The sequence below is a fragment of the Ambystoma mexicanum genome, chromosome 5q (genome assembly GCF_040938575.1).
Source record: "Ambystoma mexicanum isolate Mex_15411 chromosome 5q, UKY_AmexF1_1, whole genome shotgun sequence".
In the NCBI taxonomy this organism is placed as follows: Eukaryota; Metazoa; Chordata; class Amphibia; order Caudata; family Ambystomatidae; genus Ambystoma; species Ambystoma mexicanum.
The window spans coordinates 1,186,887,614-1,187,031,792 of record NC_090933.1 but is presented as its reverse complement, the minus strand read 5'-3'; the positions used below and the strand labels follow the sequence as shown (position 1 = coordinate 1,187,031,792).

Below are 144,179 nucleotides of genomic sequence, written 5' to 3'. Positions count from 1 at the left end.
GTCACTTACTTCCAGGAGTCGCACCAGTATAGTTCTGTGTATTTTCTGCACTCAAAGCAAGAAAAAAACACTCCTTATCTCTGTAAACAAGGTTACCCTGAAACTCAGAAGCAGTTCTTCTCCATCACTGTGCACAATACCACAACAACATCCAAGAAATTTAGTGCACCCCAATCCTTCAGACAGTTTGCATTGCAGCCCTTAGCTCTATCCCCCCCTAGCTGCTCCCTTCCTGTGGATGTTGCTCCTTTCTTGCCCATACATCATGTGACTGCCAGCTGCTGTACCACAGAAATTGGTCTCTCCTGGTGGGAAGAGTATCCACTTGAGAAAAGGGGATCTGCTAACCCCATTCAGGTCCACTATTAACTCAACCTGGCTACCAATAACTCTTGCTGAGCTGAGTTGATCGCTGTTATCCACAAAATCAAACCCGGTAAGCTTCAGGATAGTTGCACTTAGAAAGAGCCACTTTATCAGGTCCAGGCTGAGCACAGAGGATCACTCCATGTCAGTCGTGCATCTTTGAGTAAGATGAAGTTGAAGTTATTCTTTGAAGAGCTCGAGGAAGAACAGTTCGAGGGGGAGCAATCTGAGTTCCTAGAGATCAATATAAAGAGTACAATCAATCCCCCACTACAGAACCATGTTCTGTCTACTTTCGAGAAGGCTGTTCTTCAGGATCTGAAAAAGCTACAGTTTAAAAGCAAAGGATTCGGGAACTTCTCAGTACGTGAATGCCAGACATTAAAAAATCTTTTGGATAACAACTCAATTATTTTTAAACCGGCAGATAAAGGTGGAGTCTTGGTCCTATTGGACAAACAGGACTATCTTGAAGAAATTGAACGACAATTGTCCGATAAGGATACGTACCAGGAAATACTATTCAACCCAACAACACAAGTGATGGCTTTGATACAAGAGACGCTGGATGAGGCTGAAATGAGGGAAGTTATATCAGACAAAACAAGGAGATTTCTGGAAAACAAATACCCAATAACACTGATATTATATATACTCCCTAAAATTCACAAAAGATTATTGAAACCTCCAGGACGTCCAATAATTGCGGCAACTGGAAGCCTTCTTGAACCCCTGGCAAAATATTTGGACAAGATTTTACAGCCCCTGATACAAAATACGCCCACATATCTGAGGGACACAATGTCATTCTTGAAAAAACTCCAAGATGTGCAATTTGTGGATGGACGTGACATTCTGTTTACAATGGACGTGACATCGCTCTATATGAACATTGTTCATGAATCAGGACTCGAGGCAGTTGAGTGGCTGCTGCTGAGGTCAGAAGAGTGTCAAGGTGATCGTGTGCTTGTACTGACCTTGCTCAAGTTGGTCCTAATGAATAACTTTTTCAAGTTCGGTGATAGATTCTTCCGGCAGATTTCTGGAACTAGCATGGCAGCAGCCATGGCCCTTGCTATGCAAACATCTTTGTGTATTTCCTTGAACATGTAATTACATCACTGAGATGGTCCAGACACTTGTCTCTCTACACCCAGTATATAGACGATGTATTCGGCATTTGGAGTAGACCAGAAGAGGAATTACGGGAGTTCTTCTGTATGATGGATCAGATGCACCCGAGAATCCAATTTACAACTTTGACCAGCCGGTCGTGCATTCACTTCCTGGACGTTGAGGTCTATGTGAAAGAACAGAAACTGGAGACCCGGATCTTCACTAAGATTACTGACAGGAATAGTTTGCTCATTGCAACCAGTTTTCACCCACAAAGAAAGTTGGATAGCGTCACGCTCAGCCAGTTCCTGCGGTATAGGCGGAACATATCGGAACCTTCCGAATACACACGGCAGTCTGAGATGCTACATATAAATTCAGAGAACGTGGTTATGATAACACCTTGATTGAAAAAGTCAAAGAAAGAGTCAGCATGGTTCAAATGTATACCTTACTTACTCCAAAACCACCCAAGCCAAGTGAGACATTGGTCTATGTGACAACGTACTCTACCCAGAGCAGAAGAATCAAAAAGATAATTCAAAACCGTTGGTCAATGCTCCAAATGGACCCTAAGCTGCAGTTATTATTTTACAAGCACCAACATTTGCCTACAGGAACAACAAGGAGTTACGTAACAGTCTCATTAAAGCTGAGATATTGACCCCAAGAAAAGGTTCTGAAACATTTAGGGGTACAACTCCTTGTTTAAATTGCCAGCATTGTGCTGACGTGATTAAGGGCAACAACATCAGGCATCCCCATTCGGGAAAAGTAATTTGGCTCAAACACTCTTGTACTTGTGATGCAATGAATGTCATCTACGGCCTGAAATGCCCTTGTGGCTTGTATTACGTGGGGATGACCACAAGGAAGGCCAAAATACGTTGGACTGAGCACAAATCAAATATACGAACTAACAGTCAGAAATCGCCAGTAGCAGTTCACTTTACAGAAGCCCGGCATACAGTAGCACAACTAAAATGTGTCATACTGGAGCAAGTAAAAGTAGGGCCAAGGGGTGGTTACATAGTAAGGAAACTCAAACAGAGGGAAATCCTATGGATTGAGTTGCTTGATTGTCTTAGCCCTAGAGGTATGAACTCAGAATTTGATTTGATGTGCTATGCATAAACACCCTAGCAGTGATTAAAATATGGTACAATTAAGCTAGTCAAAGCAGTGTCCCGGGGTTGCTGACACAGGAAGAAAACTCCAACAGAACGAGACCCAATGCATTGGGTTACTTCATTATCTTAGCACCCAGGGATGTGCTTTGGTTTGGACTTGACGTCCTATGCGGTTACATCGTTTGAGCAAGGTCATGTGTGCCCTGGGTTTGAAGCTTTGTTTGGATTAAATGTAAGTGGTTTAAAGTATGGAGAATATACCATATGAGTGAAAACGTGGGTTGCTTAATCCTTAAGAATGTGAGCTGATTGGTATCCTGTTAGAGGGAGTTCCAATCACGGCAGAACAATTAGGAGTCTTACAACATTGCCTCTGCAAGTAATCACCCTAACTACTGCTTTCTAATTATGTGTCAGTATTAGTTTTATTGCCCTTGGGTATCTGTGTAATCGCGTGTTACTTTTCCAGAAGTATGAAGAACTTTTATCTGCGCAACTTGACTGCTGTCGTGTAAAAGTCATACAACAGTAGTTTACGTGATGCTTCTGTAAGCATATTGTTAACATGCACACGGGTTCTTACGATTTTGACGATATCCATGAGGGATCTGGGTCTAAAACATCCAGATCCCTTAGGAATCCCTGTTCAAATACTTGGGCTAGGTTGTGATTAACCATCAGCCCGAGTCACACTTATTGGGTGTCCACGGGGGCCCCTGCAGACTCTGATCTGCAATTCTCCCGTGTCCACCGACATTAAGCACGTATGGTAATCATGTGTGACTTTATGCAGGAATCACCCACCGTTTATACCTGTGAGTTAATACCTGTGCTCATATCATATGCCCAGACATAGTTGCACCTTGTCCTTGTAAAGGAATTGCACGTCCTGATGAATGTAATAAAACTGAGTTGCCCATACTAATATGGTGCTACAAAGGCATTTGCGCGCATGCGCGAAATTGCCTTGGAAACCATAATAAACATTGGAAAGCTAGCCCCGCGCGTTGGCGTCGGATAGCTGCTCTCCGTTTTTGAAATATGAGGTGAGTGATTCTTTCGTCCTGGTTCACACGCGTAAACTAGGATTTGAACAGGCACCTTAATTTGCAAGTCAGGGACACGGCACAAACCCATTTTGTACCGAGGTTGATGTTTTTTAGAACACACAAAGAAGTGCCGGCTATGCTGCACCCGATAAGTCTTGAGCGCTACTTTAGGATTTATAATTTCTACGAGTACTGCGCCTAATCAATCATGACCCATAGACATATAGATATGTGTATGGCGACACGTATTCTGTGCCCATATCTAAAATTGTGCAATTTAACCTTCAAAATGCACGTGTTCCAATTGGTACTTTACATGTATAGGTACCGTGTGCGCTAATCACACAGTGCACGGCTGTACACCGAAGATGCCTTGCGATTGCATGTCTCTCCTCCCTTCAGGAGCTGAACCTCCTGTAATCCTTATGACTGAATGTCTCTCCTCCCTTTAGGACACCCCGGTTTTCCCTGCCTGACCCGTATCTGCACCATGGACACAGCGTAATACTGAAGTCCAGTGAATTCGTTGATACCCCTTATATATGGACCACAAGGTTGGTGTTTTCTCCACCAGTTAAGTGTTTACGTCGAAATTGTTAGTCCAAGCCCTTAGTGATGATTTTTTCTGTCACCTTTTAGGTTTCCACATTGTGGCAAATTGAAATTAATTTTGACCCGAAAGCAACCATAGCCCTGAAGATGGATTACATATTAATCCGAAACGTGTTGGCAACAGAATAGACCTGTTGGTGTCTTTTGGGACTGTTTAAATGGAACTAGAAGTTTAGATGTACTAGTGTGGATGTTGTAAACGCTAGTCACTGGATGGCTTCTTATTTATCATTTTCAATGTGTCAGATTTAAGATTTATTTTTAAGTACACAAGTCTGTTGATACTCTTTCTAATGAACATGCTTTTATGTTTTATACACACGTTTCTGCATTAAAAACCCTTGTGATAGATTTGGTTACTGGTTTTTTTAAGTGCTTTTTGTAAACAATATATACTTAAGTGCCTGGCAAGCACCAGTGTATCATAGAAATATACCCACTCTCTACCTGAGAGTCACAATTGTTCCTAATTGGATTAATCTTATATTAATGAGCGTAACATAGTCTGTTCCCATGTGTACATCCCACTTAGGGGATGTTTCAGTGGTCAGACTGTCAAGAGGTTAATTTGGCACTCTGTCCCACTGGGAGTGCATATGGGACTACCGTGTGGCAACGCACGGTTTTGTTTCTCTCGCCTTTTAGCTAGCCCGAGTGGCCCCGTGGCATTTGTCCCTTTGCACCTGAAGTAGTTTCTAATTAGACTTAACTATTGAAATTTAGTTTTTTATCTTTAATAGGAAATCTTGAATGAGTCAGTGCCTCCCTGTACCCACAGTTCTCATGCATTTTTGCTCCGCCAGGTGCCTTTAGTGGCCTGCTGTGCAAACAGCTTCTTCTTAAGTGACAGGCAATGTTAAATGTTCACTCCCTGACATTAGGCAGCCCATTAAAGTCATTGTGGTTGGACAAAAAAAGGGAGGAAACTGTTGGTAGCTTCCCATTTTAGGTGGATGGCCAATCGGGGCAAACCCTATTGTGTAGGACCATTGAGTGATTCTCAATCTAGACTACAAAAGTGGAACCGTTTTCTGCAACCCCCTTTGAGGTGGGGAGCATGCATTGACTGATCCAACCATCAACATTCTATGTTGTCCACTCACATGTCTGCATTCTTGAATAGTCTTTAAACACTGTAATTGGACATTCCCACGCACACCATTCCAGGCAGCATAGCATAACTATTGGACCAGTAAAATTCCACCTTCTTTTGGTCTTATTTGAGTTCATCATAGTAGTATCTAGTGAAGACTGGATCAGGGCATCCAGTGTACAGTATCCTTTACCAGATTACAGACATGCAAGCAGGAACATAGGATCTCACGACTGCGGATGACGTGTCTCACTTGAGATGCTCTCTTCATAAAATGGGAACTTACCCAGAATTCCTTTCATGAGTTTCCTTAATGCATTTGTCTCCGAAAGTATAAAAGCATTTTGGTTGTAATTGTGTTATTTCCTAAACAGCAATAAACAGAGTAAACGCCTTCCTTAAAGTCTATACAAGGACATACGCTAATGGAAACAAAGACAGCGTCCTTGGTAGAAATCTCACACGTTACACGAAATAGCATTAGCATCAATATTCACATATTGTAGGAGCGAAGCCGTGTAACTTATCAAAGTGTGGAAAGCTCTTTCTTTTTTACGGCCTTTCTCACCTGCTGCAAAAAGATGATAACCGTTCTTTAGTATGATGCGTTAAAGTGCCAAGGGCGAGGTATCTCATCCTCGGGATTACCTCCCTGTTGCCAAGGGCGAGATAACTCGGGGTTAATGAAACAGAAAACGTTAGAAAGCATTGAATGGCGAAATACCAAAATCACCAAGAAAGGCCTTGGTACTGGGGGGGGGGAACCCATGACAGTTAATAATCGTTTTTGGACTTCGTTATGATATATGCAACCTCACAAGTAAGTACAGGAATCAACGTGGTAGTACTGTACAAGTGTATACAAGAAGTATTTATTGATATATTCTTGACACAGTCAATCAGGTGGCCATTAATGAGGGTGGAATCCAAAAGTGACTTTCCTCATTCATTAGGCCACTTGCATTTGCCTCCCATAGGCGTTTCACATCTTGACTTTGCCCCATGCACCCCCAACCCTTTACCAACAACCTTCATCCAATGTCCTCCTCAAAATCACCCACTGGCCCCACTTTCCTTTTATTACTGTTATAGCTGCACTTCATCCCCTTACGTTTTTCCATTGCAGCCATCTTTGAAGTTTTTAAGGCACATTGGGCACACACAATGTGCACACAGCCCATTTCCCTTAAAATAAAACAGAACAGCTAAAGACAGCCTTGGGGTGCTAACAACGATAATCACCATTGTGTGGGGCGGACAGAGCTGGTAACGTCCATAAGAAATTGTAAGGCCCTACTGGACTCAGGCCTACCTGACCCGGCCTCGAGGGCTGGCTGTAAGGCATCCTTCCATTATAAGTTGCAATGTTTAGAGCTATACAAGCTGTTAAAGGTAAGTAGAATGCAGGAAAGGGTAAGATACTCTATCACGCATCAACACACACATATACACACACACACACACACACATACACACACACACACGCACACTGCACATGCTGTCTGCAGGCAGGATACTACACACCTCATTTCCCATAATAACAAAATGAGAAAACAATGCGTAGCTACCCACAGACAGAATTTCTACTACAAAGCATAACAACCTGCTGAACCGATTAATGAAATACAAATATCCCACAATATAACTTCCTTTACCACAAAGCAACTCTCACGTCAACTTCATAAAACATGAAAGCATTCCAACATCCACCCCCTAACTAGACTACAAGTATTCAACTCAAATATCCACCAATCACCCATTCAGAACCATGAACAGAGCCACCCTCCACACATTAAGCATCACAATATATATAAACCATGCTTAATGGTGAGGCAATTTTCATAACAGTCTGAGGCAAGTACATACTCATCAGATGAGAGCCAAATAAGTATTAGTAATGAGCTGAACACCTCCTATTACTGAATGAACATTTCAATAAATAAAACACCCATAAATCACAGTCAAGCTTGTATTTGCAGCATCATTTTAGGTCGCATACGTGCAACGTGAACTTCAGATCTGCGTACACTCCTCCTTTCATAGCTGTTATCAGGGCGAGTACATGCCTATTCTGCAGTGTGGCCAGCCTAACTGCCCTAAGTTCTTCCCTGATAACATTCAACCCCTATTCTGTACCGTTTGCCAGCTGCAGTATCTTCCAGTTAGTGATCTGATTCCATTTGGCATTGACCGCTGTCTGGATACCTTGTGCAAGAAATGCTGAATAGATAATATTCCATAGGTATTTCTGCTAATTTATCAGAGGATTCTTAGTAAATAAAAAAATATCATTGCAACGGCCTCCTTGCAAGTTTAGGGACCACCTAGTCCGCTTATGGTACAAATCTCAAATAACAGGATGTTCAGCAAATGACACAAGATCAGAATGTGGTACCATCCGGGCTGGTGAGTGCAGGGTGACAAGGAACAAACTCCGCCCATTGTGGTGGAATTTGGGTATATGCCAGGGTGCCATATGCCAAGTAATGGTCCATTACTGCTGCTATTCCTACTCCTAGTCTCAGAAGCCCCATTGTCCTTATGCACCTTTTGTTTATGCCCACTTTAATGTTACCCTTGGATCTGAAACACAACGAAGATTGTGTAAGTGCCTGTACTTTAAGGGGTTGCCTATTTTCATCTATCCACATTAGTGTTTCTAAATTCTTAACCCAAGCAATAAAGCAATAGTTGCTATGTATGGCCAATTCTTCTGAAAATCCCACCAATCGCTCTGCCCTACATCCTATGAGCCCTTCCACCCACTTGTCCTCATCGAAGACAGCACCATCTATATGTAATTGTGGTCTCGTCCTACACCAATGCAACACATGTCCTGTTTCATTGCTCTGAGGGCATTATTTTGGGTAACTTGGAGCTTATTGATGTTTTTGGCAGAAGTGCCTAGGAAGAGGGCATTGCAGTAATCAGGCTTGGAGTCTACTGTCTCTCTAGCAATTGACAGGTGGTTTTTGATTGAGAGGAATGGCTTAACAGCATTGATGATCTTAGTGGAGAGGGCAGCGGACGAGGCTATGGCACTGACCTTACATGTCATGGAGAGGGAGGCGTCGAGATACACTCCAAGAGTTTTTACTGCTGAGGATGCAGTAATATTGATAATATCGATGTTGAAGGTGCTATATTGGGGGGAGAGCTTGTTGAGAGTTGCTTTGGTGCCTACCACAAGAATCTCGCGTTTGTCTCCATTGACACAGAGGCCATTGGCAGCCATCCAAGTTTGGATGGTTGTGTAGATTTTGGTTAGGGCTGCAGCGTCTTGTTCGTAGATGCCGGTTAGAGGTAGTAGTACTTGTGTGTCATCGGCATAGTTAGTGTAAGCTATGTTAGGCCGATCCAGGTCGTTGAAGAGGGGGAGGGTGAAGATGTTATACAGGGTAGGTGCAGTACATGAGCCCTGTTCGACTCCACAATGTATTGTGATGAGAGAAGCACAAGCGGAGTTCGAGAAAACTCTCATGAGTCTGCCTTTGAGAAAGGACTCGATCCATGCTTGAGGGGAGAAAAGGGCTGCGCTTATTAGTTGCTTGCCCAGAATATCATGGTTGACGAGATCAAAGGCAGCCGACAAGTCTAGCAGAAGGAAAAGTGCCGGTTTGCCTTTGTCCATAATGTCACTTAGTTGTATTTAGAGATCAAGTAGGGCAGATTCTGTTTCATGGCCTGGGCAGAAACCGGATTGTCATTTGCCTAGGATCTTGTTTTTGTCCAAGAATTGCTGGATTTGCATGTAAGACACTTTGTCCAGGATTTTGAGCAGGTGATGGGCCTGTAATTGTTGGCAATTTCATTGCAAACAGTGCATTGTCTGAGGGCTGTACTGGGTGTTATTGGCACTGAAGCCCGAGTAAAAGGCCAGTATGCAGCAAGGATTTTTGATGTGCAGTCTATAAAGCTATTATCTCCCATGTTGCTTTTGATACTATGCTTAAACAATAATCCCTGATGAGTGGGGGCATTACCAGGTTAGGTAAAGCCCCATGGTCGAGTTACAGGCGCGAGCGAATCGAGGGCCTAAAAGTGAGCTCTGGGGCATTACCAGACCCAGTAATGTTCCCTGCCCGGACGGGAGCAGCACGGGTTTGGTACCCAGTCCCATACAGCACTTAGAGGCTGAAATCTTGCATGACGCACAATATAAGAAACCGATTTAATTCAAATAAAAATTCAAATTAAATAAAAAAATTCAACTGAGTGGTCACATGGAATTGGCTGTGAATATGCCAGTGCACCAGTATCCTGAGAAGGCAGCATTCTGAATAATCTCTGGAAATACAAACCATTCATGGCCTGCCCTGGTTGGTAACGGCCACAGATTGCCCCATGACAACAATCTTCGAGCCTTCCAAGTTCTATAATTAAGCTGTATTGTCCTCCTAGCCCGAGGGTCAAATGGGAGTTATGGGCACTTAAAACTGAGTTAAAGGCTTGACCGCAGTGAGGGAGTTTAGTGGGGTTTATGGGCCCATAACTCCCGGTATGGCAGAGGGAGTGGTCTACAAGAACCTTTAGTGCACTCCTCGTTAAAATAAAAGTAGTATCTCCACCTGCTGGTCAAAAACCTGAAAATGTTCAATTAGAACTTAAAGAAAAAAATAATAAAGATACATTGGAGATATGACTTTTTTTCACCTCTCACTGCTGTATGTTGTGTTGTGCCAAAATGTGCAGGGGTCGCATGCTAATAAGCATGTACATGCTGAGGGAGGAGCAGGGGGTGGGGCTTCCTCCACAACCGGGACCATGTATGCCGGGTGTGGCCTTGCAAAGTAATGTAACGGCGGTCCAGGGGCATGGAGGAAAAAAGTTTGGGTCATGTCTGCCAGTTGCAGCCCGGCGAAGATTGCGGCAGTTGGGGAGTGGGGCCAATACCTGCAAGTTGGGGCGAGTGGAGGGTTGGGTGCAGGCATTTTACGTTCTTGTGCCCCTTCTGTGAGGTGTGGCCTGGGGATAGGGGGACGAGGAGGAGAGTGGTGAGGGTGGTGGGGTTTCAGGGCTGCTGTCACAGCCGCAGTCCCATTAAGGTAGGAAGCACTGCACCGAGAGCTCTGCCTGTGGCTCCATGTGCCCTCAGTGCAGCGCCCACACGAATAGAGTGAGCGTTGCGCTGAAAGGGCTGCCCGCGGCTCCCAGTGCAATTGCAATGACGTTTGTCTAATCTGCGAATTATACCAGTTTGTAAAAAACACTGATTAACCAATCAGCATCATTCCCAAGGGCCCAGGGGGGCACTAATTCAACTTTATGACTCAGAATGATAGTTTTCTTCCAATCTCTATATAGGGAAGAAGACATGGAGCTCTCATAGGGTAGCAAACATTTCAAAGGCACTTGTATCTCAAAACTCCTCTATGGCACTTGTACACCATCATGCTGACCAAATCAGATGAACCACTTATACCTCAGTTCTAACTAAGCAATGTCTAATAATCATCCACTTTGCATTGTGTGCTTTGTGTGTATCCCACATATTTCTGCCGCATACCCTTTGAACATGTGCAGCATTTCTGCCCGCTGCCAATCTCATTTCACTTACACTCTTACCAAAGCAAGGTCACCCTCCAACATAGGTCATGGATATCAGCATTGCAGAACTTAAATATACACCACTGTGGCACCAGGCGCATCATCCTTCATATGGCGTGTACTGGGATGCTGCTGTGCATCACACATTCTTATCATCAGTCTTTACTGAAAGGAGAACAACTAAATCAAAGAGCGTCTGAGAAGTAAGTCGCTGTTTAATGACAAAGCTGGCCTTCGAGGTGCCCTGGACCGAATGGGAGTCCTTTCTCTTCAGGTGCAAACAGTTTAAACACAGGGAATTTCATAGTTCAACTTTCTGTGGTGGCACTGCTGAAAATCACTTTTTTATATTCTTACATCTCAGTGGGCTAAAGAGGAATTGTAAAAAAAAAAGACATGAGTGCACTAGATTAAATATCAAAGTAGACATCTATTTAAAAACAGCAAAAAAAGGACTCTTTGGGCTGTGCTTCAGATCAAACTGAGCAGCGTGGAATCAATATTTGAGAAATAACGAAGCTGGGCAGAGTGCCCAAAATCTTTAATGAAAAGAAGGTTTAAGCCGGTCTTAGCATGTGATCGATGACTCCCAAGTGATCGATCCTGCATACAATACTAAAGAGTAGATTTGTTAAGGTTTGGTTTTCCATGAAGTCATTATAAATTACTTTAGCTAGAGGGTACGTACTTTTTAAAACACTTATCGCTCATGCATAACCAGTGGTCTAGTTGCTACTGAAAATTTGGTTGACGGTTTTAGCACTCACTCAACCATGATGTCTAGCGTATGGGTTCAACAATACGACTTTTGCCACAGAGTATCCGACTATTTTACTACATCCAAAGGCACCAGTCAATCCAAGACCTGGCTGTTCACCATTTTACCTGCCACCAATGGACCTGGCGTCTTCTTACAAAGCTGGATGTCTACAGTCTACCGAATTTGGGTTGTTTTACCGTAACAGAACGAAAAGACATAGTGGTTTTGGCCAAATATATGGTTTAGTCATTATGGTTAAACAACCCTAATTAAATGCATTACCCACTCCCACTCAGGCTCCCCCTTACTTACCATACGGCGGCACACTTCGCTGTGTGCCACCGACTCACTGTGTCCCTGCGACTCCTGTTCCCATTTACTTCTGTGATCGGGAACCGGCGTTGCAGGGTCCTTTTCTTTTTTTTCCTTTTTTTACCTTATGCGAATGGCTACGGAGAACAGCCCCCGCAATCCCTGCTGACATTATAGTGAACAAGGGTGCGGGGGACACCCCTGCTGCCCTTTTTCACTATAATGCCACTGAATGGGGGATTTGGTTGAGATTTTCGGACATGCAAACGTTTTGTACGGCTGAAATTCCACCAAATCTTCCATTCAGTAATTTATTTTTGGTCATTTTGGGTAAACCCCAGCCTAACTACCAAAACCAAGTTTGTACCGTTCACCAACCATCCGGGCATCTCCTTACAAGCTCAATGTCTGCTGCCTAATAACAGTCAAGTTTGCACAGTTCACCAACAGGCCTGCTGTGTTCTTACAAACCTGGATGTATACTGCCTACCTCCAGTTTACTAAAGAAAACCAAATTTCAACTGTTCTCAGAGGACCTGCCGTGTTCTTACAAGCCTTGATGCCCACCATCTACTTACAGCTTACTTGCCAACACTGAGTGTACTTTTCACTAATGGAACTGGTGTCTTCTTACAAATGTGGATGTCTACTTCCAACTTACCAAAACAGAGCTTGTATCATTTGGCAACCACAATCAATGCCAACAAATTGAAACTTTGCTCTCAAATGGAAGGAGGAAACCCCAAGTTTGTGTCTTGGTTAAGAGGACAGCCATCCCTGGAGGACCCGCAAGCAAGTCAGCAGTGTGGCGGAGAGAAGCAAGGTGGAGTGGGACGGGAGGCGAGAAGGCGAAGCATCTCTCGAGGGTGAGAAGTGGAAAGACTCTTCTCCTTACTGGAAAGCAACTGACTTATCAGATGCAGGAATGGTACCGCGTTGTCCACACCAGTAGAACAGCCCAGATGGAACCCGTAGCTGCGTAGCAGCCATAGCTGGAACGAAGTCGATGCAAGGCAAGCCCGGACGAAAGGCAAGTCCTAGGACCGACCGGAGCCCACAACAACACCCCCTGAAGGAAGGAGCCAACATGGGCCATCCGGTGAGGACAGAAGAGAGACTAGTGATCCAGATAAGAAGGGTGGAGCTACCCTGGGAAGAAGAGCTGAAAAAGTAGCCCAGGAAAAAGAAAGTGGGAAAGTATTATGTGAAGCAATACAGGTTTACCCACAATAAGGAAAGTTCATCAGTCATCTTCTTAGTTGCAATACCTGGCAGGTTAGTGAACCAGGTCCGTCACACTACTAGCAGAGAATCCTACAGGTCCTGGACCCCCACCCACAAGATTGGAAGCCAAGTCTATATTGGGGAGATGTGTACAAATCATAGACAGAGGCCAGGTGAAGGAAGCCATTCCCCCTGGAATTCTGAACTGGGCCAGCATTGTAAAGTGACCATGGGAAGGGAGAAATTCCCCCTGGTGTTGTGATCTGTGAAAGTAAAAGCCAAGAGAGTGTGAGTACGAAGCCAAGGAAGGCCAAGGGAAGGGAGTCATTCCCCTGGCATTGTGAAAACACTGAGAGCAAGATACCTGGAGAAGGGAGACATTTTACAGGAACCCAATAGTTAAGAAACGACAGTGGGAAATAAGGAATGTTGATGTTTGAACTGGAACTTTACCTTTTTAGTTTGAACTGAGAACTGCACTGCATTTTAGCATTACATCCTGCAATTTTGTGTTGTGCCTTGGAAAGGGATTGAAACCTGGAAAAGGGAGTCCTTCGCTGAGGTAAATATCCCACCTAACAATTGGAGCTGTGATCCATTGTCCAGAAGAAGGGAGCCATTCTTCTGAACCTCTTTATTTTAGTTATACGTGTAAGGTTTTAACGCAGGACGGTGGGCTTTTGATTTGCATGGACACCCTGACCACATCCTTAGTATTTTAGGTGAGGTAGGGAAACTCCTCTTAGAGTAGGGAGAGATAGATTTTCTCTTTATTTCTGGCAGATTAAGGTTTATGGCAACAATAATGCCACCTGTGTGTCTGTCACATCCCACTGCACCCTTACAGTGCTATAAAATGCAAACTCCAATCAAGCTTTGCATTTGAATCCACCCTTATATGCAGATGCACGCTTTTAGTTCAGGCAATTAGGTGTCGCGTGCAACACCTATAAACTGAAACTATTGCATTAGAGTACAGATAGGGAGGAGTGGCATATGAGGAGGGACACACAGCCTGTATGTCTTGTTTGTTATGTGCCTATCCAGTGACTTACCATGGCCATACTAATTGTTTTAGATATGTATTAATTGAGAATCCGGATCTCATGGAATTGTATGAATAGAAAGTGGAATGTAGATGGCACCAGCTGAACGTGTGAAGAATGTTTGGGTTGGACACAAGAGAGATGAGAGGCGGGAGAGCTGAGAAGAGGAGGCAGCTGGGGCTGCTTTGATTAGAATTTGAATAAAGAAACTAGTCTAGAAAAACAACCTGCATCTGCTGTGTTACTTTAAGAAACAGAGACATTATACTAATCCCTATGGCCATTCCCACATAGTTATTGTCCCTCCCCGCCCAAAACACCTCATGTGAACTCTTTGAACTCACTTTAATCAAGCCTTACCACTCAAAGTGCCTGCCAGTGTTTTTTCAAAGCAGTCTTCTGAGAGTTAATGACTTACTTGGAGTTATGAACCTCCTATTGGTGTGTTACACATTTCTTACCATGTCTGCCTTCAGCCACTCGATTTATAAGCACTCTGTGTGTCCTTCACTGAAGTCCTGTTAAAAACAAGCATTGGCTTAGCCAACGATTTTTGCTTGTGTATGAGTATTAGGAATTTGACAAGCACTGCTATTAGATGCCCAGGTACTCGCACCATTTTGCACCTGCTACCACAAATTGCCAGTTAATGCCACTAAGGCAGTGCCTGGGAATGCCTTTCCCATGCCTACACAAAAGACCAAACTGTTGGAATTGCCAATGATTGTTAAATGTTGCATCTCTCTAAATTGCAAGCATAAACTTCTGTACCAGTGATATCATTGATGATGTCATAAGTGATGTCATATGCAATGTCATCTGTATGCTTAGGGGCTGTGCAGTGGGGTCCTCATAGTTGTTCCATGTCATTTCATCGCCTGTAATTTCATCACCTGTCATTTTAACGTGCACATTCCATCTAAAATGCTCATCGTTTTATTTTTTTTATTTTTTGTGCGTGTTCCCCCCAAATCCCCTCCCACACTTATGTTTGCTATTGCCTACCCGCCCAAACCCTGATCTGCCCTTTCCCACCCCCCCTAAAAAATTTGATGAGCACATTCAATGGAATGAGCACTTTAAAATGCATGAGGTTGAACATGCAGGCGATGAAAGGACGTTGTTCCCTCATAGTTAAGGTGGCATAGCGTCCCCTAGAGGCTGCTCAAAGGGGGCCTTGTAGTCAAGGTGGCGTACCTTCCCACATCTGACAAATTTCAGGGGTTTTGTTGCATTAAAGCAGCACCTTAACATCACGTCAACTAAGGTTTCTTTCACTGAATATACATACATTCACAAACAAATCTTTAATTAAGGTGCAGTTAAGTAAAGAAGATTTAACGCAACAAAACTCTTGAAATTCAGCGAATGTGGGAGTGATGTCCAGCTTAACTGGGCCTGCTCCCATTGATGCTTCCCACAATGCAATGTTCCGCATAATGCCATTTTGTATCTCATTGTGAATCCCGTTGGCAGTGTCCACTGTACCTGTCCCTCAAATATGTTTTCTTTTGGATCCACTAGGATTAACTTGGCCACGTTTCATGTTAGCGATGCCAGCCCTTTACTCTCCCATCTTTTACAATGGTCCCATCAGTGTTGCTGCCGCACCTTCTGCGTACGAGGTCCACTTGTCAATTACTCGTGGCACAATGGAAAAACCACTCCACCCAGACCAAATGTAATTCATTCACTTGTTTTCTCTCTGGCTCTTTCGGCACATCAGAGACAAAACAATTGTAAAATTGCAAAAGATAGGTGAGTAAAGGGCTGTCATCGCTAACTTGAAATGTGGCCAAGTTAAGAGGATTATGCAATGTAACTACGGAAAATACTGAACAATCACATAAGAAGAGCCTGTGGATAGTCTGTGGGCGACCCTGACAAAATAACTATCCCCAAAGTCATTATTAAAATGGCTGGGGACAACAGAACATGAGGGATTAGCGTCCTGATGAAGACCCTGAAATGTATTAGCAGGGGTGAAACGTGCATGTCAAAGTAGGATGGATAAGTGTATGATTTTAGATTTAATTGTTGAGGCTTGTGAGAAAGATGTAAATACATTTTAATTGTTTTTGGATTGTTCATAAGTGAACTGATTTTTCTGGGCTTTTAGATGGACTTTGTTGAAGCACATCTGCCACCCTTCGCCCTGCACATCCTATCTATCCCTGTGTCTTGTATTGAGATCAATGAAAGTAAAGATTTGTTTTGTAATGTCTTTCATGTTATTAGATATGTGGAATAAAGTAATGGTATGTCATGAATACACTAGAAATTAATGTTCGACACGTAATCATATGATACTTGTGTATGACTGTACTGTTCCATGTCACGTTGTTATTATTGTTAAGTGTAATAAGATAAAGGATATACGTGATATGACCGTGGCAGAATTGTTAGTGGCAGAAATGACCGTGCCGCAAATACAATTTTGCTGCAGGCAATCCGGCAAAACCTTCACCCTCACCCACTCCCCCCAATACAACTCCCCCCCACACTTACCTTTTGCTTCTTCACTTCCTTCCGACCCTGCAGGGTTGGTTCAGTCCCTATTACGTGAGTCGGATCTGATGCTGCAGGGCCACTTTTCTCTTTTTTTAAAAAAAAAATTTCCCTCCCCCATCTCCCATCCTCAGGAAGCGGGGCCCCCCTGCAAGCCCCCAAGGCAATCACTACCAAACATGGGGAGTGGGGGACACCACTGCAACCCCTGCTCCCCATGTTCGGTATTGATTATCCAATTTGTTCAAATTCAATCGAACGAATGGTACTGGCCGAATTAGGACAAAACTACCATACGATCTATTAACTTTGAACAAATTGGGCAATACCAAAATAAAATATGTTGCAAAAAAGAGGTCAAGAAACGTATTCTAACCTATATAATCAAACATGTTATATATAATGTAATTATTGATCTCATCAGTGATGTTATGCATGATGTAATTAGTGATGCCACCAGTGATGTCCCCAGTGATGTCATCTGCAATGTCATAATTGTGGTCATATGCTGCACAACAGGTGACGCATTGTTATGGTGGACTTGCTTGAAATGTGAGTGGTGATTTTAAGGGGTTTAGTTGTGTTAAATACAATCACCTTAACTCACTGTTAACTAATGTTGTTTCACTGACTATAAAAATACATAAATATATATATAATAGTGTACAGGAGGGCAGAGTGTCCTCTGACGAGCCCATAGGTCAGAGCTCACCCTCGGGTACCTTTAAGACAAGATAGCTGCACCTTGAAGGGGATGGGGTGCAGGATTCTCTTACACAAGTCAATAAGACAACTCAATAGTTTGGCAAAGGGAAGTCCGTTTAATGACAAGTTAAAGAAATGCGGAAACAAATGGTAATCAACAGTGTCACGATCGCCTGTCTCGCTTCAACTCCCAACTTCTCCCTTCAAACAGCAACTTTCATAGGCAAATTTCGTCATCATTGGACGTGTAAAACTCAAAGTTTGTCATGCAATTCTATTGGTTGGAAAAGGTAACTTAAGTATAGGTGCTATATCTGTATATAGTACCAGAGCGTGAGGATTGGATTACTCTTATCGGGTGGGCATCTACACCCATCCCTCTACATCACTTGTGATAGACGTCACTACAACTACGACGTATTATTGGTTCTACAAGCTATAGGACCCTAGAATACTTGGCCCATTGTGATTGGGTGGGTTACACCCCAAGAAAATAAATCTCCACTTTAATTAGCAGCATCCTTATCATCAATCAGTACTTTTAGGGCTATGTGTCAATTAGTTGGCTGAGGATGGCCTCTGGTCGGTTCATCGGCCACTTCTGCTTCCTCCTTTGTATTCATTTTCCTTGGTTCTTCTGTATATTGTTCATCGTCCTCAGGGTGTGAACGTGTGCATTTTTGGAGTCCATATCTTTATCACTCCTTTCAAACTTCCTGCTGTTTTTACGTGTTTGTCTTTGTTCCAGGTCATTAGCTGGCATTGCCCATTTGGGCTGCAGTAGATACATTTCCCTTCATACCTTCTTCGTTTTCTGGGGTATGCAAACTTTGTTCCTTCTGGCGCAAATTCGCTGGCCTTCACAAAGTTTCTTATTTCTTCATCAGTCAGGTCTCTGGGCTTCCATCCTGGTTCGACATTGACCATGATTTTCATCCCAATGGCTTTCTTCTCAGTTTTCTGCCACTGTGTGATGCTTATCTTGATGACACAAAATCCTAGTAGTATCATCAATAGTAGGGCTCCCAGAAACTTGAATATGTCTGCTCTCCATTGTGGGACCCATGAGAATAGTGCTCCAAACCAGCTGTCATCATCCACTTTGTCAGTTTCGTCAATCATCTGGTTCTTTAGGTTTGTCAGCATACTTATGGCTTCTGTTAAGGTTCCATTTTCTTCTTCGTGCGAAGGTATAAAATGTGCAACATGATTCTCCGATTTTTGCACAAACACCTTTTTACACAAACATCCATCCCTGTGATCATGTCAAGTACATATCTGTTCTGCAAGGTCATCAATCGAACTGCTCTCAGTTCTTCTTTGATCGCGTTGAATCCCTTTATGGTGGTGTTGATGGTCTGCAATACCTCCTATCTGGTTATCTGCAACCGTTTAGCATTCACTCCAACTTGGATGTGTGGCAAGAGTAGTGATGTGAATACTGTTGCGGTGAGGCTAAGCAGCCTGTATTCGCATGGGATTGCATGAAATGCTTCTTCTGATTTGGCAGAAAAGTAATTCTCCCTCTTCTTTCAGTATACCAGTTCTGCCAACCTCCTCTTCCTTAGGTGAGCATCTGTTTTCGGGAAACTGTCCATACTTAGATCACTTTTCTGGATCACTAATGCAGGAACGTGGACGTTCACTAGTGTGCATATGCCTCCCCAGTTTCTCGGCAATCTTATGTTAATTATGCTTTGGATCCACACGCCCAGTAATGGTCCATAATAACTGCGGTCCCCCGAGTCATACCGGGAGCTTCAAAGATTTGTCCGCAATTTTGATTCGCTCCCATCTTTTTTGTGCCATTGCTTCTGAAGCACAATTTCGGGTTTTCCAGTGGTACTATTTGCAAGGGTCCTCCTCTGTCTTCAACCCATGTCAGCAGCTTTACCAATTTCGGCCATTGAGGTTTGCATAATCTCTTTGAGCTCTCTATTGCTTCCTTGCAGGCTCCACGGAACATCCGCTCGGCAGATTGCAACTCCTTCTTCCCATCCGTTTGGAGAAACCACTGTTCCCCATATCTGCATTTGGCCTCTATTCTTCCAAATTTGAGCCTCTGCTGCAGTCTTTCCTTGGACGTTCATCCTTGGGTTTATGTCCCATCTTGTTCCTGATCCTTTCACTTCAGGCTTTTCGTACCTGATCATGTGATTCTTAGTGTGCGCTCTGTTTCTTGTCTTGATATCCTGGATGTAACTGTCTTCATCAGGGTAATCCTTTTCAGTTGCCCATATCAATGAGGCATCTCTCCCCATAAACTGTCCTCTGGTGTTGCACATTGCTACGTGTGACATACAGTGTGCTGTAGGGACATCGATTTCTACAGCCATAAAGATCTTGGATTTTCCCATGATGTATGGTAGAAGTGCACAGACGAAGCATTCTCCTTCACCTCTTCGTCTTCCCACTTCCTTCCTGTGTTGGTACCAAATGCTGTTTCCCAGGTGTGCTGTGCTATCCAGGTAATCGTTTAGTTCATTGTTGTCTTCATGTGGGCTTCTCTTTATTCTTAGTGTCTTTTTGTAGTTAGCTATAACTATATCTCTGAATGCGTCTGTGCTACTTTTTCTTGCTGGAGGTTTCCCAGGCATGCTTGTCAGTGGAGCAGGCTTCATTATCTGTATCGCTGTGGCAGGAGGAAATTTTGCGATTCTTTTCTCCTCCTCTAGTATTCGCTCGTAGAGCTCCTTTAGCCACCCCCTGTGTATCATCTGTCCAACGTACGGCTTTGTCTCGGGTTTGGTGCTTGTTTCTTGTGTTGAAACTGGTGTGCTTATCACAACAGTCTCTGTGGTTCTATTGTTCAGTTCCTCATGCAGTTTCTTCACTCTAGCTATAAATGGGAATAAATGGTCTATCAGAATTTGTGTCTTTGTAGTGAATTCTCTTGTAGCTGTCTCTGTCTTCTTGAGGGCTTTTGTTATGTCTTCCTTAGTTGTTCTTTCACTTAATTCTGCTTGGTTTCTTCCACTACCTTCTGGGACTGGTTGTTCGGTAGGTAGTCTTATGCTTCTTGTTGCTATCGTTGGAGGTTCTGTAACCATTGATGCCTGCCATTGTTTGTGTGCATTCAGTGTATGTGCGCGTGTAGTGGTCAGTGCTACATTTTCATTAATTCCGCGCTGACCCTGTCTCCAGCTTTTCCCTTCATTTGTTACCTCAAGTGTGTATGAATCACTGCTAATTACATTCAACTTTAGTTCATTTACTTTACCATCAGGTTTTCTTGGGACTGGAATAACCATATAGGGCCTAGGTGCTTTCGTGGGTCTCATGCGTACCTTATCCGGTGGGTGCACTGAAATTGGGACGCTTCGTGCACCAATGAAAAATTCAGTTCTGATTGTTAACGACAGAAAAAAAATTATAATTACTACACATATACACATTATTGATCGGTACAACAGCTGGCAGCATTTTCTTCCCGGGAAGCTGGGGCGCCCCTCTGTTTGCGGGAGGACCAAGTTAAGGTTCTGGGCCCCCATTTCGATCATGAGTCAATTGACAGTGTCTTAATTCTTTTTCACTTACTCCATTCTTGTTCCATAAAGTGTCAAGTGCTTCTTGAGTGCCCCCCTTTGCTGTTGACGATTGTCTCTGGTTATGTGAAATAGTTCTTTTACTGGACTATGGAAAATGATTAGACTAACACCTTTGGTAAATCACATTCATTATGCATATTCAAAATAGGCAAATTCCCATTTCACTCCCCGAATCTGTTTCAGTCCTGAGGACATGCTGGTACCTGTTCAAATGCAGAAAAATGGTATCACTCAAAATCAAACAAAATAGAAGAAATAAAAAATAAAAAGGAATAAAAATAAAAATAAAAATAAAACCAAAACGGTGAAGTTCTCGTCTCTGGTCTTCTCGATCTGTCCTACGGCGGAAAGATGAAGAACTGTGTCTCTGTCTCCTCGATCTGTCCCTCGGCAGGAGGTCTCACTGGAAATTCCTTAGGTACTCTCTTTGAATGTTGAACAACTCCACTTGGAGCATTATTCCATGGAGGAGTGTTCCCATATGTGCAGTGTTAGCTGGATCTCTGAGGAAGGTGATGACGTCAACCTCTGCAGGCCTTCCCACCATTACTGGATAGTCTGTGACTAGCCGGAACAGGACATTGTGTGCCAGCCCGCTGTCCTCAGGTGACAGGGACATTTGTCCTGCTTTGCTGGGTCGTAGATCATAGGCCTTTCTTTTGACGTGAACAGTCTCTGTACTTCCCTGCTGCATGGATTGCGACCACGTAGTTTAGCTTGATCCACAGTTGGTTCAAATGTTCAGTTTTTCTTGGATCTCTGATGTACGTGAGCGTGTCCATGATTCCCCGATGAGTCCTGGGCATTCCTCTATGATGCAAAAGAAAAGAGTTTCCATGAGTTCATCTAATATCACTTGTGGTGGAAGCATTTGTGTCCTTTTCACTGTATTCGGGCAACTCGGTGAAAGCTTCCACGATGACAGTCAGCAGTTGTCAGATTACTTTCTTGTTAGCAGGTAGTTGAATAAAGTCTGTGACACCGGTTACTCTCCCTACAAGTGACGGATATGATATTACTACTAACTGGAAGTAGGAGAGTACATCCCATGTGAGATTTGTGCTGCGAGATACCATGAGATCTGCAAAACAAAGTCTTGGTGCTGGTTGCTTTAGGTTACTGTGTTAAGCTTTTGATGAAAAGTCCTTGTATACAATCTATCAGAGTCTTGTTTCTTCAACAATACCCAGGTGTGGCTTGATCCGAAAGTCTGTATTGTCAGTGCGTTGTGGCTTTGATGTGTGATTCTTTTCTTCACCCGGCAACTAGGATGCACAGAGTGTCCATTATGTCCTTATTCCCTTTTTTGTTTAGAGGAAATGTCTAGTTTAAGGCCACAATTTTCAAACGGAGTTCCTTTTATCTCAGCTTTGCTGCTCATGTGTCCTTCTTCCTCGTCATTGATCTCGTCTGCACGTGCTGGGGTTCTTCCCCATTGTCTGTGATTTCTTCGCTGTGGGGTGCACTTAGAGGGATCTCCCCGATATAGGGTTTAATGTCATTGAGGAAGATCCACACTCTCCTGTCTTGTAGTTTGACGGCTGAGGGAGTGCAGTCCTCTACGATGAAGGGGCCGTTGAATCTTGGCTCGTCCCACCTTTTTCTTGTGTGGTTTCTTACCAACACGGCATCACCAGGGAAGATGATTGGAGCACATAGACCTTGAACTGCATCTGTTTCAGTGCCTCCTGCTGTGTCTTGTGCTGTGTTGCACCCTTTTCGTCGTCTCTGGAGTTGGTCTGTAATGACATTAAGGCTTGATATCATGCAGTTCAGGTATTCATTTAGTTCGATTCCCAAGACCTCTCTGGTAGGCTGGGCATCACATCTAGTTCTATCTCGAGGGGTAAGGGGCGTCCTCATTCTCCTTCCCGTGACTATCTCGTGCGGCGTAAGATGATGGTCGGAGACTAGTTGGTTCCAAAGTGCATACAATGCCAGTGGTAGACAGTGCATCCATCCCATCTTTAGAGTAAGCTTCAACTTGGCTATCCTCTCTTTTAACAAGCCGTTGAGCCTCTCACAAACATTGTTACCTTCCGGATGATACGCTGATGAGAACTTGTGCTTTAAACCAAGCAACAAGCTGATCTGTTCAAAGAGTGCGTTAACAAGGTGAGCCCCATTATCTGACCCCATCACCTCGCACAACCCCCATCTAGGGAACACTTCCCTCACCAGGAATTTGGCAGCACAGGTTGAATCTGGGTGTGTACAGGGACCGTCTTCTATCCGTCTAGAGAATGGACACACCACTACAATTAAGTACCTGTATCCGTTACATATTAGAATCATGTCGACATAATAGACATGCAAGTGCTGAAAGGGCCCAAAAGGTCTCGGGATGGTTCTACATTATTTCGCCGTGGTATTTTTCATAGCAGGTTTTTTCATCGCCGTTTTTTTTTAGTTTTTTTGGGGGGTTACCCCCCAAACACCCCTTTTTTTGTTTTTTTATTCCCTTACACCCACATATTTCATATTTTAACCGCCCCCCAAAAAAAAAAAAGTTTTTTTTCGAAATAAAAACGGCGATGAAAAACCACGCAATGAAAAATACCGCGGTGAAATGCGTGTATACCCTCGGGATGACCCCGCTCACTACTTTTAATGTATGCCCTGCAGTGAATTGCTGGCAGATTATGTTTTTCACCATTAAAAGAATGCAACATGCTCCGCTAAATTCGGTATAAACCAGTCTTCTGCGAGCGATGCTGCTAGATTTTCTTTGGTCTTGTGGAACGGGTAATGCAGTTGTCCAATGCTATTTTTAGTAGGGCTACAGGCATTACTGGTTTACCAGTGCTGTCTTACCACCACAGCCCATCTGAGGGGTTTAAGGAACACCCTTGACGCTTCCACAGGATCTTTTCATCCTGTGGTGCCTCCCCTTGAAGCTCCATCAGTTGAGTCTGCCCCATATTACTGTAGGCCTCTGGTGTGGCTCGAGCTACCATAGTTCGTTCATGGGTGCGTGCCACTTCTACTTCCATGATTGACTCGCTCTTGGATGCCATACGCTTGGCTTCCGTGTCTGCTTCATGGTTTCCACGTGACACGAAATCCATCCCCTTAGTGTGGGCGGCACACTTCACGACTGCTATGCCCACTGGGAGCTGTAGTGCCTTTATCAGCCTGTCCAATAAGGCTGCATGTTGCACTGGCGTGCCGTCCGCTCTGAGGTAGCCCCTCCTTTTCCAGCAGGCTAAACCTGCGTGCACGGTGGACGTTACATAGGCGGAGTCACTGTATACTGTTACTTCCTGGTATGCGTGACTCTCAATGGCGAGGATCAGTGCCAGCAGTTCTGCAGTCTGTACTGAATAATGAGATGGTATTCGTGCACTGATGAGCACTCGAAATTCTCCATTTGAATGTGATTCACCACGGCCAGGCCTGTGAATCTTTGTCTGTCTTCTTGGTCGATTCTTGACGAACCGTCAATGAAAACGATCTCACCTCCCGCCAGGGCATTTTCCTTCACCCTGGGGATTTCATCATAGAATTCTTCGTAATTCGCACAGTCATGTATCGGCTCGCCTTCAGTGACTGGCTCAGCTTTGAACGTAGCTGGGTTTACAGTTTTACATCGAACTATTTTGATCGATGGATTAGATATAATCACTTCATAGGCAGAAGCCCTCTGAGATGTCAATGTACCTTTTGGCTTCTCCAGGATGGAGAATAATGAGTGCTCGACGTATAACGTCATGGAACAGCCCATTACAATGGTTGTCGTCTTCTCATTGGCGAACGCCGCGGCAGCTAAAACATGTTCGCATGGGAAGTGGCCTCTCATGACTGGATCCAGTCTCCCACTGTAATATGCCAGTGACTTGTACCCCAATGAGGTTTTTTGAGTGAGTACTGCTGTCATAACGCTGCCATCAGTGTGAGAGAACAGGTAGAATTCCTCTGCATAATTAGAAATCCCGAGAACTGGGGCCGTACAAATTGCCCTCTTGAGTTTGTCAAACCCCTTCTCCATTGCCTCAGTCATTCAATCTTTTCCTTTGACATCTGAGCCTTCTTTAGGGCCTGGAGCAAAGGCCTGGTATATGAGCTGTTCTCAAAGACACATGCTCTAACGTAATTGCACAGGCCTAAGAAGCTCTGCATTTGCTTTATCGTAAGTGGCTTATCCATGTTCATGATAGCTTCAGCCCTTTCTGGGATGACCTTGTTCCCTTCATGTGAGATTAGATGGCCTATGTTCAGCACCTCTTGTTGACAGTATTGTAACTTTTCTTTGTCAACCTTATATCCTTTCTCTGCCAGTATGGTCAGTAGCTGGATTGAATAGCACCTGCATTGCTCTTCAGTACTGCAAAACAACACTGTCGAATGCAATATTGCTTAGGTCCATTTGCAGGACTCTGTTGAAAATAGACGGGGACTCACAATACCCCTGTGGCAATCTTGTGCTCTTCAGACGCATTTGTCTGAATGTAAATGACATCAGATCTTGCGAGTCACGGTGTAACGGGATTGAGAAAAAAGCATTTTTCAAATCAATCACCGTGAAATATTTCGCCTCGATCGGTATGTTAGACAAGATCGTAGATGGATTAGGGACTATACGGAACTCAGCCTCAACAATATCGTTTAATGCTCTTGAAACTTGGATTAAACGCCACAACCCTCCCTTTGATTTCTTGACGGGGTAAATCACTGTATTACAGGGGGATTCTGATATCACTAGGATGCCCTGATCCATCATGGCGGAAATTGTCTTCACAATCCCTTCATCCGCTTCTATGGACATTGGATATTGTTGCGCTCTTGGTAAAGTTGCTCCTGGTTTCAATTTGATTTTCACTTCTCCCACCCACTTCAGGAAGCCTACGTCATAGGGTCCTGTAGTCCATACTGAGACAGGCACCTCTGCCATGTCGTCATCAAAGTATGCTGGACGGACCAGCGCCAACATCATTCTCTGTGGCACTTCTCGTTTGATCATTTTGACCCAGAATATGAAACTTACTTCCACCCTCGTCTCTTCTAAGTCAGGGTGTTCTTCGAACAGATCGTCATCAGTGACGTCAGTCACTCGGTACCCTTCTTCAATGGTGACTATCGCGCACCATTGTCTGCCTTCATCATCGTATCCTTCGACCAATGCTACTTTCCCTCGCACTGCTGCACAATGTATCGTTAAGGGAAATACTCTTCCCTCTTCTTCACGCATAGTTATTCTTGGCCTGAATAGGAACTCATCAGGGGTACTCATAGTTCTATCTGCGAGGCCTGGCAATCCCGCCATAAGCACACGCACACCATATGCGAAGGCTTCTGGCTCTAATGGTACAGCTCTCATGGCTATGCGTCCGGAGTAGGCTCTGATCATTTCGCACACGCTCGAATAATGCATACCTGGAGTGGAGCATACTATGCCCTCCTCTGTGAACGAGATAGTCATATTCAACTTCGTCATTAAGTCTCGACCCAAAATGTTTATTGGGGTCTGCCGTGAATATAGTAAAGGTACATTCATCTCACAACCTCCTACAGAGACTGGGAGATTGTCCGTTAAGGGAACTCTGCTGTGAGCTCCTGTATAACTCTGAGTATCTATGGCCTGGCCAGACAAAACTTGCCTTCTCATATGCACGAGCGTGTTGCTCCTGTGTCAACTAAGAAGGAATATTCTTTCCCCCCATGACAACATTTACCCTCGGTTCCCTGTTAGGGTCTGGTGTCACTGATAGGATAGAACACATCAGGGTTCCCAGCGAGCTGTCCTATTTCATGTATAAGTTCAGTCCACTGTATACTTGTGGATTTCCTCCATTTCCAGGGTTGACTCCCCCTCCAGGGTTTGTTCCCTGGGACATTTGCGGTGGTGCCTGTTGGGATTGCCCTTGTGGAGTGTTCCCCATGTTCGAGGGTTGAACCCCTTACTGTGCACCTTGCTGCAAGCCCGGCGCTTGCTGCTGCACTGTGTGATTCTGTGCACCGCCCTGTTGTGGGATAGCAGTCGGATTCACCATGCCTGCTCCCATTCCTTGTCCATTTTGCTACGTGCCTTGGCTTCTGCACGAGCGCATCACATGTCCTGCCATTCCATTTGGCATATCTGGACTGCCCGTCTGCACATTTTGAAAGCCTCCTTGATTATTCTGGAAACCCTCTGATTACTTTGAAACCCTCCCTGATTACTCTGCCATCCTCTTCTTCTGAATCCCCTTCCCCTCGGGTAAAATCCTACGTTTCCCTGGTTATTCTGAGAAGGGTTAGTCTCCTACTGTAAGTTCGATAAAGCTGGGCTCGTCAGCAGAGCTCCTTCAAGAGCATACTTTGAGAGTTTTTTTTGCACCAGCTTCGCTTCCTCACCCTTGCGAGTTGCCTCCTTTTTTTCGATTCTTTTCTTGCAATAATCTACAGTAATGTGCAATTGTCAACTGTATTTCGGCCCATGGTTTAGCCTCTACTCCTACCAATTTCTTGAGCTGTTTCTGCACCGGTTCAGGCAACCCTTGGCACAATATATGGTAGAATACACGGATGGATTTCAACCAAGATTCAGGCGTTTTCGAGCACCCACACGTCTTGAAAATTCTGGATATAAAGCAACGGATCTTCTGACTCCTTCATCTTTCAAGTCATTATAGCTGCCATATCGGAAGTGTCTGGGTACAACACTCGTAGCGCTTTCCACACTGCGGCTCTACAGTTATTAAATGGCGCTCCGTCATGGGTCGTGTTTATTATGGTTACACCAGGTTACCCTGCCCGTTTCCACACATCGTCTGCTCTCTCACCGAGTATGGCGATCAGGAGGCCCTTAATGTCCCCTATAGCTAACGTGACACCCCCTGTCCATTTCCCGGCTCCCGATGTCAGCATTGGAAGCTTGTTTTTTAGGTTCTCTCTGTGCATGTGTGGCCATGGAATATATTGTGGTCTTGCGCTCCTCTTTTCTAGCAGCGGGAATTGAAATGTGCAGTCTTCCTTCTTTTTCCCCATAGCTCTTCTGTCTATTACCGAAGCAGCTTTCCCGCATTGCCGTCTACCTGGCAATGTCCTCAGTCTGTATACATAGGCAGGGGCTGACACCCCCCTCTGACCATGGGGTGTTCTTTCATGTTGGCCTGGCTGCGCGGCTGACTCTGATGCTCTAGATGCAGACTCACTGGCGTCTGACCATCGTACCCCTTTGTCCCTTGGGAGCCACGTTCCGCACCGTCTCCCATCTTCGTTTGTCTCGTCCTCTGGCTCCTCGCCGGAGTCGGACACTGATGGTTCCCAGTTAATGCAACTTTTTGCATCATCGTCGTTCTTATTAATTTCTAGCCTATCCAGGGACAGTCCCCTGCTCCCACTACTTCGGGTGACATCCTCAGTGTCATACAGTTGAGTGCTTTTCAAGCACTCGTCTTCCCTTCCCCCCTGGGACATTTGTTCTAGCCCCATTTCATCATATATTTTATCAATCGTTTCTCCGATGCTTCTGGTGTCGAAGTCATCTTCAATGTTCTTCCCTCTCGTGCCTGGTACTGAATCGTACACAAGGAAGAATTCTTCGATGTCTTCCCATTCTACAGCAGGACTGGGTTTTTTAACTTCCCGCTCCAAATATTCGAGATCTCGTGCCCTCTGTCTACGTTTGCGTTCTATATCATCATCGACTTCCTTCCGCCTCCTCACGTCTTCTCTAATCCTTTCTTCTTCCCTTTTCCTTTCATTCCTACTTTCATTTACCCTTCTAACTTCCTCATCCTTTCGACTCTTTATCCTTTTTTCACATACTCTTTGCTCTTCTTCCAAACTTTGCTGATTCTGTCTGTACTGCTCATAGGCTGCCTTATGTTTGTGAACAAGCCGTTTCTCTTGCTCTTCGCGATATAGCTGTTCTCGCCTCAGCCTATCTTTCCTTTTTATCTTTTCATCCCTTATTTCCTTCTCCTTTTCTCTCTCCCTTCTTTGCGTCTCATCAGACTTCTTTCTCAGTCTCACATCATCACCTCCTTTACCATCGAGTTTCATCAATATCTGTCCTCCCATCCATTCGTCTTTCGCAAATGCTGTCTCATCAGCTCTATCTTCACTTCCTTTCTACTTCTTTCCTTCTCTCTCTTTATCGAGAGGTGCACCAATCTGTGCCTGGTCCTTCCTTTCCTCATCGTGTCTCTCCTTGTCTCTCGGGACTGCGGAGGTAAGATTAATCTCCTGCTCCTTCTCCTTGATTTTGTCACTAATGTACGTAGGTGACTCATACATAGGGTTCCTATATCCCATGGATGCCTTGAGCTTCCTTAGTGGGTAGTGTCCTCTGACTTGCTTCCCTTGATTTCTGGCTCAGGTGAGGCTGGTGGCGCGGTCAGCGTCTCACCCCCCTCCGTGCATACGTTTAATATCCAGTCTGCAGGTGGTTTTTCCTCCTTCATCTGTTTGAACATTTTCCACAGTTCTAGAACAGCGAGGCGTTTCTCTAGTTTTTTGCCTGTATATGTGGCATGCAGATAAGTCGTCATATGCTGTAAGACGGCTTTAGATAAGGACCCGTTCTGTGACCATGGCATAAACATCTTGTGGGCGGTGCCCTTAACCCATTCTGTGCTGTATTTTCTAAGCTTGGGTGCATGTTTAGGCAACTGCTTACAGTGGGCGAGTGGTGTAATCTCCTCCATTCTTAAATTCCGTTACCAACAATATTTTCATGCACGTTCAATACTTCCAACAATATGAGCGAGCACCACATACGCAAGCTCCAATCCAACCTTTTCCTGTCAAAATTCTATATCATCAGTTTACTCAAGAACATCAATCATTGGCGATTCCCTCTTAGTTGACAGACTAGACGGACACCAGCTGGACAGACATCTCCCTGCCTTCTAATCAATACCCTGACATGGAGTTTTAACAAACCCCTGTGTGACCTCTTTAATCCTCACAGTAGCCTAATCGTCCCCTATTATGTGGGCTCTGAGTACACGTTTCTTCTGACCGCTATATTAAAATGCAGGAACAAGGTGAATCCTCTTATTTTTTATCTCAGGTGTCCTTCCTAGTATCCTCTGTTTTTCCTCTCGGGTGTCCCTCCCGGTAACCTGCTGTTTTCTCTCGGGTGTCCTCCCTGTAACCTCTATTTTCTCTCGGGTGTCACCCCGGTAACCACTGTTCTCTCTTGGGTTTCCCCCTGATAACCTCTGTTTTCTCTCGGATGTCCCCCGGTAACCACTGTTTTCTCTATTACGCTCGAGTCATTATCCCCTTATACATATACAGTCTTCTCTACTTCTGACTACTTTATTTTCCGCCACCCTCCATTTCCTTTTCCCCTACTTGTTCTAATGCCTACATGACATTTGCCAAAATGTTGAATTTATTGTTTCACTCACCGCTCAAATCTTGCCTCTCTGAATCCTCGGGATCACTGCCCCTCTTTTACGCCTCCTTCAGCCTTTTCACCTGATCGGCTGCCCGTAGGAATGAGAAGGGTTATGATTTGAAAGGCCGGTTCCTTCAGACCTTCTGCAGTTTTGTATGGACTTACACTATCATTGTCCACCGAAAGCTTCTCAGCCTACTCGGCCGAATGGCGAAGGACTTGTGATATTGCTGAAGACCTAGAGTTACTTTGTGTCAACGGTCAATAAGTGTCTTAGTAATAATTAATCAATAGTTGATGGTCAAAACCATCCTCTGCTACCAAGTGTACAGGAGGGCAGAGCATCCTCTGACGGGCCCATAGGTCAGAGCTCACCCTCGGGTACCTTTAAGACAAGATAGCTGCACCTTGAGGGCGATGGGGTGCAGGATTCTCTTACTCCGACACAATTCAATAAGGACAACTCAATAGTTTGGCAAAAGGGAAGTCTGTTTAATGACAAGTACAAAAAACGGGGAAACAAATGATAATCAACAGTGTCGCAATCGCCTGTCTCGCTTCAACTCCCAACTTCTCCATTCAAACAGCAACTTTTATAGGTGCATTTCATCATCATTTGATGTGTAAAACTCAAAGTTTGTCATGCAAATATATTGGTTGGAAAAGGTAACTTAAGTATAGGTGCTATATCTGTATATAGTAACAGAGCGTGAGGATTGGATAACTCTTATCAGGTGGGCGTCTACGCCCATCCCTCTACATCACTCGTCACTACAACTACAACGTCTTATTGGTTCTACAAGCTATAGGACCCTAGAATACTTGGTCCATTGTGATTGGGTGGGTTACACCCCTGGGAAATAAATCTCCACTTTAATTAGCAGCATGCAGAATGGACACCCAGGTGCCTAGTGCCCTAAGATTCACTCTGCCTCCTTTCCATCAATCAGTACTTTTAGGGCTATGTGTCAATTAGTTGGCTGAGTATGGCCTCTGGTCGGTTCATCGGCCACTTCTGCTTCCTCCTTTGTATTCATTTTCCTTGGTTCTTCTGTATCTTGTTCATTGTCCTCAGGGTGTGAACGTGTGCATTTTTGGAGTCCATATCTTTATCACTCCTTTCAAACTTTCTGCTTTTTTTACGTGTTTGTCTTTGTTCCAGGTCATTAGCTGGCATTGCCCATTTGGGCTGCAGTAGATACATTTCCCTTCATACCTTCTTCGTTTTCTGGGGTATGCAAACTTTGTTCCTTCTGGCGCAAATTCGCTGGCCTTCACAAAGTTTCTTATTTCTTCATCAGTCAGGTCTCTGGGCTTCCATCCTGGTTCAACATTGACCATGATTTTCATCCCAATGGCTTTCTTCTCAGTTTTCTGCCACTGTGTGATGATTATCTTGATGACACAAAATCCTAGTAGTATCATCAATAGTAGGGCTCCCAGAAACTTGAATATGTCTGCTCTCCATTGTGGGACCCATGAGAATAGTGCTCCAAACCAGCTGTCATCATCCACTTTGTCGGAGAAAATTAAACGATAGGCACTTGTTAAAATATTGTACTTGTGATATGTGCAGAAGAAAGGTAACAAATGCGGAAAACACCAAATATTCAAACGACGTGAAAGTCAAATAGACTCAGGGTCATTCACGTGTAACACTATGTAACTTCTGTTCAACGATTGACATAGGTCGGTAGAATACTCTAGAAAACATAATGACAGACATAGGAAAAATAATTAAAAGGCATGTGCTTATTCAGTACTATTTCCGACCCCACCGATGATGTGTTACAAAAGGGGCAGAAACATCAGAGACAAATTAGTAAGGGCAGAGAAAATACCCAAGGACAAGCAATTTTTTCTAACTACTAAAAAATTAGGTACTTTCCCCTGTTTGGGATGCACACACTGCAACATCGTTGAATTTTCTCCTAAATACAGTTTTCTTTAGACTTACATGCTCTCTTATTTTTCGTCTGTGTTCTCTTTGACTACAGTGACTTAACTTACCCGTGGAGGGTCTACATATTGTCTGATTCACTACCTATGATCAAAATCTGTACACGGTGTTCCTGAATACATTTCTCACCGGTAATTCATTTTTACTCTAGATTTACCTCTCTATATTGTGTCTCATATGGTCTTCTACCAAACTTTATTCTTCTTAAACTCCTTGAGTGACTACCTTTCCCGCACTGGTCTAGAATCGTCGTGCTGAACCTTCCCGGCTCCCCTCACTCTGAATTGAAACAGGAATGAATGTGCCCTAGGGGTACAGGGTTGATTACATCTACTCTAACAATAATGTTTGTTCTGCCAAACAGATGACATTGAAATGTATAGCATGAGTAACATGAACTGTCTTAAGGTAAAAAAACCTGAACAAATGTTTTTCCTTCTTTTTCCCTTTTGTATTAAGAATTCAATTTTGACCATATGAAGAAGAGGAAAGTATCCTCGAAACGCATCGCCACATGAATTGGATTCCACTGTCTCCTTAAATTTGTTGTGACCTACTCTTGCACTGTTTTGCTTCTTGAATTTGTAAATGTCTCTTCTTTTGAAATAATATGTATTTGATACCCAAGACATAAGTCTTACTATAAAAACACACAACTGTATTTCCTGGTTTATATGTTCTTTGTATTAATGTAATGTAAAGTAACATAACTTATTGAGCGCAAGCCAAAGCCAAAAAGGCATCTGGGTGCTAGACATCGAATAGTAAAAAACAGCAAAGAACCAGCAAAGAACCCCCCAAGCCCCTGATCGCAGAACAAACATGTCTTAAGTGATTCGAGATCTCTCACTAGAAAGCCAGAAGGGAGTTCCATAGTAGTTTTTAACCCTTTCACACCAGGCATTTCTCTTCCTCCTAGCCGCCCATTAGGTTCCCCAAGGACCCCTGCCCGCCAACCATCCTCAAAAACATCCTAGCCTCAACCTGTGCAAGCAGTATTGCACGCTCAATCCTCAACCACTCCTAAACATCGGAACCTGCCCGGAAGCCTTAAAAACCTCCTCCAACAAACCCCTCCTCAAAAAACCTACACTCGACCCACTCCTCCCCAGAACTACCAGCCCATCTCCAACACCCGCTTCATGGCCAAACTCATGGACTGCACAGCATACAGGTAGCTCAGCCATTTCACTGAAGTCAGCAACCTCCTGGACCCTGCTCAATCTGGCTTCACACCACTCTGAAGAAGGGAGTCCTCCCGAGTGTCCACCTGGGAAGACCTAAAACGAACAGTGGATGCAGAAGGTTGCTCTGTACTCATCCTCCTTGACCTCTCTGCTGTAGAGGAGCAGACATACATATACGCAGGAGATCCAACACCCCTAGCTCCCCTGTATTGGAGCCATGAAACCGTTCCCTGTCTAACACCAGCTATTGTACCAATACTGCAGCGAGTATATGGAAAACGGTATCCATTTATACAACCATATTGAATGTACTCTCGAGTTGATGACAGCCTACAGGAGGAATAAGAAAGAGTGCACAACATCCTGAAATACTGAATGAACATGGTGTATGGATCCTAGAGGAGAAAATATGAAGTAAAGAATCAAGTGAACCTTAAAGTGTAACAGAAGAAGATTACGCGATAAAAGTGCTGCAGAAATTTGAAGCATGAAGAATTTACAGACGCTGAAATGCAAGATAGATCAACTCATCGTATAGGCTAGCTATAAGTAGTAAATAGAATGCAGGCAAAGCCATCATTGTACAGAAACTGGACATTGGTGTCACGAAAATAATAAGCCAAAGAATCATGAAGGGAAAATGGAAGGCTGTGTCGCAGTAGAATAGCAAGTTATTGGAGCTGCGTTTGGATGCTGTCTGGCCTGAAGTCAAGAACTGAGAAGTCAAGCTCATCTATCTACGCTCAAGAGGAATGTGTGTGCGGAGGATGAATCCTCTCACGTTAAGGTGCAAGAAAGAACACAAAGGATGGCAAGTCTTAATTCATTTATAACAATTAAAAGCTTGCAGAATGAACAGAATTGTGGTCTCTTGTCACGTGAGTCGTGGATGGAAATAGGGCTTGAACTTGGAGTTCCAGATACGATAGTGGATGCCCTCACTCTTGTTGCATTCCCAGGACAAGAATATTCTACAAGGCCAAGTACAAAGAGAATTTCATGGCAGAAGGCATGGGTGTTAAGAGACGCTGGGCTAATTGGGTAGTAGGAATAAAGAAGTATATAATAGATTTTTTGTGGAAATCCAAGAGAGGATGAGCGTTCATCTGTTCATATTCATTGAAAACTCCCTGTTTTAGATAATTGTTCATAATAAAGCAACTTGCCATCTTCTTGAGTTTGTCCAGTTATTTGGACGCAGAATTATTCTAGTGTAGTCCTATCCAGTAACAGATGCACATTCAAGGGGCCATAAACTCACTTCCTTCTTTGATACCATCGACCACACCACCCTCATAAACAGCCTACATTCAACAGGAATCAAAGGCACTGCACTCTCTTGGATCTCCTATTTCATCTCTAATTGCCCACAGATCATGTTCCTCCACCCTGTCACCTCTACCTCATGAACAGTATCAAAAGGGGTCCGACAAGGAGCATCCCTATCTTCCCATCTATTTAACATCTATCTGAACCCACTTCCTGCACTCATCGGCTCCCACAACCTCACCTGCTACAACTATGAAGACGACACCAGATCATCCTAAAAATCCCCAAAGCGCCAGGCTCCAAACATCCAAATCTGTCATCACACCTCTCGGAAATTGACTACTTGATGATGACCAACAACCTCATCCTCAATCCTGGGAAAATTGAAATCCTAGTCTGGAAAACAGCCCCCCTTCCCCAATCTATTCCCTGGTCTCAAGCCGTAGGCCCCGCACCGGAAATCTCCACTTTGGTGAAAAAGTTGAATGCACACTGGACACAGATTTATCGCTCTCCCAACACATCAACTCTGTATCCAGAACCTGGTTCTTCCATCTAAGCATCCTCAGGCGTAAATTGCAATACCTCACTTATCCTCTATGTTTCTCTGCCATCAGCTCCATCATCCTCTCCCGATTAGACCATGCAAACTGCCTTTACCTAGGTGCAACATCGTATCAGCTAATGAAACTGCAAAGAAACCCAAATACTGCAGCCCGCCTGCTCATTAACCTTCCTCCCAGAGAACACATCAGCCATACACAAAGAGTCCTCCATTGGCTCCCTATTGGTTGACGCACTACCTTTAGAGCCATGTGCATCATTCACTGGGCCATCCACAACACCGGCCCAGAATTCCTCCAAGACAAAGTCACTTGCGACCACCCCTCAAGAACACTCAGCACTAAACATCTGCAACTCTATAACCCTGTACATCTGAAACATTGACAATCACTTGACATTCAGAAAGGCCTTTAAAGACAGGCTCTTCCCTTCCTCCTCTTGAAACCCTCTCACACGCCATCCTGTCGTTATGCACACAGAACAACTGACCCAAACACAACAACGCACCTATCCACCCATACCCCCATGGATGCCAGCAATGTTCACAGCAGCACACTGTGACAAATTCTCATCCTCCCCCAGCCCCTCACTGACAGACTATCGTACAACACCCCCGTCTCTCCGGGCCCCTCTCCCACTGCTCAGACTTTCGATCTAGGGAGACCACAACTGGCGAGACCAGTCAATCGCACTGAACCAAGAAAAACGACATCAAAACAAACTCCATCCAAGCTTATGGTATGAATACCTTGCACCACATCTATGGACACAGACCGCAGGCATGGCCACCCATCGATGAACCCTAGAATGCAGCTAAGGCTATGCTATTCCGGTCTAGCATCTAAAATAGCCAGCCACACTGAAACCCCTGACGTACCTCAACTTCTCTGCCATTGGTATAGAGCGACAACCTACAAAACATTTCGGTCTAGCTGGGCACACATTGAATCTCGGCACTAGCACTGTATCCTAAACCAACAACAGCGCCCACCCACGTGCCTGACCTCCGGGCTGCTTACTATAGCCTAGCCAGCCTACCTAGTTCCTCACTTGGCAAAATGCAAACACGCATCGGTCACTGAGGGCGTTCCAACTACAAAGCGCATTGAGGCCATACACATGAGGAAACGGCACTATATAAATGACGAATACAATACAATATTGGATTTCCTCTATTAACGGTATTGACCGTAATTTGCATTGTACTATTTGTCCGTTTATTATTCAATCAGGCACACTTTGCCCAGGGGTCTTTTCAGGTTTTTCCAGCCACAAAAAATGATTTTCAGGCTGAAAAAAAGATTTGTGGAAGGACCAGTCGTTCGCCCCCTCCCCCCAACAGCCAACTTTGAATATTTGGTAAATATCTCATTACACCACCAAACAGCATTTTTAATAATACAAGTAATATTATATGCCAGGTTCAGCGTGGACTTGTGCAGTAAACACATGCCAGGAATAGCTCTATATGGCCGTGTCGAGCGGTACTTCCTGCACATCGTCAGTTTCTCTAGACTCAGCGTGGGCGTGGCCTCGCCTACACTGGTGGGGAACCTCCCTCGCGCGTGTGCTAGCCTCACCTGAACATCACTCCGTTTAATACAGGCTGTTTTTCAAACGTTATGAAATATACTTGACAAGTTTATGAGATAAAATGGTTAGGGTAATGCCACTCTGCAATAGTTAAAAATGCTATCAAGCAAAATATAAACAATCCCATTAATTAAGACACGCCTACTACGAGTTGTGTTGATCTGACATTGTTAAGCTGCCAGTGACAGTTTTAAGGAATGTATCAGTGCGTTTTTCGGGAACACAGCATTCAGAGATTCCAACTATAAAAGAAACCCTGCAATAATTCCGTGCATCTTTTCTTGAACAACATCAAGAACACGTAGCCATGCAACACGCAGCAGGTCACGCCAGGGACTTTCACTTCTATTTGACACTGCATTTATATCATGAAAAAATAACGTCCACATACAATCAATTGTACTGTTTGCAAGCTTGTAATTCTGCAATTTAGCAGCCATTGCAACCAGAACATTCATGTAACTATGTAACCATTGCAATTCGCTCTGTTAGTTGCATGTCAAGAAAAGCGCCTAGATGCCCTCGGGATTGGAGCGCTATACAAATAACTAAATAAATTACAGAGCCAGCCACCTCATACGGAGGCCCAAGTTCCTAAAGTAGAATACAATAAGGTACTGGTCCTGTGCTGGTATACATTAATGATCTTTTAGCTGCAGAGTGTGGTGAAACAAAATTGCATGGCTGATCTGTATTCTGATATGGAAATGCTGGGGTACACTTAAGTGGCATCTACAGGAATCAAATTTAGAGGGTCACAGAAGGCGCCACAGGCAAAAGTAGGGGGCTGCCTATAAAAGGGCTATTAGTATGTTTTCCCAAATTGACGCTGGCCCCACAGATAGCATCCTTCCCCTCCCCAACAGGTCCCAGGCCCTATGCCTGATATCCTGCCTCCCCTCCACCAGAGCCATGACCCATACCTGGCATACTGCCTCGCCATCACCAGAACCCAAGCACCATAACTGGCATCCTGCCTCGTTACCGCCAGAGCCCAGGCCCCTTACCTGTCAACCTTCTACTCCCACCATGCAGGCCCCAGGCCCCTGACATCCTGCCTCCCCAGAGCCCAGGCCTTATACCTGCCATTCTGTGTGCCCACTACCAGAGACCAGGCCCCATAACTGGTATCCTGCCTCCCCACCACCAGAGCCCAAGATCCATATCTGGTCTATTCCCCCCCATTACCCAGGGCCCAGGCCCCATACATGTCATTGGGCCTCCCCATCGTGATAGCCCAGGCTTCATACCTAGCATCTTGCCTCCTCAACAGCCAGAGGCCAGAACGCAAGCCCCATACCTGGCCTCCTTCATCCCCATCACCAGAGCCCAATTCCCATACCTGGCATCCTTCCCCCGACAGCTAGAACCCAACGACCACACCACACATCCTACCTCCCCACCATCAGAGCCCAATCCCCATACTTGGCATCCAGCTTCCTCAACAGCAAGAGGCCAGAACGCAAGCTGCAGACCTGGCATCCTGCCTCCCCAGGCCCGTACATGGCATCCTGTCTAGCAACCAGCATAGCCCAGGCCCCATATCTGCCATTCTGCTGTCCCACCACGAGAACTCAAGCCCCATACCTGGAATACTGCCTCCTCAACAGCCCCAAACCTGTCATCCATTCCCCCACAACACCAGAGCCTAAGTCCCATAATAACGTTTTCCGCTGATATAAGCAAACACATGACTAACTGATTATTCCAAAGTGAAAAAGGCTGCTCCCAGTTCTTATCAGGTGGTCTGTTGAGCAATGTATGGAAACAGTAACTACCTGAAAATAATTCTACACCGCTAACAAGCAACCCATCTTAAAATACAACTCACTGAATCATTAAAGATTACACAATAGAACACATACCATCCGAATGAAAATTCCCTAAATAGCACATTAACCTACCACAGATAGACCAATACAGCTCCCCACACTCCTTAAACACTGCAAGGACAGACACAATAATCAAAGAAACAATTGAAGTTACCAACCTGGAGTGCACTTAACCACTGCTCCAGACAACTCACAAAATATATAAAACTTGCACCCCACAGAGAATCCTACCTTTTCAGATCATGCACATATCAACATTGCAACATTGCAACATTGCAACAAAGCAGCCTCCCCCTGCTTCTGCTTTGTTCTCCTACCCCCACCTCTTGAAGATCATGATAACCCAAAAAAACGTGAAAACGGGGGACTGTGCACCATACAAAACTCAACAACACAGCATAACAGGGCACAGCAAAACGTTTCATTCATTCTCCTGTGGGGCCATACTGTGGACAGCCCATGCCATTTTGGTGACTGGCCGCAATAGAGGAGGAAATAATGGTTGGCTCTGCTGAGGTTAGTAGATTACATTTTTTGTCCAGGATCACACACTTTGGTTAAACAGTAAAACTGAGATTTTAACCCAATCTAAAGTTTAGGCATTTGAAACATAACTTTCAAGCTCAACTTGCTACAACTATGTACATTTTGGACTTCAAAGCCTACAATAATACTGCCTGATAGAGCAGACTGCTCAAGTTTCCCATGGCCATGCGTGAGAAGACAACCCAGTCCTGTGTATGATTGTAATTATGAGACGTGCTGTAAGTGACTTCAATCCAGCATTCCAACTAAGTCAATGCCTAGTATGGGATGCCCAATGGAAACCCTTATTTATATATTTTTATGTCAAAAGTTCTTTAAATCTGGATGATGAACCCTTATATAACGCCCCTCTCTTTGGATCTCCCCAACCTCACTGAGCCAAGAAGTAGGTTTGTTTTGCAAATTCAAAGATCTATTGGAAGAATCGAACAATATATATTTCACACTTTTATGAATAGAATAATATCTGAATAGCACACTTATGAACGGTGATCAGCAATGGGTAATATTACAATATCAACAATCTCTTTAATCAGTTAGGAGTAGGAATAGGAGAATAATGTAGCAGAGAATACTTTATATGAACTCAAGGAAATGCAATAATAGGGAAAAATGCAACACAGAAATAAACTTGATATGATTTCCACAAAAGACAATATAATCACTTTTTCCCCTGTGACTACTCACTCCCCCCACTATTATGCAATATAAAGAGGTGGAAGTGAGGGCACACAGGTTTCAGGAATATTAATCAACAATGCAGTTCAATCCCAGTTGCCCCAGCAAGCTTAGAGAGAACAGGTATGATTTTAAAACAGGTCAATCACTTTTAAATGTGGTTAGCAATGAATGGGAAAAATGCTAAAAATGACTTTAATTCACTAAAGGAGATTCAGGATTAGTGAGAGTTACATTGGATTGGTTCAGGTCAACACAAGCAATGATTCATGAACTTCAGCAGTTTCAAACAACAACTTTTCCGCGTGTGTGAAATGCGATTATGGAAAAACTATCATATATATTGGAATGTCGTTTTAGGTTTGTTAGGTTCGTAAGAAAGCGTAGGATCTTAGCTTTAAAATGACAGTTAAATTTCAGTTCTAGGGCATGCGGTTCAAAAGTTACAGAGGATTTTGAGAAGGTAGATTTTTCGGAAACAGAATCAAGATTTCGAAATGAAAGATGCGCTTTAAAGATTTACCAGCGAGGATAGGCTTATACTAAGGAGCTATGAAGAAGCAACATACTCAACAGGCAGCCACCTGAACAGCGGCGCCTCCGCTATGATCTCTGTCTGTCAAAACACTTGTCCCTCTTCAGAACAATAGCAGCGCAAAGATGATTATTGCTACAATTATCAAGAATTATATGGAGGAGAGAAGAATTTAGGATAGACAAAAGAGATTCAATAATGCAGTTATGGATAGGTTAGACTGGTTGGATTAGGTTACTTTAAATTAAGAGATGACTATGGACAGTTCTAGACTAGATACTCACTCCTATGGCTTTGGAATGGGTGGGCCCCGTCAAAGATCTGGTCAAGGGTTTGGCTGCACTCGCCACCAGACAGGTCTCAGGCACTGGGTTCTGCTCTCAGCACGGCACTAGGATCTGCGCTGCCTCTTGGACTGGATCTGACTGATTCTGGATACAGCTCTGCTCTCTGGGTCTGGATTCGGGTTCTAGCACAGGGTTCTTAGCTAGAAGCAAAACAGCTCAGCCAGGCTGTTGAATGATTTGGTTAGGCCCCATGGAAGTTTGGGGGTTAGAATCAGGTTGCAAAAGATTCTGAAGGCCTGCTGAGAAGGGTTCAGCTTTTGGGTTAGGCCTCTCTGCTTCAAGGTTCTAGAGTTTGATTCTAGAGCTTGGTTCTGGAGTCTGGTTCTGGATCTATGTCTGGATCTTCCTGCAGGGTGCTTCGCCAAGAAATCATTTGACAAGTGGAAAGTGTGTGTGTGTTGCCCGTCCTCAGCAGTCCCTATGTATGTATTTCCAAAGTGGGTGGGGATGCTGATTCTCTATGCCCAACCCTCTATGGATCTGATAGAACAGAGGATTCCCTGTCCCCTGACTGGAGAAAGGAGCAGCGTGTCATCCTGTGTCATTTTTATGGTTTAGGGGAAAACCCCTCCCATTTTGCCTCTGTACAGTATATCTTATTTTTCATAAACAAATCTTTACAATATGCACAACTTGTTAATACTACATAAATTACATGACAGATTGCCTAAGGTACATTTCTGTTCAACTCTCATCTTCCTAAGAGCTTTGGTTCAGAAATGACAACTTTTTTGCGCTTTTGGTGAGTTTCTCAATATTAATTCTGCACCAATTTTTAGACATGCATGCACACCCCACCTGGGCATATTTTTGTAATTGTTCATGTTCCTAGCATAAACACAGTGGCTACAATATGAATAAATTCTGGGGTTTAGTCTCAGAACATCACATGGATTCCAGCTTAGTCTTAAACTGTGAGCGAATTGTTCATTTTAACAATCTCAAATGTTCACATATTTGTCAGTTCGGTACAATATTTTAGAAGTATTTTCCTTAAACATATATTTAATTCAATGTTAATGGCGAGCATGATACCGCCGATCCTATAGCCACAAAGTAAACACCAATGATGCCGCGGGCCCCGAGCGGCCCATACCCCACTCCAAGGAGTATGACATCGACCCACCCTTGGAGATGAACCCAATATGGTTTAGCCCCAGCCTTGTTGGCAGGGAGTTCAGTTCTGGCCCGGTTGGCCTCGGATGGGACCATTCTGAAAAATGTGGTCCCCCACTCGATAAAAACTTTATCCTCCCGTTGGAGGGAATATAAAACACAGCCACAGGAATCCCATATCGAGCTTAAGTCACTAGATGGCGGCTGAGAACCACCGTCCACCGGCTCAGTCCAGCTCCCCCTCCCAGGAGAGTCCCAGGAGTCTCCACCACTGCACCAGAAACTGAAGTTCCTGACTCTGAATGTCAAGGGCCTCAACGCCTCACAAAAGAGGAAAGCGATCCTGTGGCGCTTACAGAATGACGAGGCCTCCGTGGCCTTCCTCCAAGAGACCCATCTGACCCCTACCAATTTCACGTGCTTTTGCGACCGACAATTTCCGCTGCAATTCCTAGCATCAAACGGAACAAAGAAGGGTGGCACAGCGATCCTGTTTGCCAGGGGCCTCAGGCCACAAATTCTAGACTCTTTGCGCTGCCCAGAAGGCCGCTACGTAGCAATCAAATGGCGAATTTTCGGCCAACTTTATACTCTGATGTCGGTGTACGCTCCTAATGAGGGGCAAGAGGAATTCTACTCAACCCTGGAACGCCCCCTCCCACCATTTGCCGAAGGCCAAACCATCATCGGGGGAGATTTTAACAGAGTCCCCGACCCACTGACTGACAGGTCACATCCGCCGGCTCGCAGAGACTTTGGCCTGGCGACAGCGCTACTTAAGCTACTAAGGACATTAGATGTAGTGGACACCTGGAGAGTCCTTCATCCTGAGGAACAGGACAACTCGTTCTACTCATACGTACATAGAACGTACTCACGCATCAACCTCCTTCTGGCTACCCGCAGGTCTTAGCATTCACAGATGATGTCCTCATAGGGCCAAGAATCCTCTCTGATCATAGCCCAATAACCCTAACGCTCAGAGCCCACGATCCTGACACAGCCCCGCGACGCAGATGGTCCCTTTATGACCCAATCTTAGGGGACATGTCAACAAGAGACGTGGTAGCCAAAGCAATAAAGGAGTTCTTTGAAAGAAATAAGAACGAGATACCTCTCCGGTGAACACGTGGGACGCTATGAAGGCAGTGGTGAGAGGGGTGTTTATTTCCCGAGGAGCAGCCTATCATAAACAAAAGCAGCAGCTTTGCCGCGACCTGGAAGACAGAGTGCAGGAGGCGGAGACAGTATGCAAAGCTAAAAACTGGTCCCCGAGAACATACCGAGTCTTGCAGGCAGCCCGGAAGAGGTTAGAAGCCCACTATGCAGAGAATACGGCCCAGCTCCTAGCTAAAACAAAACAGAGCTACTACGCCAGGGGGAATAAAGCCAACAAATTCCTAGTGGAAAAACTGGCAAGAGTCAAGAAAAGAAACACGATCATGGGCCTGCGGGAACACCAGAACATCGTGCAGTTCGCTGACCGTGATAAATTGCGAGTAGCAGAGGCCCACCTCACAGATACAATGTCAGCATCCCCAAGATCTAAGGAGGAACAGCAGGCCTACTTGCGGGAAGCAGCCATACCTCACGTCACTTCTGCAAGGAGGGAAGAGCTGGAACCCCCGATTACCAGCGAGGAAGTAGACGAGGCAATTAAAAGTTTGAAATCAAGGGCTCCGGGACCAGATGGGTTCTCACACCGGTTCTTTAAACTCTTTCGACCTCAGCTATTGGCCCCTATGACGATGCTCTTTAACTCTTTCACGTCCTCCGGTTGCACCACTCCTTCAATTCAAGAATCAATCACAGTGCTAGCTCTCAAACAAGGAAAAGACCCCAGAGACATTACAGCGTATAGACCTATTTCCCTGCTAAATCTAGATGCAAACATCTACTCAAAGGTCCTGGCGAACCGCCTGGCGAAGATTCTTCCAGACGTCATCGACCCGGACCAGACGGGCTTTGTAAGGAATAGAGCAACCACGGATAACACCCGTAGGGTCCTCAACCTGATCGAAATAGCGAAGCGAGACTCGCGAAAGCTGATCCTCTGATCCTGCTGGCCTTGGATGCAACCAAGGTCTTTGATAAAGTGGACTGGTCGTTCCTCCGTCTTACCTTGGAATCCTTTCATCTGGGACCCCTCTTCACGAAGCTCATTCTAGCGAAATACCAAGCCCCGAATACTCTACTTCGAGTGAATGGTCTATTATCCAGCTCGATCCCTCTAACATGCGGCACTAGGCAGGGGTGTCCTCTCTTTCCTCTTCTATTCGCCCTGGTAATGGAGCCCCTGGTCCAACAGATTCGCCTCAACTCCAGGATCAAAGGCCTCCAAGTAGGCCCCTCCCAACATAAAATTGCGCTATATGCGGACGATGTGATGCTGACCATAACAGACACCTCCCAGTCACTGAGAGCCGCCCTGGCAGAAATCCACAGATTTGGAGGGGTCTCAGGATTCGCCATCAACTATGCAAAATCAGCAGCTTTGGGAATAGGCATGGAAAGGGGAGAGAGGGAGTCCTTAAGTGCCCACTGCTCGATTCCATTAAGCGAGAAGTCTATCCCCTACCTTGGGGTCCAGATCCCTGCCTGCCCTGAAGATACCTACCGGATGAACTTCCCGACTCTGTTCAAGACCCTGGAAAAGGATCTGGATCGCTGGCTCTCACAGGAAATTTCGTTAATAGGCTGCATTGCGGCCTGTAAGATGAACCTCTTACCATGTTTCCTTTACGCCTGCTCCGCTCTCCCCACTATAATCCCCTGCCCCCCACTTCAGCGGCTGCAGAGAAAGATTTTTAGCGTCATTTGGAGGGGGAAGAGGTCACGTATCCCACAGAGAACCATGCTATGCTCTCCAATCCAGGGAGGCCTCGGGGTCCCCGACCTTCATAGATATCAGATAGTGGCGCAAATAGCCCATAGCAGAGCCTGGACCATCGCGTCAGGGCGCCCCAAATGGATGGACACAGAACAGTCCGGATTACCTCTTCCCCTCCGCTTCCTGTTGCACCTGCCAGCCTCATTGCGACGGACATGGCCATCCCTCCTTTCGTCGACTAAACAGACTCTAAAGGCATGGGACTGGGCACGCAAAGCCAGGGGCATCCCGAGAGACCTGAGCCCAGACGCCCCAGTGTTTCACAACCCAGCCTTCTCACCTGGGGCCACTCCCGCGAACTTCAAAAACTGGATCGCCGGGCGCCTCGATTCCTTAAGCCAGCTATTCGAAGGTCCTCAGCCACTGATGTTCGCCCAATTCAAAAGCACCTTCGACCTGACTGAGGCCGATAGATTCTCGTATATCCAACTCAGACATTGGTGTTCGCATGCCCAGACCCGCATGGCAGCCACGCGAGAACTAGACACCCTCGAGTTAACGGCCACGGATCCACCGAGCCGAGGGCGGATTACCACGCTATACAAATTATTACAGACGGACTTGCTCGCTGCTAAAGCGACTTATATGACACAGTGGGAAACGGAGCTGGAACACCCGATTCAAGACCAATCATGGACTGATATTTGGGCGCGGACGCACTCGTCGTCTTTCTGCGTGACGAATCGGGAATGCGCGCACAAACTCCTGCTGAGATGGTATTACCCACCCCTTCGACTACATCATTGCAATCAATCCCTGAGCCCGCTATGCTGGCGCCGTTGCAGCATGGTGGGCTCCTACCTACATATGTGGTGGACATGCCCAGTGGTGACGAACTTCTGGTCCCAGTGCATAGCTACCATTGCAGTCATTACTCAGACCACGTTACCACTGGTGCTGGAACCAATCCTACTGGGGATCCCGATCCCGGGCATTTATCCGAGATCCGGCAAGCAGGCGACTCTCATAACACAATTGCTTTTAGCTGCAAAAATCACAGTGGCCCGAACTTGGAAGTCCCCGGAGGGCCCCCTGCTGATCTTATGGTGGCTGAAGCTTTGGGACATCTTCATAGCGGAAAAAATCATGGCAGCAAATAGAGGCAACCTTCACAGCTTCACAAACATTTGGTCGCCGGTGATAGACTATGACCAGCGCTTCCCAGCCCTAATATACAAACCGCGCTCAGTGATAAATGCCCAACGAGCTGGGGAAGGGGACCTCACGCAATCAGCGGAGGAGCAAGATCTAGAAGGCAACTGAAGGGGGGGAAGAAGGGACGGACATTTAGGAGATGATAAATATGACTTGAAATGTGATATATGTCAAAGGATTGTAATGTAATGTTTTCCTGTGTTCTGCTAAAAAATAAACAAGTTAAAAAAAAACAAAAAAAAAAAAAATCCACATTTCAGTCTGGTCCGCCTCGAGAGCTGGGCTGACTCAGGGTGCCTCTCCTAGTTCCTTTTAACAACAGCCTGTCAATCTCTTAGCCAAGGGCAGGGGGAAGTTTCCTTTGTTCAGGGAGAAGTGTGGAATTTGTTTGAAGCACAGTGCGGGAAACTTTAACTCCTAAACCCATTGTCTAAAAATTGTCTTATCTCATAATATAACTCACATTTTTCACAAATACATCAAATCATTTCTTACTTCGAGCCTTTTCAGAATATAGTTTTGAATTGTCTCCACCTCTTAGGTTTCTGATAGCAAGTCTTTCTTTGGCATAGTTTGGGTTTAATGTAAAACGTTACACAAAATGGTTTTAAATTGCCGGCTTCTGATAGAGGTGACTAATGGTATTACACCCATTTTTGACAGATTTCTTCCAGCAAGCAATCCTCAAAAGTGGACTTTGTTCAGATAACATATACTTCTGTGGACCTTGTATTTATGTAGATTATTGAAGGAGAATGATGTTGACCACCCAGCAAGGAAGTTGGATCTTTTTGGGTGGTTTGTGAGCCATGATTTCTGCAGATTTGACACCAAATAAACAGATTTTTGAAACAACTCTGTTTCTTTTGCAATGATTTTGCTCTGTGGGCAGCCAAAGGATGGGGTTTGGCAGTGGTCTCCTGTGTTACCACTGACATAGGCAAAAACGGATGGCAGCCTACTTTTCAGCTTTTCACTGTGCACTTTCTGGTGATTTCTAGCGAGCAGCATGCTTTCCGGCAGCCATCATGATGTTTCTGCTGCCAGCAATGGACAGTAATGTGGCAGGGCTTGGATTAGTGAGTTAAGACATCCCACAGTGCAGTTTTCCTAAATTTTAAATGGGATAGAAAAAATACAAATCCCAGAATCCAGAGGGAGGGAATGACAGGACTGGATGGGCTTCTCATGCCTGGCCACTGGAAACTTGAGAGTACTGTTAGTTTACTTGCAAAATACACATATCTCAAATTAAAGTAACCTTACAATATGTAAATCCTTAGTGAAACATGTTAAACCAAAATAATATTGTTGTAGTTTTATTTTACAGATCCTGAGAGGAAAAATAGAAGTTGCAGAATGCAAAATAATGCAAGCCAGAAAAAAACTTTCCTTTTACACAACAGTATTTTTCTCACTTTAAGAATCACTAAAAATGTTTTCTAGTAAATTCCCTACAATAAAGATGACCTTTGTCGCGAACCTCTAGCTTGTTGTGCAACTTGTTAAAACCATTTAACTATCCATATGAAGCAATCTGATTTTTCGATGTTAAGGTAGTAGACTTAATTACTAACTTTGAAAAAGTAAGGTTTCTTGTGTAACTTTAAATATCTTGTAAGTATGCACACACTACTAGGTAAGCCCACTGTTAGAAGTCTCTCAGATGGAATACAGAACCCATCAGTTAAGACATAAGACAAAGGAGTATTTTCAGGCTATTAAGGCCACGATAAAGGGCATGGCTGCGTGCAGGCCAGCCAAGGAACTCTGTTCAGCTGAAATGTAATGGGCGTTGCTGCAAAGTCAACAAGCACACTTTAAGCAGACTTGGCAACACTCCCATGGCCGGTCATCACTTGTCTCAGGAGAGAGGGGGCACACAGGGTGCACAACATTTTTCAGGGTTGACCAGTGCCCCTGGTCCTGCCCTAGCAACGCCACTGCTGAGGCGATATGCCCTGAGGTGGTGGGCCGAACCTGTAGGTAACGTCCCGCTGCCCAAGATAAGGGCCTGAGTGCAGCAAGGGTCCCTTAACAAGGGTGGCAGTGCCATGACCGAAAGGGTCGGCATGTCAACGAGGGGCATATTGCCACTAGCATCCATGCAGTTCCCTCCTCATGTGCTAGTGGAGTCTTTTTATTTTTTTTTAATAAATGTACTGTTCTTGCACTGCTTGGTGCTGCAGCAGTGCTGCTGACAGGAAGTGCGTTTTCCATTTTGATGAATGTGATGTCATCGACATGGAAATGGGTGCTGCGACGGAGCCGCACTGCACAAGAAAGATACGTTTATTATTATTATTTTTTACAAAATAAAGTCACTATTAGTGTCGGAAAGTACACGGGTGCTATGTGGTGAAGAGGGAGCAGGGAATGAAAGTGTGTGGGCGCTGCTCACAAAGGCTACACGGAACGTGGGCTTTTACTATAGAATACAGACTGCATTCCGAGCATCCTGATTGGACAGCGCCCGCTCCCGGGGTTCTAATGAATGCAATGCCATGCTGAATTGAATATGAGAGAACGTGGGCCGGCATATTTTTCATATTTTATCAAATCTAGAGAAGACTAGATAGAACAGATAATGCGCAACAGAACTACAGTGAAGGCTTACCAACATCTAGCCTCGGGTGAAGGTATTATGTAATATCTGGAATAAAACCTGCTTAGAAGAAAAGCACCTCCTAGCACGTTTCACGTTTGGTCTGGTGCCATGAACCAGGGGGTAGGGAGGAGGGCCCTGCCCATGTTATCAGGCGCCTCCTCCATGTTTTTCCATCGTCACCTCCATAACCTGGGCATTTGTCCATCTTTGTACCATCACATTTGCTTATTCTCTTTGCCCCTCTCGATATCTCACTCAGTAAGGTGCAAAATGAGACATGTCTTCTTTTTGGCATAAAAGACAGCAGGTTTATTTTCACAACATGATAAAATCAAAACACTGCAACAAACAAACTTTGTGAAAATAGTTCTGTAGGTGTGGTGACTGCTCCCTGTCCAAAAACTTGCTTCCCCCTTTCTGAACGAAGTCCGCAGTAGGCCCAGCTCCCCCAACTCTTCTGAGCCCTGCCTACCTTTGCAGGTGTTCTTGGGCTGTGGGAGTGCTGTTTATTCGGGGGAAGCTGAGAACTCATTGTTACCACCAGCGCCCCCGGTGCTTAAGCCCCCAAGAAGTGCTGGCCCCGAGAAGAGCGAAGACCCTTCTGGCTTTCCCACGGCTCATTCGGAGTCTTTATCTTGCCACTCGTCGCCAAAACACTGCCATGCCAAAGGTGGGTTACCGCCCACCGCGGCTCCCCCTTTTCCTACTTAATTCCAGTTGCTTCGTGCATATATTGCAATAAAACAGATCCATCCCTGATACCAACAAATGCACTCCATCCTTCAAATAATATTCCGGGGATTTCAAGTTAATCAAGCCGTGCCTGATCTGGGGGAAACCTCTGCCCCTGCAAAACTTTGCCATTGCCCCATTCAACTTTCATCTCGACTTTTCCACCGCTGAGTGGCTCTCAGCGCCCCTCCATTCCTGCCTTGGAATGATCTCAGACTACAAAATCTCGGTCTCGCCCAACTGTGCGGACAATACCTGTAATGAAAACATCACCTGCCTCAATAAAGCCCCCCTCCCCAGGCTTGTCAAATTGTTGCCGCCTAGGTGTATAATCAGGAAATCTGGCCTGTGCTGCTTAAATAGCAATTTGTTGATGTGCCCCTGCAGCTGAGCCCATCTCATTCTGGGCACCATGTGCTACCGAGATGTGGGGAAAAAAGGAGGCTCATGAAATGTGATACCTCAGTGGATTTAGGAGCCTTGAGAAAGAGGCACATTTATTTTGTTGTACCTCCTACATGACAATCTCAGATGCTGCTGTGTTATACCTCTTTTGAAGAATAAAGGGCTTTGTGTGATATAGAGTACCTCTTCTTGGTATTTGCACTCAATCCTTAAGCATATTATACACTTGGACTTTTTAGCTCCAGTTCCTTCAACTAGGAGGGAGTACCCAAGACAGCATGAACAGCTGTTAATGGGGTGATAGTGACCCACCACACGCTGTGGGTGATTAACTATGTGAAAATGCTTTAGTTTTACCACCTGTATTTTATTATATATTTCCATTGATTTTAATTGTATATTCTGTTTTGGTGAATGGATTTGAATGAGTGCACTTTTCTTTTATTTATTTTTAATGTGAAATGAAGTTTGAAATTAAATGAAAAAATAATAATGTTCCTTTAATTAGCTTTGCCGTTATATAATATACATATATTTGTTGATCACGCAATTACGGTTTTAAGCAAACCTTCTGATTATTTACATATAAAAAGTAAAAGACATATACAATTCATAAAAGTACAATTCAATAAAATCAGCTTATTATACAATAGTTAGGCAAGCTGTATGCCCCAACGAAGAGAAGGACGCCAAAAATAGAATAGCAAGACCGTACACTGCTAATAGATCCCCCATTTTAAAACAAGTTCGCTTCCAGGGACTTCGAAAATGTATAGCAAGCAATCACTGCTGCAATTTGCGAACCATGAACTAATCGTTGCCAAAATATCTCTTCTATCATTAGTCTGAAATCTCTAACAAAACTCTCAAAATACTGCTGTCTCAAAGGAGCAAATCTCTCACACCCTCATGTAAGTTATATATAATATATACAATATCCAGTGTCTTGCAATCATTTTGCTGCAGTTTTCCCTCTGCCCTGCAAGATGTTAAGACTACAGCTCCCATGGTCCCTCACCAATGACCTACCTAGTGCTGATGGGAGTTGAAGTCCAAAACATCCAGAGGGCTGCATAATTTCAAAGTGAAAGCATGGATGACGCACAATCCATATCATCATCTTCAGTACTATTTGTGTGGTGTTGTGGTGAGATAAACAACTTGTCATGGTTATTGCCCACTGCTCAGCCAATCAGAATTCCTGGAAATTCGTCAACTCCTACACCCATCAACACATTTTGTCCCCTTCAGAGCTAAAAGCAACAACCCTCTCCACTCACTGTTGACCCCCTTAGTTGATGGCAGGGAGACATTTGAGGGATGCCGAGTATGAGGAGATCAGCTGCTCGCTTATTAACTCTGAAGTGGATAGCAGCGCCTTTATTGGTCTAGGATTGGTCATTGCCCCCCATAATAATTGCCCTTCCTCAACTTACACACCAAAGCTTCACTTGGGGCATTGCGGACCATATTTATAACATAACACATATTACAGCCAGAGCATTAAGTGGTATTAGGACATCGAGTGGTGGCTCTCCTTAGGGGCGTGGTCTATGTAGGGGTACTTAGGCCACGCCCCCTAAGGAGAGCCCCCCCACCCCTCGCCTAAAGTTGGAAGTGGTGGTAATAGAAGTAGAGCGGACGTGCACTTATTGCCTTTGATGCGACCAGCCCCTCCTTTTAAACAAAAGAAGGGGCTGGGCGCAACAAAGGTGTGACACCAGTGTGCCCCAGCTCACACACAGCAGGCAGTCCTTTCATTCAAGGAGCCGGTGGTAGGCAACACTTTAACCACCAGATCCTTGAGTGAAAGGTTACCCTGCAGCTGATGCCTCTATATTCAGAAACAGGAGAAGGGCTGGACTTCCCAGCTCTCCTTTTCTTTTCGAGTCAAGTTATCAAGCAGCATGAAACCCTTTGGCATGATGCTGCGTGATGACTATTTACTCAGAAACAAAAGGACTGACTGAAGGGATTTCCTCCACTTGACGGGGAGCCTCTTGATATCACCGGTTTCCTTTCACTGCTCCTCGCTCACCATGAGTTGCCTCTCCGCTCCCACAGGTTCCTGAACTGCTCCTCCAGATTTGCCCACAAGACCCGCCCTGGCAGTCTCCAGCTTCCGCTCAATTTCTCCTCCTCTCCACATCACATGGCCCACAATGCAGTGCACGGCCCCTAAACTGATCAATACTCCTTGACCCTCAGCCGATTACAGTTTTATGCTGCCGCCGTCCATGCCGGATACACTGGCAACATCAAAGACGGACTTGCACTCACAGGCCTCCGGCTGCCTATTGCTCAGAGGCCTCCTCTGACAGCGATTTCGGAACCTTTTTATGCCGTTTGCAAGACAGCCCTTGGTACCATCCCCTGCGTCCCCAGGCCAGGTGCTAGTAGATTTATTACAAAACTGTGGGCAATATTAGATCTTATGAGCCTGGATGCCCAACGTGTGTGTCCAACTGAAGCTGAAGTATGTATCATATGTTAACATTGTATCCGAATGCAATGCACTGGCAGGAGCTTATTTAACATGATTGTATTCATTTATACTACATGCACTGCCTTACTATGTACATTCCGATGGCTTACCATCAGTAGCAGTTCAGTAGGATGCAATGTGGCTTGCGATTCCAGTCTCCTCCACAGATGGAATACTATGGCTGTGGAAGTAGCATGCTTCTTCCTGGCCATTATTCTGGATATTGCTTGTATTTTTAAGGTCATTTTAGGTTCAAGGGGTCAGAGCCTGCCACTGCCGCCTCCTCTGGAGGCTAAGCCATTATCTGTTATGCCAGCAGCTGAACAGTGTAATGGTGCAAGGTGTGCTACGTGAATGCCAACCACCAATCCATCTAAATGACATACCATTTATTTTCATGGTTATTTCTATAAAGATGGCCTGCTCTTGGCTTTGTCTGACAAAGAGCTGAGGGGAGGCTATAAGGAGAGTGCGGCGGTGGTCTATATGTCACCTGAATGTCCATGTGCCGCGTGCCTGGTCAGGGCAATGCTGTGGAGCCTACTTTACATCCAGAGCCTGCCAGGGAGCCTGCCAGTGAGCATCCTACCTATCCACTGCTGCACTGGTGGACCCTGCCCACATGGGCAATGATCGAATTCCACCTTGCTAAAATTGAGGACAAGACGCGACATTATGATCGTGCATTGACTACAGATCAATTGGCCCTATGATCTAGGTATGTGCAACATACCCATCAAGGCCTGCCTGGGGAGACTCCGTGTAGCGATCTCACCAAGTGTCCTGCCCCTGGTTTGATACAGTTTGCCCTCTACTTAAGGTTCGATATCCTTCCGTTCTTGGCTTATACTGGGGTCTGGGCAGGAACGCCTCTAGAAATTAGAATTTGCAGGTTATGCGAGGAAACCACTGAGACTGCTCAGCATAGCCTGACTCAGTGCTCTAGATTCTAAGCTATGTACGACAAGGGATATGCTAAATATCGAAATATAAGATATGACCAATTTTGGAGCCTATTGTATGGGGCTGAATCCCTAGTACTTATTGCTGGGGCGTACCATATTTAGGAAAAGGTGAAAACCAGATCATGTGATTGAGCACCCATGCTAGTGCTGATTTACCCAGATCATGTGATTGAGCACCCATGCTAGTGCTGATTTTCCTCTTCTTTTTCTTTATGCATAATGTTTACAATGAAGACTTGTTATCTATAATGCATGCAATGAATTGTTTGGAAGTGATATTTTATTTGTGCAACATGTGCTTTTACATTTTTCATTTTAATGTTTATATGTAGTGTGAAAGGTTAATTTAACCATATGCACTTAATAAAATAAAATATATATTTTTTGTAGGGGCCACCAGTGGAGTGGAAGCACTAGCTTTGTGGGAAGGAGAGGGAACGGGCAACGCTGCTGCATTCATGCAAAGATATGCACATCATATCTGGTCATCTGCCATGGGTATTCCCATTGCAAGTTAGACAGGCGCTTTGCATTTGTTGCCTGTGCAATCCTATGAAGGATCACAGAACTGGCGGACATCATATCTGGTCAGCTGCCTTGGGTATTCCCATTGCAAGTTAGACAGACGGCTCGGCTCGCCTTTGCTGGCTGTGCAGTCCTGTGGAGGATCACAGAACTGGCGGACATCATATCTGGTCATCTGCCTTGGGTATTCTCATTGCAAGTTAGACAGGCGCTTTGCCTTTGCTGTCTGTGCAGTCCTATGCAGGATCACAGAACTGGCGGACATCATATCTGGTCAGCTGCCTTGGGTATTCCCATTGCAAGTTAAATAGACGGCTCGCCTTTGCTGGCTGTGCAGTCCTATGCAGGATCACAGAACTGGCGGACATCATATCTGGTCAGCTGCCTTGGGTATTCCCATTGCAAGTTAGACAGACGGCTCGGCTCGCCTTTGCTGGCTGTGCAGTCCTATGGAGGATCACAGAACTGGCGGACATCATATCTGGTCATCTGCCTTGGGTATTCTCATTGCAAGTTAGACAGGCGCTTTGCCTTTGCTGTCTGTGCAGTCCTATGCAGGATCACAGAACTGGCGGACATCATATCTGGTCAGCTGCCTTGGGTATTCCCATTGCAAGTTAAATAGACGGCTCGCCTTTGCTGGCTGTGCAGTCCTATGCAGGATCACAGAACTGGCGGACATCATATCTGGTCAGCTGCCTTGGGTATTCCCATTGCAAGTTAGACAGACGGCTCGGCTCGCCTTTGCTGGCTGTGCAGTCCTATGGAGGATCACAGAACTGGCGGACATCATATCTGGTCATCTGCCTTGGGTATTCTCATTGCAAGTTAGACAGGCGCTTTGCCTTTGCTGTCTGTGCAGTCCTATGCAGGCTCACAGAACTGGCGGACATCATATCTGGTCAGCTGCCTTGGGTATTCCCATTGCAAGCTAAATAGACGGCTCGGCTCGCCTTTGCTGGCTGTGCAGTCCTATGCAGGATCACAGAACTGGCGGACATCATATCTGGTCAGCTGCCTTGGGTATTCCCATTGCAAGTTAGACAGACGGCTCGGCTCGCCTTTGCTGGCTGTGCAGTCCTATGGAGGATCACAGAACTGGCGGACATCATATCTGGTCATCTGCCTTGGGTATTCTCATTGCAAGTTAGACAGGCGCTTTGCCTTTGCTGTCTGTGCAGTCCTATGCAGGCTCACAGAACTGGCGGACATCATATCTGGTCAGCTGCCTTGGGTATTCCCATTGCAAGCTAAATAGACGGCTCGGCTCGCCTTTGCTGGCTGTGCAGTCCTATGCAGGATCACAGAACTGGCGGACATCATATCTGGTCAGCTGCCTTGGGTATTCCCATTGCAAGTTAGACAGACGGCTCGGCTCGCCTTTGCTGGCTGTGCAGTCCTATGGAGGATCACAGAACTGGCGGACATCATATCTGGTCATCTGCCTTGGGTATTCTCATTGCAAGTTAGACAGGCGCTTTGCCTTTGCTGTCTGTGCAATCCTATGCAGGCTCACAGAACTGGCGGACATCATATCTGGTCAGCTGCCTTGGGTATTCCCATTGCAAGTTAAATAGACGGCTCGCCTTTGCTGGCTGTGCAGTCCTATGCAGGATCACAGAACTGGCGGACATCATATCTGGTCAGCTGCCTTGGGTATTCCCATTGCAAGTTAGACAGACGGCTCGGCTCGCCTTTGCTGGCTGTGCAGTCCTATGGAGGATCACAGAACTGGCGGACATCATATCTGGTCATCTGCCTTGGGTATTCTCATTGCAAGTTAGACAGGCGCTTTGCCTTTGCTGTCTGTGCAGTCCTATGCAGGCTCACAGAACTGGCGGACATCATATCTGGTCAGCTGCCTTGGGTATTCCCATTGCAAGTTAAATAGACGGCTCGGCTCGCCTTTGCTGGCTGTGCAGTCCTATGCAGGATCACAGAACTGGCGGACATCATATCTGGTCAGCTGCCTTGGGTATTCCCATTGCAAGTTAGACAGACGGCTCGGCTCGCCTTTGCTGGCTGTGCAGTCCTATGGAGGATCACAGAACTGGCGGACATCATATCTGGTCATCTGCCTTGGGTATTCTCATTGCAAGTTAGACAGGCGCTTTGCCTTTGCTGTCTGTGCAATCCTATGCAGGCTCACAGAACTGGCGGACATCATATCTGGTCAGCTGCCTTGGGTATTCCCATTGCAAGTTAGACAGACACCTTGCTTTTTCTGGCTGTGCAGTTCTATGAAGGATCACAGAACTGGCGGGAAACACTCATCAGACACAAGACCATCCATGGCATGAGCTCAGTTTTGGTCTTTTTCCAAATTGGAAGCCAGGATGTTGGGAAGAGACCAACTATCGGTCAAGGTCGGGGGACCAGAAAACCACACTTAGCCGCAACACTAGCTGTCTACTACCCGTGCTTGGGGTATTGCCAGCATTTTAGGTGGTCGCTTCTCTGCTAAAACTATTCCCAGTACCATCATGCCAGCAGGGCAGGTTTACCTTTTGTAACCCATGCGTGGCCGGCACCATTTGTGGTACATCCTCAATGTTCTCCTTTGATGGCTTGAATGATGGCAGGGCTGCTGTCAGCATATGGTCTACTGGCCTTCGTGCATGCGTGCTGACAAAACACTCAGATTGAAGAAGCTAGAGTCCAATGTTATTGATTAGGTCATTTGCTTTGTCACAATGCACCAACTCTAGAGAGATAGAGGTCAGGGGCCAGATACCACAACTGCACTGGGTGGCGCACATTACGGATCACGTGCTAAACTGCATTTCTTTGACGTCTGATCCAGTGGTGCTAACTTGCACCATGCAATATTAAAAACTATGGTGGTAAATTGCATTAGTTGTGCTTTTTTGCATTTTAAATGTGCAGCCAAATGTGAGCAGTGATAGAGTATACATTAGAAACAAGTCTCAGCAAGGTGAACAGCGTAAACACATTGGCCATGTAGGCCTCCTCAGAGATTGGGGAGGCAGCCTGCACAGCTGAAGGCGCACCACCACAGGAGAGGACTGCAGCACACCTGTACCCCCTCAGTCCCGCCTGGTTCACCTTTTAGTGCGATTTGCTTTTTCCATACCACATCCCACAATGTTATAATAATATCCATGGCTCCCTCACGCAATGAAGCACAACTCATAGCGATGATAGCACACATATGAGCCAACATGTTGCATCATCTCTAGGTGATGCCAAAGCCCCATGCAGGAGCCAAAACTACTGAGAAGCCTCATTACTTTAGATAAAAAAACCTTCAAGAACAGTTTTGCAGGTATTGCAAGAAAGAGGATGCCATCGAAAGTCTCCAACATCTACTAATGCAATGTCCGGCCTTAGCAGAAGAACGTCTTAAAGCGGGCAGGCTCTATAGGAAAACCTCCAAAATTTTAGATCCTGAGGAACGCTGGGCCCTTATATTGTCTGGTAAAAATATCTCGATGACGACTGCGGTCATTCGCTTCTGGCAAGCAATTCAGATTCAATCAACCTCTAGAGACTGATAATTACCTTCACTACAGACAATGAATGTAAAAATGTGGAAATGTTACTTTATGAATTTGTGTAATGTGATTAAGACAAATGTAAGGTTTAAAGATATAAACCATATGCATTTATAAATAAAAAAAAGGAACCGAAATTATACAGTATCACTTGGTGCTGCCAAAACATCACTGATGAAGAAAAACTATGAAGACTCACTAGGTGGCCTTTAAGCAAAGCCCACAAGTTGCCTTAGATCGCCACTAATTAGGAAAAAGAACATCATGCAGTGACATGTATGCCTTTCACAATGATGTTCCTCATACTCTGAATCACAATGTTTGCCTCAGAGACGTCTTTATGGGAGGGCAAAAGGGGCACTTGCCTGGGACCCCACCTTGGAGGGGGGCCCCACAGAGCTACCTGATCTAAAGAAGTCTGTTTCCATTGTTCATCAACTTAAATAGCACTTTAGGATATTTTATGGCATGCTGCTGAGGGTCAAAACCTAATGCCTACCTGTTGACAAATACATTCTCCTCTGATCAATTCATCCTGTAATGGTTTGTGTTCACTGTGTTATACATAGTTTGGGCATTCACTATGGCTCATTTTGATTCCTGCGAGGCAGCATATCAAACCTTGGGTTGTGATCCGTTTGGTGGAGGGGGGGCCCCAGAGAGGTCTGTGCCCCGGGCCCCAAAAGTGCTTAAGATGGCCCTGGTTTGCCTCATATGGTGGTGCTCAAGTGCATTTAGTGATCTAAAGCTAAAAAGGAAAAAAGGAAACACATGTCACAGTGCAGAATTTTCCACCACCGTGCATTCTATTTCTCTGTGCACCACACAGTGCAGTTTACATAATCTGGTTAAACATATGGTAAGCCGTTGTTTCATCGACAGTGATTACTTTGTGGTAATTTACTATGAAGTCATTACTTTGAAATGGAATCGAAATATATAGGTATTTGTGGGTTAAAGGGTAAAAAGGCGATGGGGAGGGGTTTAGGATTTGAGCAGTCATGAAGTGAAAGGGGGGTATGTGGGAGGGACCCCCAAATAAAATAAAAGCATGAATGAAAAATGTAAAAGTAATAACTTCGTAGTAAATTACCACAAAGCAATTACTGTCGCCGAAATTACATGAAACCCACACATACATAGTCATCAAGGATTGATAGTATTTCTTATCCGTGATTTGCTTCAGCGTTCATAACGATAACCCTATTATCCGGCATACATTCAGAGCAGGTGCCGTGTGAAGAACCATGCCAGCTGTTGGGCTATATTCTTCATTCTTCTAATTAGAGCAAATTTAGGAGGTCTATGCTAAATGATCTTGAAGTGATTATGCATGAAGTAGACTAATGTCTCCATTCTGGGAGCATGTGCTGCAGAATGCATGCCCCACTTTGCGGCACTTCTATTTAAATTAAGGGAGCAGGAGGAGGAGGAATATCGTTCACGGCAGATAAATGGGCTGCGTTTTTCATAGACTTCGAAGGTTTCCGTAATTAAGAACTATCTCTTCTCTGAGATGAATGACTGCAGTCTTTGGAAGATGTTTAAAACCGTTATAGCGGCAGCTTGCTGGTCTAAGCCAGAAAATCAAACACATTGGGCCTCATTATGAGCATGCCGGTCCGGTAACTGTGCCGGTAAACCTAACAGCACCGTTGTCGACATGGCAGGCGGGACGGCAGCCGCTCGCATACTTTCACAGAGGCAACGGCATTGTGATTTTTGGTGTTTGGTACCGGTGCCTCCATGTTCCCCATTGGGAATGGTGAATACCATTTTCTTTCCGGTGCTCTACTTCCCGGACGGCGGGGTTATAATCCCCCGCTGATACCGGAAAGCCAGGCAACAGAAAAATTCACAAGTCCCGTTGCAGCCTGCTGGTTTTACCGGCACGGCTAACGCCAGACTCGTAGTGAGGCCCATCGTTTCATTTTTTATTGACCTTTGCAGAAGGAGCTGGTGGTATTGATTCAGAGGTATTGCAGAAGCCTTGCACTGGTGCAAGACCAATTAGCGCTGCAGGAAAAATTGCCCTAGTGATCAAAACATATTCTTCTGATGCATTTCTGCATCAGGGAAAGGACTGGGACTAGGTCAATTATCCGCTTGTGCGAAATTGCATTTTAAAGATTTTTTTTCACTAGACCAGTTTTTATCGTAGTGCTACTTGCCTGTTTGTGCAGTACCGTCCCAGTGTCTGCAGGCATCCAGGTCACTAAAATGGTCTGATTTGGCAATAAGTGAGTTCATTTCTTGCAGTCGGGAGAGTCTGGATACAATAGGCATGGATTTAGAACTAATCCCACAGATTCTCACTTGAAAGATGTTACACTTGTTATGTTCAGTACAAAGACTGTGTTATCAAGAGCGGAACAATTTCATCCATGAAAGACATCCACAGACTAAAGGTGTGACTCACTTTGATCCTGTCTTGGATGGCCAGTGCATATCTGATCTCCACCCCTCCAAAACCAAATTCTGACTGCTGACCACCAACACCTGGATCTCCCCTATGGGCTTCAAGGGTTCAATATTCTTGCTGACTGCCGTATCCAAGTGGCTTGGGCTCTGCATAGGCGGGCACCTCCCCATCAAGGAGCCCATAGCAAGGAAGACACAAATGGCTTCATGCCAACTTTCTCTCTTGTGGAAAATCAAGCCCTTCATCCCAGAAAACAACTTCGGATCCACAGTCCAAGCCACTGTCCTCTGTCACCTAGATGGAGGCAATGGCCACAAGGAGGCCTTCAGGGGACTACCCCGCTCCCCTGAGATGTGTCCTACATGCTGTAGCATGACTCAACAAAGGACTCTGCAAATTTAACCTCATTACCCATACACTCATCAAACTGTATTGGCTCCCAATACAAGTCCGTTCATCTTCCAATCGTGCTGCATCATCTACAAAGCTACCACAGTGAGATGCCCAAGTTACCTCACTCAACAATTCATCATCTCTGGAGGCCTGCAATTCACCAGAAGTAAGGAACGGTCCTTCTCTGTCTATGCCCCAAGAATCTGGAACCTCCCACCCATCAACATTAGGCTCCTCTTCTTCCTTCTGAACACTTGGTACACACCCCTTCACTCCCCATCTAATCAGGTAGTGTGTGATGTGACTCCTCCACCCCCTGTCTCCTCCCCTGGTTGCTTGTCAATCCTGTTCTGACAAATTGTCCAAAATCCCTGCTGTTAGCTGCCTGCTCCCTTGTATTGACTGATCCCTTGAAATCTGCTTCACTCGATGTGTACATCCGCCATGACTTGGAAAATGCTCTTGTGCTTCCTGAAGCTAGTTCCGCTCAATACTACTACTACTAATAATAATAATAATAATTATTATTATAATAATGATAATAATAATAATAATAATAAATATGCATAAAGTGGATTTCCTAGCCCAAGTACAGAATATGCCTCTGCTAACACCCTGGTTGTACATGCAATGTACATTCACGGGGTACTAAAGGCAGCATGTACTGTAGGAAATGCAATACTTCGATAGAGCGTTCATCTCATTCTTTGATTGCAACTTACTGTATTATTGAATATTTATAAGGCGCTTACACAACAAGACAGTGTTTCAAAGCACTGCAAGGCACAAGGGAAGGGAACAAGGACGCAAACACACAATGACATTGGCAATGAATAAATAGAAATGGACAGCATTCCTACTAGGCCTTGTGACATTCGGAACGTGCTAGTGCATTAAAAGAAAAAGGGAAAATAAAGTGTGAGGTGATTTAGGGGTAAGTGCTATTAGGGTATCAAGGGAGGAGGAAGTGCCAGAGATGCCTGATGGGGAGGCACCAGGTACATGCATAGGCAGAGACATCCCAATATGTAGTGCAGAGTGGAGGCAAACCACCCTACAGACGGGTGTGGGCCCAGAGGGCCGTGCAGGGGTGTGTGCTGGGGGAATTGGACAGAAGGCCAGGGCCCTATTGGACGCTTGATGGACCAGGCGTCCAATCTCAGTGACAGAGGGGATGGCTGGCACGCGAAGGGGGCAGGGAAGGAGGAGGAAAAGTGATAGGGTCTTGAGTTGTTTGCGGAACTTGAAGAGGTCCGGTTCAAGATGGAGAGAGCCAGGGAGCCAGGTGAGAGATATCTGCCCCCAGCTTTCTGCTTGGAGAAGCATTTGATTAGTGGAGAGTTGGAGCCAGATTATCACAGGGATCTGGAAGTAGAGTATTTAGTGAGGGAGAGTTGAAGGTAGCGTGGTCCCAGAGCCCCAGACAGCTTTGTGGATGATGCAAAGGGTCTTGAATTTCACCCTTGTAGCAACCACAATCAAGTGGAGAGATTTTAGAGCTGGAGAGATACGGTCCCAGGGCATGAGGCCAAGGATTAGTCTTGCAGCCATATTCTGGATTGGTTGTAGAGGACGGAGCGAAGAAAGAGGCAGATTGAGGATGAGGCTGTTACAGTAGTCTGGCCTGGAGAGGACCAGGGCTCTAGAGACATAGAGCTGAGGGAAGGTGAGGAAATGGAGAATTTCCCTAAGGAAGTGAAGTTGAAAGTGGGCCTTTTTGGCAACGTCCAAGATTTGAGGAGTAAAGGAAAGGGAGGAGTTGAAGATGACCGCATGGTTTCTGGCCTCAGTGAAAGGAGAGTGAAGTGAGCTCATAGAGGACGGACATAGTGCAGGAGTGAAATGGGGAACAGGTGTCCCGATAGAAAGGATCCTGTCTTACTGGCATTAAAACAGAGATCATTGGAGGTGCACCACGATTGAATAGCAGACAAGCAGTCAGAGATGAAAGAGGAGGAAGAGTTGGAGGAAGAAGGTAGCTTGAAGAAATGTTGTGTGTTATCTGCGTAACACTGGAAATGAGAGATGGCAGAAATCAGGTGAGCAAGAGGTGCAAGGTAGATGTTGGAAAGCCAAGGTGAGAGGATAGAGCCCTGGGGAACACCACAAGTAGAAATAGTGATGGAGGACAAGAAGGTACCCAGGAGCACCTGGGAAGGGTGGTCAGTGAGGAAGTGTGCACTGCAAAAAGTGTGCTCCACAGGATCACGGGGGACGTGCTTGAATGGAATTTAAATATATTTAAACACCAACAAGTAACTTACAGCATATTCTCAGACATTTGAAATGCTTGTGCTACACTTATCTGTACAACTGTGGGATGGTTTAACCCACTTCTGCTCTGCTATGCTGCAGCGCTGTGTTATGAGGATGCCAGAAATAGCAAAATGGCCCTGAAACCCTTGTGCGCGCCGAAACCCCTGAAAATCATGCTTTGCAGCGCACAAAATGATGGTTGCCCAATCTGCCATGCATGTTGTCAGTGTTGGAATAGAGATCTCACTCCTGGAATATGTCACTGGGCTCCAAAACAAGTAAAAATGGAGTACAGAAGGAAAAAGCATTGTTGCTAAATGAAACCCCAAAATGTTGCTTTAAATCCTTTTTTCTTTGTTATTGAAACTGCAGAATGCTGTGGCAAAATACCCTCAAACATCCAAAATTCTTGCTGGGTGCTACAATTCACTTAGTCTAAGAAATCATTGTGAACTTGCAAGGTCCTGAAAAGCTGAGAGCATAAAGAAAATTCCACAGCAAAAGTGCCCTGTCTGTGGATCTGTCAAAAATCTGGGTGCCGCCTGAATGACAGCTGTCAAGAGCCTGCCTGATTAAACTTTAAACATGGATAAACTGAAATCAAATGTTTGTAATCTAAGAGGCCTGTTACTGAGAGCAACCTATGTAATTGTTTTGATCCCATGGTTTAAAATCTTGAATCAGTATTCTAGCTGCTATTTTGAAATCACAAGTTTGTTTTAAGCTAAGGGAAAATGCAACAGAATTAACAATTAAATCAAGCTGGACTAAAAGCTACCAAACTGGAATATCAGGTTTCTCCATAGAAGGATGGCCTTTGCCCCCACCAGGAAATCACTCCAAAGTGATAATTATAGGGATTGGAAAGAACCTGGTCTACAGAGGCAAAAGGGAAAAATGAACAGCTGCCACTAAGGAAATGCGGGGTGTGAGGACAGTCGTAAATGGCCTCTGCCAAGAGCAAAGAGGGAGAAGACTGCTTCTGAACTGTAGGGAGACAGAAGGAGTCAGAGACAAACAACCATCTGTTGCTGAACCTTCACAAAGAACACTTTTTAAAAGACATATAATTTGCCAGTGAAAATTGTGTAAAATATAGCAGTAACAGATTTGTGAATCTAAAGTTTGGCTGCACGTTTCAAGAGGCAGCAAAATCGTGTGACATGTTCTGAAAAGAAATGGCAGAAAATGTGATTTTACACAAAATGTATTGCTGCTAGAAGTATGAAACTTTATACACTTATGCCCATGTTAAACGTGCGCACTTGTAGAGATTTGCTTATAAATTGGACATTGTGTTCCTGATGAAAAGGACAAAATTCTGTGAAAAGCCGAGACAAGATCCCACCGCTACGGGTTTTGGAGGGATAGCTGCTATATAAAATATGTAATCTGTATTTGTGATTCTTATAGAGGTTGTACATGTGTAAATATGTATGGTGCCAAAAGTAGATTCTGTGTTCAAGGGGCCAGGGGTGGATCCTCAGCCTCATAATATCACACCATAAAGGTGACATCCTGTTTCTCTCCTCCTATCAAGGCAGAGAGGAGACTCTGACCCAATCACCTGCCAAAGGGGCGAGCTTAGGATAAACCAGCCCACACACCCTTTTATCATAGCATAAATAGAGACAGATCACCACTCAGAAGACAGACAGATTCACTCACTATCCCAATGCTGGCGGAGCACCCTGCTAATGAACTTTACATCTTCCTTGCTCCAGACTCCAGAAACTTGCCAAAGCAGAAATCCATTGCATAGCTGAACCATTTTCGCTAGGCCTCAAATTCCAGAACCAGAATCCCACAAACATAAGGGGAAGCATCAAAATACAACCGGGCTGCGCTGTACTGCTTGCCTGCTAAAAGAATTATCATCAGAACCAAGAAGGGCAGATCCAATCCAGTTCTGTGCCATGCTGTGACCAGAGCCATTGCAGGTCCAGTCCAGTCCTGTGCCGTGCTGTGACCAGAGCGTCTTGCTGATTGCAGATCCAATCCGATGTGCCAAGGCATCTGTCTTAGAACCAGATCCAATTCCCTGACCAGAATCTTGATGGTTCCGTTTAAAAACATTTCTAGTGAGTATCTATAGATAGAACTGTGTCACTAGCATATGTTTCTTGCTTAGTTAATCCCTCTCTGAAACCCATCCTGTCTTGTATTCAGAACATGTATTGTTAGGAGTATTTTTGAATTGTTTGAACCCTCTATCCTATCTATCCTACCTTCCTCCTGTACTAGTATTGCTAAAACTATCTCTGCGCTGATCTTTTCTCATCTGAAAAAGGTGAGTTACCTCTGCAGGCAGTCATTCTGAACAAGTGGCTGTGTTCCTGTGTGGTATTCGTTTGTTCATAGTCATCCTATAGTGTAAGAAATCCTTTTTGTCATTTTTAAAAGTGCATTCCTGTTTCCATTCTTGCGCCTATCTCGAAAAAACGACCTCCACTAAAACATCCATAACTTCCTCAGTTTTTGTGCTGTTAACTTCTACTTGTAGCTAACATCCATGGTTTTAAATCGCATCTAAAACCGCATCCCAAATCCATATGGTTCTCCCGTTATCGTGATTATCGCGCAGTGAAAAGTTTGCCACGAATTTCGTTTTTGGGAAATTCTGACACGTGTAAAACAGCTTTTGATTTCTCCCGACTTATTTTAAAATTTCAAATTGTTTCTTGGTATTAAATCATTGCTTGTGTTTAGGTGCAACTATTCAAAGCGGCTCCCATTAGAATTTATACAATTTCAGCATTTTTGACCATATTTAATGTTTTACCCAGTTCATTCTAAGATAACTCTAAAAGCCATTCTGACAGCTTAACAGTCAATTCAGTTTTTTTCTTGTGTTTGCTGGGGGAAAGTGGGATTGATATTTTGTGTGAATTCTGCCATTCCTGAATACCTGCTCTCTCCTCCTATCTCTTTACATTGTCTATTGGGGATTGAGGGGTGTGCAGGGGGAACCTTTAACCGCAGTGCTATCTGATCTGCACACACACACAAAAGTATTCTTTCAGTGCTGAATTGTTTGCTCACTATTACTCCTTGTGTATTAAAGAGATTATTTAGTGTTACATCACCCCATTGGTGATTATTGTGTACCCATTAAAACATAGTGTGATCAAATTGTAAATACATAAATATATATTTTAACTTTGCATACCAGCCTGATTTCTGGTTCAATGTGACCGGGGAGGAGGGGGGGTCCAGGAGAGGGGCTTGATATCAGTGGTACATCGCTCAGAATAAAGAACATTTAGACAAAAATAAATAAGGATTTCAGTTGTGCATTACATGCTAGGCATTGACTTGGAGGTGTGCCGGATTGAAATCACTAACACAACTAATACCTAAACAGTATTTGGCAAGTGGTGACATTTAAATGCGGAACACGTACCAATTGCTGTCAAATTGGAAACATATGTGTAGGAAGTGAGAAGAGTGGTGTTGATAGGATTCATCATGATCCTCTAACGTTTCATGCAATATTGTGTTTTAATGACTGTGATGCCGCTTCAGTAAGGAGGTCATGTAAAGCCGTATAGTACAAGCAAGCATGGCAAGAGCTGGAAAATGGTATGAGGAGCTGCACATATAATTGCGGTGCCTGGTAAATGCCTATCTAATACTTATATAGAAACCCAAATGGTGGTCTTTGACAGTGCTTGTGTTTAATAGGTTTTCAGTGCAATGAACCAATCGGAAGACACACATATTGCTTAGAAATCAAGTGGCTGAATGGACACTTAGTTTAGACATTTAAGTTAGATTAGGGTGCCTCTGACTGTTCTTCTCTACTCTAAGAAAGGGGCCCCCCAAATATGTGAAATAAATTGCATAGGTTTTGGCAGAAGGAGGAAGAGAATGAGAGATTGGGAGAAAGGGGATGAAAAGCATAAGTGGCAACACATTTAGCAAATCGGGGGTGACTGGTGCAAAGAGAGAGTGAGGAAGAAGAACTAGTAACTCCAAGAGGAAATGGACAGGACAAGGGGTAAATTGGGAGCTCAATTCGGAGTGTAGCAGGGACAGGGAGTGTGAGATGAAGTTGGCAATGGACAGGTGAATGGAGTGTGCCAATCAAGCTAATGTATCCCAAGGGACCCGGTGCATCTGAGATTGTTAAAAGGGGCTAGCATTGCCTTGCTACTACTTCTTGGCGTTTTACGTCACTTCCTGTGGTGTTGCGCTTTCTATATGCTAATTAATTCTCTCAGTTTTTTTAAAATGGCTTCTGTCCTTGGAAAATCGGGTGCAAATCGCTCTTCACCCACCCACCCCCTGCGCCACTCCGTGGCACACATTCACCGTCACATGCATCTCTGAGCACTCCTGGGCTTGCCGTAGTTGCGGGGGTGTATTCCTTTTGTGTTCAGAGCTCTAGCCTGTGAATGCTCAATGATCCATGTATACCCAGAGGCACTGCGCCTTCCTTGCCTTACATGGCCCATGCCCATGCTGGCTGGGGTATTGCAGGCTCATTCTTTAGGGGATGGTGGGGCATCTGCACATTCCTGAACAATCCTGTTGTGGGAGACTTCACTGGGCGAGTGTTCAAAGTCCCAGTGCAGCTACAGGAAACACGAGTGAGGGGAAGATGTTGATTGACATCTCTCCCTGTGTCCTGTCTGCAAACACTTTAATGGCATATTTGTGGTAGCATGTAGTTATTTATCTGGCTGGTGGAATAAAAGAAAGTCATTTGTGTGTATGCATGTGTACGTGCTCGAAAGGGGTTACCTCCGCATGTGTGCCATGCTTTTTGCGTGTGTTTGTGTGTGAGTACACACACAGAGGGAGGTGAGAGGGCACCGGTCTGGGACGGGATCCAATTCTGGCAACACAGTAATATGGGCACCAGCATCATGAAAGTGTTTTTAAAGTGCCAATGCTGCCATATTGGGTAGAATATGCATCACAATATCATGTTTTACAGGGCAACATAGGCATATATATTGAGAGGACAGAGATCAGGAAAATATGCTTTACAGTGTTAGTGCTGGCATATATTGTGGGCAGAGGGACCATTAAAGCAATTTACAGTAGCATTGTTGCCCTACACTGTGGGCAGAGGCATCATGAAAATGTGTTGTACATTTCTCCTGTGCATTGTTGGTGAACTTGCATTTACTAGGTCGTGCCCCGGGTCATTTAAAAGGCTGAGCACACAGTAATGCCCCCATCTGGAGTGGTTTATTGATATCAGTATCCTGGCACATTGTATCGGGATAATACTAGTTTTTTCTTTCAGGGCTTCAAGACAAGATGAACTCCATGGATCAGGAAGTAGGGAACTACGCATAGTTCCTTCTTTCTTTCCATGGAGGTATTAAGGGGTGGGGATGGCAGGGGATGTGGAAATTGGGGCTGGGGGTGGGGAGAAGGAGAGGAAGGAGATGCTGGGTACACACTCGCCACAGTACCGGTAGGGATGATGTGGCCTCTTGCTTCCAAGGAGGCTGAGAGACGGGGCTTGACCATGTGGTAAATCCCCCATTGTGAGTCTCCTGATTGGCTGGGATGCCACCACCCCCGCCCCACCCCAGCCGTGTACTAACATGTATTACCTTACATGCATGCATTGAATTTTACTTAATTTCTAGCATACAAAATGGCTTTTAAAAAGTTTTAACAATTTATTTTTAAATAGATTTCTCTGAGGGGGTGTGGTGATAACCCCCCAAACCTCCAGGCTTAGTTTGAGATCCAAATCGAGGAAAATATGTTTATGCTCTTTTACGCAACCCTTTCAGCCTACACCACTGCCTCTGATAAACCCTGTGTGACAAAGAGAAACATCTCTATTGTGCCAACAGACATAGATGTGCTTAGAACTGCTTAATCCAATCATTACATCTTGTCAAACCATCTACATCGCTAAATATGGCTTCACCATAGCTGTGACAGCAACATGAAGAATACAGAAGAAGTATCTAAAGAAATCATGCAGTAGCTCTGTTATTTTATTTCCGACACAACATGAAGGTACATCCTTCACAGGTCATGCAAACCACCTAAAGCAGGAACAGCGTGAACGTGCATCCTTCTGAACTTATGAAACCAATGTTAAATCTGGAACAGTAAAACGGGCATCCAATCCATGAGAAACAAGGACAGCATGAAGGTGCATCCTTAACTCATGACAAATGGAAGGTGCTATGTCATTTCAATGCTACTCAAGATTTTGAGTTGTGTGCACATTGGTCCAGGTAGGATTTTATGCAGTATGTAGGCAAGACTTTGTATATTATAATCTCATTAAATTGTACCCAAAGTGTTTTCACAGAAAAAGTTAACATTAAGCTGTGATATGAAGTCATCTGTACCATAGCCTAACGAAGAGCTGGTTAATAATGTGTGTTTTCTGAGTGCTACAGATATATAATAAGGAATGGAAAATGAGAATTAGTTTAACAGTGCCATTTTTACTCCCCTAGAAAAGGTTGCAAATGTGTATTTCATAAACTCCTCATTCTTGAGATAAAAGAGGACGGACACTTATAGCATTTAACAAAATCTGTGTACATTCTGAAACAATAATATTGCTTCCCTAACAGAAACCTGTAGAATCCTGAGTCAATTCATTACAAGCTCACTTTAAACTGCACACACATATGAACAACCCACAGCACCATATTCCCATGGGAAAATTATGAGACATGCAAACGTTCTCTGAAACACCTGGGTATGAGCGTGATAGAAATAAAATATCAATTCAATTCAATTCTCTGATTCCAAAAATTGCTGGTGCTTTTGGGTAAATCCAAGTTCTTGATATCATTTGTAAATGTAACCCTATGCATAATTTGGATGGAAATAATATGAACACACTGGCTTCTAACTGGCAGCATCATGACTAGAATGCCTATTGATATTCAGAATCAAAAATATAGAGGTTTGATTATGTAATGGATTTTTCGGAGTGAGAAATGTTGAGATTAAAGCATGCAGGTAATGTATGTTTTTGTGGACAAGCTGCCTGTGATTATGTTGTACTGTGATGACTTCCTCCTACACAAAACTTGGGGATCACCTTTGGATTGATTTTATTTTAATAAAACAAAATATTGATTCCAAAATTAGCCTTTTTCCTGTACATAGCATTGTGGGGTGGGATGGTATGTTAGTGGGTATTATATCAGGGGTGCCTGTTTAATGAGCGAACAAGATATCAACAGATGAATGCAAATGATTGCATAAATCATGCAATGCATGTAAAATTGGAGACTGCAGGACGGCAACCCCAGACATGTTTTGGCCTCATTTAGCATCATCAGTGAGGTGATTTCTCAAGTATTGTCTGAAAAGTACCTATAAAGGGCATAACACACACACAAGGCTACAGAGTACACTGGGAGGTGGGCCTTTTGGAGTAGGCATTTAGGGAATTCCCTTCAAAGAAAAAATCTGCAAATGTAGAGGCTATGTCTTTTAAATTTGGCTAAAAGTTTGCAAAGCCAACTTTGCCCATGTGGTACTATGTGCATGGGCTTGTCGGATTCCTGTGAGGATACAATGTAGGTGGTTCTTCTATTTTCTTCCTGTAGACCATTCATCAGGGGGTTTTCTGATACTTACAAGACAGCATCCGGCACACCTTGTTTGGATGAATGCTACTCTCACTGCAATCCCTGTGTTCCGACCACCATCTCCCAGTCATGAAAAAAAGATATTCTCTCTTCTAGGCCTTCTTTGATCTGTCACAGTTATTCTACTTATATCCCTTCTTTATCACAGTCTTTCTTCACCATAATCTTTAATCACCCCATTCCTTCATCGCAGTCCATCACCTTCATCACAGTGCTTTATCATGCGCCTTCACCACTTTCCTTCTACTTTCTCAAAGTTCACACACTCCTTCATTACAGTCATTGGGCCTCATCACAACCCAGGCGGTAAGTTACCGCCTGGGCCGTGACTTTACCACCATGGCGTAAACTATGTTTACGCCATGGTGGTTGGTGGACTTACCGCCCCATTCCGACCTTGGCGGGGCGGTAAGTCCCCAATCCCCATTTACCCTTCCCCATTCCCATTTTTGCCCCATAGGGCATAATGGGAGTGGGGAAGGCGTTAATTACGCCACCGTAAATTACGGTGGCGTAATTAACTCCATGGTCCCTTAGCACCATGGATTTAAACACCTGCTAAAAGCAGGTGTTAAATTCGCCATGGCGCTAAGGGACCTCGTACTCAGGCGGTAAGGGTCGGCGCTGTTTACGGCGCCGTAAACCCCTTACCGCCTGGGTCGTAATGAGGCCCATTGTATGCTGCAGTCCTTTGTCACAATTAATCTTCATCAAAGTCCTTCTCTTTTGGCACAGGCCTTCTTATCTTTCAAAGTCAAAGAGCTTCTACGTCATCACATTCCGTCAACATGGTTCGTCTATTTTGTCTAAGTCCTTTTCAATGCTGCCCTTCTCCTCCACTGCAGCCCATCGAAGTCTTTCACCTTTATTACTCTCCTTCTTCATCATTGTCCCACGTCACCAAAGTCCTTTGTTACAGTTCTGTTTCATTACAGTTCTTCTTCATCACAGGCGTTCAACTTCCTTTGTCAATGCCCTTCTCGTGTGTCACAGTTCTCCTTTGTCACAGTCCTTCTCCTTCATAACAGTCCTTCACCTTTGACTCAGAACTTCCTTCCACGGCCGTAATTTGCCACTTTCCTTCATCATCCCAGTCCTTCTCCTTCTCCTTCTTCTCCTTCATCATAGACATTTATTACAGTAATGTTCATTTGTCACAAACTGTCTTCTTTGTCACAATCTTCCTCATTAATCACAGTTCTCCTCATTCATCCCAGTCCTTTTCCTTCATCATAGGCTTTTGTCTTTGTCACAGTCCTTCGCCATATTCCTTTTCCTTCATCACAGTCTGTACCCTTCATCACAATTATTCTTTTTCATAATAACCACTCTACTTCACCATAGGCCTTCTCCCTTGTCCTTCTTCTTTATCTTTGTCCTTCTCCTTCATTCTGGCCTTCTTCCATTATCTCCCTTCATCACAGCCTTTCTCCATTTCTCCTCACATTAAATCATTCACACATCAAAGTTTGCTGTTTCATTCATCAATACTTACACTAATATTTATTTGCCTACACCACCTGTGCCCCTATCCATCCTGTCTGCTTTCTCGCAAAATATTGAAAAACAGCGTGCGCATTTACTCAGAAAATTATTACAACAGCCCTAGTATTGGCTTTGTAAATGCTTGATTTTCCTGTGGGGGTTTGCCAATAAATCTTACACTCTACCCTCTACATTTACAAAGCCATATCTATTTGCTTTACTGTTGCTTGATTTGTTATAAGAACCTTGAGATCGTAATATGGTCGTTATTGAAGTTAACGCTGTATAATGGTATTGCTTCCCAGATAGCATTACTTTAAGCAAAACTGCTGTAATACAATTGTGGTCTATCCTCTTAAAAGTTATTTAAATGATTACAGTACATACAAAATCATGTGAAGTGAATTGAAAAGAAGCAATGAAGTGAATCATCCATTTCTGTTAAGATCCTTCAATCTAAGAGCTGATTTATAACACCACCAGTTAATCCGACTAGGCTGTGGCACCATTTATTTATTTATGTGGCCCTTTATATAGCGTGCCTAACCTGTAGGCATCTGGGCGCTTATCTTACAAAGTTATGATGGTACATTTCTTACTTGGTTACATGAAATTAAAGTACAGGTTTTTAAAAAAGGTAGCAGGCACTCCTCTCCAGAAAGAACATGGCATGATAACCTGTTCTGAGATGAGAGTTTGCAGCACACGCTTTTTGCTCACTGTACCTTTCACAGATGGGAAATATTCATATGCATATCAGTATCTGTCCCGCCCACTTAGGCAGTCCAGCAATGAAATGCTATGGCAATTCCTCTCTGAACAAGAGTACCAAAAGCAACCCCATACACGTGTTTCAGCCTTGTTGGGCCTCATCAGTGAGGTGAAGCTGTGCCTCTCTGAGCACAGTGAGCAGGGAGTCAATGTCTGGTTGCCACAGGTAACTCAGGTGACCAACCCCAAGTTCCTTGAAAACATTTCAAAAAAGGTAGCAGGCGCTCCTCTCCAGAAAGAACATGGCATGATAACCTGTTCTGAGATGAGAGTTTGCAGCACACGCTTTTTGCTCACTGTACCTTTCACAGATGGGACATATTCATTTGCATATCAGTATTTGTCCCGCCCACATGGGCAGTCCAGCAACGAAATGCTATGGCAATTCCCTTCTGAACAATAGTACCAACAGCAACCCCATACACGTGTTTCAGCCTTGTTGGGCCTCATCAGTGAGGTGACGTTGTGCCTCTCTGAGCACAGTGAGCAGGGAGTCCATTTTTTTTTGCAAAGTACAGGGTTGCTTAGAAGCATATTAGACATAGTACAGGTGTTAGTTTATACATATATAGTACAGGTTATGTGCACATACAATGGTAATTACATAGTTGCAAGTGAGCAGGTCCTGAGGTTACAGGTATTATCATGTACACCTTCGCACACATGATTGTAACGACCCTTCTTTGGTGACTTGATTACCAAATGATGACATGGTTCAGTCGTAGGGATTATTGTTGAGGAAATGAGGTACTAACTGCTGGTTGGGGCCATGAGTACAGAAGACACTGGCAATATGGCATTACAGACCTCCTCAGGAGGAACCATCATCACAGGACACGAGCCTCCCTCAAGTTATGGCCCAAGGGAAAGCTGAGGTTTATGAGATGGTGAACTGTCATTATGCCAATGAATAATTCTCCCCTCCCCCAGGTCTGTAATGCTGTTACCACGTTGCAGTAATAGCAATATAGGTTTTGCAAAGGTTTGTTTAATAGTGGGAAAAGTAAATAGAGAACATGTGTAAGCAAACTGAAGGTGGATTTATTTTTTTGTAAATAAAGAACACTTGTGTCTTGATAAACGAAGCATTTCAATTGCAAACTTGGAATCGTTTTAACATGAGCAAGCAATAGGTTTAATAGAAAAGTACATGGTGTCTCTATTTGAAATTGAAAGCATTTGTCCATGTTTTAGTTTTCACTGTTGGTGCTCTAAAATGCATGTTGCTTGCTAGGTTGAACGTGCAGTAAGTAAAAAAGATATTCACAGAGAGTGAGTACAATCAATCTTGCTGGGGAAATTGAATTGCCGTTTATTAAAAGCAGGGACCAGTTTTCTGTTATTTCTACGTCTCTTTCTGAAATCAGAATGTTCGGAATGCAGTCGTCAACAGTAGTTATTGACTGCATTCTGATTGGCTGGGAGGTCTTGAATAATGACTTGCACTTTTAACAATGTGTTTGCTGCAACGAGTTTTGAAACGTGGCTGGTGTTTGATCTAGTCTAGTTTGCATGAAGGTAATGAGCCAGGCTTGTTCTAGGAGCTGAAAGAGGGCAAAGCCATTCCAGAGCAAAACTTAAGCCAGTGGCTTTAAGAAGACATATACTTTTGCAACCAATCCCGTAGTTATCCAGTGGCAGTTCATTTCATTTGAAACAGCAGAAACACCTTGTTAGCAGTAAACTGTCATGGACCGCCATAACTTTCCTGAATCTCATTTGGCAGAGCTCAAAGGCTCAGGGACACAGGATCATTTAAAGAAATGTGTGGTGATCTATTAGCACACATTCCGACAGCCTCTTTTCAGCTACGGGGTTTAGACTGCATGACCTTATTAAAAAAAAACATTAAACTAAGGTGTGTAATTTTTGTTTGTAATCTGGCCTGTACAAATAGGTTTTTTCTTTTCACCACATATTTCCATTCTCTGAAGACTGTTTAAATAACTCTTTCCATGTTTGAAACTATGGTATAACCTAAGAAGTTAAAATTGCGTACTTCTAATGAGGTGAAATATACATCAGCAGTGGGCCGACCCTGACTGTAACAGACCACCACCCAAGTTACGGGCCCCTGCAAAGCTCCCTTACTCTGGGTCTGGGGCCGTTACCGGCAGGGCTGTCCCGCTGCAGTGGTGTATATCGCCATTAGCACCTGTGAGTAAACACGCATGGGTGTTAAATGCTAAATAAATGTAAGAAAAAATGTAAAGCGTACCTTCAGTCTTATTATGCCTCGTCTTCGAGAGGAAGTCCGTTTTCAATGTTGATTAGGATGATGTGACCAACAGAGAAAACATACTCTTTTTCCCATGCACAGAATGACGGTGGATATGTTACAGTTGTTTTACAGTGAAACAGTTATTATTCCTTTCGAAAGTTCTGTCAGGAATAGTTTGTGTTTTGTTGTTTGTGGTTCCAATTATAATGTCCATTTAAGAAAGGTTGTTTGCTAAATTACTATGGTTTGTGTGATTTAAATATTATACAATATCACCTTTTGCTATGTCCCGGACACCCCAAAGTCAACTGATGGGCCCATTGCGATCGGTATGCAACTTAGGCCAACGGCTATGATGTTGGGGGTTTGGCCATCAGTTATGCCCTGGTATCACCAGAGATACCTGATGTGCCATTTGGACACAGCCATGTCTAATGACCACATTGACCAGGGCAGATCCTTTGACCAGGTCTCAAGAATCCTCATCCACCCAATAGACTATCTAAGAATAGACTGCAGCCATGACAGCCGACTAGGTTTACTGGCGAGCTCATTCAGCCTTGGTCTTGCATACTCAACCCATCCAATGGGCCAACTATACATTACTGAGTCACTTCGTTGACTACTGCAGGAACTTTGACCCTGCCTCGAGAACACCCAAAGCATCTGCTAGATTCCCTGAACAAGTAACGAGCCTCAGTTCTCCCAAAGCAGCTGATGGACTCACTCCTTTGCAAACATGCCAGTGGTCAACTCTGACCAGGCTATAGCCTTCAATGCTTTTCTGGCACCCTCTGAATCACCAAATGGGCTCACGGGCCATGGGCTGTTCCCATGCCCACTGGCTTTGTTGTCTGGGACATGGTGTTTGGACTTTCCCCAAACACCCCAGAATACCTGCACAACCAATTGGCCTATGACCAGGCCCAATGCCAACTTTGACCAGGTCAAGACTATTGACCCTGCAATGTGGACCTGCTTCTGTCCATATCACAATAGGACACTGCATGAATGCAAAATAGTTTGTGACCAGTTAATTGTCCGGGACAAGATGAGATGCTAATATTCTGGGAGAAAATATGTGACATGACAATGCGCTTCATTGAGGCAATGCAAAACATGTCTTGCACAGTTAACCCTGGTGTCATTCTTTGGGAGGAAATGTTAAAGGCGCACGGTCGTTACCTGCTAACAAGGTAAATCTGTCATCCCATGCGACTTCCTCAAGAAAGGGACCATTTTAATGTGCTTAACTTAACCAATGTGCATCCTGGCATGACACTGTTAACCTGGAAAGACAACTTGCAGGACCAAGGCCAAACTATTATGGAAACATGGTCTGCGGAAGTGAGCAGATGGTATAAATCTTTCAAGCGGCAGTGCTAAACTGGCAAAGTAACTTTCAGACACAATGCACATTTACCATAGATATACCATGCCTGCAGTGTTGCGGCATGGCTGCATGACCTGGGCAATGTGAAAGCAGCTTGGCACTGTTGAAACTGGTCCTGCAATGTGTTGGTGGCAAAGGGAAACGGACATCGATCAGTTTTCTCGGAGGTTGTGAACAACTGGCATTTCAACTTTTTTAAGGTTACGTGAAACATAGAAATTAATTTTCCAGGAACTCACATGTTAAACGATGGTTCTTGGTTTGAGGCGAAGGTGGCTTGTTATCACGTAAGCACCACATGCTATGCAAAACCTCTAATTTGACCCTAGTGCAAAGAGCTTCATGCGATGGCATGGAACACATCCCGTGTGCTGCGTTCCTAAGCTGCAATCGACATTTCTGGTACCGCACTGCCGAACCCTGGCACGGATACACTTGCATTTTCACTGCTCAAGTGTAAATATCTATTGCTGTAATCAATGCTTGCTCTGTCAGTGTCATTCAAACGTGCATTCACTGTTCAAAAGCTCATGGTGCAAAATCCTTTTGCCCTCTTGAATTTGGTGAAATCTTTATACGAAATGACCTTAAAGTGGCAACAATAATAGGAAGAAGCGGACGCAGGAGCATCCTCTGTATGGACAATTCTTTAGCCAGACCAGAAAAGCCACGTTATCTCCATAGCCTTTGGCAAAAGCCACCTTTTATAACATGTCCACTCCCATGTTATAGCTACAGCTCGTGTGTATTGAAGGGATGGCTCCACATCTAGATTAAAAAACATTGATCTCTAGTGGAGGCTTCAACAAGTCAATATCCACTTGACTGGATCAATGAAGCAATGTATTAGATGCTAAAAATAGATGCACAAAATTGCTTTGGCAGAAAGTATGTAAATCGTTTAAGGTCATAGCAAACCGGAGAGGCGTGGCAAGAACACTCTGTACTGCCGAGGACATGCAAAGCCTTATGTTAGGCCAGTGGGGACAATGCAAGAGAAATACGAGAATCACATATGCTTTGCTTCAATTATAATAAGAAGATTAATCACACATGTGGGCCCTCAGCTTTCCCCAATGTGTTAATTAGATGTCTATGCGTTTTCATTTAATTCAGACATTTACTTTAAATGTTTTACTAGTTCTAATGTAATGCGCATATCATTCACATTTTCATATTTCTCATTTTCCATTTCAGACTTGTTTTTTTGTATATAATTTCCAATAAAGGGTCAAGAAGATAATTCAATGAAAGATCTTTAATCATCTTTAATGGTGGTAAGATAGCTCAGTGGGTTGAGCGCTCGCTACTGCAATCTATGTGTGATCTGCAGGTCGCAGGTTCGAATCCTGTCAAGGCCAATTCAGCTTTTCATCCTTCCAAGGCCGATAAATGAGTACCAACTTCGTTTGGGATGATAAATGTATGTAAATATGTTCTCTGTAAAGCGCTTTGGCTTAAGGCGCGATATAAATAACAAATCATTGTCAAAGGAGGTGGACGAACACGAGTCTTAGTCGCGTTCAGGGGTCGCTTTCGATGGACCCTCATGAATAGTCTGGGTTGAGCATTCAAGTCCAGCTGTGGAATTTTGACATCCAATGGACATGCTGATACGTTTCATTGTAAAAGTTTTGGCGCCCCCGGGCCATTTCCCAACAGGTAGATGCCTCTGTCCATAAAACATGGCCATGTTTAAGAGGCACAGCAATTGACAGGTCATGGTTTCTGAATAACTATCTACTCCACATTCCCTGAAGACGAGTAACTAGGGCAGAGGTCTGCAACCTTTGACGATCCATGTGTTTCAGATGACAACTCCCATCAACCCTTTTCCGCATAGTGAATGATGAGGGATGATGGGAATTGCAGTGCGAAACATCTGGAGAGCTGCTATTTGTAGATGTTCCTGATGCGCGGAGGTCCTTGCACTAGGGAACGAGAGAACATGGATTGCCACTACTTCATATATGTTATGGAGTTCAGTTCTTACGTGCAGGCCCATGGTAGGGGATCCTGCAACTCAAGGCGAGCTGCTATTTTATTGTGGTGATGGACCATGACAAAATGCGCACTGTTATCTGCCCTTAAATAACAGCAACACAATTCAACCAAAGGCCCACTTCCATTGTAATGGAACATTAAGTATTATGAGTCAACAAAACATTCTTTAAAATGCACACCTGCACTATACATACACACAAAATTCTTGCGATAAGGATACCTGCTTGTAATTGATTAACAAGAGCATGTGGCTTGTGGGTGCTGCCATAGAAAGGTGATGTACTATAAAAACAAAAAGGAAAGGTGGTGTATTGTGTGATACAATTTGGTGTTTTGGAAAATTACATTTCTAAATGGGGTTTGTAAGGGCTTTGTGACCAGATGCACCTATTTCAGTCTGAATGATACATTCACACTTGCTCAAAAGAATGGTGACAGAAAAATGAGTTGAATTCACTGCATCAGAGTGAGTACCAGCAGTTTCACAGTTTTTGAAATACTGTATTCAGTATTACCCATCTAAAGGGTTTACATTTTATCAAGTGCAGAAGGAGTTTGTCTTTGCAGAATGCGAGCACATGCACGTGTTCTCTTCTGGTGCAGAACTGTGAAAAACATGCAAAGCAGTAGGAATATGAACATTCATAAGCCTGCTGAAGGTAGAAATGCAGAAAGAAATATGATCCTTTCTTCCCACTTAACACAATTCCTTTATGCCCATGCCTGTTTCTACAAAAAAAGATTACTAAAATCATGTTCTCTAAGTCTTGGAATTTGTATTACATGTACAAGAAAGCCAGTTTGGCAGTACTTTTTATAGCTATCCACACAGACAAGAAGAATCTCTCTTAGTCACCTGTTTGTAGTCATTGATTGGTGCATGCAATCATCTTGGTACTATGCATGACATCCATAACATTTGTAAATCTGCAATTAGAGGTGTTAAATCTCTTTAAACTGATGGCCAGTCAAAACCTCCTCACTGGAGTAGAGATGAGCAAATCAAAGATATTTCTGGGCAGTTTTTCTCCTTGTTTCAGCAACTGGGTCTTTCTGCAGAGGCTCATCATATGGATGCACAGTTACTGTGCTCACTTGTATATTGTGGCATGAACAGCCAAGATCCTGCAGTCAGCGAAGGGAAATACTTCCCAACAGTATGCATGCTTACTCCGGTTCTCTGGCCCCATTTGCAACAATTGAAGCCACCGAAATTCGTGAAATTATTTTATTTTATCTAATGGAGTAAATCGAACTGCAGAGTCCAGGTGCTGAAGGGACTCTGGTTGTGTATTTCTCTCCTGCCCTGTCTCCTGCTCCCTGTGAGATTGTATCTGACCCTTTTAAGTCAGAGCCTTCTTAATGTATTTTGTGACCTGCGACACAGAAAGCTTTGGGGATCCAACCGAACCAAAAAATTGAAGGGGTCCTGTGGTAATGGAGATGAGAGTTGCACCCATACTGGCCACACACCCAACGGCACCACCCGTTCCGAATCCATACGCTCCAAATAATGAATAAAAAGTATAATTTGAGAAAGGTTCAGTAGGCCATTAGCATACACTAAGCGTCATGTAGCTGCCATAAAGAGGAGAGTAGATTGTGCAACACAGTTAGCGTGCAGCTGGTGCTTAGCGAACAGTAAACTGGAAATAGTAGATGCCCTTCCTTATTTGTGCTTTAAGGTGGCATCTCGGCCCAACTGTCATGGCCATTGGCCTGGAACCACAGACCCTGCATGAGAGCAAGGGGTAACACAACCTTTTATTGTTCCCTTGGGGACAATACAGCATAGAGGGCCCAGCTGGACTCAGTCCTGGCGCCTTTGGCGCCAGGCTCATGAATAAATGTGCACTAGCACACTTTTATTTGGTGCAAAGTACTTTGTTTTCCCTGCAGGGGCCTCTACGTGCATTCGTTCGGACGTGGCTGCTGGGAGAGCCGGATTGCATGTATAGCATCCTTTAGGAGTGGAAGGGTGGGGCCGGTGAGTCAAGGCTAATGGATGTGGCCAGAGCTAGACTATATAAGCCCGCCCAGCCTTCATGCAAGCGCTTCGCATTATTCTGCTGATGGCAGCGTAACGCTCACCGTCGCCTAAGCGCATCTTATCTTGTTTCCAGCTACCAGCCTGAGCACATCTTACCTTGTTTCCAGCCACCAGCCTGAGTGCATCTTACCTTGTTTCCAGCTACCAGCCTGAGCGCATCTTACCTTGCTTCCCGCTACCAGCCGCAGCACTTACCTTGGACTCTGTTTTCTTCGGCACTCATCATCGTTGACTCTGGCATTCATCATCCATCTCCAGACCTCCGGAAAGCAGCGCTCCAGCCGACATTGTGACACTAAGAGCAATCCATCTGAAGACGGTGCCTGCAAGAGAAAAAGATAAAGACAAGGTTAGAATTCGCTAAGACATTATGTTTAAGGTTGCGCTTTGGCAAATCCTTGCGGTTAACCTTAAACCAACACTCTCCTTCTGTCGGAGCATCGTGGACACCATTCTCTTCCCGTTTGGCCTCGCTTCATGCACTGCAACTACAGCTGGGCTGCACTTCATCTGTTGGGAGAAAGCGGAGGAAAGACATCATTAAAAGATACAGACAATAATCAAGAATCAACATCACAATATTTTAAAGCCATAAAACACTTACCATCAGGAGTGGTTAAGCCACAGCTGGTCTGGGCTGCCACGTACAATGGGCCAGTGAAGGAACTCGTTCCATCAAAGCACCCCTGCAGTGAGAAACAGGATGGAGAGCTTGTCATCATTAATCAACCGGTGAGACTATATGGGTCGGCGCATGCTCACCACATTTTGGGAAGAAGGGTTCGAGAGAGACAGCAGTCATATAGCAGCATTCTCACAATCTCTCATATCCACGTAGGAGCAGTGTCAACAATCATCACAGCCCACAGCATATCAGCAGGGGAAGAAGCCTGACAAGGGGAACCAACTTCCAGGGAGGGCTGCAACCGTGCCCCTATGTCCCAGCAGAGACCGGGTGAGTGTAATAGAATGTGAAGTCTCTACGAATCTCTGCCTGGGCGTTGTGGAAATGTCAGAAACAGACTGGTTGGCCCAACTACTGGGGGAATTACGGGACGAAGTCCATGCCTCCAGACAGGAAACCAATGCTTTAAGGAGGGATCTTTTTGTAGCTCGAGAACAAACTAACGACTTGGCAAGACAAATGCTTCAGACTCACGCGGGTCAGGTCCCACTACCTGGACTTGCCCAACTTCCCATGCCGCAGCCATCATCAGCAGTTCAAGTGGTTCTTCCAGGTGCAGTGCCACTGGCCCCGCCCGAACGCTTTACTGGTGACCCTAACAAGTACGCTATATTCATGAACCAATATCGCCTCCATTTTTTGTGCCGGCCGGGGCTTTTCCTAACAATCAAGCCAGAGTCGCATTTGTACTTTCATATTTAGAAGGTAGCGTAGCAGACTGGTTGATACCATTAGTAAACCAGGATGATCCGCTACTTCGAGACTTTGGGGAATTTCAGCGGGAGAAGGAGAAATTGTTTGCAAGGCATACTCAAGGACAAGCTTTGGACAATGAACTATTGTCACTCAGACAGGGAAACCAAAACCTATTGACCTACATCGCCACCTTCAATCGTCTCGTAGCACAGACAAACTGGCCAGAAGAAAAGAGGACTACGCTCTTTTATTAAGGGTTGCATGGGGAATTTACGGATGTTCTAGCCCAAGTGGTCAATCCCCCTGAGGGATGTGTGGAATACATCAACTTGACTGTGCAGCTCGATCACAGATTGCAGAATCGAAAAATGGATCGCACAAGAGCTGAAGGGAGTTCAGTCTATATCCGACCCCGGGACAATCAAACCAAAACCCACAAACAAACTGAACCAATGCATATCGGTGGATTACAGAGTCCTATCACCAAGGCTGAAAGGGATAAAAGGAGGCAACAGCAGCTCTGCTTATACTGCAGGGGAGCAGGACACTTCCTCCGAGAATGCCTGGTGAAACCACCCAAGAAATTAGATGAAGCAACGGAAAATGGTGACGAGGAAAAGAAATAAGATTCAGGAAACTCCCACGCCCAACAAGCGTATGGGTCCAACTGTCGAGCGAAAAGAAGGAATCCTTACAGACCTCACATCTAGTCATCCCGGTACTTTTGGTTTACCACAAACAACTGTCAAAGATACATGCCTTGGAGGCATATGTTGATAGCAGAGCTGTAGGAAATTATATTGATCAGATCTGGCTGCACGAATAGGCCTTCCTCTCCAACAAAAGCTGAAATCGGAAAACGTCACAGCAGTGGATGGTTCTCAGTTATCATCTGGGCCAGTGACGCAGCATACCCAAAAAGTCATGCTTACGTGCCAGGATGGTCATCAAGAAGACATCTCCTTCGATCTCATCGGTGCTCCTCTCTGAGGGATGTTTAATCCTCTCTACTAAAATGTTACTGTAGCCATGTGAAGTTGTCTTTATATTTTACAATTGTGCCAGTGTGCTAGTGCTTCTCTGAAAATATTAATCAACTATTTTCCCCCTAGTCTCTACCTGGATTTGTTTGTATTTGTGTAATCTACGTTTTTCCTTTTTTTCTGCAATGTTACCTGTGACTCTTTGTATGTTTTATGTCTTTGCCTGATGTATACATTCCTCTGTGTCTAGGATTTTCATTTTAAAGGAGGCAGATTTACTTATCAATGCAGTGCTTATAATATGTAATCTATTTATTAAGAGTATAATTTTGGTCATTACTACATTTTATCTAAAATTGCTGTGTGCTAATCATAATATTATTATGATATTTCTTTTGTAAGAATTTGAAAATAGCTACTTGGATAGTGTAGGGATTTAATCTTCCTATAAAAAAGCGAAAGATAAATTCTCATCTTGCAAAATTGAAACTCAATACTGTTTATATTCAAGAAATGCATTTAGTTTTAGTGTCTGTATATTTCTCACTGTTCAAAAGAAAGTGGGTGTTGCTATCTTAATTGTTAAAAAATGTGCCAGGTTTTACCATAAAAATCAGACCCCGAATGTCAGTGGATAATTATTCATGTTATTATTAATGACATACCAGTTTCTATAGTTAATGTTTATGGACCTACTCAACCAAATCCAGAATTTTGGAATTCTCATAGCTTCAAGTTACATTCTCATGATTATGAAAGGATCATATGCTGCAGAGATAGTAATCAAGTGTGTTAACTCTAAAACCCATACATCTTTCTTAAACTTTATTCACAACATTATATTAGAAGATATTTGGTATCTTGCTAACCCATACTTCAAAGGTGTTACTTTCTTTTCTTATCCACACCCATCATTTTCTAGATTACACTACATTTGTGTTAATCCTACCCTATCTCTGGTGATTCAATTTTCTCATATTGAAGCTCTTACTATCTCAGATAATGGCTCAGTGGAGACATCTTTGGAATGGCACTGAAACACAGTTGAAGCTAGTAAATGGCAGTGTTAGGGAGAATTCTCCAGAATGGCTAATTTCCATTACCTTTTGAGTCCCTCAGCAGCTTTGCTGGATTTCAGGCGTTTGATGTTTTTACCTAGTTAGTGTGAACCATTTTTCCCACTCTTTCATGTATTTTGCTCTGTGTTTGACTTTTTGTGTTCATGGATATGGAGTCTCACCAACTCCATAGGCATCATCTTTTTACTGTGTGCCACACACCACATTTCGTGCAGTGACACAGGGTTGTCTTTTTTCAGACTTCCCACTTTAAACTCCATTTTCTGGGACTGACTACTGTCTCCCAGAACATATAAAGTTGCCATTGCCTTTATCAGTCTTTTTAAATTCACTGTCCCAGCACACACTATCTTCCAATAGAGTGCTGGAGGGGTTAATACCATCCCCTTTTGTCTGATGCTCATGTAACATTTTTATGTTACCCTTTCTCTAAGATGTGGCTGGTGGCAGTGGTAGCTACCCTTTTTATTTTACTGCAGACTATGGAAATAGTCTTTGGTACCATTGGAGGCTATGGTGGTAGCCTCGAACTAAAACCCGGAAATCCACTTTTATTGTAACTTGGTACCGTTGTTTTTTTTCACCATTTCTTTTTGTAAAGGTCCTTACCCTGTTTTTCTCTGCGTGCCAAACCAGGTTTGGCTCCTTTGTTCACCGTCATTTGGCGGGCTTCTGCACAGAAGCCCTCCTTAGATGTCTGAGTGTCTTGGGTGGACAGGATGTGAGGGAGGAGTTTGAGACTCCCTGCACAGGTTATCCTTCGAGACCCATGTTGCACTCTGTGTGATTGGCTGTGGTGACTGTCCCGCCAGGACAGCCACCCTGCTGAGTGATTGACAGCTAGGCTGGTGTGAATGGCTGAAGACTGCTTAAAAGGCAGGCCTCTGGGACTGGAAGGCAGAGTCGCCACTGGAACAAGAGAACCGAAGGAAGCTGAGGGAAGGAAAACCCGGTGAAGCTCTGCTGCAGGTCCGAATTGCCTGAAACTTCAACGACAGAGAAGACCTTCTAGGAGACTTCTTCCCTTGAGTCTGGTGGGACCAACCAGCTCACAAAGCCCCTGGACCTCCGCTCCAGACTGGTCAAATGTTCTGTGCCGTGCTGCAGGAAACTGGATAGCGAGTGGGAGAGAGTCCATTCATGCTTTTAAGGCACACCTTTTATTTGTCGTTTTGCTCCGCTGTTGGCCTCTTCCCTGGGCAGTGCAGGAACCTCCAGATGTCCTCCTTCTTGTCACCTTGACTGAAGCTCCCGGAACAGCGAGACTGCTGGAACTGACAGGAATAACTGCCTCAGCTAGAGCCTTCTTCATTTTTAAGGTACTGTGCAAAATTCGGCCATTCGCTCCGTCCGGAAGCGAAAATTTCAAACCGAAAAGGAACTGAAGATTTCAAACCGAAAAGTGTTTGAAATCTTTTGCCTCTGTGAAGGCTTGTCCTTCTCTTCCTTTTTGTATAACTTTTCTTCTGACCAGCTTAGCTTTGAACTCTTTGTAAAGACTTAACCGCGAACTACATTGAACTGTGTGATCCTCTGCAAAGACTCTGAACCATTGACATTGGCCCAGGCCTATTGACTTCAATCCTAGTTGTAGTAGCCTTTTCTAGATTGCCCTGCCTATAACTTGTTGGTGCTATTGATTTTTGATAACCTTGTCTTTCCTCCCCCTTTAAATTGCTGGAGTGCCATTTTGCTCACACTTCATTTTGAGCTTAACTTGTCCAGAATTGATTGGGTGTTGCTGTAGTATATTAAGACTGTGATTTCCTGCTGATTTATGATAGTGAACTGTTTTCTAAACTGACTGAGTAAATACATGTATATTCTATTACCAAGGAACCTTGAGTTAGTGTTTGTTTGAATCACGGTAATTGTTGTCACTGGTGTAACCCTTGATACTGCTCACTTTACTCTTGAGATAAGTCTGGCAGCTCAGCCATTGCTACCACTTTACTGTGTAGCACAGGCTTGTACCAAAGGTGAAATTGTACTTACACCTGTAGTCTTAATTGTGTGCAGTGTTCCCAAAGAGTACTGCACATGATTCTTCCTAACAGGCGATTTAACTTTTCACTTCTAAAGACAAAAAATGCATACAGAGCATCCATAATTTTACAACAAAAATGTTCATGACTAATTTGGCTTCAAATACTTTGATTCCTAACAATTGGGATGCATATAACACTACCCATAGGGGGCATATTACAAACTTTGGTTTGACTAAAAGGAATGTTTCCAGAGAAGTTTGCTGCCGAGATACTTGAATCAATTGAATGTTTAGAAACATTCTCTTATAAAAACCCAAGTGATAATACTTTAAAAGAACTATCTGCAACACATATTGAATACAATAAATACTGCACAGATAAAGCATATACATTTGCAGAACCAAGACCACATTTTATGGTGGCTCTAATAAAGCAGGCACGTGTTTATTCTCATACTTAAACATAAAGAAGACAAATACTTCTGTCCATATGTCACTGATGATGGAGGAAACATTACCAAAACCAATTCAGTGATTACAGGTGCCTTCCTTTATTTCTACGCTAAACTATATAAAAAGGATCCATCAAAATTGAAAGATAGTATTGAACAATATTTGATGAAGTTTAAAAACCCTAAAAAGAACTCAGTCAATCTATCCTCTCTTGATCTTTGTCTCAATTTAGATGAAGTAATGATAGCCAGTAAAGACCTTAAGAGGGGTAAAGATCCTGGGTCTGATGGGTTCCCAGTAGGTTTCTATAACTCTTGTTATGTTATTATGGCTCCACTGCCCCTTAAACTATTATCATCATTTATAACACAAGGTATGAGTGATTGGTTAATTTACTCAAGCAAATTGGTTTAATTCATGAAACCAGATAAAGATCCTTCATTAATTAAAAATTATCAGCCAATCTATTCAATTAATTCTGAAGCAAACATTTTTGTTAAGATTCGTTCAAATAGATTGGATACATGGATGCGCTATTTAATAATGCTGATCAAACAGGTTTTATTAAGATAGATGCACCTCATCTAATATTCGCCTACTCTGTAACATTCCAGCGTCTAAGGAAAATGTAAAAGGTCATCTAATTATTACCCTGAATTCCAGTAGGATAGCTCAAGGGTACCGCATTTGTATTGGAAGCAAGACAATGCAGAGCGTCACAGGCTTGAATCCTGGTCCTGCTCTTAGTGGCTGGTATCCAGCATGAAGTGCAATATAAAAGCTCTCTTTAGCTTTTTAACACTGACATATGAATGCTGATGCATGTATATAAATGTGAGCATTAATGATTCTGTATGAATGCTGATGCGTGTATGTGAATGGAGAGTGAATGAAGAATGAACGATGCCATATTAATGCTGATGTGTGTGTGTGGATGCTGGGGTTATTTACCAGTAATCTTCATTACTCCTAATCCTACTCTTCTTGCTCTCTGTACTTACCTGTGAGATACTGTTATATAAAAAGTAAGTACTGGAACGAGCAATGAAGAATGAATGATGCTGTATAAATGCTGATGCATGTGTGAATATGAGAGTGAGTGAAGAATGAATGTTGCTGTATGAATGCTGATGAGTGCATGCAAATGTTAGAGTGAATGAAGAATTAATGGTGCTATATGAATGCTGATGTGTGTGTGTTTGAATGGAGAGTGAATAAAGAATGAATGATGTTGTATTCATGTTGATGCATGTGGGTGAATATGAGAGTGAATGAAGAACCAAATTGGTCTCTTCAGTTTGGACAAATATTCACATTGGCGTGACATTTTGTTTTACTGAGCAACATGAGGGAAGGCAGCGTAATGAGAGTTCCTACTGCTACTGATCCACATTGGGGAGGCCATTCTGGACATGTTGCTTTACACTGGCATGGCATTTTTTACTGGGCATGAAGGATAGAGGCATCATAATGTGTGTTCCTTCTGGTACTGGCTCACATTGGTGGGTCCACTCTGGGCATATTTCTTTACTCTGTGGGATGGCATTGTTTACTGGGCATCAATGGTAAAGGCAACATGATGAGTGTTCCTTTATGATACTGGCCCACATTGGTGGGTCCAGTCTGGACACATTTTCCTACTCTGGCATGGCTATGGTACTGTAAAGCCTATATGAGTATGATTTTATATGGTAATGCTGGCATGTATTGGTGCAGCCTCCATGGACATGTATGGGCACAGACAACATGAACAAGTTTTTCATACTTGCATATATTTTGGGCAAAGACATCATGAAAATGAGCTACGAAATGCTCCTGTGCAATGTTGATGAGTTGCATCCATTGGATTTTTTCATGCATTACCCAAAACATACATAGCAAATTGTTACCTTTTAACCAGTTTTTCACAGAAGGTGTGCTGAAATATTTTAAACATTCTTTCGGGTTTAGAGAACCTTCCCATTCACTTTTTGCTTTATTTGAGGCCCCTCACTATTCTCAGTGACTTCTGCATATTTGGGGGAAACAATTACGCCCCACTACAGAAAAGTATTAATTCCCTGTGCTTTTTTTTACAGGGTTTAATTTTTCTTGTGTTTTCTAATTAGTTGATTCAATTTTCTTCTTTGATTAAAAGTCTATATTGTTGTAGAACCTTAATTGGACATATTTCTATTTTGGAATCATTGTAATAAATATTTTGCTTTCAAGATATGGCCTACCCTTGGACTGAGTGACCACATAAGGCAAACGATGTATACCTCTTGGGTTGTGCCAATTTCACTTTTATGATTGGGATCACTGCTATTTTAGTAGTAGTGTGGGACTGAATAGGCACTTTAGCCACTACTCATTCCTGTACTTTTGCAGAGCAGTGTTTATTTATTTATTTGTACTGCACCCAATGGACCCTGAGGCAAAGTAGTAATTTCGTCACACTGATGGGCAGTGTTTGTACATGATGCACCTGCTGCTTAGTGAACCGAAAGAAAAGACTTTGGGTTTCATTCCAAATTTGGCTGTAATTCGGTGGTAAATCTCCGGAATTACTGGTTACTGTTACCAACACTTGACCTTGTGGGTTTACCGCAGGATTACAAATTAAATTAATGGGGATTTTTGGCAGATTTACCGCCAGTGGAATTACAGTTTAGTAAATCCTCAGATTTTATGAAGTATATTGGAGGATTTATCTCCAGCAAAAAGCGGGACATGAGTCTGTCACTTTCCCTTACAAAATCAGTGGATTTCCCGCTCAGTAATTCTGCGGGTGGTAAATCTGCCAAAAATTATAATTTGACAGTGTGGGAAAAATGGTAGTAATTCTGTTACCACCAAAAAAGTGGCAGCAATGGAATTACTGCCACTTTTTTCCCACATTGTCAAACTTGGAATGGGGCCCTTTGTTGAAAACATTGACATGTGTTTTCGATTGCTTACAATGGAAAAGAACAAGAGCTCAGTGAGGAGCATGAATACCAGTGCCATCTGTGAACTAGGCCAAAAGGGGATTCCCCATAGCAGTTTGGTTAGTAAACCTGAAATGTTTAAGACTCTCCAAGCTTTTGATGAAGCTAGGGCGGTAGAGGAGGCCCAGGAGACTAGTAGAACCCCACCCCAGATACCTCTTCCACTGGGGAGGCAATGGAAGTGCATGTGGACAGTGATAGGGATAGTGGTTCCCACCATTTCCCCCAAAGACCAGGTAGTGTAGACTTCCACAGGGGTCCACAAGACCCTAGATTGCTGTTAGGTCCTGAGTGTCAACCAGGTTTCAGAGTGGTCTCTCTGGAGCGGATCTGACTGAAAGGAAATTCCTATTACAGGGAAGAAGGTGGCACTAGAAGTACAGAAACTGAAGGATTGCCTAATGCTGGAGCCGAATAATCTAGTTTTACGGGAGTAGACAAATGCAAACAATCTTCTGAAGGGAATGCATGGGTCTCAAGTAATGGCGCCCAAGGGGAGCTTGTGGGCGATATATCCAAGGACTTGCTCCAACAGTATGTGGTGGAGAAAGACATCTGTGACTGGTTTGAGGCACTAGAGTTAGCATTCCAGCTCCAGGAATTGGAAGAGGAACTGTGGACTGCAGAACCTATAAGGTCTACCGATATACAGAACTGCTGTTATAGTTCAGTGAACTCCTGAGGAAAGGGCAATTTATACAAAAGTGAATGTCGCCATCCGCAGGAATTTCTGGGAAATCCCCCAAAAAATACCTCTAGAGATGTAGAGTGCTCATCAAAAAGGGGAACTAAAACCTTTGAGACATTTAAATACCAGTCCTTTAAATGTCAGAGTAGTGTAAGGAACTCATGGTGGCAACAGTAAAGACAAACCCAAGTGATCACTGTTCAAGGGTGTTTATTAAACTGCATAGTTAGGTTGGAAAAACTCCTAATCTAAACCTAAATCTAAGATGGGAGCAAGCTACGAACTTCAAATAACAGTAAGGCAGTCCTAGTGGCGTCTTGTCAAATAAAAGGGCCTATACTAAAATAAAACTATTGCCAATTCTTACAACTACATAAAAAAAGAATGTGGGATAGTTCCGTTCTCTGGTATCAGTATCTTCAGTGGCTAAGTCTCTTTTCTAGAAAAAGTCTCTTGCCTCCGAGGATCTGATGGGTTAAAACCAAAAGTTCCTTTCTGCATATGTGGTGCATGTATGGTGGGTGATGGATTTTCACCCATAGATCTTCCTCTTCCGGGCTCAAATCCCTCTCGAATAGCAGCCTCCCTCTGTCGGGTTCACTACGGCTTGTGTTCACAAGATTTAATCTATTTTCGTTATGGTGGTTGATGGTTTGCACCTCTGGGTCCCTGTCAAGTTCCGGTAAACCCTCCCGATCGTCCTCCTCACCTGTATCCTTGATTGTGCTGTTGTGGGTCTGTGACACCTTCTTTTGACTAGTCTTCAGTACTTTCTTGGGTGCCTCCTTGGCGTAAAAAAACCCTGAGATTGATGAGTTCTGAGTGTTTCTTATTCGTGTCTTGAAAAGATGGCACATACAATCTAGTCCGGAAAAAATAGTGTCCTGTACTTGTATCAATATTCAACAACAGGAAGAGCCTTTGATGCCCAATGAAGTTCTTGAAGGTAATACAGATGGTAGGAAGTATGATGGAGGATGACAACTTCGTTGAAAATTGGCTGAACAGGTAAAATAAGAATGTCCTGTGTCTGGATTGTGTGACCGCCAAACTGAGGGAAGGAGGAGTACTTAAAGGAGAGGTAAGAAGAACCTACTACACAAGAGGGGGAAATAGGAAGAATCAAAAGAGCGGGAGGATCCGCGAGGACAGGGCGGAGAAAGAAGAAGACCATCGGATGGGACCTTAAGAAAACGGTAGATGGTAGGTCAGGTAAAATCACCAGAAAAGGAAATATCAGGAAGACAGGTAAGTGAAAGTATATAATGAGGCTTAAGGAAAGTAGAAACTGCGATAAAGCAGGAAGGCAGTGGTACAGCAAGAGCCAGGGGGTTGACGAGACAGAGAGAAGTAGAAAGAGAGCGAGTCACTGAAACAAACTACGAGTGAGCTATAAGAGGAAATAATAAGTGGAAATCACTTACCCGACACCGGAGGAAAGAAAGACCACGTATGGAAAGGACCCTAAAGGAGCAAGCAGGCACGAAGAGAAAGTAAAACAAGTAAGGGACCGGTAGAGACTGAGCGCAAAGAAAATGAAACAGCTGTGGACAGAGTCTCGGAGCGTCTACCAGGAAACGGATACAACGCACTGAGGAAAAGACTCTGCCAAGGATATAGTGGCAGCAGCCATGTTGGAAAAAAGACTAGACTGTCAAAAAGGACACCAGCCACCATTTTAAGTGTGCTTCCATCTTTGCCATACTTTCCAAGGGCACAGCATGACAGTCCCCCTCTTCTGGGCTCAGACCCCTCTCAAATGTCAAGCGCCCTCCGCCTTTCACTATGGCTTTCAAATCCAAGATTTCACCTACCGTATTCCTCAGTCATCGGTTGATGACTTTTCACCCTAGGATCCCCCTCTTCCGGGCTCAGACCCTTCTCAAATGTTATTCAAAAGATTGTGCCTGTGGCATTCACAAGTCGATGGCTGATGGCTGGATCTCCCTCCTCTGGGCTCAGACCGTTCTCAAATGTTAGCCTCCCTCCATCGAGTTCACTACAGCTTTTATTCCGAAAGATTTCTCCTTTTGAGTTCACAAGTTTTACAGGGTAATTCATGGAATAAATGTGCGCCGAAAACGGGCACATGCGTGTGTTTTTGCGTGCAAGCGCCCGTTTCTGTATTCATGGAACACATTGCGCGTGGCTTACCTGAGACCTTCGTTGAATCTGCGGGTGTCCAACATGTCACTGCAACACCACAAACACCTTGCGCCATACAGCCAGCAAAGGCGCACACCGTCCAGCGCACACACCTATAAAGGGGGCAAAACACGTGAAATGGGGAACAACACGTGAAAATGTGGGCATTTACCACAGTAAAAATCTCGCAACGCCCACAAGCTCTAACAAAACGTATTAATGGAATAGAACAGGGCTCACCGGCGTGCGGCAAAAGATGCGCAAACCCGGAAACATGTACGCGCACCAAGGCCAATGCATAAAAGTGCACGCAAACAACACACACGTATACAGCTACGATGAATGTACCATTCCTCACAGCAGTGATCGTGGGACACAGCAGGAGGAGGAGGAGGATAGCCAGGCACCGCATTTTTTTACCCAGGACCGGCCTTTTTGGGATGCCTGATGACCAGGTCTATGGCACGTTTAGGTTTCCACCTGATATCATCCTAGACCTGGTCACTGTGTGGGAGGATTACCTCACATCACCCACCCTGTGCTCCCCAGCACTGAGCCCCTTGGAAAAGGTGCTCAATGTACTGAATTTATTGGCCACTGGGTCATTTCAGTGGAAAACTGCCATAGTTGGGTGTGTGTCAGAGACCACGCAATCACGCTGCCTACACAAGGTGTTGGCAATCATGACTGCACGCCCCTCAGTCCTCAGGCACATATACATGCACAGAACACCCGCAGAAAGGCAGGCCATGGTCCAGGACTTTTACAGGGTGGCACACTTCCCCCCCAAAGTGCTTGGTGCCATTGATTGCACCCATGTGGCCCTACATCCACCTAGGGCCACTGAGCACATCTATCGCAATCACAAGCACTGGCATTCCATCAACAATGAGGTTGTATGCGATGATGCCAAGGGAATCATTACTTCTGTCTATGCCAACTATCCAGGGTCCACCCATGATAGTTTCATATTCAGAATGTCACTCCTAAACCGGGACCTGGAATGTGAGAGGCATGGTAACACATGGCTCATTGGTGAGCACAAATGCATGAGCACATGCATGCATGTCAAACACAGACAAATAGACAAACCCAACTAAAGACAACCATTATCACCTCCCCAGGGGACAGTGCCTACCCTCTGAGCATCTACATGATGACGCCAATACGGAACCCCACCACACCACCCCAGGTAAGATACACCACAGCCCATATTGCAACCAGGGCCATAGTGGAGCACATTTTCAGAGTGCTAATGTCACACTTCTGCTCCCTTGACCACTCTGGTGTACATCTACTATATGCACCACCAGTAGTGTGCAGGATCATTCTGGCAGCATGTATCCTGCACAATGTTGCAACACGGTGGGGTGTACCGCTGGACATGGTGGTGCTCCCACAGCCCCAACCACATTCACACCCGCTGGGCATGAGAGGAGAAAGGGCACATGGCGAGGCTGCCCGTGCCCAGCTTGTGGCACAATATTTCACCTAAAATCTCACACCTGCGTAGTCCACACAGGCCTGGCACATTCCAGGTGACAATCGATGATGACAAAGGGACAATCAACTGTCACAACCTTACCACCCAGATAATGTGTTCTTGGAAGTGTTACATTGTGTGCATCTCTAGCTACTTAAACCAATACAATCCCGTGTGACCAAAAGGCACACATTCAAGATGCAGTATGCCACTAAACCCATGCAAATCAGCACATCCAAATACTGGTATGTCGCCTAAACCCTCCCAAAACCCATGTCGTACGGCCGAGACACCACGCCATGGAATGTAAAAAGTCACAAATAAATGCACAACACATGACACAACTGTCGCAAAGTGCACTCTGACAAATGTAAATAGGTCACAAACAATTCCCCCTGACACATAAAAATAAAACCATACACAGGAACATCCATTTACCAGCATAACATATCATGAACATAGGACATAACAGTGAAAATGTCAGACAGTGACCAATCACAATAGCACAAGTGCCTAAATGTGACAAAGCCACCACCGCATCTTCAATGGGTCTCTGCTAGCTAAAGGAGGCAGGGTAACACAAACAGCATGAAGGGTATCAATGATGGAGACAGGCAAGGTAATACATGAAGATGTAACATTAAAAAATACACATTTACCAATATCCAAAGAAAAATGCATGCTAAACATGCACTGGTCAAACAATCATGAATCCTCACAAGGGGTGTATACACAGGTTGGACTTCAGACTGGCCACAGAATTGATGGAAGCCCAATGGCTATGTGTAAGTTACTGTCACACGCTGCCCTGCTTGCAAGCCAATGGAAAGGGGAAGCAGGAGTGGCATATGTGTCTGGACCCCAAGCCACATACACAAACACAAGACAAGCCTGTCTGGGCCCAGCGGAACACACAGTGGATGCCTATGGATGCCACACAAAGCAACACACTGTTACATGAATGCACAATAGACAAAAAATAATAATAAGAAATGAAAAATGGCCATGGTGGACCAGGGGCGGTGGAGGTGGGAGGGAGGAGGTACAGGGTGCACTTCAACACCCACTTGTGTGGATGTTGAGAATAAAAAAAACCTCCATGGGTTCATGTCCTGCATGGCTGGCCTATAGGGGGAGAGCTCTCGCCACTGTTGGTACCCTCTGGTGCAACATTAGAAGGTGAGCGTGGTAAGGGAGGCTGACCACGCATAGCCCTGGTATGCTCCTCAAGGGCAGCAAGCATGCGGGCCTGATAGTTATGATTCTGCATGATTATTGTACAGAGGTCCCCATGCAGCACCTCACGTGTTGCATGGAGTTCTGCCTGAAAAGCCTCACGTGGCGCACATATCTACACCCGGGTTGCATGGAGTTCTGCCTGCAAGGCCTCACATGACCCACGGATCTCCTCCCGGGTTGCATGGAGGTCAGCAGAGATGGTATGTGTCAGTTGCTCCATCCACTGTTCTGCCTGTCTACTGCTGGCCACCTCAAGTGCAGCCAGAGTAGTTCTGATGGAGGTGTTCTCTTCCCTTAGGGTATCCCTGTGGGCATCTGCCACTGCAGCCATGGCTGTGCGCAGAAACCCCATTTCAGCCCGTCGGTCCCTGTTGGCGGCCAACATGTCCAGCCTATGCGAGCGGCATGTAGACCGCACTGCCTGCTGCTGGAGCTCCATCTGCCTTTCAGGGGGAGAATGGAATTGGCCACCCTTTCCACACCCTGAGACATCATCTCACATGATGTCCCCTGTTGCTGTGCAATGGCATACATGGAATTCTACCACACAGTATTCCCGGGTGGCACACAGCCACCACATTGCCAGATACCACACCTGTCGGGCCCAAGGATAACTGGCCCTTTCTGCGCTTGTGCTGCCTGTGGCTGCAGGACTGCATTCCTCCCTTGCTGAGCTGCCCCAGTAACATGAGCAAACAGTGTGGAGCATGATCCCGCATCCGTAACCACCACAGATGGACGTACCAACACGGACTGGTCCCATGAGGGGTGTACCCCCCCTGCAGGTATGTCAGACAGAACAGTATCCACAGCAGAATCACTCACCTGCGACAGCAATGAGGGTTCAATGTCTGATTCCGCACCAGAGACATAGGCATCCTCAGAGGTGAACTCAAAGACACCCCTGGCCAGGATGGTCTGGAGCACCAATGGATTTTCGTGGGCTACCACACCACAGCCTCCACTGGTGCCTGGTTGGGGCTCGGAATCCATCAGCCCCTCCACCATCTCCTCCTCCTCCTCCACCTCTCCCTCCACTACATCCAGTGCCTCATCACCTGCAGAAAATCAAAGGAAGACATGAACACAAATGTTAACAACATAGGCCACACACATAGGTATCACAATGTTGACAGCAAACACATGAACCAGCCATGTCACACATGATACCAACTCAGGCATGCAGTGTCAATGAGCTGGAAGGGGAACCTGAAAGAAGGCATGGATGTGTGTGAAATGGCAAAATAATACATGTACTGCATGGTGCATAGCACCTACATCACACACAAGTTTGTGACTGGCATAGTCCGTCCACAAACATGACAGGTGCCAATACACAGATGGCACGGTGCATAGCCATGCCCGAACTGTCAACCAGGCACAGATGGAAGGTCCATACTACTGTCGATGAGCCATGTACAATGCATGTCATTTGACATTTCATTGAAATCACTATGATAAAACACACGTGTCACATGCTGCAACAATGCTAGGGTGTTGAAACACAATGAAGGCATGCACATGGATTCATCAATGGTAGGTCATCTTGACATCACGCAAGTGAATAGGCATGTGTAAGGGGAGAACAGGGTTCAGAAGCATGTGGGTGAAGTGCAGTACACGTGTACGGACTCAACTATCATTGAGAACACAGAGGCAGTATTGTGAATGTCGTGGACTGATGGCAGTGTAATGGCAAGTGCAGTCATTCTGTGTAAAGTGTTGGTAGTGGGTTGAGGGCTACAATAAACCCCACCCCCAAGGATGGGGGATGCTTGGAGGCAGTGCATGTCTTAAAATGGTTGCTCAGAGTACCGTGTTGTAGCAGACAGTGTGGGTCGGTGTCCATTGCATTCTCTCAGTCATCTGGGACTACAGCAGGGGAGAGGAGGACAGTAATCACAACACATGAGGAAGCATCAGAAGCGCCCCTAGAGCCGGAGAAGCAACAACAGCAGTTGCATAGAGGCAGGGAGGCTGTACCAGAGGGAGGCTTCCGACACAGACGAGAACCTCAAACTAATGGTCATGAGGAGCAACTGACCCTGAGTGAGCAGGAAAAGGATGACCAAATACCATGAGAAGGAAGCAAATACTGGAAATGGAGTAGAATGAATTGCTTGCCCAGGACCCATATGGACTTGCTGGGAATGCACAGGGTCCAGGAATGAACACTCATAGCCACTGTGAGCCTGTGCCATCCGCACAGTCCGAGTGAGACACCTTGCACTAAGGCCAAAGGACGTTCCACACAGTCCAGGTCTGGCAGAGTTTCAGAGGGAAGAGTGTATATTCACAGAAATTCGGGTTTTGCCTGTTGCAGTTGTCCGCCATCAGAATCACCAGTCCCATGGAGACAGTGAGCTGCTGGGGGATGGAGAGGAAAGGAAGAATCCCTCTGAGAAGGAACAGCTCACAGGGTGACCACACAGACACGTCAGCCATGTGACCATAGAAGGTGAGTGTTGAGTGAAACACATAACACATCACCCAAGCAACATACACATGGCCTGGACACACGCATCACCACACACATCACCACTCACCGGACATTGGGCATCATTCCAAGTATGGTGGTAGCCATGGAGCAATTAGCTCCATGGCTGCCTCCCATACCGGTACCACCTCCGACTTGGTGCAATGGGGACTTACCAGTCCATTCCGAGCTTGGAGGGACCGGTAAATCCCCATTGACAAAAACATTCCCCATTCCCAGTTCAGCCCCCATAGGGCTCAATAGGAATGGGGAAGGAGCAAATAATGGTACTGCAAATCACAGTACCGTGTTTGGCTCCAAAGTCCCTTAACGGGTCCCGTCCACAACGCCTGGTCAGACCAGCCGTTAAAGGAGGGACCCTCTAAGGGACCTCGGAATTGGGCGCAAAGGGTTTACCGGCACCGGTCTCCTTACCAGTGCCGGTAATCCCTTTGCACCCAACTCGGAATGAGGCCCATTGTCTCATAATTTGGCAGCCCTTTCACGCCTTTGACCTGCTCATCTGCGATGAAATCACCCACAATCTCCTCATGTGGAGTACGTTCTTCATCCTCTGATGGTGTCCCACTGCCAGTCACAAGAGTAGAGGAAAACTTTGCAGCCAGCTTGTCTTTTGTCCCGCTTCGGAGGTCATTCCAACGCTTCATCACATTATGTGCTGTGTGCCTCTCACATCCCAAGGCGCTAATATGATCTGCAATGCACTGCGAGTGGGCCCTTTGCTGAGCAGGCGTATGTTTGCTCCCTGCCGTCACCAGCATGTTGCGGTCGTGTTCAAGCACGTAGTCCACAAGCCCGTCCAGTTCCTCATTACAGAAGCTCCACTTTCTTGACATTTTTGAGGGCTGAGCCGTATCTGGGGTCCCGGCCTATTCTGCTGGAGCACGCTTCTTCTTCTTGGGAGGTGGTGCAGACCCTGAGTGGCTTGTGCCGCTCTGGTCAGTAGGGGTTGAAGCACAGGTGGACTGGCCAATGGAAGCAGGCAATGACATGACGACCGAAGGTCAGACTGCAGGTATTGGCAGCTGGGTGCTGTTGCCAGGAACCTGAGCGGCACCTGCCTCAGTGCCAAGGGCCAGGACCAACACAGTCCTGGCTGGGTGACTCAGAGCCAGGGTGGTGTCAGCTGCAACTGCCCCTGCAGCTTCCACACCCTGACTGCTCGGGGCAGCAGATGACACTGCTGCCCCAGATCCACGTGACCTGGTGACAGCAACTTTCACCACACGTGCCTTGGCCTTCATGACACAAAATCGGCCTGTGAGTCACCCTGTGCCAGTTCTGGTACCAATCCAGTCCAGGCTGGCTGATCCTGAGCCGGGCTGGTGTCAACTGTAGCTGCCCCTACAGCTTCCACACCCTGCCTGCTCATGGCAGCAGATGGCACTGCTTGTTGGGACTGATGGGTGCTGGGGATGGCAGCACTAGCTGCATCTTCCTGACCCGCTTGGGGGGAGGACATAGCTGTCCCTGCATGTGCCTGGACACACTGCCCTCATGGACCACCCTGGCCACGTCGCCCATCTTTTCCACCTTGGCCACCCTGGCTACAACCCCCACTGCAGCCACCTCTGGGAGGTCGCCCAGCTTTGCCTCCCTTACCACTTGTTGCCCTCCCAGTCATGGCACTGATGTACTAGTCAATGTAGATTAGGGAGACACAGCTAGTGTACAGATGCTAGAGTATAAATTAACTCTTTAGATCAGGTGGGAGAAGGACCAGTCGTGATTAAAAGATAAAAATCAGTTTTAATAGTTGGTTATAGGAATTAAAATACATAATTAAATTTGTGGTCCACAATACAAAACTTGACATCCAATATAAAACAGGGGATATGTAACAGGCTTAAATAGCACGTTAAAACAGGTTCACAGAAAAAACATACACAATTGGTACTAATAAAACAAATAGTAGTGTACCAAGTTCTATTAGAATTGAATGTATCTTAGATTTTGGTCTCTGTTTTTAGTCCAGAGATTAGTCTCTACATGTTTCTGTTCTGAAAACATAGGTGTAGAACATTCATCAGGAAAGAATGGTTATTACGGCATAACCTAATTCTAATTGGATTGTAGTTATAATCAGTGTCTGTCTCATAGCATCTGTGGGGTTAAAAACATAAAACAAAAATTCAGTTTATAAATAGCTAGATAATTTGATAGGTTCAATTGAACTGGGGCACCAATAAAAAGGGGAATATTTATCTTTTATAGTGCTGGTGAGGGCTCTCTACTTCCGTTGGTCAGTAGGTATAGGAGGATGAATCAATCCTAAAAAGTATGTTTAACCCTTTAAGCATAGTTAATTGCTTATAAAAAATAAGCCTATTGTGTGCTTTAAACACAATTACAGAATCAGGCGGCTATCCTGCTGTGAATGGCTTAGATGCCAGTGGGATAGAGTAGCCAGTATTAACGATTAAAAGGGAAGTGGATGAAACATTCCCTGAGGCATAGAGATGGTGCGGTAGCTAGAATTGGCTTTTAGTGGCGTGTACAGAAGCAGTAGCTGTCCGTTAATGAGCATTGCTCAGAAGGATAGTACAGCTACGTGTGATGAAAAAACATCCTGCAGTACGCTGTGGCATCCAGGAAAACAACAAATCTGTATGCGGGGAATACGTAGGCTACTATGACTGCAAAAATGAGGTACGCGACACACAGGGGCAGCCACAGTGGGAAAAATGCATGCACGACTCACTGTCTGCCTGGAAATATGAAGAAAAACACATGCAAGTGTGCGCGTAGGCAACACCTGCCAAAACCAGAAGTACGCACTGCCACAGCAGGGATCAATTCGCGTGCAAACCCACAAAAAATGAATCTCACGCGTTGGTCTCCACAAAAAGCACGTACATTGCAATGTTGTCCTACGCGGACCATTAACCCATATTGAACAGCAACTCCCAACGTCCAGCACGCATCACGTAAGGTACATGCTTAGGGCCTTTCCTCTGATTACACACTAACGTACTGTTTCCGCACGTGCTGAGTCACTCTGCATCCTGCTGCGCACGCGAAAGCACACAGAAGACCCACGCTCCTGCCCACAGGACATTTACCTGCCTCCAACTGCCCTGAGCTGCCTCCTAGAGCCATTTGAGGCTGCCAGCCCACTCTGTGTGCCTGCTACCCACATGCCCTGAATTTTGGTGCCTGCTCTGATGCCATTGCCAGTGATCCTGTTGCTGTGACCATCTCTGCTGACACTGAAGACTCCCGACTGCTATTCCATCACTCCACAGCCCAGCCCCAGCACCACCTGCCCACCCACACCTGCTTCGGGGGTTGCCATGTCTGACCCATCTCCATCTGAGGCAAGTGGCAACCCCCCAGCCGAGAGGTAGAGGGCTGTCAGCTTCTCCTCCACAGAAGTTGGCATCCTGGTGAAGCAAGTCCTGGCGCATTATGATGACCTCTTCCCTGGACCATCTGCGTCGACAAGGAAGGACAGAGTTAGATCTGGGCGGACATCGTGGGTGCCATCAACGCATAGGGGCACCCGCAATGTTGCGTGACTACTGACATGTCCCTAAGCGCTGGGAAGACTTCTGGTCCAGGACCCTCAACAAGACCCAGCACCTCCTCAAGGCTGCTGATGATGGAGCAAGCATCTGGGCTGGTTGACCACCATTGAGATGCGGGTCCTGGAGCGCATCGACCCAGCGCTGCACGGCCAGGTCTTGGATTTGGTGCTCCGTCTGGAGTCGACTGGTAAGTGTTCATGTGTTCTTGTCCGCCATAGTGCATTTGTATGTTGACTTGTGGCTGGAGTGTGCACCTTGACTTCATCTCTGGCATGCCTCCTGTACAGGTGTTTGTGTGCATGTCCCTGACAGTGCTGCATAAGCCTGACCCACTTCAATGGTGTCTGTGTTGCAATGCGTGATGCGCACCGGCATGTAATGAGGTGCACATGTTTGCATATTTGTATCTGGACTGGGGCATGCAAGAGGTGTGACACATGGGTGCTAATGTCACCATCCTGGACATGCATGGTGTACATGTGCGTGTGTCTGAGTAGTGAGTGTGTGACTTGCCAACCCCATGGATGCATGACACATGAGCATCTCAATGCATAATTGACTCATGCGTCCAGTTGTCCCCAAGTGCACTGTGACGGGAGATCTACATGGCCTGATGCATGAGTGTCAGGTGATATGTGTATGTGATGTGCGTGGACCATGATGCATGTTAGGTTCAGTCCCTCCTTTGATGTGCCCGCAGTGCCTTGTACATGGATGTGAATGTTTGTTGCACATGGCATGCATGATTGTGCATGTGTGTTGCTTGCACTGACCTGTGTGTTGCCGGTGTGATGGTTGTGATGTTTGACAGTGCCACTCATGTGCATTTGCTTTATTTCAAGCAGACATTTGTTCGGTACAGTGATGTTTGTGTTCAATGTCTCCCTATCCACAGCGACAATGGAGGAAGAGGGCAGAGGCGGCGCTGTGGAGCACCGCCGCAGGGAGGCCTCCACCAGGCACTGACTCAAGGCCCAGTCGTCCTCCCAGGTTATGTCATCGTCCAGGAGCTAGGAGGCTGGTGACGCATCTGCAACAACGGCTGCAGCTGCTGAGAGGAGGCCCAAGAGGTGAAGTTAGTCGTGGGCTCCTTGGCAGCAGGAGGGACAGGTGAGACCACACAGAGGCAATCCAATCTGGAGGACAGTAGGGAGCCATCCAGGTTGGTGGTGGACGAGGAGGAGGAGGAGGGCACATAAGCACAGCACATGGGGCCTGGCGGGCGTAATGAGGTAGGTGTGACTGGTGCAGTCTAGGGGCAGGAGGAAGTTCAGGTCACCGTGGAGGGTGCCTAATCCTGTCCCTGAAACTGTGCGTGCATCAGTATGTACCTGCGGGCATGCCTCATGCCAGACCCGTCTGCAGGTAGCGGATGTATCTACGTCAACTGATCTTCCACTACCTGCAGACGAGGCAATTCATGACAGGGTGGAGCCCATGCTAGCCGGTATTGCAAGGCGTACAGGCACCCTTCGGGATGATGTGCAGGCTTTCAGTTGGGGGTTTGCACATCATCACAAAGAGGTCTGTTGCCTCATGAACTGGCTAGCTCGGCTCATTGTTGCGAGTTTACTAGATGTGCTGTCCACTGATGTGACCCCCTACTCCTCTTCCTCCAGTGTGCACCAATCGTACTCCCTGCCGTCTTCCAGCCCAGATAGCAACAGGGCCCTCTGTGGACCTGTCCCAACCACGGCAGCCTGTCTGGTCGAGATCACATCCCTGCCACAGTCAAGAGTCGAAGGAGGAGTCAGCAGAGGTGGTCACCCCAGCAACAGGACCAGTGGCAATGGAGGTAGTGCAAGCACTTTGCAGAAGGGCACGTGCACGATTAACCCGGAGGGTGTCATCATCCCGGAGGCAGTCCCGGAGGTGCAGGCACAGGGCTTATCGGCAGCAGCAGGCTCGACATAGGAGGCGACAGGACTCTGGACCCTCAACATCACAGGGGCAGGTATCAGCCATCAGGCAGGAGGGAAACATGGACCTTGGAACATGTATGTGTTCCGTGTTGCAGCAAATGGACCAGCAAATCAGAGAAGAGCGGCAGCGGGCAGAGGGGGCATGACTCACCATGGCCAGGGTGGAGGACACCCTGCGTCGGGCTGAGAGGTGGGCGGAGTTCTTCGAGGAGACTCGCTGGGAGTTTGAGAGGAGCATGATGGAGTACCTGCGAGCCCTCGAGGGTAGAGCAGAAGCCCGATCACGGTAAATGAAGCAGAGTTCGATGATGCCCTGGCCGAAACTCTTGGGGGAAATGGTGAGTCGTAGGACTAGCCCGCTGCCTTTGTAAATAGTTCATTAGGGTTAGGTTTCCTTTATTGTTTTATTATTTAGTTCATGGACTTTACTCCGTATCGTGTATATAGTTATTATTTATAGTAGTTTAAGTATGTTTTGTACTTTTTGGGATCATGGGCCTGTGAATTTTGTATATAGTTTGGATCTTGTTGTTTTTGAGGATTTTTTTTTACCACGGAGCAATGGTTTTATTCATATTTTTATTTGCGTTTAAATATAGTACAATGGACAAGGACCACAATTTGGATTCTTTCATTTTCCCATCACATTCTTTTTTTTTCATGGATTTTAATTTTCATTTTGTTTGATCATTATTTCACTGGTTTCATTTTTATGTGTTTCATTTGGATTCTGGATATTTAATACATTGGAGTACAAGTGGTGTCTGCTTTCAATGTTTTGGTGCACGTTTCAATGTTCCTTGTCTGTTTTACGTGTCCCTGATGTTGAGCAATGTGGTTCATGTGTGTGCAAACATGCACGCATGTGTGAGTTTGTGATTCCCATGCAATGGGGTATGTAATGGGGTGCAGGAATAATGGATGAATGTTGAGTTGCAAAGTGTGGTGGGATTGGGTTGACATATGCTACATGATTGCATGGTGTACAGATGTGGGGTGTGGGGGAAAAGAGTCGGGGCCTGCCTGCAGGTTGCCGTCACTGGTGGGGGTAAGGGGACATGAGTTGGGGCCTGCCTTCAGGTTGCCGTCACTGGTGGAGGTTGTGGGACATGAGGCGGGCCTGCCTGAGGGGTATGGTCACAGGTAATGGGGGGATCCCTTGTGGTGTGGGCTGCCTGTGGGGTATTGTCATCGGTGTTGGGGGGTCACTTGTGGTGTGGGCTGCCTGCGGGGTATGGTCACAGGTGTTGGGGGGTCCCTTGTGGTGTGGGCTGCCTGCGGAGTATGGTCACATGTGATGGGGGGATCCCTTGTGGTGTGGGCTGCCTGCGGATCAGCTCATGGGTGATGGGGGTTCCCTTGTGGTGAGACTGCCTGCAGGAATGATCACGGTGATGGGGGTCCCTTGTGGTGTGGGGTGCCTGTGGGGTATGGTCATGGGTGGGCTGCCTGCAGGGTATGGTCATGGGTGATGGGGGTCTCTTGTGGTGTGGGCTGCATGCGGGGTATGGTCAGTGGTGACGGGGCGGTCCCTTGTGATGTGGGCTGCCTGTGGGGTATGGTCACAGGTGATGGGGGTCCCTTGTGGTGTGGGCTGCCTGTGGGTATGGTCACGGGTGTTGTGATTTTGCGGGGGTACACAAGGGCCTTTTCACACAATTTGGCTGGCATGAGTGGGGTACGCAATTTCGCAGTTGTACGTGAGGGCCTTTCCATGCGATTTGGCTGGCGCGAGCAGCATACGCGATTTCGTAGGTGAACGCAAGGGACTTTCCTCACGATTTGGCTAGCACAAGCAGGGTACGTGATTTCACAGGGGTACGCGAGGGCCTTTCTACACCATTTGGCTGGTGCGAGCAGGGTATGTGATTTTGTGGGTATACGTGAGAGCATTTTATACGATTTGGTTGGTGCGAGCGGGGTACGCTCTGATTTTTGACGCAATTACAATGAAGGGGGGATGTGTGCCTGGCCACGGATGATGAATGGCTTTGTGCTGTATTTCTGAATTTCAGTCATCTGTGGGATATTTTGACCCACTCAGCTGTGCTATGTTAAATCACTTTGCTGCATTGGTGCAAGAAACAGCACAAAATGGCCGCGCTGACTCCTGTGCACGGCAAGATCTCTAAACTGCATTTTTGCAACGACCAGAAAAAGGCTGCACTACCCTGACACCCACATTTCAGGTGCGGTGGAACAGAATACTCACTGCAGGAGTAAGTGAAAGAGGCAGTATCATTGTGCTGAAAACCCAAGATGCCTCTTTAAAATGACACTTTCCCAACCTTAAAAGTGCTGCTTGGTGCTAAATTCATCAATTTCTCATGAACCACTGTGATTAAAAAGACCCTGCAATGCCCAGGATCGTTCATTGTGTCTCAGAGAAAACGGCCTCATTTGATTGACAGCTCCTGTCAAATGAATCCTGAAAAATCAACTCAGGCTTTGTTTTCATTTTACACAGGAAACGCGTCTATTTTCTTTGCCACAGTATCAAGAATCTGCTGTCCAGAGAAAGACTCTAAATAGATGCCTGTAACTGTATCCATGCTGCAAAACAACTCCAGCACTCAAGAAAAGAATTATAGCTGCACAAAGTGTATATTTGCTGGAGATGAAAACCGAATTTAAAGAAATAGTAAAATGTGCTTTTTCCTGACTGAATGGGGAAAATCACTTATTTAAAGTACATTGTTATGTGAATGCTTGATTACTTCGAAATGTAAAAGGATTTGTTACTGTTAAAATACATCTATAAATGTTTTAATTCTATAGGTTTAAAGTCAAGATTTAAAAGGAGGAAATCAAAGCTAAAACCCAGGTTGAGTTGGCAAACTATATAAAAATAAACTTGCTCTGCCAGTTGCTAGTCCTGAGAAAGGGTGACGCTTCATAAACTGCTGGCACAGGAAAGGCTAATTGCTAACTTGGAGGCTTTGAATACCGAGGACAATGGGACTTCCCAAGTCGCATCAGACATTCGTCTTTGCACCAGGCTGGAACAATAGCAGGCTGAGACACTCACCTGTCAAGTCGTCAAGTCTGAGGGGCAGTAAACTTCAATCAAAATGGAGGCCCCTCATCCTACTTCAAAGGAATTGACATTTGCTTGCAGTTGGGGAAAAGAAAAAAACTGATAAGTAGACTTCCTTTTGGTTTTAAAAGGCCTATTTTGTAACTGAACTTTAAAGACATTTAACTTTGCAGCAAGAATGAGGAAAATTATGAGAAATTGTAGTTTTAAATCTAATTTGATGCTCTCTCTGTGAAGATTTAGTAGAATTCATTAGAAACAGATGTTGTAAAGATTGACAGATTGTGGGGAAAGTATTGATATTGTGCTCATAAGATTTTGTACACACATTGCAGGGGTAAATATGCATCTGTGTACAAAGTTGGGAAATTTTAGGCCAAATCTTTAATGGTTAAAATTGCCAAAATGTTGCAGAAATGCAAAACCAGGTCCCACAGACTTGGGGTTTGGATTGAAATGTGACCCACAAAATATGTAACCTGTGGGATGTACTGACCCACTAAGCTCTGCCCTGCAACATCACTGTGTGCTTGGGGCACCAGAACCAGCAAAATAGCCACAAAAAGCCCTATGCATGCTAAACCTAGGAGAATTACGCTGTGAAACCGGAAAAGATGGCTGCCAATCTACTTTGCCTGTGTCAGTGGTGGAACAGGAGACCACACTGCTGAAACCTGTCATTGGGCTGCTCACAGATGCAAATGGAAACTTCATGAAAGGCAGTGCTTTATTGTAAGGAAACCCAAAGGTGCTCTGAAATCCTTTTTTCCTTGGCTGCTGAAATTACAAAATAATGGTTCAAAAACATCAGAAAATGACCAACATCCTTGCTGGTTGTTACTCATCACCTTATGTAAGGAATCCACATAAGCACACAATGTCAGGAGAAGCAGAATCCATCATAAGAATATCCACATTATAAAGTGTGCTTATCTGTGAAAATCTGTAAAATATGGGCGCAGTACCGTCGGCCGCCTGTGTGACAGCTGTCATTTAATTACACTGGAAGCTTAAACTTGAGCAGTTAAAATCAAATTGTTGGAATTAAGTGGCTTGCCATCAAAAGCAATATAGATTGCAACTATTTAATCTCTATGTTTAAAAAGACTGGAATTAGAGATCTGTTTACTGTTTTGAAAAAATATAAGTTTGTTTTTCAACTAAGAATAATGTAACAATGGACTTTAAAGTACATCTGATGCAAGCCAAAGAAGGTCAAAGCAAATTCCACAGTTGCCCCAACAAAAGGCATCTCTCCTGCTTCTCATCAAAGTGCAGGAACTCCCAGTCAGGTGTTAATGAAGAGGGGAGGGGATTTTGCTCTGCTGCTCCTGGGAGAGACAAAGGACTCATTTGGCTGAAAAGAATATGCAGATGTGAGTCTCAACAGAAATCCCTGCTAGAGGAAAGAGGTGGGGATGGCTCTTGACCCACCAAAACTTTGGGGGCGGGTCAGACAGTGTTGTATATTCTGATAACACGGAAAAGTATATTTTTGAAAAGGACTGACACAACTGTGCGACATTGTAAAAATTGTAAAATAACAGTATTGTTAATATGAAAATTCTGGTCACGTTTTAAAAGTACTCAAAACTCTGTGCTATGTTTAGGGACACGACTACCGAATTTGTGGTTTTGTAGCAATTGTGGTGATGCCAGAAACATGAAACTTCACATGATTATGCCCAGATATCATGCGCACATATGTGTAAAAGTGGGGATAAATCTGACATTGGGTATCAGACCAAAAGTGCAAAAAATTGCCCTAAACTAGACCCAAGCTCTCACCGCGACAGGGCTCGGATGAACCCTTGCTCCAACAAATATCTGATATAAATATGCTATTCGCATCAAGTTTGCAAAATTGTAAATATGTCTTGTATGAAAATTAGATTTCATTTGCATAAACAGAGGGGAGGTTCTCCCTGGATCATAAAACACACTGTCATGATGACACCCTGTTTTCTTCTCAAATCAGGGGAGAGGAAAGACCCTAGCCAATAGAATACCAGGGGCTGTGCTTCAGCATATCCACCCCTTTAGAAAATACATAAATAGAGATAGTTTAGGACCTAGGGACACACATTCACCTACCATCCGATTGCTGGCACAGCACTTTGCAAGAGAAATCCATATTCCAGACTCCTGACTCCAGAACTTTGAAAGCAGAAAGGCCCATTTCCAAAGCTGAACCATTCTCAGCTTGGCCTTTAAAAATTCTGAAACCAGATTTTACCCCAGATCTCTAAGGGGAATAGCCTGGCTGTGCTGTTGCTGCTTTCTTGCTCAAAACTATTGCCAGAACCCATCAGATCCAGTCCAATCCCACCGTGCAGTGTCCAGAGTGCCTTGCTGATTGCAGAACCAGAGCGCCTTGAGTCCAGTCCGGTGTGCTAGCAGAATTCCAGTCCAGAAATCGTTGACCAGATCCCTGACGGGTCCATTCCAAACCTTGGTAGTGAGTATCCATAGCATAGGATTGTCCCTAGCATATGTATTATCCATAAGTCATCCCTAACCAAACCCATTCTCTTATACCAAGAACTGTATTGTTAAAATCCTTTTGTCTTGCCTGAACTCTTTTTCTTACCCTATAGTCCTTTGTAATAGTAGTGTTAAAATCATCTTTGCGCTAATATATTTTCTGAAGAAAGGCAAGCGTCTCGGCAGGCCAAATCAACCAGTGATATCCAGTATTTACCATTCATGCAAAGCCAACCTTAAACCATTTTGACAAGTTTGCAATCATTCCTGTTTTTCTCTGTGTTTGCTGGGGGGAAATTGGGATTGATACTATTTTGTCGAATTCTGTATTCCTGAAACCTGTTTTTTTTTTTCTTTTTATTGATTTGGCTGAAAAATTCAACCTTTCAATACAAAATACTCTGATCATTTACATTGAAAACCAAATTGAATTTAAAAAAAAGTTTAACACATTAATCTTAAAAAAAAAAATAATAAACACAATTTAAACTTAAATGAACAGAAATTCACATCGAACCATAATATAAAATATTTCACTAAAAATTTAAGGGTAAACATGACAATTATTGCATCCTAACCATTGCTTAAAAAAATTCCATTTTTGCACTCGTCATTATCTAACTTCAATTCACTCAGATAATTCACTGAAACCTGTTTTCTCTTCCATCTCTTTATCTTGCCTAATGAGGGGATTTGAGCAGTGTACAGGGGGAAAGAGCAATCACATTTCATTTTTGATTCAACCCATACCAAAGTATTATTCTATGCTGCATTATTTTTCCTATCATTACTCCTTTTGATTAAAGGGATTGTTTAGTGTGACATCACCCCATTGGTGATCATTGTATAACCATTAAAGTAGTGTGATATATATATTGTGCAAATACATAAAATACATATTTTTAACTTTGCAAAACAGCCTCCTTCTTGGTTCAGTGTGACCGGGGGGGATTCAAAGAGAGGGGTGTGATATAAGGGTACATCATTCAGAAATAAAATAACTTATAGACATAAATAAATAATTAAGGGTTTCAGTTGTGCATCACACGCTAGGCATTGACTTAGGTGGAGTACCGGGTTGAAATCACTTACAAGATTGGGGGCTTGTGCGCCGGGATTTCTGAATTAGACATACCACTTGTTACAGCTTAATACAGTGTGCTAACTAACGGGGTACATAAACCCTGTTGGGCTACCACGCTGTGTTACACTGTAAAAAGCACCGCTCAATAGGAACGCTCTAGGGAATTGGTCTGTTTTGCAAAAATAAAATAAACTCCTGTGTGTCAGGAAGAAAATTAATATTTCCAGAATGGCATCCTTGGTACAATTCAATATGTCTAACAAACACCTAATGCATAAATGATTTGTAAGGGGTGAATGGACAGAACAGGATCAGAATGTGTGGTTGCAGGGAATAAAAGAACAGACTACTGCAACAGGATTAGACACATGGCAAGATCAGGGTCCATTACAAGTGGCCCTGAGTGAACTGTATATGGCCCCTAAGGTAAAGGAAGAGCAAAGCAAGATTGGCAAAATAGCGGCATATCTGTACCTCCGTATTGGAGCAATACAGGACATATATGCCCAAGGCCAAGATCTGGCAAACAAGCAACTGCAAGCATTAGAAAAAGCCCAAACTGATCTGGACTCGGTAGAGCATATGCTACAGAGTAGCCATGAATCAGAAAATGAAGTTAGGCAGTATCTGACCAAAAAAAAAGAAGACATGGGTATCCTGCAGCAGGAGAAGGTAGAACAGGATAACAAAATGCTGGCCTTGCCGAAGAAGTACCAAGAAAGTTTGGACTCTCTACTGCAGAGCCAGAAAAAGCTGGAACAGCAAATACATTTTAACAGGGCATGCACAGAGCAGGTAGTCACCCTACAAAGCCACCTAGACAAAGAAAAGTAAGAGAATAATAAACTTATTCTGAAAGACCTGGACACCCAGGAAGAATTTGATGAAGAGCGCCAGAAAGCTGGTGCGCTCCAAAGACAGAGGAATGACCTGGCTGCACAGAGGAATACTCTTGCTCAGGAAAGGGACACCTTAGGCCAGGAAGTCTGTTATTTAAAAGAGAAGATAGAAGAAAATCACCTGGCCCTTCATGGACTGGGTGACCTCCAAAAAGACCATGAAAAATTGTTAGAGCACACCAGGAGGGTGGAAGATGCTCTAGCAAGGAAGGACCAGGCCAGTATTGACAGGACTCAGGAGGTCACCCTCCTGCAGCAAAAATGGCCCAGTACTCTAAAACTGATAGAAACTAGCAAGGCCTTGATGGAGGATGGAAAGCTCAGGTTGTTGCATGGCAACAGGGAGCAGGGGCTGAGAGAGATGAGGTCCGCTGGGAAAGGGAAACACCTGAGCATAACCTCAGGAACCCTAGTACCAGAGGCCTTCATCTCTTCCAGTCCCTGGACTCTACCAATCCCATGTCCACTGGCGCACATGAGCCAAGGGCCACAGGGATGGCAGACTTCAATCCAATGCGGAATATGGGGCTCATAGACCAGCACCTCCCAGGAATGGATGGGCAGGCATCCGGGTATGGGTTCCCAAGTACTGTCAAATTTAGTGGGGAACTCCATGAGAATAGGCCAACCAAGGGCTTCCTGAAAACCTCTGCCCAGCTAGGACAGTGGAGGGGGGTACTGAGCAAATCCTGGGAGCAAGGAGAAATCAGAAGACTCCTCTGAGCGCCCCAGGACACAAGAAATGAGGCCCCCACATTCTGCCAGCCATTCCCAGGCTCTCAGAATCCGGGAGAGCCTAGAAGACCAGATAGGAACCTCGGGTAGCAATGCCTCTGAGTCAGAGGAGGAGTGGACCAGAGTTGCCCGAACCAAAAAGGCCAAGAAGGTAAAAAGGGCCTTGCTTAAGGATCCCCGTAAAACAAATCAAAGCGATAAGGAGCGTCATCACGCCCTACCATAAGAACACAAAATATTCAGTTTGGGAGCACCTAGAGCTCTTGGAACAGATGATGGAATCTTTCCATTTGAAGGACAGCCAAAGCTGTATTCAATATGTGAAATGGACCTTCTCTCCAGAGTACACCAGCTTCTTTGCCGGGCTGGAGGAAAAGAATCATTCTAGATGGTCCACCTATAGGGCAGCCATCTTGAAACATTTTTCGGTGCACAGGAATCCTCAGGAGGCTCGGAAGGCAGCCTACAACTTGCAATGTGGGGAAGAATTAAAGCGTGCCTTTGCGCAGACCACCAGAAGGGTGCGCACTGGCAGCAAAGAGTTTGTGAATACTTTCTTCCACGCTCTCCCCAAGTACATCATGACTCAGCTAGTGAGAGACTTTCACGAGAAAAGTTCACTAGACTGGGTCATCGAACAAGCCACACGCATTTATGAGGTGCAAAAGCCAGTAGAAAACAAAAATAATCCAAAAAGCCCCAAATCAACCAACATCCCTGCTGCTGCTAAGGTGGCGGAGGTGAAGGTTGCCCCCATTTTAGATTTAGAGATGGGGGCCTAAAAACCTGCCTGCACAGAATCAGAACAAACCCAAGCCCAGAAGGCCCTCGGGCCAATCACAGTCAGGGAGCCAGGGAGGCAATCCCACAAATGGGACCCATAACTCCCTGAGTACATCAGCCCCCGCTACAAGGGGAATAGACCCATCATGGGTTATGTGTGGACTCCTCCAGCTCAAGGGGGGGATCCAACCAAACATCAGCTAACGCAGGGAACTTCCCTCCTCACTTCCCCCAGGAGGGCAGTAATCCCCCAAATACTGGACAGAATTTCTTCCCGAGGTACCGGCAAAACTTTGAACCCCAAAACCATCCATCCTTCTTTCCACAATTTCCTGAGCCCAGACAACCTAATCTGGGCGAGGGGAGGCCAAGGGTGGAGGGGTACCCAAACTTCACTAACCTGGGGTATTTTGGGAGAAGGGATAGCTACCCTTCCCGGGATCTGCCGAGGGGAGAAATGAGAACCCTGTATCAGCCTGAGTGGGTGTCACAATTAGAGCGCCAGGTCGAAAACATGGCACAGGATATGGGTCACATGCTGAGGGCTCCACAGAACCCTCAGATGAGCATGCCGGCGCAGAATGCCTCAAACTCCGGACCTGGTGCTCCAGAGCAATGATGGGGGAAGAACCCCGACAACCCACCGGTTCCCAGTGAGGAGGCACAAGGGGAAGGGGGGTGTAAAGCCTTGGAGGAAGCTTCCTTCCCCACTTGTAAAAAGCCCCTGGAAACCCAGGAACCGGAACCAAAATCCTGCCACTGAAAGTCTGCCACCCAAGGAGCAGAGGGTGGGTAGGAGAAATAAAGAGCCCAAAAAGATCCATTTTGAGGAGGAGTAACAAGTCTTCCAATTTGACAGAGAGGGGTCCCCAGAGGGTTCTGGGTAAAGGATGTTCTCCTTCAGAGATGGGGGTCTCCTCCCAAAGAAAAATGGTCCCAAAGTATCCAAATCCAGACTGGGTAGATGTGGGGACTGAGTTAGCACCGCCCATCAATCCCCAAAATCCTCAGAATGACAATCCCCTGGATCAACACCATCCTGGTGACTGCCTCCAAAAAGGGGGGGGTGGCACAGAACCGGAACCAGGGGAACCCAAAACTTCCCCCATGTCTAGTTGTCACCTTTTCTTTTCAGATTCCCAGGACATCAAACAGAATCCTGCCCAAATCACCTCTCTATCAGTGTCCAAAACCAAGAAACTAACCCACCAGTTGTCCAAACATTTACATTATCTGTGCCCCTTTGAGGAGAAGGATGGAAGATTCTATGCCCCGGTCCAGATACAGGGGAAGTGTACAATTTCGGCACTGGTGGACACTGGATCACAAGCTACCCTTCTGTCAAAAAGGGCCTTTGATGAACTGAATTCGGGAAGGGGGGATAATTACCAAATTCCTCCCACCCCTCTTCCTGGACAACTTCAGAACTTCGGCGGGAAGGAAATTCCCGTCGAGGGCACTGCGGATTTGGATATTAAAATTGGGCAACACAAGGTGAAGCACCAGGTCATAGTTGTAACTCCAGAAGGCACACCTTGTTTACTAGGGAATGACCTCCTGAGAAGGTTTTCTCCCCTAATAGATTGTGTAAACAAGGTCCTCTGGACCCAGACTTGCTGACCAATAAAATTGAAACAGAGTGTCAACCATGTTATTTTAAACAGCACCTGCAACATGGTTGAACAAAAATCTGACCAAGTAGAATTTCACTTCCAGAACAACGAAATCCCAGATGTGACAGTAATAGCAGTAGGATAACACACTGGCGATGGTGGGTCCTCTCTATTTCTGAAAATCAACCTTCCTTCCAGTCTAAGGTGGCATTCCTCACTGGAAGGAAACACTCTGAAATTCTTTACAAATTCACAATCAGATATTCCAACTCCTATAGTCCGGAAAGAGGAAAAATCAGCTCAAAGCCTGGCTAATGTTCAGAAAATTGGAGAGCAGTTGTTCATCCCTATTCAGTTAAATGAAGGGAAGGACTCTGTTCTCGCCCGGGTGTGTGTGAACAATGGTAAGAGCTTCATCAGCGAAGCCATGCTCTGCAATCTCACAAAAGATTCAGCCATTCCCACATTTAAACTGATAGACAAATGGGAAATGGATCTGGAAACACCCAATTCCAAACATTTCCTGCCAAGCAGGTGTATGCTCAAAATCTCCATAGGCAACAAGAGCATAGTCCATAATTGTGGGGTCGCGCGAGACGTCACTGCCCCTTTTACTTAGGCAGTGACATTCTCAATCGCTTTGCCATTAGTTTGGACCTAATAAACTTCAGAGCTTGGTCCAGATTAGCGAATAATCCCATGGTCTTTGATGACCCAGAGAAAGCATTTAGGTCATCTGAACTGCTGCCTTATGCAGTTGAAATTCAGATTGGAGAGGAAGTCACCATCCCAGAAAGGTCCCGACAATACTCCATGGAAGTGAAAGTTAAAAGAGGACAGAAATTGAAAAACCCTGACGCCTATGTTCATCTGAATGCTTACTTCCAACAGCAAGGGTTGGGGGTAAACACAACACCACTAGTCAACATATAACATGACACCATTCCAATAGAGGTGGATAACAGCGACTTAAAGAGTATCACTCTAGCCGCATGCCCCATTATTGGAATGGCGGTTGATGACCGTCATTTTTCGATAGATTTAGGTAATTAACTGTTAGGACCAATCCCCAAGGACTGTTTTGACAGTGATAGTGATGACAACACAACACCAGACAGGATCTTTACCCGACATGGGGGGAATTTCCTGGTGTACACTTCCTGCCCTTATGGCAAGGAAGATGTGACCTGAAACTTCAGGAGGGATGAGGTGATATTCCAAGTCCGCGAGGACTGTCTTCCCCACCTGAAGCCACCAGTCCAAATCAGCACTTTGACCAGGGATTTCTCCACCCAGCTGGAGGAGGCTGCTGAGATAGCAAAACCGGAGGTCTTTCCAGGCTTCATGCAGATGGTTGAAGAGAGAGTCAACCTAGCTGGTGCCTGTGAGACTCTGGAGCAGAAGCGAAAATTGAAACAAGTTTTCTTGGATTTTCAGGATATCTTTGTGGTGGACTCATATAACTGTGGTTGCACCAACATGCACACAACAACAATTCCCATGGACCCTGGCATAACTACAGTGTTTGTGAAGAAATATCGCTTGCCTCTCGCATCAATGGAGTCCCTTACTGAAATAATTAAGAACCTTGAGTCCCGTGGGATAATCCGTCCAGTCCACAGCACCTTCAATAATCCGGTGCTGGGGATTTTGAAGCCAAACGGCCAGTGGAGAGTCTGTGCCGACCTAAGGGAGCTCAACAAACGGGTCCATACTTCCCGATGGCCTCTTCCCTACATAGACAAAGGGCTGGCCCAGATCCAGTGGTCAAAGGTATTTACTGCCATAGACCTGACCAATGTGTACTGTACACTACCTGTCAGTAGGGAGGACCAATACAAGCTTGCCTTCACCTTTGGGGGGCAGCAGTACACATGGACTCGGACGCCCTTCAGATACATCAACTCCGGCAATGAATTTAACATTTTTCTACACACGGCCATGCCCGACCTGTGTGAGAGGGGTAACCTGGCCTATGTGGATGATGTTCTAGTCAAAAGCTCAACTGTGGAGGAACACATAGCAGAAATCTGTTATTTTCTGACACAGTCGAGGGCTGCCGGAGCAAAACTTTTTCTTTCAAAAGGCACAGTGGTGCAGAACCTGTGTCAATTTCTTGGGGCATGAGATTACTCCTCAGGGTCTCTGTCCCCAGGAAAAGAAAGTCGAGGCACTCCAGAAATTAAAATACCCACAACTCTGCAGGAACTAAGGAGCCTCCTTGGACTGACTAATTACAGCAGAACGTTCATTGAGGACTACGCAGAGATGACAAGACCCCTGATCCATCTTTTGAAGGGGGGGTCAAGTGGGAGTGGGGTCCAGAACAAGCCGAGGCAGTAAGACAACTCAAAAGAAGCCTCTCACAAGCGCCTTGCCTAGCTTACCCTGTCAAAAACAAGGAGTTATTCTTGGAGACAGGGTTCTCAAATACATGCTTAACTGCAGTATTATACCAAAAGCATGACAAGGTCAATAAAGTAATCTCCTATGCGAGTAAAACTCTATCCTCTGTGGAGGAAAAATTCAACGAATGTGAGAAGGCACTCCTGGCACCGGTGTGGGCATTGAAGAATTACCCCCTGTTTATCCAAGGGGAACACATCATAGTGGAAACTCCACACCAGCCTCTGCAATATCTCCAAAGTGACAGAATCCGAGCCGGAAATGTGAGTAATTCCCAAATTACTTCTTGGATTCTGTCAATGCAAGGCTTTCCTGTGGAGGTCAGATATGGCCAAAACAAGAAGAGTCCCCTCGCGCAAGGTCTGGCTGACTTGCATGATTGTGCCAGAGAAAACTGTCTCAAGGACGAAAGTTTTAAAATCAAGGACAACATGGAGGCATACCTTAATTCCCCACACAAAGGGTCTCATTCCGAGTATGGAGGTAATCATGGTGCTATTTGTGCCATGACTACCTCCAATACTGGTATCGAGTCTACCCTGCTTCAATGGGGATTTACCGGTCTATTCGGACCTTTGCGGCACCAGTAAATCCCCATTGAAAATGCCATTCCCCATTCCCATTTGAGCCCCAATAGGGCTCAATGGGAAGGGGAAAGGTGCAAATAACGGTACCGCAAATTGCGGTACAGTTATTAGCTCTAAAGTCCCTTAACGGGTCCCGTCCTTAACGCCTGGTAAAACCAGGCATTAAGGAAGGGACCCGCTAAGGGAACTCGGAATAGGGCGCAAAGTCTTTGAAGAAGACAAGTGTGAGGGAATGCCCACTGTCTATGTGGATCGATGCTCCTACCATGCTGACAACAACGGGGAAAAATAACTTGTGCCTGGCGTTGGGAATGCATTGGCGAATGAGACCCCAGAACCCTCCGCTGGGTACAAAATCGGTTCCCGAAGTAGTCAACTGGCAGAGTTGATGGCTGTGCATCAAGCCATCCTCACTCCTGTCCAACACCAACTCCTTGAACTAGTCATAATCACTGATTCAGATTATGTACGGAACGGGTTCGTCGAGCACCTGGTTAACTGGAAAACCAGAGGCATGTTATGTGCCAATAACAAACCATTGAAACATGGAAAATTAATCCAAAATATTGATGATCTGGTCACCTTGAATGGGATAACCATCTACTGGAAAAATATCAAGGGTCATTCTAAAGTAGAAGGACCAGACAAAACTGGAGATAACCTAGCTGATCAGTTGGCCAAAACCAGAGCCATCCAAGGGGATCTACTTGAGATTGAGTCCCTGTTGGGGGAAATCCAGGTCACTGCTATCACTAGGTCCCAGACAAATGCTCACAATGAACTCTCAACTGTATAATGGAGTAAGGAGACTCCCGATGCTGATTTGATTACGGCTCAAAAAGGGGACTCAATAATTGGTAAGTTTTATCAACACATTGAAGACCCTGAGAACTTTCCCCTGATGGACACCGATTACATAGGGAAAGAGGACCTCAGAGTGTTGATGAAATGTCCAAAAATGTTCCGAATCCAAGACAGTTTGTTGGTAAGGAGATCCCTAGCTGGCCATGATCAGTGGGTGGTCCCTACCCCATTCCGAAGCCTGATGTTAAGTCACGCCCATGATGCGGCCACAGCCGGTCATAGGGGGTTTCATACAACACTTGAAATCTTAAGAGAGGTTGCATACTGGCCACACATGGGGCAGGACCTCGACCAATATTTGAAGGGGTGTCTTGTGTGTGCACAATTTCAGCCAACATCCCTCACACACCGTGCGCCTCTCCAAAAGAGGGGGATCACACTGTCATGGTCAGATTTACAAGTCAATTTTATCGGGTCCGTGATTCGCTCACTAGGGGGAACAAGTGCATGTTGACCGTGATATGCTTGTTTACTAAGTGGGTGGAATTTCTCCCAGCCCCAAATTGAAAGGCAGAAACAGCAGCCGCCCTGATGATGAACCACATCTTTTCGCTTTTTGGACTACCCCAAAGGATCGAGTCAGACCGAGGTAGCCTCTTCACTAGCAAAGTAATGGCAAAGATGTGGGAGATACTTGGGGTCAAAAGGAAATTGTGCATTGCCTACCGGCAATCCTCTAGTGGTGCAGTGAAGAGATACAACAAGACAATTGTGAGCATATTAAAAAAGCTTGTGGCAGATTCTTGGCCAAGTTGGGATATTCGATTACCTCTTGTCCTGATGGCCATCAGATCTTCCCCTTCATCTGCAACAAAAATGGAACAGTTTGAGCTGATGACTGGATGCAGGATGGTGCTTCCCCAGCATCTGCTCTCCAGAACCCAAGAGCAGACACTGATCAATGCCTCCACAACTCATGAGTATGTTGAAAATCTGAGAAAACAACTTCAACATGCTTTTGCCTATGCTCAGCGAAATCTAGAAAGATCTGCAGACAGCATGAAGACCCACTATGACTTAAAGACTACTAGAAAAGAATACCATGTAGGAGACCGGGTCTACTTATACAATTTCCAAAGGAACCAGGCCAAATAGCGCAAATTTTTGCCTAGCTGGAGGGGTCCTTTAGACAAAATCTCACCAGTCGCTTACAAAATCTGTATCCCCAAAGGCAGTTTGGCAGAGGGGGAAGATGAATAGGTCCATATCAACCAACTGAAGTGTTGCCATCCTAGGCACACTCTGCAGCAACTAGAGGATTCTTCTGGAACCCCAAAGGGGGTCACTCAAGCTCACTAGAATTCCAGCTATAAAAAAAATGATTCCATCTATATAATCAATAAATTGCAAATATAAGGGATTGTCCGTATTTGTCAAACTGTATGTATCTGCCCCACTATATAAATAGTGTTGGGGAAATGACTACAAATATGCTTTTGCTTTGTCATCCTCGAATTGTAAACTGTTGTGTAATGTCTTGTGCTGTTGTTGGAAGAGGGGAGATGTGTGGTGTAATGCCTCACTGAGTGTGTTGTGCAATGTAATGGGAGGAGATGTGTTGTGTATGGCTTGGCTTGGCAGAAGGAATGTTGTGATGTCATGTGGAGTGTTTATGCCTGAGAGATGGAATCCATGGGTGAATGTTTTAACCTGGTCAGTTGGTCAGCAGAGGCCTGGGTGATGGGCTGCCAGTGTCTTTCTATTGTCCTATATGTAACTTACATGTAGCATGAATGACTGCTATAAAGATGCATATGCAGCTGGAAATAAACTTAGCATGTCAACCCAAGAAGGCCGGGAGCTGCATTGTACCAGAAACCATGGAGACTAAAACCAAGGAGGACCACCCAGGGACCGGAAGGAAAGATCCAAGGGGCCCGGGGTATTGTTCCATACTCTCATCAGGAACTGACGAGGAGAACCGGTTGATTCCCCACTGATAGGGGAAGCTGATGAATTGTGCCATTTGAACCAGAAAGAAAAGAAACTGATCATTCCAATCTCGCGACTTCCCCTTGATGGGCGGTCAAAAGCCAAATCGCAAGGGGGGGCTTATGGGATGTACTGACCCACTAAGCTCTGCCCTGCAACATCACTGTGTGCTTGGGGCACCAGAACCAGCAAAATAGCCACAAAAAGCCTTATGCGTGCTAAACCTAGGAAAATTGCGCTGTGAAACCGGAAAAGATGGCTGTCAATCTACTTTGCCTGTGTCAGTGGTGGAACAGGAGACCACACTGCTGAAACCTGTCATTGGGCTGCCCACAGAGTGCAAATGGAAACTTCATGAAAGGCAGTGCTTTATTGCAAGGAAACCCAAAGGTGCTCTGAAATCCTTTTTTCCTTGGATGCTGAAATTGCAAAATAATGGTTCAAAAACATCAGAAAATGACCAACATCCTTGCTGGGTGTTACCCATCACCTTATGTAAGGAATCCACATAAGCACACAATGTCAGGAGAAGCAGAATCCATCATAAGAATATCCACATTAAAAAGTGCGCTTGTCTGTGAAAATCTGTAAAATATGGGTGCAGTACAGTCGGCCGCCTGTGTGACAGCTGTCATTTAATTACACTGGAAGCTTAAACTTGTGCAGTTAAAATCAAATTGTTGGAATTAAGTGACTTGCCATCAAAAGCAATATAGGTTGCAACTATTTAATCTCTATGTTTAAAAAGACAGGAATTCGAGATCTGTTTGCCTGTTTTGAAAAATATAAGTTTATTTTTCAACTAAGAATAATGTAACAATTGACTTTAAAGTAAATCTGATGCACGCCAAAAAACTTAAAAGCAAATTCTACAGTTGCCCCAACAAAAGGCATCTCTCCTGCTTCTCATCAAAGCCCAGTAACTCCCAGTCAGGTATTAATGAAGAGGGGAGGGGATTTTGCTCTGCTGCTCCTGGGAGAGACAAAGGACTCTATTGGCTGAAAAGAATATGCAGATGCAAGTGTCAACAGAAACCCCTGCTAGAGGAAAGAGGCGCCAAAACTTTGGGGGCGGGACAGTGTTGTATATTCTGAAAACACAGAAAAGTATATTTTTGAAAAGGACTGACACAGAACTGTGAGAAATTGTTAAAATTGTAAAATGACAGTATTGTTAATATGAAAATTCTGGTCACGTTTTAAAAGTTCTCAGAACTCTGTGATATGTTCAGGGACATGACTACATAATTTGTGGTTTTGTAGAAATTGTGGTGATGCCAGAAACATGAAACTTTACATGATTATGCCAAGACATCATGCGCACATATGTGTAAAAGTGGGGATAAATCTGACATTGGGTACCAAACCAAAAGTGTGAAAAATTGACAAATCTAGACCCAAGCTCTCACCGCGACAGGGCTCGGATCTTGCTCCAACAAATATCTGATATAAATATGCTATTGGCATCAAGTTTGCAAAATTGTAAATATGTCTTGTATGAAAAATAGATTTCATGTGCAGAAACAGAGGGGAGATTCTCCCTGGATCATAAAACACACCGTCATGGTGACACCCTGTTTTCTTCTCAAATCAGGGGAGAGGAAAGACCCTAGCCAGTAGAATACCAGGGTGTGTGCCTAGTAGAATTCAGCATACCCACCCCTTTAGAAAATAAATACATAAATAGAGATAGCTTAGGACCTAGGGACAAACATTCACCTACCATCCGATTGCTGGCGGAGCACTTTGTAAGAGAAATCCATATTCCAGACTCCAGAACTTTGAAAGCAGAAAGGCCCATTTCCAAAGCTGAACCATTCTCAGCTTGGCCTTTAAAAATCCTGAAACCAGATTTTATCCCAGATCTCTAAGGGGAACCCAAGAACAGTCTGGCTGTGCCGTTGCTGCTTTCTTGCTCAAAACTATTGCCAGAACCCGTCAGATCCAGTCCAATCCCACATTGTCCAGAGTGCCTTGCTGATTGCAGAACCAGACTGCCTTGAGTCCAGTCCGGTGTGCTAGCAGAATTCCAGTCCAGAAATCGTTGACCATATCCCTGACGGATCCATTCCAAACATTTGTAGTGAGTACCCATAGCATAAGATTGTCCCTAGCATATGTATTATCCATAAGTCATCCCTATCCAAACCCATTCTCTTATATCCAGAACTGTATTGCTAAAATCATTTTTTCTTGCCCGAACTCTTTCTCTTACCCTGTAGTCCTTTGTAATAGTAGTGTTAAAATCATCTTTGCGCTAATATATTTTCTGAAGAAAGGCGAGTGTCTCAGCTTGCCAAATTAACCAGTGATATCCTGGGCTGGTGGCTACGCTGTTGTGTAGTTTGCGGCTTCATAGTCTACCCCTAGTGTAAAGAAATCTTGTTTGTCATTTTAAAAAGCACATCTTTCTTTTGCAAATTCTGACTCTTTCTGAAAAAACCGACCTCCACAAAAACCTTCATAACTTCTTCACCGTGTATGCTAGAAACGAAATGTAAGTGTCTAATTGAAGCTAACATCCTCAAACCCAGAATCGCATCCCAATCCCTATAGTTATTCCGCAATCGTGCTTACCGCGCGTGGAAAAGTTTGCCGTGAATTTTTCATTTGGCTCCAATCCATCATGTGTGAAATAGCTGTTCATTGCATCTGACCTCAGAATTATGTTTTCAACCTGCTAGTTATTCAATAATCATTGCTAGTGTTTGTCTGAAACCATACAATGCGGCTCCCACTAGTATTGAAACCATTTTAGTGCATTAAATCCATTTTCAGTGTTTTTACCATTCATGCAAAGCCAACTTTAAACCATTTTTGACAAGTTTGCAACCATTCATGTTTTTCTCTGTATTTGCTGGGAGGAAATTGGGATTGATACTATTTTGTTGAATTCTGTATTCCTGAAACCTGTTTTCTCACCTTCCATCTCTTTATCTTGCATATTGGGGGGATTGAGTAGTAGGCAGGGGGAAAAAGTGATCACATTGCATTTTTGATCGAACCCATACCAAAGTATTATTCTATGCTGCATTATTTTTTCTATCATTTCTCCTTCTGATTAAAGAGATTGTTTAGGGTGACATCACCCCATTGGTGATCATTGTATAACCATTAAAGTAGTGTGATAAATACATTGTGCAAATACATAAAATGAATATTTTTAAATTTGCAAAACAGCCTGCTTCCTGGTTCAGTGTGAACGGGGGGATTCAAAGAGAGGGGCGTGATATAAGGGTACATCATTCAGATATAAAAGAACTTATAAACATAAATAAATAATTAAGGGTTTCAATTGTGCATCACACGCTAGGCATTGACTTAGGAGAAGTGCCGGGTTGAAATCACTTACAAACCTGTGCATTTGATTTCCTCAGAGGTTATAACTGTATACATATGTATTTGTGGGAAAAGTAGATTTTGGTTCCAGTGGCTAGGGAAGGTTTCTAATCATTGTAAAAATCAATCATCCCATGAACATGAAATCCTTTTCTGGGATCCAATCAGTGAAGAGAAAGGCGGAAACTATGCTCTTGTACAATCCTAGCATTATGGGTGTGGGTAGTAAGCCTGCCTGCGACCTGAGTCGGGCCTGCCTGCGGGGTATGGTCACGGGTGATGGGGGATTCCTTGTGGTGTGGGCTGTCTGCGGGTATGGTCATGGGTGATGGGGGTCCCTTGTGGTGTGGACAGCCTGCGGGTATGGTCACGGCTAATTGGGGGTCCCTTGTGGTGTGGGCTGCATGCAGGGTATGGTCACAGGTGATGGGGGTCTCTTGTGGTGTGGGCTGCCTGCGGGAATGGTCACGGGTGTTGTGATTTTGTGGGGGTACGCAAGGGCCTTTTCACGCAATTTGGCTGGCGCGAGCAGGATACGCAATTTCGCAGGTGTACGCGAGGGCCTTTCCATGCGATTTGGCTGGTGCTAGCGGGGTATGTGATTTCGCAGGTTAACGTGAGGGACTTTCCTCGTGATTTGGCTGGCACAAGCGGGGTACTCGATTTCGCTTGGGTACGTGAGGGCCTTTCTACACCATTTGGCTGGCGCAAGCGGGGTATGCGATTTTGCAGGTGTACGCAAGGGCCTTTTTATATGATTTGGCTGGCGCGAGCGGGATACACTCTGATTTTTCACACAATTACGATGAAGGGGGGATGTGTGCCTGGCCACGGATGACGCGTTGCTTTGGGCTGTATTGGGCATTTCAATGGTCTGTTTGATATTTTGACCCACTCAGCTGTGCAATGTTAAATAACTTTGCTGCATTGGTGCAAGAAACAGCACAAAATGGCCGCGCTGACTCCTGTGCATGCCAGGATCTCTGAACTGCATTTTTGCAATGACCAGAAAATGGCTGCACTACCCTGCTACCCACATTTCAGGTGGGGTGGAACAGAATACTAACTGCAGGAGTATGCCAGTGTGCTCTGCAACATTAAACCTGGAGTCAAGTGAAAGAGGCAGCATCATTGTGCTTAAAACCCAAAATGCCTCTTTAAAATAACATTTTCCCAACCTTAAAAGTGCTGCTTGGTGCTAAATTCATCAATTTCTCATGAACCACTGTGATTAAAAAGGCCCTGCAATGCCCAGGATCGTTCATTGTGTCTCAGAGGAACCGGCCTCATTTGAATGACAGCTCCTGTCAAATGAATCCTTGAAAAATCAACTCGGGATTTGTTTTCATTTTACATCAGAAACACATCTATTTTCTTTGCAACAGTATCAAGAATCTGCTGTCCAGAGAAAGACTCTAAATATATGCCTGTAACTGTATCCATGCTGCAAAACAACTCCAGCACTCAAGAAAAGAACTATAGCTGCACAAAGTGTATATTTGCTGGAGATGAAAACCGAATTTAAAGAAATAGTAAAATGTGCTTTTTCCTGACTGAATGGGGAAAATCACCTATTTAAAGTACATTGTTATGTGAAGACTTGATTACTTAGAAATGTAGAAAGATTTGTTACTGTTAAAAATACACCTATAAATGTTTTAATTCTTCAGGTTTAAAGTCAAGAGTTAAAAGGAGGAAATCAAAGCTAAAACCCAGGCTGAGTTGGCAAACTATATAAAAATAAACTTGTTCTGCCAGTTGCTAGCCCTGACAAAGGGTGACACCTCATAAACTGCTGGCACAGGAAAGGCTAATTGCTAGCTTGGAGGCTTGGAATACCCAGGACAATGGGACTTCCCAAGTCGCATCAGACATTCATCTTTGCACCAGGCTGGAACAATAGCAGGCTGAGACTCTCACCTGTCAAGTTTGAGGGGCAGTAAACTTCAATCAAAAGAGAGGCCCCTCATCCTGCTTCAAAGGAATTGACATTTGCTTGCAGTTGGGGAAAAGAAAAAAAAACTGATTAAGTAGACTTCCTTTTGGTTTTAAAAGGCTTATTTTGTAACTGAACTTTAAAGACATTTAACTTTGCAGCAAGAATGAGGAAAAATATGAAAAGTTGTAGTTTTAAATCTAATTTGATGCTCTTTCTGTGAGGATTTGGTAGAACTCATTGCGGCATAATGAACAGAAGTTGTAAAGAATGACAGATTGTGGGGAAAATATTGCTATTGCGCACCTAAAATTTTGAACACACATCTCAGGGGTAAATGTGCATCTGTGTACAAAGTTGGGACATTTCAGGCCAAATCTTTCATGGTTAAAATTGCCAAAATGTTGCAGAAATGAAAAGCCTGGTCCCACAGACTTGGGGTTTGGATTGAAATGTGACCCACAAAATATGTAACCTGTGCATCTGATTTCATCAGAGGTTATAATTGTATACATATGTATTTGTGGGAAAAGTAGATTTTGGTTCAGTGGTTAGGGGAGGTTTCTAGTCATTGTAAAAATCATCCCACGAACATGAAATCCTTTTCTGTGATCCAATCAGTGAAGAGGAAGGCAGAAACTATGCTCTTGCACAGTCCTAGCATTATGGGTATGGGTAGTAAGCCTGCCCCTGCCATATACTGTAGTTATGTAATTTGACATAATAAATAAGGGAACCTGACAGCACACAACACATTCTTTTTCCTGACTTTCTTCCTGATTTCCTGTGTGATGTCCTGTACCTGATTATTTCATCCTACTTGATCCTGATTCCAGATTTCATTGAAAAGCCAAGGCCTATGCATTGCTCAACCTCTTTTCAGCTAGGCCTCCAATTCTAAAAATTCCAAAAACCCAAGGGAAGCATCCTGATCCAGTCTGGCTTGCTATTACTAGATGCATGCCTGCTGCAAACTCACCATCCCACTGATCTCCAGTCTCCAGTAACCAGAAGGACGAGCCCAGTGCAGTCCGGTGACCAGAATGACCTAGATGATCCTGTCCCACCCGGTTTTCCCAGCTCTGCTTGGTTTGACCCGATCTGTGTGGTGATCAGAACCCTTGACGGTCCAAAATCCTAAATTAAAGTAGACTGCAAGTATTAATAGGAATCATAGAAAACCATAGCATACATTGCCTTGCTTTGTCTTATCCCTATCTCTAAAACATCCTATACCTACCTTAATAACTTGTAACGTTGTCCGAATCCTTATTGCAATCCTGTCTTTGATTTATCTTGCTAAAGCACCATTTCTTTAGTCAGTTTTATCTTGTGTAAATCTTAAATTATCAAACCTACTTCGAGTGATCCGACTGGTTCCGCCGCGGAGGACACTGGGGATCTGGTGTTGAAGTCATGAATCAACTCTAGAGCTTACTGTGTCCCTCCTTGGTATTCTAGCAGAATGCTCTAGCATAGAGGAAAGTATAGTAAATATTTTCTTGTCTAAACTGAGTTTCTTTTCTGTTTTCACTACCTGATTTTTCTTAAAAACGCCTCTCATTCAACCTTGTATGTCTTCCTCAGTTTAATAGCTAGAGACTTCATTTCAAATCTGGATTATACCTAAGACCTATAGCTACATCCCAACCCAGAAACCACACTCCACATCAATGTATTTCACCCGTTTTTATTAAAAAACGTTTGGTTAATTTTAGACAGGAATCCACAATTCTGCAAAGTTTTACATATGTGATTTTTATTCTTAATTATTTTCAACCTTCCATTCAAATTTGAAGTGTTTACTTTTGCTCAAACTATAGCTCATGATTGTTAGTATCTTTCCAATGTTGCTCCCATAGAGATTTGTACTGATTTAAGGATTTTTGCAGGCATTCATTGTTTCACCAAGCCATTTCTGAAATGTCATTTTAAAGTGTAAGATTTCATATCCGTTTTTCTCTCTTGTTTGGGGATGAAAGATTGGATTCAAATTCTGTTTTTCATTCCTTATTCCTGATTACCTGGTGCTTCCTCATATCTAGTTAGAATTGTTTATTTGTGGGTTGAGGAATATTGCAGGGGGAAATCCTAACTTAAGTGCTCTTTCCAAACAAGCCAAAAGTGTTCTTTTGTCTGGTGTTTTCCTTCTGTGTTGCTAAAGAGTGAATTTAAGTGCATTACATACCTTTTTGTCTCTTATTGTCACCACATTGGTGATTGATGCTCCATATTAATAAGTATATGTTTGATTTGAATTTTAAATAAATAAATAAATATTACCTTTACCAACTAGCCTGATTCCTGGTCCATTGTGACCTTGGGTATTTTAGAAGGGGTGTGATATGAGTGGTATATCACTCAAAATATTGAACCTAAAGACATAATAAAATAAGCATTTCAGCTGTGCACTGCATACTAGGCTGATACCAGGGTGTATCGCCTGATTGAAATACTTAACAGGTCTTTCGGCTGAGCACGGGGGTGTGCTGGGGGCGTAACTGGCGCTGATGGATGTTCAATGCGCCATAGCTAGTAATGGCTTGGGAAATCCATGAATATGCGTGGTGCACAATTGCTGCTTTGAGCCGAGACTGGCGCACTTGTGGCGGACTCTCCTTCTCTGTGCGCGGCCCTTGCGCTGCTTCTGCGCTGGATTCTATGAATTGGGGCCAAAGTGTCTTTTTAAACAATCCACTGTGGACATCACTCGGTCGGGTTCACTCTTGTCAACACAATGTTCATTGGGAAATCCTGCTTCAACCAGTTCTGTCTGCATCCCTCAGTCGGGTGCAGTCTTGCCAAACCACACACTTTCTTCTCCTTTCTCACTATGTTGGATTTGTCTCCCTTAGCTTTCCAATTATGTGGCGGTCACAGACTTTTGACTGTACTGGGGGTTTTGCTAGATCCCTGTATGACCACTTTGACCTTTTCCTTGTGGCTCTCCAATGGCCTTCTGGTATCAGTACTTTCAACAATAGGGGAATCAAACAGAGTCTCTCGAATGAGCACCCAGGTGGAGCTGGACACCTCTACAGCTGGTTTTCCCCTTAGGAGTTAACAGTTCTTTGATTTTCCCTGAATTTGCCATTTGCAACTTTCTTTCAACACAGTTCGGTTTCTTATAGGTTCTCCCCTCGATTCACTGGCTCTGATGAACTGCTTGGCTTTTATTGGCTCTGGAGTCAAGGACGGTACTACAATAGCAAGCGGCTCTCCCTGTCCTGATTATCAGTGTAGGAGTGCTTTGTGTACCATTGACTTCTGGTGTAACACACACTGGCTATTGTTTGCGGTCATATGATTTTATTCACGGCGGCTTTGCAGGTCTGGATCAGAAAGGGCAAGGTCGCTTCTCTCCTTGGCATCCCTTCGGTTCTCGCCACCTTTTTCCTCCTCTTGAATTGCCATGCTGGTATGGCTGTCTCATCATGCAATCTGCCTTGCTCATAGTTTGCTCTCATGCTCCACCTTTTATCCCTGTGTTGAAGGGAAATGGCAGTCAGGTTTGTGTGGTTCTGGTCAATTGCCTGACTTTGCCCGACCCTTGTGTTGGGACATGTCAGGTAAATGGCTCCAGTGTTAGTCCCTTGTATTTCATGGTGTAAGAAAGTGTTTGTGTTGGAAAGGGGGTGGGGGTAGAGTGTCTGAGTATCCTACAGGGCAGGATGGGTAAAGGTGTTATAAGAAGGGAGATACCGCATCTCACCCATCAGTGTCCCACCACCACTGCCCGAGGACCCCTCTTCCAAGTGATCCTCATGCACTGGTGCACCCCCAGGAAATGGGTCCAAAAGCAATGGCGGTGTCCTGGTCACCAGGAGGACAGATCCACGGGGACTAGTAAGTGAGACACCTCAGAGTGATTAACAAGTAATGAAGTTGACACATTTGAATGGATGTACAATCTGATTACATATATTGGAAATCGTAAAGCAGAGTTACACCAGCTCTCCAGTGCTTATCTTGTAGGGGGGTTTCCCAGGGCTCAGCCCTGGCACTTATTTCTGAACCCCGTCACATATTGTCTCAGACTCTTTTTGATTATGATGTTGTGTTTTGGAAACTTTATTTATTACTGCGAGTCTTGGGCCAATTTATTGTTATTAATTAACCTGATGACTTAGGCATGCAGGGAAGTGCTAGTTATGCATTTTCATGGAAAACATTGAGTTTTAAGATGGCAACTCTGGGCACGTGTGATGATCATTCCCACACTCTGCTCCTGCATGGCATTGATGTGGCTCAGCTCTAAAAACCATCAGCGCTGCCACAGCAGGGTGGGCTGAAAACAACAGAACAGTCACCAACCAGCAGAACAAGGGCAGGGCTGGAAAAAGGACACTGATGAAAAGGATTGACTTTCATGAGTGGCAACCTATACAAAAAGATATAGCTGGATTGTGTAAATGGCAAGTTCTTTAGTTCAGTAATAATTTTGTATGCAGTTGTCTATCAATATTCCATGGATTGAGAGCAAGTTTACTCTTGTTTCTGTGGATAGATAGCATCACGTTTCACTTGCAACCTATAGAATCAGAGCAAACTGTTAACGAAGATGATGATGTATTTAAGAAGGACATAAACATTTCTCATTCTAATACGCAACTAGTATGATATTTCAGATTATGTTGATTTGATCTGTAAATCGACACCTGCCATAGTCAGTGCTTCCATCACCCCACAGAGCCAATGGGAGTTGAAACCTTCATCCCAAATGTTACTGTGTGGAGCATCTGTGGGTAATGGCAACAATCATCAGGGAGCTGCCTGCCCCAATGTGACATAGGTGTGCTAGAAAATATGTGGGTCCTGGCACTTATCATTTACAAATTAAGCACTGAGAATCTTGCAGGCGCTGTGGAGCTCCTGAAAGGTGTGAGTACTTGAGTTCAGAAAAAAGCTCAGGTGAACACATCCAGACCAGATGATAAGAAATCTGATACAAGTAAACCAAAGGGGGGCAAGGACAAAGGTTCTCACCCTTCTTCCAAGAAAGGTCCCAAAAGGAATGATTGGAAATCAGACACAATCGTCATGGTCGATAGATTTTGGGTCGAGGGAGCATCCAGGGAAGCATCACTTTAGAACATGGGCTCTTCCATCGGGAGAGGGAAAGAGCAGATGCTCATGGAGCGCCAAGTCCAAAGTCCGCAGAGGCATTTCTTTCTGCAAGAGTGGGTCTAATGGCAACTGAGGTGGCTACCACAGTGACACCAGATTCAGGGATCTAAGGTTTGCCTACTGGCAAGACCCAGAACCCTAGAGGGAGACAAAGGTCGCTGTCGGAACTAAGTGAGTTGTCATCAGCTGGAGGCCAAAGTAAATGATCTGTGAGACAAGGCATAGAAACAGGCACAGGGGAAGCCTCTGGGAAGTTTTGGGTGTACTTAGCGAATTATCTCCTGTGCATGGAGCTCAAGCATTTTGAGGAAGGGGGCCAACAGAGGTTAGTTGTGTCCAATGCCACAGGAGGTTCCTACTGTACTGATGTGGCAGGATTGTTATGCTATGCTATGTTATGCTACGCTGTGTTATGTTATGTTTTGCAATGCCTGGCATGCTACATTAGGCTCGCTCATACATTTAGGCCTCAGATCCTCCATTTTCCCTTTCCCTCCGCCTCCCTCTACCTCCCTCTGCACTCACCTCTGCTGGCATGGCCAAATACTGCCTGGTGTAGTTTGGACCAAGGCACTGTAACAAGGCAAAGGGACACATCAGACTGTCTCTTCCATTTGCTCTCTACAAGTATAGAATGAGCACCATATATGGTAGATGACAGTAATGTTTATGCAAATACTTCTTATCCATATGATAACATGATGTACCCAGCCCATGTCCACGCAAGGCTTCGTCACAAGGTCACAAGTGAGATGTTGACAGGTATTGTCAAATGTCTGCAATTTTATGCCAAGTACCTCCCACCAATGTGCAAATGTTATAATATATAAGTGATTGCATAGGATATGCTATATAACCTGCACTCTAAGGGCTGTCCCTTGAGAGCTCTGAGTTCTGACTGCCTGTCACTTTTCCTTCTGTATTATCCTGCTTCTACACTAATTATTTCTCTGTATGCTGTTTATTTTCTATCCGATACAAAAACACTTGGTTTACCCATCAGTCTGTGTGTAATCTCCTTATTTGCTGCAAGCCGAAGCTGGTGCCAAAGTGACCCTTGGGGAGGGGCTGTTTTAGCTATGCTGTACTATGCATGACATTCCTTTGGCAGGTCACTCAGGAGTGACCAAGACAGCTGACAGACTGCCCACACAATTGTACTGCCCTCAGTTTGGCAGAAAAATAACAGAATGTGTCCGGTACTGTCATAGTTGCTGAGCATCTGGTAAGTCAGGCAGGGAGATAAAGGTAGCCTTAATTCCATTCCCAGTGGTGAGGCAGCTTTTTGATAGAATTGGTATGACCGCAGGGAAGTGCTTCAGAATGGAGTATCAAACCACATGCTACAGTGAAGCAGTACCCTTAAAGAGCATCACAGCCCCTGCGGTGGCCGAGGCTCTCATAGGAATGTTCTCCTTGGGAGGAGGGCTTATTTCTGACTGCAGCCCAAACTTCATGTCTGTGTATATTGAGGGGTGATGTGGGAGTGTGGAGTTACTTGTAAGTTCAATTTAACATTCCATCCCCAAAGCAACAGGCTTGTTGAGGGATTCAACAAAACCCACAAAGGCATGTTAGGTGTCTTGGAAGAGGATGTGGGGAAAAATGGGGTGTTCTCATGCCATGTCTCCTGTTCACTTATTGGGAAGCCACAGTGTTCAGCCACTTTGAGCATGTCTTTGGCCACCCTCTTAAGGGTCCCCTAAGTCTGGTGCAAGAAGGATGAGAGGATAATTCCCAACGTCCTGCTAACAATACAGTGCACTATGTGCTTGGGATAAGTTTTAAAATGTCCAAGTACAGAGGAAGGACCACCCAGAATGTCAAGGTTAGCAGGGAGTTGATGGAGCACTAGCATGACCAGAAGCCCACAGTGACACCGTATACTCCAGGACAGAGGGTGTGGATTATGCAACCTGTCAAACCAATTGAAAATCAAAATAAATGGACTGGGCCTTATGTGTTTCTGGAGATGATCAGTGAGGTTTACTACCTTATTGACGCCAAGGCCCACAGGCACAAGTGGATGAAATACTTACAGGAAGTGTAAATGATGATCCTATGCTTTCCATGGATCTAATTTTTCAAAGGTTCAAAAGAAGTATTGTAATGTTTGAGTTGTCTTCAAGCGAAAGACCTGACATACAGATACTGTACAAGATGTTTGGAAATATCTCTATCTGTATTTGTTTGTCGAACTGCAATTTGACACAAGTGAGGCACTATATGTTTGTAGACACTGCATTTGGTTTTACAAAAGAAAATGCATTCCTTCTAGAAGTGTCTTGAATGATATGGTAGTGCCTGATATCCCTGTTGTGCTTCAAAAAATAAACGTGTGTGGTTATTGCATTGCAAACTGTTCTTCCTTTTCAAGTTACTGTTCGCTGCAAACAAAGATGACACAACTGTCTAAGAAATCATTAGTGCAAGGTCTGAGAGACAAAGTTGGGTCGACACTCTATGAGTGAAACGTGACATTGCAGATTCTTTGTTTGTTTTAGTAAATGGTGTTGCCAACAAAAGTTAAGCAAATTTGGCAACAGTTCATAGACATTAGAAAGGTGAAAGAAGCTTTAGAGTTTCTACTGAAGTACAATGATTTGTATAAAGGCAGTTTGAGTGTACCAGATTTGTCTATGCTTGATGTTGAATCCACAAGCAACAGCAGTGAAGACCAGTTCGAACGCCTATCTGTTGCAGAAGGGAATAGTTTGTATGAACATTACACTATTCATCCTCTACACTCATGTGAAGTCATGGGCGACAGTTTAGAATAATACCAGATGATTGCAACAAAAGCTGCACCAATCAGTGGGAAAAAAACAGAAGCTTGTTGTTTCCCTATGCTTTTATCTAAAGGAAAAGGAGGCAGATTGGATGATTGGAAGGTTCCAATTTCTTCTTCAGAACATCGTTGCACATGAATGTATTCTGAAGATTCCCGATTCCGCACCAACATTACATTTTTTTTCACATAGTCTATGAAAGTGAATTTTCAACATTATGTTATTTATTTTTTATATTTTTTAATTTGGTTTAGTTGCAAAGTAACTTTTCAAATATCAACATACAATAAAATATCAACCACCATATATACATCAATTATACAGCCCGACCAGAAAAAAGAATTAAAAAAGATCAAACTAAGATATGCATACATAACACATAATGCTACTATTACTCAATGCAGTAGGCATGACTAGTTAAATTAACTAGGCAGAACCACTCTATAACCACACAAAATAGCTAATTCGAGCTCTAAAATTCTCATATATAAACATACAGCTATTTGTTGCCGTAATTCACGTGACATTTGGACTGCGTTGAAAAAGGGAAATGTGACAGACAGATCTGACAAGTGTGAAATAAAAGCAGAAACATGGATATCCTATGTTAAGGAAAAATATATCATACCGGCCTGTTTTGTAAATATAAGGGACAATATAGTTCCTGTCTCTCTCTTCAACTGCTTTGCTTGGTCCACATATGACATCATGTGGGCCATTAAAAAATTGTCCAATTCCCGTGCTCCAGGCCCCGATGGGATACCTAGTTGTGTTTACAGATCAGACCCTATGTTTTGGAGTAGGATTCTAAAGATCAAATTTGATAGCATTCTTCAAAAGGGCCATATTCGGAATTCCTGGGTCACTTCTATTCTTATCCCTCTTTACAAAAAGGGTGATTCCAGTTCTCCTGAGAATTATCGTTCCATATCTCTGACAGATGCAGCAGCAAAGGTTTTTTCTATTTTAGTCATTTATGACTTAGGAAAATATCTATCCACTCATAAAACTTATTCAAAATGTCAAGTTGGATTTAGGCGTCAGATGGGCACAACCTTAAATGCTACAATCATGGCCCATCTGATTGCTGGTGTTAAAAGAAGGGAACTTGGTAATGTTTATATTGCCTCCATTGACATGTCTTCCACATTTGACTCAGTTGTGCGGCAAGTTTTATGGAATAAAATGCGAAAGTTTGGAATCCCAGAACACTTTATATACTGGATCACCAAATTCCACACAAAAACATCATGTAGAATTTGCTTAACCCGGGGGGGGGGGATCTCTAACTAAGGCTGTTACTCTCCATCTTGGTTTAAAGCAAGAACGCAACTTTGCATCCTTGCTCTTTAACTTGTATCTTGCAGATATAGACGATCTTTGGGAATCTGTCATTACATAACCAGCAAGGCTTTGCTCACTTCGACTACACTGGTTAGCCTTTGCTGATGACCTGATTTTTTTTTTTACTTAACTCTACCTGGCCTCCAATACAAATTGGACATATTCTCAAGGTTCGCCTATAATCATAATCTTATTCCTAATACAAGTAAGACCTATATTATGATTTTTCAATCTTGCAAAAAGCTTAATAAATTTAGATGGCGCATTGGTGATACACCCATACCTGAATTAAAAGAGTCCAGCTATTTGGGATATTGACTAGGTAATGTGACTACTAATAACTCATGGGTACACTATCTAAAGCAAAAATCCAGACCCTTACTGAGTCAAATGATTTCATTTTTTCTACACTTTGTAAATTCTCAATTATTCCGCTCCTTGAATTCCTTACATTAAAAGTGGAACCAATTCTTTTATGTGCATTGGACATTTGTCCTAGTAGCATGCTTAAAGAATTGGATTAATTACAGGGCAGTATGGTGAAAAAAGCTCTGTGCCTGTCTTTATCCATTCCTAACTGCATTATTAGACATGAGATGGGTCTTATTTCCTTATCTACCAGGTTTACATGGCGTGCTCTATCAAACTACTCCAAAATTTTAAATTGCCCTGATAATTCAATTTATCAAGATTTCTTTGATTTTAAAAAGGGCTGCTCCTCTAGGTCTATTACCAGCTACTATGTGACCATGGAGAATACTCTATTGAACTTGAGTGTTGATAGCGAAGATCTGTATAGGAGTCCAAATTATGTGAAACAAAAGTTATTTCAGAACAATTGGTGTAAAACCATTGATCAAATTGCCTCTCTGTGTACATATAAGGAATATGCGCAATTTCCCCATAAAAGAGATGGTTGTAGTGATTATCTTAGGATGTTTCCATGTAACATAACTAGAATGCATTACATGCGTTGTAGGTTAAACCAATATTATACCCTTGAAAGAACAAAGTGTTGGGAAATAGGAAAATATGAGTTGGGCATTTCTAATTGTCCGTTTCCTGAATGTAGAGAACGGAACGAAACATTAAAACATCTTGTTTTTGAATGTCCCTTCTTCAGGGATCAAAGGACAAAGTTTTTCTTAAGATTTATCAATGTAAACTAGGAAGATTGTATGATTTCACTCTGGAGTAGACTTCTGAAATCCAATGAGAAGGCTTTAATTTTTGCTTTGGTTGTTTTCCTGAAGGTAATTGAAAAAGAGATTTTGCTAATTCATTGATATATTGTTTTTAACTTGAATTTGATTTTAATTGGCATTTTTAATATTGTAAAGTGTTGTAAAATTGTTAAATAGGTATTGTTGTGTAATTTTGTAAAGGTTCTTTGAAATATATACAAATAAAAAAAAAATTAAAAAAAACATACATTTCTTGTTTAGGATCACATTATGACAAACATCAAAAGCAGGAAGGGACTTGCATTACTAAGTGCATAATTCTTGTATCCCATTACCACTTTGTATTTCTCCCACACCTGGTAGTACCAACTTCAAAAGCTGGACTATCACTATTTGTACTCTCACCCTAGGGTTTGAGAACAGCATTTGCCATATTTGTTCTTTTGCCAACTCCATAACAGATGACACATTATTAAAATATCTTGCGCTGGTTTTCTTTAGGGCACAGCATTCGACAAGCAAGTGTTGTAAGGTTTCACATTTGTCTAGTAGTAAACAATACTACAGTAGTTTTGTTCAACGGGAATCATCTTCCACTTACAGAGTACCTCACGGGTACCCCATAAATTGAGTCTGAACCTTAGATAGTCAGCACGGACCTTGGGGGATGGAAATTTCACTAGGTATGTCGCCATGTTTCCATAGCGCTTCATTCCAAATGGCCAAATATCAAAGACTTTATATTGCATACATTTGCTGATGTTCCTAGCCCAGTCCACTTGAAAGAATTTCACTTTCGCACGCTCCGGGTTCGATAACAATAGTTCAAGGGTCACATCCGTGTCAGCCAAGTAATCATCACACAATTCCGCCATGTTTTCGGGAATATATTACCAGATTTAACCAGATTGTGCCCAATTACCTCTAGCATTGTACCAGTTTTTGCTACCAACAAACTTTTCCGAAAGAAAGCACCATGTCTCCAAAGTGCCTGAGAGTAAAGGGATAATAATCCAACCTCATAGCGAATAATCGCAATCGGGACCACTTTGGGTAGTGCTAGAATCTGTTTCCAGTATCTTGATTCCAGAGCCTCCCAATGCTGGCGTTTTTAAACCAATCTACCCTCTACCCCATATAGCATGATTGGCAACACCTTCATTTTATAAAAGGAGACATGTTTCAGTGAAAATTTTCCAAATCTGTTCATTAATATTCGAGACTAGGAAATTAAATGCTGCAATTTATTCCGAGCAGAGGCAGCCTCATCACACCTTGTTTGATTATTGATGATACCCACACCCAGATATGTATATTTTGACACCTTTAGTAATTTATTCTCTTTAAGGGTCCATGAAAACAAAAATGGGTGTTTTCTTGGTCCCCACTTTGCACAACAACTCATTATTTGCGATTTGGACACATTGATCACAAGTTTATTTGTGAGGACATAGTCCCCCAGCCTTACCAACATGCGTTGGAGACCTTGTGGCGTTTGAGATAGTAACACGAGGTCATCCGCATACAGCAGATATGGGATTCTTTGGCCATCAATCTTCAGGGCATCACCCTGACAATTCATAAACTCATGGCCCAAATCTGAAATAAAGAAATTAAATAGAAATACTGCCAAAGCGCAGCCTTGTTTTAGGCGTCTCAATTTCAGCAGTTAACTTCCCATCTAGGCTGATGCGGACTCTCATCGAGGTTTTTGAATGGGAACGAATTATCAATGACAGGAGGGAATTCGGGCAATTATGCCATTTTAATTCCAGAAGAGCAGTGCTCTATGGACTGAGTCAAAGGCAGCTCTTAAGTCAATAAACCCCATATACCCATATACAGGGGTTGCTATCGTTCCGCCTGTTGAGTTTTATCATATTGAATGTAATTATGTTCGGAGCGATTCCCAGGCCCTTTACAAATCCTGTTTGCAGAGGGTCCGCTATGTTTTTACACTTTACCCAAACCTGTAATTTTCTCAAGATTATCCTACAATACAGTTTTCCAGGCACATCGAGCAGCGAGATCGGCCTGTAACTGCTCGGATCTTGTCTATCACCCTTTTTATTAATTGGTATTGTGATTGCCTGAATCCATGTGCTGGGAAATGCCTGTGTTGCATTTACCAATGAGAACATTTCAAACAAGATGGAGGCCCATAGAACTGGGTGTTTTTTAAGCACACAATTCGAGGGGCCATCAGGACCTCTCGCTTTTGAGTTACTAGCCGTGTTAATCAAATCTAAAATATCAGACACCTCGAATTCCAAATGGAAAGCCAACAGGGATGTATCTGACTCCAAAGACTCGCTTGAATCGGGAAGAGCATACAACCGCGTGAAGTGGGTTACCCATTGCTGTGTTTGTACTACGCTTACTTGCAGAGCAACTTGCGAGGCAACAACAGAGTGATTTATAGCTGACCACATTTTGGCAATGGTCTTAGCCTCCAGGATCTTTAACATGTTAGCTCCATCCTCATGATACAGAGTAGCACGATGGCCTCTCAGCCAATTTGTATACCTAGTTCTCAACCTGGTGGTTAAAGGTTTTCTTAGATGAATGGGTTCTTTTTGTGCAGCTCGCAATTCACCGCGTAACTGCGCTTTCCTAACTTTAAGTTCATTATCATAGTAATGGAGATGGGTAATTGTTTGATTTATTTTACAAGGGTGCTGTTGAAATACCTGAAATAAATCAGCTTGTACATTACAAATATTACCATTGAGTATGCCACAATCTGGCAACCCTAATCTCAACAATCGCTCAAGATTAACTATATCTTTCACCGACCATCACAGTCTATTCCCCCCTGCATTAACAACACATAATCCATTCATAGATGCTTGCTCGTGTCTATCTCGTGCAGGACTGACCACCCATTTTGCTCTAAGGATATTATGGTCACTTACATCCGATTTAGACACACAGAAATTCATTACTGCCGGCCACAGGGCACTAGTCACACATATATATATATATATATATATATATATATATATATATATATATATATAAAATCGTTAGTGGATTTACTTTCACCCTTTTGCCAGGTCGGAGCAGGTGGAATATCGGATTCAAATGCTCCCTTCAGAGCGATGAGACCTCTAGCCTTCACTAAGGAGGACCACCTTCTAAATCTTGCTTTATTTCTGTTTCCTACTTCACTCAGGCAATTTAGGTTCAGATCGCCCGCGACTACTAAGGCTCTTACATCTTGTGCCAATACTACCATGGGCCTCATTCCGAGTATGGCGGTAAGGGATAGCGGCCACCGGTAACGAGACCGGTGGCGGTATTCCCTTACCGCCATACTCCGAGTTCCCTCTGCGCCCTCGCCCTTAACGCCTGCTTTGAGCAGGTGTTAAAGTCGGGGGCGCAAAGGGGCCTCCAAGCCAATAACAGTGACCGTAATGAACGGTCACCGTTATTTGCATCTTCCCCATTCCCATTGAGCCCTATGGGGGCTCATTTGGGAATGGGGAAGAGCCTTGGTGAATGGGGAATTACCGCCCTGCCAACCTTGGAATGGGGCGGTGATTCCGCCATCCACCAAGGCGCTGCCGTTCCGGGTACGGCGTCAACCAAGGCGTTAATAGCGCCATTGGTTAGCGCCGTACTCGGAATGAGGCCCCATGTCTAGAATTAGATTTAAATCATGGAAAAAGGTATCATCCGACATGGCAATCGGGTTCCAATAAATATTCAAAATAGCATAACCATCTTCCATCACTTTCACCAAAAGCATATTTTTATTAGGCATTTCCCAAAATTCTGAGGTCATCCCTCTGCCCATTTGTATTGCTGTTAGAATTCCAGACATTGGGCAACCAACCACAGGTTTAATTGCAGGGTTTAGGTAAAGTTTATGATTGTCCCAAATGGGGATTGCAGTAAGCCATGTCTCTTGTCAGATGACTAAACCCCCTGGTGTTCCAGCTTGCCAGAGATAGCTATTCCGTCCCACCCACTCCCTCACATTACTTCTGTGGCCCCATTCGTCTACTCATCCCAGAAGTAAATAGGGGCTGAGCTGTTGTTTGATACTTCGCTCCTACCGAAACCCCTCTCTGTGTACTCCTCGGGTGGTTTAGAGTGGATGGCATTGGCTGTAAGACTGGCATTGTCGAAATCACAAAGCCCAATAGATATTCTTTGGCTTGCCAGATTACATTTTGCAGTACTCGTGATTTAAACAAAAGCGTTACATAATTTAATTGACCCTTCACGGTGAACTCAACTAAAACCATATCTGAGGACACAACATCCTCAAGTTGAGGGATCTCTGAAACTATTGCCATCACCACCCTTCTGTTTAGATCATATTGCGTATATGGAGGACTCCTACATGCCAAAACTAATGCATAGGGGGCAGGTGTAATCCTTACTGGCGGCTGACGCACAGTATTTTTTACATGAGAAGCTGTGGCAGACGGGGGAGGAACACCACTTTGATAATGATGGCCTTGCAGCTTATTTAGGACATTCTCTATTAGGGACATAATAGCCCCCGACATGTGTGACAGGTCGTCAATATTTCCTTTTTTGATTGCGCTATCGGGGGCTTGAGGAGGGTCACCCCTCTCCTGTGTATGGGATAACCCTATATTCTGCACAGGATCCCTAATTCCTTCATAAGTTTGCACCATTTCTTCCGGGCCCTTATTGCCCACCCTAAGTGTCACTGCCTCCATGGTACTCCCAACCTGCGGACCACTCACAGGAATTTGTTAACCTTTAACGCCTCTACTTGCACTCCTTTGGGGAGGGGGAACCAGTAAGGCTGGGGTCTGTTTCGCCATATATGCATCCACAGCTTTCCGAATTTCAGACCTCTGTGTAGCTAGGGCTAGGGCATCTACACCTAGGAAAATATCTGAGTCCCCACCCACCTTTCCAGTTAGTGAAGCCTCACGTTTCCTTGTTTGAACGTCTTCACTATCATTTTTTTTTTTTGCTAGCACTTTAATGATGTCATCTAATGGGGGGTACTCCATTGCATGAGCTGGCCTGAATTTCAAGGGATCTGTTCTTCTCTCCTGAGCCCGTTGCTGATATTTTTGCTTAATAGCCTCTGATACAGCAATCTTGTTTTGTTTTGGGACAGTAATCACCTTGAAGAATTGCTTTACCAAAGATTTCCCTACATGTTTCGGTATTTGCTGGTTTTTTGTAAGTTTTTTGGAGACCTTTTTTTTCCCCTTCCCCAGCCTTGCCTTTTTTTCCACTTGACTAGCAGCAGAAGCAGGTGTTCCCGCCTTTTTGTAGTGAACCAGGCCATCCTGCACAACCTCACTCGCATAGGGCTCTGTTCCCGATCCACTTTTCCCTGAGATTACTGATTCCGGCTCACTTTCGTCGATACATGGAATTACCGACTTGCCCACATAGGTATCTTTATGTACAAATGGCACCTTTCCACAAGTTTCAATGCTTTTAAGCAGGGGAGTTGCTAGGTCTGGAAAAGACCCGGGGCTAAGCTGATGTTGGAACTGTTGGGACTAGGGGCTAGCTAGTCTTTTGGCTGTAGCTCCTGAGATTCTATCCGGGGCTACAACCAAAAGATCAGGGGCTATAGCCCCCTTAGCACCCCCCTAGCAACGCCCCTGCTTTTAAGTGCACTATCTGTTCGGGTGCACATCGAGCTCCCGACATCCTCAATCCACTTGTTGACACTCTCTTATCCATTACTATCACATTTTGGCGTGTATTCCTCATTTGCCATTCAATAATTTTTTGCAAACATTCACTCTGTACACTTAATTTCCGTTCACATACAGTCAATGCTCTTGACATAGAGACTAGCGCAAGATTCATAGCCTGTAGAGTGATTCCCCATACACTATCAGGTTGATGAACAATCACAGAGGTTTTCATGCTATGAGTGTTGGTTGTTGATTTTATTGATAAGGGGCGGGCAACCATACGGGAGGCCGAGTCATTTATACTACTTTCAGAAATCATTACAGGGATGCAGATACATTTTCAGGTAACAGATTGTCAGAAAAAACAGAATCATTGGCATCCAAATCAATAACCACGACATCTGCCCCCTTCACCACCCGCTCCTTGGGCCCTAATATCCCTTCAAGAGGCTGCTCTGTTGCAGGGACTGAGTCTAATATCGCTGTGTCTGAAATCGAACACGGCACCATCGGGCACCCCATCGTTGGCCCCAAGCTTTGCCCAGTTACATTTGGTGTCTCTAGATTGATATCAGGGTTCGTTCTCTGCGGTAATGCTTCCTTACCGTTTTCCCCTGCCACATATCTACTTGGTGGAGTGTTCCCAGATTGTGCTTGGAAGGCCGACAGGGAACCATTGCAGAATTTTCTGATGTCAGCACTTCCTACAACGCTGTGCTTACTTCTGCCCCGTCTCGGAGTGGAGTTTTTTCGTATAGCCTCACTCGGCTGATATGATCGTGCAACTCTCTCACTCCTCAATGGGCTGCGAGCCGGCATGCCTGATTTCAAGGAGAGAAGTATCATCTTGTCTCAACAATGCTCCGTCTGTTTATGTGCAAGGCACAATTTTAAAGTATACCCAGTGAGCCCCGGGGCCCCGCTCAGCCACGGCGAAGCAGCAAAGCGGGTCTCTCCGGGACTCACACAGGTGTGCGCGCGTGGTGCGCGCACTTGGGTTACTTTATAGTCCTGCCGCAAGTTCCAAGAGCGCGAAGCCTTGTGGAAAATGCAGTCTTTACTCTCCAGTCGCAGAAGATGCAGAGATTACTTCAACAGCTGTGCAAACGTCTGCAGCAAAGCAGGACTCTCCAGGACTCACAGTAACCATTATGTTATGCTGTTGCTCATACACTTCAGACAGAACTATATTTCAATATGTTGCTGCATTTTAGATGCTGCAACAGGTAAAAGAAAAGAATGACATTTTAGAAGGAAAAATTACCAATATCCATGCCACAATGAGATGTTATGTCTGATGCCATTACTGATGTACGCTATCACAGATGCAATTAGTTTGGTCAGCAGTGATATCATAAGTGATGTGATCTGTGATGGCATCAGTGATATCGGTCATGGATTACGTAATTATGTCATCAGTGGTGTAATCAGTGATATCCTCTGTGATGTCATTGTGGTCAAAGGCTGCAGAACAGGGGGCACGAAGTTAAGGTTGCTTTAGCTGAATTTCAGAGATTTTGTTGGGTTTTGTTGTTATGTTTTATGTATTATGTTGTACATGTTTTATGTAGTATTGTCATGATGCCTACCTCCAAGGAGCCGAGTCGGACCCAGCAACCTCAGAGGCAGGCATCATTCCCCCCAGGGAAGTGCCAGCGGGCCCAAGCTGGGGCCCTTTGGACACAGTCCTGGCGCCTTAGGCGCCAGGCTCATGTTGGACCCCTGTCCTGGCGCCTTAGGCGCCAGGCTCATAAAGCTAGACATGTGCTCAAGTGTTTCAATGTGCACTTACCTGATGCAGACCATGCTGCTACATCCATGCCCTCTTGAGGCCTGAATGGAACTACTTTACCTGTGGGACTACTTTCCACCTGGGTGTGGTCGGGGAAGGATACATACCTGATCGGTGGAAGGATACATACCTGGAACTTCTTCAAAAGCTATTTAAACCACGCCCGATCAGCAACTCTTGCTTCGCGTTGTTCTGCTCCTCGCAGCTGGACGCTCACCGTGTCAGCTCCTGCATCTGGACTTCAGCCACGCCTGTCAGCATCCTGGGTCACCTGCAAAGGGAGATAAGAGAGAATTGGTGAGAAAGAAGACCCTACCTGCTAAAGCTGTATCACAGAGACATCACACCGACAATCCTGAAAGGGAAGACATTATTTTTAAAAGCATTTCACTTCGATCGCTGCAGCGCTGCATTTCACTCACCTTTCCTGGGCACCTCCATCTTCAGCAGCGATCATCCGGATCCGCAGCCATTTCCCAGTGCCTAGAGAGAAAAAGACAAGAACACAAGGTGAGAGAAGGAAGGGAATAGGAAAGGCTCAGTTTCCTTCTAAGACTTACCCGTTGGGTCATTCCCATTTCATTTCGGGTCCTGCCGCTTCCTGGCATTCCGGACCCTGGCCCCTATGGGGAAAAAAGACAAAGACATTGAATGAGCGAATGCAAAGACATTACCCGAACGCTCATCCAGAACTTACCTGTCATTTATTGGAACTGCACGTTTCACTTCGGCTCGGCGCCATATCTCCGGCATTCCGAACCCCGGCCCCTAAGGGGAAAAATACATAAGCGTTAGCGCTTGCTGCAATAAGACAATGAACATTATTATTAAGTTTGAACTTTTCAATTTGCAACAGAACTCTTACAGCACCTTACCTGAATAGTCAAGCTTATTTGAACTTCCATCAAACCTCAATCCAGTGAAGTAACTGGGTTTCAACGCGCCCCTGCATCAGAAGCAGGATGGAGAACTCATCCTTCCAGACCCTAAGGTGAGACTTCACGGGGAATCGTGGAAGGGTATCGTGGAGGGTTGGAAGGAAGTGGGAGGCTTGAGCATTATTCCGTCAGTAGGTAATACTCCCTTTTCACGCACAGGGGAATATTCCTACGAGCCAGAGAAGCCAGAGTAGAGGGGCACTACCTGTCCATCTTCAGAGTCCTGCGCTTCACCATTGAAGAAGCATCAGCACTCAAAGCCAGACCTGCGCCTCCGTGGGAATCAAGTGAGCGTGACAGAACGCGAAGCCTACCCACAATTTCCCACCTGGGCACTATGGAGACTTCCGAGATAGATCAGCTGGCCCAGCTTTTGGGAGAATCACGGGCAGAAGTGCACTCAGCCCGCCAGGAGACTAACGCTCTCAAAAGAGAACTGATCCTATCCAAGGAAAGAACAAATGACCTGGCCAAAAGGTTATTGCAGGCCCAGGCAGGGCACACTCCTTTACCTAATTCCGGAGGTACTTCCACAGCAATGGGTTTGAATAACCCGGTACAAATCAATCTACTTGGACACATGCCTTTGGCCCGCCTGAACGTTTTGCGGGGGATCCCAAGAAATATGCCGTCTTTATGAACCAATGTTGTTTACACTTTCTATGCAGACCTGGGGCCTTCCCTAACGACCAGACCAAGGTAGCCTTTATACTATCTTACCTCAGTGGCAGTGCTGCCGATTGGTCTATTCCATTGGTAAATCAGGATGATCCCATTCTCCAGAATTTTCAGGGTTTCCAGGCCAGCATGGAAAGATTGTTTGCTCGACACTCTCAAGGACAGGCCCTTGATAACGAACTACTATCCTTACGACAAGGTAATCAGGATCTCCTGTCCTACGTTGCCACCTTTAATAGACTGGTTGTGGAAACTGGATGGCCAGAAAACAAAAGGATCACATTGTTTCATCTCGGCCTGCGCGGAGAGCCTAAGGATGTTCTAGCTCAGATAGTAGATCCACCCCAGGTCTGCGCAGACTACATAGACTTGGTGGTTCAACTTGATCACAGACTTCAAAATAGAAAAGCAGATCGGTTCAAGTACGAAACCCGAGTACCGATCAAAACCCACGCCAACTTCAAGAGTACCGACCTATAAGAACCTATGCAAATCGGCGGTGTTAAAGGACCATTAACGCAGAAGGAACGAGAGAGAAGGCGGCAAATGCAACTTTGTCTGTATTGCGGGACTTCCGGTCACTTTCTTTGAAATTGTCCGGTTAAACCACCTAAGAAGGTGGTTGGAGCCACTGATAACGATTTATTGACACCTGATTCGGGAAACGACCTAGCCCGACAAGCGTAGGGGTCCGCTTCCCGAGCTTGAAAACAGATTCTTTGACCTCGCATTTTGTCATGCCAATGGTGCTCGTGGACCCAAAACAGCCTCAGCAGTTGCATG

The 144,179-nt window shown here is 44.6% G+C and overlaps 1 long non-coding RNA gene across 1 annotated transcript; it reads left to right on the top strand.

Annotated features, from left to right (window-relative positions):
• The first annotated feature begins 3,592 nt into the window (after window positions 1-3,592).
• Window positions 3,593-4,608, top strand: LOC138498693 (uncharacterized). The gene is made up of 3 exons (XR_011278838.1): window positions 3,593-3,658; window positions 4,114-4,215; window positions 4,301-4,608. It is a non-coding gene; the product is annotated as an uncharacterized lncRNA (long non-coding RNA).
• The last annotated feature ends 139,571 nt before the right edge of the window (window positions 4,609-144,179 follow it).